We start from the raw sequence: 144,179 nt of genomic DNA on the forward strand, positions 1-144,179 counted from the left end.
AAAGGGTGTTGTTTTCTGAGAATTTCTAGGGAAGTTGAACACCACATTACCAAGAAATTTAAATCAGAAGATACAAAAGCATGAAATAAACCAGGTACACGTACACCTAAGATACCAATGTATGTAACATAATACCAGTATATTTATACAATACAAAATAGCTCGTGTATGATATTTAAACTCCTTTATGCCTTATATCTCTATCTCCACACATACTTAAGAATTGAATGCTTCTTTTTGTAAATTCATTGGGGTGTAAAAGCGTTGACCGAAGTACATTTTGTATGAAGCGCGGAAGCGCTTCATTCTCAAAATGTGCGCACGGTCAACGCTTTTACACCCCTATGAAGTTACAAAAAGAAGCATTCAATACTTATAATTACATTTTTTAGCTATGATCAAGAAAAAACGAATTTTATATTGTTTTTATTTAATTCACCTGTGCACTTTATTGTGGGACCACGTGTTATCATGAATGAAAAGTTTTATTGAGTGATACAATTGCTTACGGAATAACACGTGATGTGCTGTTAGCTAATCAGAATAAAGTATTATAATGAAACATACATCTAATGTAATTATTCGTTAATAAAACAAGCTATGTTAAACATACTACATGTTTTCCAATTTTTATTGAAATAAACAGAACACTTAAGGCTTTTTTGAAAGAAATATATAAGACTATAATTATACACCGACTTTGCGGTATGGCTCGTTCTTAAAGGTCGTACAGTGACCTATAACAGTTGTAAATGTCTGTGTTATTTGGTCTCTTGTGGAGAGTTGTCTAATAAGAAATCAATACACATCTTCTTTTCTTATATTAACATAAATACCGAACTGCAAGGTTATTTCAAAAGGGGGGAGTCTATAAAAATTAACAAAATCAGACGTTAGTATTTCAATTTATCTAGATATAGAAATAACGATTGTTTGAACTTAGCTGTTGACACAGACGTTTCTTGTCAAAACTTGGAGCGATTATTTCGTATGATTTTTAAACAACAATAATAGCTTATGAATAATCTTGTTATGTATTAATAATTAATAAGCGTAATAAATATGTAGAATTAATACCCAAATAACTATTTTGAAAATTAGTATTTACCTTGCTCCCAATTACTTTAACCATTTTTTATGCTGAAACTGTATAGATATTCCGGATAAAACTGAAACGGCAACCAACTCTACATACAAGTAACTATAACAAATATTAAACACGTACTAAATTGATCAGGTATTTTTGTGTAGGTCGGTATCTAGAACAGTACAATTTAAATACTATCGGATACACGTATAAATAGAAATCAGCGGAAATGATTTTGTATTACTCTAACACTTACAGGTAGATTTTTAAATCTAGTATAATAGTATTAAATTTTTAAAAAACCTGTTGTTCAGGACTTACAAACTGCTATATATATGCTGGCGGAAACACTGAATGAATAAGACCAAATAGACCAAATATCATTTATAATTTGTATTCTTATAGAGTGTAAAAAATAATCGATTTAAAAAAAAAAAAAAAAAAAAGGCCCCCAAAACGTGTCATTACACATTTAAGCTCACACATATTGAAAAACATAGAAAACAACCCTTGTAATTCTTTGTACATAGGCTAAAATATGTTGGCACAGAAAAATATTAAAACTATTGCAAGTCATTATGCAACCTTAACTAGTGTAGCAACATCAATCAGCGACGTTGTTAGACTGCATGTGAAACAAAAGCTGATGACAGAAACCTACAATCTACAAGGTACAAGAACAAGCTTTGAGTGAGAATCAACAGACCCTACATGCCAGCTTCACAACGAAGATTCAGAAACGTCAGAGTAATTCCTTACAAATTCTACTCCCCTATCCTCTATGGGCATGTCCTTCATGGTTGAGTTTCAAAACCGTGGCATTCTTAAAATAACAATGTGTTTCAAATGTACTCATCAAAACAATGCTAGTGTACATGCAGTCACAGGCACTCGTCTCTGAATTTTTTTCCCTATATTATACCTTTGTGTGTATATAAAGCCCTAGTGTTTAGAATTGTGGTTGCCACCCCTTTCTAAAACATTTACCCAATAAATCAAAGCGTACATTGATAACGTAACTAGAAACGTCAACTTTTAAAATACTTTTATTTTGTAACCTACTCCTTTTACTGGAGCTGGACCTATATAAGACGGAACTCCTACCAGACACAACAAGATGCCGACCGTACGAGAACTTTATGGCTAGCCAAAGTCGTCCAACACCCCGCTGAAGTACATTTCAGAAAAAAAAACACGTTACTTAATTTTCAGTATAGTGTACTTTTAAGGGGTTGGCGGGGGTTGTGTTTCAAAAGGTTAAAAAATAAACTTAATATATATATTTCATTGTTTTGATTGATTTATCGTGTTGTGATATTTCCATTTCAGTGTTCAGATTCATTCTACGTCAAACGGTATGTTGTGTCTTTGGCCAGGTTGTTTTTAAAGATGTCTAATGTGACACGTCATGCATTATAATCAAACCTTGAAAAGCAGTAATGCGTTTATGACATCGTTCAATATTCTGATGAGAAAAAGAAGTTGGAGTCAAAATTAAAATCTTCGAACTGGTAGATAATTTATCTTTGATGGGATCCGATTTGAAATAACAGCAATTAGTTCACTGCTTAATAATCACTCTCATAGCATGTGCTTTGTTAAGATTGATAATTGCTAACCTTGATCACTTTAAAAACATAAATATTTTAGTTACATATATGACCTGCTATACTAACTCCGTCTAGGTCATACTGAGATTTGATTATTCTAAGAAATGTTCTTCATACCTACATATATTTATAAACCTAAAAATAGGACAATCTTGAAAGACCAAGCTGATGGAACTGTAAAATCAAAACAGGATAGAAATTCTTAACCACACAATCAGTCTGGTTTGGATATATAGATATGAATAATCTCTCTCATTTCAAAGGACAACGTTACCCCTCTCTCCTTTTCAAATGAAGATAAAACAAGATAAAGGTAATGCACTTTAAATAGTAACTTTAATTTGGAATGACCCGTTGTTCATTGCAAGTCTAAGTTCATGTGAGCCTATAGATTTAAATCTAATGTCTGCATATATCTATAATATAATAAGCAAATAAATATTACACGAATATAAAATCAATTTCACTATTTATTTTACAAGTTGGAACGATATCACCAGGTGAGGACGGATCACATGGTATATGTATATGCTATGTACATGTATAAGCCTCTTTTCTGATGGGCACCACCATATTCAGATAACGTGTAGGGGAGGACATTAAGAACACTATTCAATTAGCATGTCTTTCGCCTCTTCTGTGGTGTTGAATTTCTGTCTCATTTACGTATAAAACACTTCGTTGTTTATTATGTAAATCTTCAGTTGATAAATTCTACAAAAGCACTGTCTATTTTATAGGAAATGTACAATGCATATACAATAAGGTCTCAAAAATATTTATAAACTTTCTTCTATTACAAACAGTTGATTGTCATACCTTTGTAGCCTCCAAAATAGAAGACTACTTATTATAAGACGGAAAATTTAAACGCAGGCAATTAATCTCTAAATTTCTGAAGTTACCAGACACTAGAAGTTGAAATGGGAAGATAAAAAGATATAACTTGAAGCCAAGGGTTTAAGTTATATAAATTTTGTAATTGATTTGATGATGAATACCATATTTTTCTAGACTGAAAACTGCACTCAACTTTTGAGCGATCGGTATTAATTTTTTTAAATCGATAATATAAAACCTGGTTAAACAAATTCGCAACCACGTTTCAAAATGATTCGGCTCCATGTCCATATAACTATATATGATCATGTTTTGTTTTATGTTCGTATTTGTAATTCTTGTTAGGTTACCTATTCAATACTGTTAATTTATCGTTGAAATTTGTTTTTATTGGTATTGATATTGATTTTGTTACCAGTAAATCAAATGCAAACTAAATATTATCGTAATATAAATATAAACATTCATGGATCTACAATCTGTCGATACCTGTATCTTGGCATTGCACAATGTCATGTTTTTCTCTGACTGTTTATGACGTCTTTACATTAAATTCATTGGATGTTGGCAGTGTACTGATTGATAATTTAGTCTTTGATGCATGATTTTTGTTACTAGTTATTAATGGCTTTGTACTAGCTGTCAGTAACTGCGAGTACTGTCAGATCAGTAATTAGTGTCTTTTTGTTGTTGGAATATACAGGTACACGGCCACGGCCACTCTGTGTTTTTGTTGTATATATTTCTATTGTATCCATCCGATGAGTTAAGCCTTTTCAACTGCGTTTGATAGCTCGTTCTTATGTTGTACTGTTACACCACTGTCCCAGGTTAGGGCGAGGGCTAGGATCCAATTTACATCTTTGACCCCGACACATTTTGTATGTATGTACCTGTCCCAAGTCAGGAGCCCGCAAGTCAGTGGTTGTTGATGTGTTACATACTAAGTATTTGTTTTTCGTTAATGTTTTGTACATGTATACATTATACCGTTAGTTTTCTCGTTTGAATTGTTTTACATATGTCATTTCAGGGCATTTTATTACTGCTTATGCGGTATGGGATTTGTTATTTCTCATCATTCAAGCTTAAATGTCAGTGAAAACGGGTCTGATGTCTGCCTTGCAAGATATTTATATCACCAGAATATAAATCATACTATAACATATCGTATGTTAACATATATTGCATGTTCGGGGGGAATAATTATAAAATTATGTAAGACTTTAACCATTTATGTAGTGAAAAAAAAAATATATATATTTAATACATTTATTAGTTTTAGACTTACAAAATTTATATCAACATTTTAGAACGAATCGACTCAAGGATTGTCAGTTTTGCTGCATGTAGTGGTTATCTTCGGGAACTCCGGTTCCGTTCATCAATTAAAAGTGACCACCACTATATAGTCAGTAGTGCCTGAATGGGTCGTTACACAAAAAACAAAATAACAAAGGAAGAAATGTTATCTCCAATAAGTTTATGACTTACCTCCCTTTGAATGTTTATGTTCGACGCTTATCTGAATTCCTAAAAGCTTATGCTAAATATTTTTATTCAAATCAGCTAAATTGACAGTGATTGATTTTTTTTGGGGGGGGGGGGGTAAAATTGCTCATACTTGATGGTCTTGATCGATTGTAATGGTACTTGCTGCTCGTTTTTTTCTTTTCAGTTGGAAGATAAAATATAAGCGAAAGACAAAATTTAAGTGCTCCTTTTATTGAGCTCTTTACGAACCACCTGAGTTAACCAAATGACGATTTACACAGGTATTATTATCATTACGTCTTAGAAAAAAGTAAAATAACAATAATGTCTTATTTTAACAATTGTATTTTTTGTGTTTCATATGTCATAGTTTACTGTGAAATTGTTTGTGTATCATATGTCTTATAAAAATAAAAATATGTGGTATGATTGCCAATGCGACAACTCTTAACAAAAGAGAAAATTACACAGAAACTAATAACTATAGTTCATCGTACGGCCTTCATCAAAAAGTAAAACCCATACCTCATAGTCAGCTGCAAAGGGTCCCGAAATGACAAATGTAATTCTACAATTCAAACGAGAAAATTAACGAAACCATTGACTTCCATCTGATTTGAACTGATGGAACATATTAATCACAGCACCATCGTGGCTCACTTTTACCATTACCAGACCCTATGTGAAATTGGCAAGAACTTAGATCAAGAACATATAGACATCATCCTGCTAGATTTCTCCAAAAGTCTGACAATGTGCCCCGCAACAGACTCCTTAAATAATGCACCATAATGGGGTACAAGGACTAACCCTCTAGTAGAGAAAAGACATCCAAAGCAAGAGAACTCAATATGTATTGCTTGAAGGGCATAAATCTGAACCCCTAGACGTCATCTAAGGGGATAGTCATTGGCCACTGTTATTCCTGGCTTACATAAACGACCTGCCACATTCTACAACTTCTGAGGCAAGGTTATTCGAATGAAGATCAAGAACAACAATGATAGTTAGACACTACAAGACGACCCAAACAAATTCAAAGAGGGGGAGGCACGATGGCAGACGAACTTTAATCCTGAAAAGTGCATGGTTATACAGATAACCAACAAAAGAAAACCACTGATTAAGGCCTACCAACTACATGTTCACACCTTAGATGCAGCTGAGCATTAGTAGAACATATATATTAATTAACAGTTACCCGTAAAAATCTCGACCTACTATGGAACCTACCAAACTAACTCAGAAATACAAGAAGAACCAGCTCTGAGGAAAGCAGCTAGCCTAGGTTAGTTTACAGTGAACACCAAGATGTATCCCAAGAAAGTTTCCGCTCTCTAGATATGGATGCACTAAAAACCCCCTCGCAATGGCTCATAAGATACAAAACAGATTAGGACCCAACTAAATGTTACAAACCCATAGATTCGCGGACAAGAGGAGATCACTACATACAGAAGAAGAGTCTTAGTTTACTGTCTTTGATATTGTTTGTGTTTTATATGCGATGTCTTAGTTTACTGTGAATACGTACTTTTTTGGTGTTTCATACGTCTTAGTTTTATATTTTGAAATTGTATTGTTTGTATTCATATATCTTATTCTACTGTGAAATTGTAATTCATATTTTTACCAATACTTCACGGTATTATGTACTAGCAACCATTATGGCGCTTAAGATAAAATATACCAGGAACAAAATCTTACTCACTTCAGTAAGTAAAACAGGACATACATGTACAGGATCTAGTATAACACTTTCTCAATGAAGTACAACAGTTAAATATGAATATGTATGATGTGCCGAATGAAAATGATGATATAAAACATGCGTCCTAAATGAACACTCTCAATTGGAACAGACAAAGCAAAACCCGGAAGTTGGATGCACAAATACCAAGCCACGTCATGATTTATACGACCATAAGGAAACAACAGTATAAAAACAAAAATATAAAATATGTAGATGACACTAATAAACCTGTATATGAAATTAAAGGATCCAGCGTCTTCGATTTTCTTGTTTTTTAAGCACCTCAGTAAAGGAGCTAAGACTTATACGAAAACGGAAATTTTTTACAGTTTAAAGTCAAGCCACCTATTCACCAACTCCAATTTGACAGCTCAACTTATGGATTATTTTTTTTACCAAATGACCTTATTGTTTTTTCCATTCTGACAGAGTGTCTAGATACACATTTTCTCATATGGTCCATGATCTGGAATAGTCCTTGGGAGCCACTATTATCAGTTTCAAGTTGTCAAATTGATATGACCGTTAAATTTTCGAGAAGAGGCATTAAAGCCCGATGTTAGCCCAAGAAAATAAAGCCTTTGAGAACTACATCAAATTTGCACATAATATGTAGATATGCATAAATTCAAGGAATATAAATGATTTACACAGGATTAGTTTTAATCTTAAAGGACTGTTTAAAAAGTTGTGACTGTTTTCAGATAAACATGTGCACGTATTGCCAATAAACTATATTTTAATTGTAATCTGTTTTATGCTTTCTAAATATCTATATGTTTTATGTTATACATAGTAATTGTAGTTTGCAATTTTAGTCACTTTTACAAACGTTTATTCTCATTGTCTCTTTTAAAATTTTGAATTACAGTGCCGGAATGAAGTAAATGATGACCCTTTTGAAGTCGCTGCAATTCCAACTTCATCTAATTCAAATAAATTACTTGTTAATAAATTGTTTGATATATATACAATATACATGTATGTACATTGTCGGAAAATGTAAAATTTATTTGTATGAGCTTTAGAAACAGGACGAAAAGCGAGGCTCTGCCAAGCTTTTTTCCTGTTTGATTGAGTACAAATAAATTTTATATTTTCCGACAATGTACATATATTGTTTTTATCCTGAAATTCACACCCAACCCTCGAGACTTTCGTTGTCAAATGTAAAATTATGGTCTCTAATGTTTCAAAGAAATCTACGGTTTAAACGCGGACCGCGATGAGGACACCCAAAATTAACTGGTTCACAAAAAAAAATCCCCATTACCATGCACGTGCTCAACATGGAAGCAGGCAACAGGAGACGTTATTTGCACATGTTGTACAAATAAAGCAAAACTTTATTTGTATACCTGTTATTTGTACAATAGATGGCTGATTGCAGGATAAAACACACACATAATAAGCACAGGCGCTTGGGTATTTGATACAGTTAATTTTTTTGGATTTTTTTGTTTTGATTAAAATATTCAATTTTCTAAATTTATACTACCGGTACATATCTTTCACTACTGGGCATGTCTTACCTAGTTTCGAGTGATGTTACCAAATCTGAGACAACCCCAATTTTACTATGATCCATACTTTGTGTCGTATTCTAATATTACGTGCTTCTTTCGCTTTATGAATAAACCTTTGCTCTAAATCCAATAATTCTGTTAGCACAAAGTCATGCGTATATTGACTACTGAAGAATAATGAATTTTATCAAATTGGCATGCATTTAATATATAGAGATTAATATATGGCCTTTTCCATATCAGCCTGTGTATCATCCCGAGACGGAGTCGAGGTATTGATATGGGTGGAGGGATGATACCCAGGCTTATATGGAAAAGGCCATGTATTAATCGCTTTATAATATACTTAGACAATAGTTTTATGTAAGGCAAATAAACAAATGCAATAACTAAAACAGTCAAAAACTTTATAAAGGAGTTAAATTATGAATCAAATATACTATAATTGTCCAACAACAGCATCACTACCTCCATATATACATGTACGTATGATAACATTTCTTATAGAGGCATTTTGAAACATTTTTTAAAGATTTGGAAGAGTTTTATGATCATTATTACTCTGACGTCACAATGGAAAGTAAACAACCGATACCGGAAACACCGGAAGTAACTTGCACGAGAGGCACTATTATGGGTTTTGTGCACGAGATGCCCCTGATCAGGGTTATCAGTCCGGGTGGGAAATTATGCCTTGTGTACTTCCGCTCATTACACATGGTCCAAGGACACAGTTATCGTCCTTTGAATATAGTCCCTAGTGTAAACAGTGTATAACTAGTCCCTAGTGTAAACAGTGTATAACTTGCATGTTTTATTTAATACACTTTCCCAATTTATTTCTTGATATTAAATGCATGAAATATTAAGCAGAGGGATGTAATTACAAATGTTAAAAAAAATTGGGTGCTGAATCTTTATGTTAAGTAGTGATTTGGTCCAGTTCAAAAAGGTCAAATTTTATCACGTCTGAAGCTGTCAAACTGAATTGTACACCCCCTTAACACAGAATTGTCAATATTTTGAGTTAGAGCTGGTAGAAGTTTCTATAATTTTGATATTATTTGTCTCACTGGTAGTACACTACACTGTAAAAATCTTTTTAAGAAAGAGCAGGTGCGATTTTTTTAATTTGAATTTATTGTCTAAAAGAAATGCACTACGAAATAACTGTGTTCTCGGGCCACATATGCAAAAGCTATCATATCAATGCTAAGTATATGATAAATTTTATTATCTCAAAACACTTCCAAACTCTTTTAAAATGCTGCACATGTTGTCACTTATTCATTTATTATGACCATAATGTGTTGCATTCCGAAATTGAAATATTTGACCTAGATACGACAACCGTTCATGCTGGCTGTTAAAAAAATCCTACCTCTGAAAAATCACAGTGCCAGCTGTTTGCTACTTTACAAACAAAAAAGGGAGATTCAGGGAAGAGCCTACAAATTGCTTTACCCTTATACTTATCGGACATAGAAATTACCTTAATTGTCCTAATCAGAATAGAAATAATTGATGCCAGCTATACTTTATTGAAGTTTTAACATTGGTAGCCATTATATTCGTGTTATTTCAGCTCTCACTATCGCTCGGGCAAAAATAATCACGAATATAATGCCTACCCATGTTAAAACTACAATAAAGTATATCTTGCATCAAATATTTCTTAAGTAGTTAAGACGGCTCCAATCCTTAATGGAAATCTTCATTAAAAGACACGATTCCAATAAACCTCAATTTGACAGTAAATTTTCTATCTTTTAATCGACATATTTTATAGTACCATTTCCATTTCTGATTATCAAGATTCTTGAAGAAGTATGTTCAGGATAAAGAGATATGAATATTGTTAGGTGGCCTGTAGTTGCTGACTTCTACATTATTTAGTGAGGATTCTCAAAGGTTATAGCACATCATCTTATTTGTATATGACAAGCATCACACGCTGAAATGTCTTGCCTTCTTTACTAACCATTGATATTATGTCCATAGTCCTAAATATTTTAGCTTTACATAAACTTAACTTGATCCAAGAAAGGGAGTACACTCTCTCTATAAAGGAAAACATGTCAGACTCTCTGAAATACCGAACCAAATTTGCGATACATTTTCTCTATTTGCACGTGCTGCTGAAATGTTCCTATATCTATGTGGAACGTAAGCAATGACTTGACCTACATGTATTATGTCCGTTTTACGTAGTGATCATCTTTCAAATTGTTAGCTGTGAATTGCATGATAATGATTAAACCAGATCAGCTATGTCATCTTATTCGATATAATTTAGATTTTCTTGATAACGGTCAACAACTGAAAACTGTGTATTTCAAAACAGACATTAATTCTGATGTTTTTCAAAAACATTTCATATGTCCCTGTTTTCTACAAATGACATATTTTCTTTTTATTTAAACTAAGATTAGATTGTATAAATTTAACTGCAAAAAAATAAGTTTGTACTCGGTCAAAATTCAACAGTAGGAGAGACCGTCGCATAAATTCCACTTTGAATCTATTTACTTAATAAATAGTAAACAATTAAAATTTCATTCATACTATGATATTCGTAATCTAAATTAGAAACGAAATAGAAATTAAAACGTCCGTTTTATGACTAATCTGTGTAAATAGCTTCCGTGGAATGTTGAATATTAAGGCGAAAGGGACACATATGGTATGTTTGGGTATGATATCTAATGGACTTAATATTGATTCCGACATTTACAAATTATCCCGTCCACTATATAAACACTTGACAAGTTGGTAGGAGTAAGGTGACACAAGTAATGTTTCGTATCTATGCCACCCATACTCCCATCACTAAACACTAAATATCACTAAGGCGGTACTACATTAAAAAGAGAACTGATTCAAATGTTGTGAATAGCAACAAAACGACATTAAAAATTCCAAACAACAACAAACGAAAAGTAAAAAAAGATATCAATACCTCCATTTCGGTCTTTTGTCCTTTGTCCTTTGTCCTTTATAATTTAATCAGCAGAAGTATTGAGAAAATGATGCAGGTATATTGAACAGAAACTGTCTCATTCACACAAAATTCGATACAGAAGTACACAAGTTTTACTAGGAACAGCAGTATGAACTTGTTATAGAATTAAAACTATATTTGGACATTCACAAATATTTCTATGTTTTCAACCTCGAGCAATTGTTTAAAAAATGTTCAACGACGATCAAACAATAAGAATAAGGCTAAAAAAAGCATATACCTCTTATAAAACTACATAGTAGAGAACAAATACAAGTACAGATGAAGCAATACTAACAATACCATAACAAAGAATGGTAACACTAACTGAAAGAAATCAAAGCACACAGTCTGCTGGAAGCATGCCGTTTTGCAATCTAATTAAAAACCGATCTCTCATCGCTCCTGTTTCTGATATGTCGCGTGGGAGATCTAACGAAACCGGCTTTGAGGTCACATGTGAGTGAACTAAAAGTTATGAATTTATAAAGATATGCAAATGAGTTGACGACCTATTAATAAGCCAATCAAAAAAGTTTATGAATTATTTTGACTGACGATTTCGTCGTAAATAAAATGAGTTACATCCCTTTGCCTTACGTTAAACTTCCAAGATTGTGGAAGACTCAATTTCATTGGTCGAAAAAGACACACCTAAGAGGTCACTCACATGTGACCTCAAAGCGGGTTTCGTTAGATCTCCCACGCGACATATCAGAAACAGGAGCGATGAGAGATCGGTTTTTAATTAGATTGGCCGTTTTGAACTCTAATTTTTGGCGATTGTACTTCCGGGTGGATTGTAAACTTGTATGTCATATATGACCAACAAAGTACGTTTGCTGCTTTAGCAAATTTCAAGCATTTAATTCTTTTCTCTCAACCAGTTTTTCATAATACAGTTGAGAAGTTAGTAACCACTAATTTTTCAAGACCAATTTCAGTTTCGAGCGTTTGACATTTCCCTATATTTTACACTAAAGGAAAATTGACAGAAAATTCATGTTTTGCTTCTAGTCTTTGACTTAATATTACAAAAGTGCATTCTTTAGAGTGGACGAGAAATTTATAAAAAATTATATAATTTCGTCCTGAAACGTTCTCAAGGATTCATTTCACCAAAACGAAATTGATGTGTCGCTCCCTAATAAAAATAATTTCAAAAACTGATCTTTTTTTGATAAACCGAATGATTGTTAAGAGTATGGTTAGTTCAATGGAGTTTGTGGGAAATAAGAAATGTTACATAGGTTTTTGAGTTGATGACGATATATAAACGAATTTCTCTAATTTTACATGCAGTCAATTTTCTAAATATTAACTAATTCCTATCCCCACTTATAAACGTGTGTTTTCTTACTAATAATGTGATGCTTTAAAGAGATTAAATGTAGGAACAAAGTGTATATAGTACCTTCAGCTTCCCTTAATTTATATTGTATAGTTTCTTGACAAGGATGAGGGACGACATCAAAAGTTCTATACAAGATAAAAAACTTAATTCATATAGTTAAATCACTGACCCCCCCCTATCTCCTCTTAACTCAATTTGGGAAACAATGAGTGACCAATAAGGATATATATAAAATCAATATCAATTAAACTAAACTTGCAGCAATTTTGACCCCCTCCCCCCAAACTATTTGAATTAAGTTTTCTTTTATCCTTCATTGATTTTTTGATGTCGTTGCTAAATGGTCGAAAAGTGTTTTTTTTTTAGATATTCATTTCAAATTATCCGCCATTCAAAAATAAAGACCATCACGATTGTCTCTAATCAAATACTATAAGTAAATACAGTCAAACTATCTTATCTAATATCTTTGATAAAATGGACTTAATATTAATCTCGAAATTTACAATTAATTAAGTCCACTGTATAAACATTTGACAAATTTGTAGGGGTGAATTGACAGAAGTAGGATTTACTTTTGATTCAAGGAATCTTAGTCGCTTTTATTTATCTTGATGGGTATATATTCAAATCAAAGCTATGTAGAACAAAGACTAAGCGAGATTACGTGTAAGGTATTCGACCTATATCAATTCTAAGGATCAGAGTGCCAGTTCAAACCTGTTTTTTTTTAATTTTGTTTAAATATGCCACTACTGCATTTAGTGGATGAAGGTTTACAAACGTTTTCAAAACACATTCCGGTCAACTCGATATGTCGGTTGATTTTTTTCTGCTCACCCTGTCACAGTCAAGATTCTACTTCGTCAAAATTATCTCCCCATTACGCCCGTTCATTTTCACAATCGTAGAAATGGAAGCCATTGCAGGGATGACGCGCTACCAATTTTGCTCTTGGAAACCGATATATTTATCCACATTGCACCATTACGATCCTTATATGTCAGTTGTATTTTAAAATACAAATGTATCAACTAGCTAATGAGCATCAGTTAATGATCTTGTCTGCATTGATTCAACTTAAAACTATTTTCTGATCGGTTGTCAGGTGGAATTTTCGAAAATTCATAAACATTTAAAACAATTCACATTAAATATTTCGTGGAAGGGCAAACTAGCTTTTTTAGTGATTGAAGACTATAAACTCTACTTATCACACACAAAAATTGTAATTTTTCGAAGATATGCATTTTCATCATCCAACTTGAAAGACTCGTCAAGTATTTTCAGTAAAAAAATAGCTTTTCGAACACACCTACTCTGTTTTTGTGATTCATTAGATAGGTATTTCACTTGACCCATATATTTCATCTTTTAGTACTGTTATTTTTTTTATCTAATATAGTCAACCTGTAGCTTTGATATATAAAAATGAAAGAATCTGAAGCGAGACGATGTATGAAATATTCTTGGTTTGTACGATATCAAGACAAAATTTTCAACTCAAACACGCCCTAACATAAAAAGGTGCACTCGATTTTCTCTTTTCGATACTATTGTTACCCATTTTTTGGATTTTTTTCTTGAGTCACATAATGGAAGGGCAGACATGAAAATTACTGAACTAATAAATTAAATTAAAACATTTAATGTTGCAGCCACCAGTTATTACAAGTTTGGCTACCAGTAGTTTAACCACTATATTAGAGGACTTGTCAGCTGAGACCTTACTTCATACTCTTGTCGTCACGGACACGGAGTCTACAACCTGTTTTCCGTCCGTGGTCATTTTTTTTTAAATCGGAGGTTATGCATTTTCTACATCCAACTTGAAAGATACCCATGTCGTCGACTTGATATCTAATTGTTCTGCTAACTATGTACTAGATAACTTGAAAACTTATGCAAATGGTGTTTTTAAAATAAAACACTTCGTAATTGAGAAGAAAATTGTAATTTTTTTTGTTTCTTTTAACTTTTAAAATTTTTGTCACTATAGTAAACATTACAGTACACATTTATCGCCTTCTCTAACAAAGAGCTTCGATTCTTTTGTTCTATTTCAACCGGGTTTCAGACTGGTCAATACAGTGAATTGTTTGTAGACTGTTGTTTCTTCTTTTGGCAATGGCGTGTTCTAGTCATCTTTTTACGACGTACCTTTGATAACTATTTACGCTATCGATTAAAACAAATAACTTTGGTATTTTCTTCTTGTTTTGACAGAGTCCAATTATATACCCTTTTCAAGGGTTCAATAACAAGCTGCTATTTTGGGAAAACAACTCAACTAACATAGCTCAAAAATAATTTCAATGGAGAATAAAAAAATAAAGCCATCATTACACTGTCACTGTTTTTTTTTTGGAAATTACATGTACGAGCAGGTGACATTACAATACAATGCTACAATGCAATTCCAGTTATTTGAATAGTCAACAAATAAAAATGTTTGTAATTGCGACAAAAAATACAAACAATACAGACTATGGTTAAATTACATGTATAAATCTTAAAAAGGTATGAATACAAACTGTTCAAATACAATTAAAACGTAGTTTGGCAAATAATATGTACTGTTTATGACGTAAACAGTACAATTTAACATTCAATTTAAATAAATACATCGAAATTGGGCGTTAACTGCGACTTGAAATTTTGGAAAACATATTTGTTTACTATTGACCTATTATTAGTGGACATATTACAATTTATTCATGGCAGTACTGAAACACTGATTAGTTACTTGTAGTATTTTAACCCAACAGACAGACAGCCAACAACTAACAGTTCCATTCCAGAAGTACAAACAACCCGTCGTGGCAAAAGAGTAAAGCCAGATACATGCATAAGACATGTTTGGAACCAGAAAAACACAGACTGGACATTACTTCATCTCAAAGAATTGTGACCTTAATTTAAGCAAAATTATATAATGTATAAATAAAGACAACAGTAGTTTACTGCTGTTCAAAAGTCGTAATCTATTGAGAGAAAACAAATACGGTTAAACAATGGCCATATTCCTATGTTAAAAATTATAATAAGATTACAAAATGACATGACAGGAATACAGTACAAATAAATGCAAGACTCACAGGACAGAGAAATGCATGTATAAATAATATAATAGTACATTTTAACATGTTGACCACAGAATAACAACGAACACCTAAACTGAATTTACGACAGTACAAATAAAACCCCAGTATAATAGAATTAAGAACCTCATAGTTTGCAATAAAAATGTATCTTCTAAATCCTGCCATTGACAAAGCTAGACCGAACCTTCGGTTATCGATGATCCACCAACAGCAAAGTTAAGACTGATTAGTTCAAACGTATGAGCGTCCGATGGTTTCCGAGGGAATATAACTTGCTCCCAGTTTCTTTGAATGAGGGCTCGACTCCTCCGCTAGAGCTGTTTAATAAGCTTAGCATACATTCCATTGGAAATGTATCGTAACTTCCATTGACTCGTCTTCAATCTATATTTTAAATTGGTAATTTGTTTTCGTCTTGAATATGTCTGAACTATTTGCAGCTGGAAGGTAAGCACAAAAAAATTGAATAATAAAATAATCAGCAAATGAACTAGCAAAATTGATTTTGTACAAATTACACATGTGTTTTTTCTTTTTTATACCATTGAGATTTGACTCTGCAAATGAATCTTAAGTATATGAAATAAGGAGTAGTGGTATGATTGCCAATGAGACAAGGATCCACCAGAGTAGTGGTATGATTGCCAATGAGACAAGTATCCACCAGAGTTGTGGTATGATTGCCAATGAGACAAGTATCCACCAGAGTTGTGGTATGATTGCCAATGAGACAAGTATCCACCAGAGTTGTGGTATGATTGCCAATGAGACAAGTATCCACCAGAGTTGTGGTATGATTGCCAATGAGACAAGTATCCACCAGAGTTGTGGTATGATTGCCAATGAGACAAGTATCCACCAGAGTTGTGGTATGATTGCCAATGAGACAAGTATCCACCAGAGTTATGGTATGATTGCCAATGAGACAAGTATCCACCAGAGTTGTGGTATGATTGCAAATGAGACAAGGATCCACCAGAGTAGTGGTATGATTGCCAATGAGACAAGGATCCACCAGAGTAGTGGTATGATTGCCAATGAGACAAGTATCCACCAGAGTTGTGGTATGATTGCCAATGAGACAAGTATCCACCAGAGTAGTGGTATGATTGCCAATGAGACAAGTATCCACCAGAGTAGTGGTATGATTGCCAATGAGACAACTATCCACCAGAGTTGTGGTATGATTGCCAATGAGACAAGTATCCACCAGAGTTAAAATGAAGTAAATGCAAGCAATCAATAATGATAAAAACCCATTCCGTATATAAATGACCCAAATATGACAAAATGAGGAACAGTTCAAACGAAAAACAAATGGCATAATTTATCACAAATGAATTTACTAAAAGCTAATATGACCGACAGGACAAACACCAACCACCGAACTACAGGTTCCTGTCTTTCCACATGCATATAAAGATGTGGTATGGTTAAATAGTTTGTATGTTTAGCTTTTTTTTCTTCAAATCCCAACACATTTAAAGTTTCCATGACATAAGAAGTATTTATCATTTCTAGTACTATAGTTATTTGCATGTAACTTCAACTTAAAAATTAATACAATTACCAATTTCTTTCTGTTAAAACACACTAAGAAACTTTGTAGTTTTGGAAAGTACTTACTAAGCGTTTAAGTGTAGAAAAAATATTTAAGGCAGATTTATATTATATATATGTTGCCACTCATAAACTGTATATGTGGCTGATATTTCTGACGTTTATTTATTTCTGTGTCTGTTAACGCTATACAACTTGTAAATTGTATATTTATGCATAATATACTAATAAACTGTATTGTTCAAAGTTATAAAGAATTGAACATATAATTTTTCCAACTTCAAAGTTTTAAATACGAACGATATGGTGTACACGAATTGGAAAGCATCCACCCTCAAGACGTTAATAATAAAATGGATTCCATCGGAATTTTCAAATATTTTTATTTTATAATGTCGTTGTTGCATCTCCTATCCTGTATTATCTTTTTCTATCACATACAGACTAATATTGTGTTTTTAGCCTTATCATCATATTTTGTTTAATTTGAATTTGAAATATTACAAAATAGAATAGAAATACATCTACTTTCTAACAAATCAATACAAGCGAATAAACCAGATCACACGAACAGACAGGAACAAGCGAACAAGTCCGAACAACTTCAAGTTTAAATAAAACAATTCAATTGAAAACCATTTGTTTCTGTTATAATACTTCAAGATGTATTTCCTTAGAAAAGAATACAACGTAAACATATATCTGATTATCCATTCCTTCGAACTTACTACCAATGTAAGCCGGCTGAGTAGCTACCAGCTTTCTACTGAGTTACATCACTTTGCAATCTACTTATAAACAGGTTTAAAAATACACTACCCCCAACCCTAGCTTATTTAGAAATATTCCTACTTAATAGATAACAAAATAACCTTTAAATTACAAATGAAAGTAAGCATACCTAACATATTAATCAATGACTTAATAAATATACACGGAATTGCAATGAGATGTTTTCAATTCTCAGCAACGTTTGTCCATTGTTTGTGACAAACTTTGTACAAGGTAAAGCCCTGTTGACGCGAGCCCGAACGTAACTCTGATAAACTTCATAACTCCATCCCTGGGCGTTTTCTACAGGTGAAATAGATACCCTAATCCATATCAAAATTATAAAGTATGAATAATAAGGAGTGGAATAATATTTAATATTTAAAATGTGCCACACATAATAGTTGGAAGCACATTCTTTCAATCATCTGAGTTCAGTAGATTAAGACAGACATGTTTAGGATATTTTCACTCTTCATATTTTTCATACAGGTATGCTATTATAATATAAAACTATATTTATTATTTAATGAATTATATAAAAAAAAGTTAATAAATGAAAAAGTTAAATAATTGATTTTTATTGTAAAAATCATTGATTCTACAGCTCGTTAAATATCTCAGTCCTATGAAATCTTTTCTGTCTCTTTTTTGTTTGCTTTTGAGAAAATACTCATTTTTTCGAATTTCATAATTTTTTTCACTTTTAATTTACAAAACTTTTTTTTCCGTGAGCAAATAAAGTACGAAGGAAATAATGAATGATTGAAAGCTAAAGTGAAAAGAATATTTAGACAAGGGCCCTTTCCGTATTAAGATAAAGTAACGCCAAACTTGACCATTAAAATGGTAAAACTTGCGATAAACAATACCACTAAAGGTGATATTATGGACGATGTATTAAGCCTACAGAAGAATGGAGAGTAGATTTTCATTCATAAAATTTTCAATGTGTTAATAGTTTCACAGATTTCAGATAAATATTCTTTTTGTCTGCCCTTTGATAAGTTAACGGCGTTGACACAGTCACACACATCCAATTGTCTTAGTACATTGTGAAACTCGACTTTTTGAATTATTTTCACTGCTGCACTTGAAATTCTACACACTACTTTACTTGGAGAATTGTACAATGTCTCGTTTTTTTTCTGGAATGTGAAGGTCTACCCTGTTTAACTGAAAAGTCCTCTAGGAATTACAGTCACCGATATTAGAGAGAAAGAAAAAGTAATTTTCTTTTGAAGTAAATTATTTTTTTGTGTTCTTAGTTACAGTGACTTCCAACATTTTTTAAATTGCCATATGAATGCTTTCAAATCAATAGATTATCATGTGATTCATCTATCAGCTATGAATTACTGAAACATATATTTAACTTCGCAGGGAAAATTAATGAAAAGAGGAGAAGGAATAAAATTATCACTACTTTACGAATATTCGCTCTAAAAGCTGTTGGAGATAAGGGTTTATAAATGTCGCATCATACCTTTGAGAGTTATGTTACATTTAAATACATTTTTAATTATTGATGAAAGATCCAAGAAGAGGTGTGGCTATGCAATATTTTTTATTTGACAATAGAACTCAACTGCGACTATGTTTTATGGAACCGAAAAAACTATTCCGTTGTACACGTAGTTTTACATTATTATTGTCATATTTTGTTTTCGTGTCTGTAATCGTATAAATAATATAATATCTTCTTATCTCCCCTTTGCAGTTGACATTAGTCTCACTGGAACAATACTCATTAGGAACTAATTTCAACGATTCTTTTTTATCCTGTAAAAGTAATGCATGTCATAAAAATGGAACATGTATTGGAGACAAATGTTCTTGTCCAAATGGTTACACTGGAGTTCTTTGTCAGAGTGAAATATTAGAATGTCTGACAGAACCTTGTAAACATAATGGAATATGTAATGACCGTATTGGTACTTTCACGTGTACATGTGTAACAGGATACAGTGGAAGACTGTGTGAAATAGATTCTACACAATCTACAACGACTCCAAAACCACGTGACTGTCCGCCATGTTTGAATGGTGCATGTCTGCACGATATTTTTGGCGCCGTTTGTATATGTAATAATGGATACACTGGAAAAGATTGCTCCGTTCCGTTAGTAGATCCAAATGTTGTGAGTTCATGCCCAGAATATTATTATGGCCCTGATTGTCGAAAATTCTGTAAAGAATTTGATGATTGCGCAAATGGACATTATTATTGTGATCCTACAACTGGACATAAAATATGTCGTTCTGGATGGTCAGGCCAGAACTGTACTAACCGTGACATTCCAAACTACCTTGACAAAGAATGTCCTCCAAGTTTGACATGTAAAAATGATGGTCATTGCTTTAACAGTTCTTGTTGTTGTCGAGATGGCTACACAGGTAAATATTGTCAAACTGAACAACTGAAATGCTCAGAAAACCCGTGCCCTCCAGGCTGCACATGTCATCAAATGAACAAAGGTCATCACTGTCACTGTCCAACTACAAAACAACCAGTAACGACAGCATCAGCTACCACACAAGAGTCAACCGTTATATCAACATCTACAACCAAACTTACAACAAAAGTAACAACCACACTAGCTTCAACATCTCAAACCACAACCAAACCTACAACAAAAGTAACAACCACATTAGCGTCAACAGTTCAACAAACAACAAGAAGGAAAACCACCCCTTCTCAATTTTCTACAATTAAGCAAGAAGTAGGATTTTGTTCTGAAACAAAATGTGACAAAAACAATAAGTGCATCAATGCCACTGTACCTGGACTATGTTATTGTTTAATTGATAAAGCATACTTCTGTCCATACGTACTTAAACCAACCTTATCACCTAATTCATTGCCAACTACTTCAATAATTTCAACTTCAAAACAGACACAAACCACTACGAAACCAACCAAATTAACCACTACACCAACGACAAAACTAATAACTTCACCAACACCAACCACTACACCAACAACCACACCAACAACAACACCCACCACAACACCCTCTACCACACCCTCTACCACACCAACCACCACACCAAGAATCACATCCACCACTACACCCACTACCACACCAACTACAACACCAACAACCACACCCACCACCACACCAACAACCAAACCAACTACACTAACAACAACACCAACAACAACACCAACAACCAAACCCACTACACCAACAACAATAACAACCACTAAAAAAACAACCACACCAACTACAACACCAACCACTACATCAACTACCACACCAACTACAACACCAACCACTACATCAACTACCACACCAACTACAACACCAACCACACCAACTACAACACTAACCACTACACCATCAACCACACCAACTACAACACCAACCACTTCAACAACAACCACACCCACAACAACAACTAAACTAACAACAATACAATTAACAACACCAAAGACGATTCCATTAGCAATGTCAACGGTAACACGGGAATATGGATTTTGTATTGAAACTAAATGTGACTCAAATGATCAATGTATTAATGCAACTGGTCCAGGATTGTGCTACTGTGTGTTAGACAAGGCATATTTTTGTCCTTTAAAAACAAAACCAACAACAAAGGCAACTACAACCCCGACTTCCATAGCGACTTCAATATCTACTCAACCTACTACAGAATCAACTACTACACCTACCACGGTGTCAACTACTTCACCTACTACAGAGTCACCTACTTCAACTACTACAGAGTTATCTACTACACCTACTACGGAGTCAACTCCTTCGCCTACTACGAAAACAAATCCTTTATCTACTACAAACTCACCTACTACGGAGTCAACTTTTTCATCCACTATAGAGTGGACACCTTTACCCACTACAGAGACAACATCTTTACCCACTACTGAGTCAACACCTTTACCCACTACTGAGTCAACACCTTTACCCACTACAGAGACAACACCTTTACCCACTACAGAGACAACACCTTTACCCACTACTGAGTCAACACCTTTACCCACTACTAAATCAACACCTTTACCCTCTACTGAGTCAACAACTTTACCAACAACAAGACAAACTACAACACCAACACCAAGACAAACAACAACACCAACAACTTCACCAACTACACCAACCATTAAACCTACCACAGTATCTACAACACCATCAATGAAATCAACAATGCAAACGACTTTAGCAACAACAGAACCAACATCTGCTACACCTAATACAGACTTCACTGTATTTTTGAACGGAACAGTTAAACCAGAGGAAATTCCAATACTACAATCATACTTAAACAAGGCAGGCAATAAATCAGGTAATATATATAAAACATTGATTGTCATTTGACTTTGAACGTTCTTTGAAGTTGTTTTACATTATGTTTTGCCAGTTTAAGACACTGGAATTCCTTTAGAATATTACTTATATAAACTTAAATGGAATCATAACAGTGTAAGTAAGAGGCGCGTTCTACTGAAGATTTTTTTTTTAAAGTTTAAAATGAAAGTTTCTAATTGGTTACTGTAAGGAAACATTATACCCTAGCACGTGGCTCAGTCCTTTTGAAGTAACAATTTATAATTGTAATCAAGAAAAATCAAGAACAATTTAGAATATTCGACTTTAATACTTCTATTTTATTTCATTAAATTGTTTTTGTTTTCTTTGAGTGTATTTAAGTTTTATACAAAAATGCGTGTAGTGTGGATACAAATAAGCATTTATTTTATAATATTATTTTGTATCTTTGAAAAAGGGATGCACGAAAAACTTCAATTTATACATATTTTGCAGTATAATTAACATTTTAGGTTCCTTAAAACCCTCTTACGGATGTTTGCTTGTCCTATTTTGGAATTTTTGTCAGATTTTCGGAATCTCTGGTTTAATCCATTTAAATGCCTTAAAACATTTGCCCATTCACCCCCATTTCTCTTTTTATAAATCTTGTACATGCATAATTATAAGTCATCCGTAAAATTCTTATACAATTTTGATCATTGTTTATTATGGTTAAAGCTATGAAAAGTCAAGAGAAAATATTTTCCCGCCAAAATTTCAATGGCTTAGATCTCGAAAACAAGCACATTGATATATATATATATATGTTATTTGCTCTTTTGGTTCTTTTATTAACCCCCTATCAATATATACTAGTGTAATGAAAAGCTTTTTATTTTGAAACTGAGTAACGAACTGAGTTAATCCCTTAAATGATGACAAAGTGTTATGGGTTTGCTTGTTTTGTAACTTTGTTCCACTCTATCCCAGTTTTAAGTGGTTTACAATAATTATGATTTTTATAGCATAATTTGACTTAATACGTCTGGTGTTTGACACCACTCCCTTATCAACTTGTTTTAATTTACAGCATCTTTTTTCAACTTTCAAATGTTATCTGTTGATAAGACAAAAAAGTTTAACAGATACCACTAAAAAATATTTGACAAAAAAAACCAGACCTCATCAATCTACCAACATCCGAAAAAAATAAGTTAAACCTGATTTCGTGAAAACCTCCTTATTTTACCTATATAGTCAAATGTAACAAGGAAATACAAGATACCACATTTGTAAAGCATGATCAAAATGTGCTAGTTAAAACTGGTAGTTAAATAAGGTAGCAATACTTTTTGTATGAATACTGCCGCTCAAGAGAAGAAAATCTGGTACAAAACTCCTTGTAGGTTCTAAGTGTTCATTTCTATATTTTTCAGGCGATGGAAATTGCTATCCGAACATCACAATAACAAACGTTGAACCAATGATAAACATAAACTTGTAAGTATACATTTTTAGTGGATTTTTTTCATATTAGTTTAATAATAATAAAAGTTGTAATATTCTAAACTTAGATAAAACTTGATATTTGTTTTGGTTAAATCGGTCTGAAGCGTTGATTATGCGAATGGGACACTTTTCTACAACGAATCATGTGTGAATGTGATATTTTCAAACATGTCTCAATATAATTCTAGTAATTTAACTTATTGTAAACACAACAAACATTTTCCTTATTCAAGCAAAATCTCTTTATTGGTAAATATGACTATTTGACGAATACTACTTGCATATTGTAAACACAGTCACATTTGTATTTGCATAAGATGAAACACCAACCACAGAGAATTTGACTAATGACATTTTGTGAAAGCAAAAATAAATTTTACATTAAAACAGACCACAGTCACTATCAAAATAAAAAAAATCGAATTTAATACAGTAAAGCCTACAAATTGTATGTTGTCTCTAAGTAGGAGTTTCGTTGTTATTTTCACATCCCATTACATTATCATATATCATTATGAAATTTATCGATTTTCCACTTTTCTGATAAATATAATTCATGAATTAATTTCAGACAGCAGGCATCAAAAGTACAGTTTCATGCTGATGAGTGTTTCAACGGTACTAACGACAATTTTTTGAAAAACCTAAAGAACGAGTTTAAAAGCAAACCATTACAACAAACTAATGGACCATTAACCCTATCCAGCACATATTCGTTGGTCAGTTTGAATGACGCATTATATGATATAGATCTTATTGGTTATGTCTATCAGGATAATCTACAAAACATTAAAGATAAACTGAAGAAAACATGGAAAACAGCACGTGGAGGTAAGATGATATAATATCATAGTAAACAACTAAACAGCACGTGAATATAAATGACATAGTACCAAAAATACACAAAATCTGCACGTAGAGGTAAACGACATAGTATCATAAAACACACAAAACAGCACGTGAATATAAATGACATAGTATCATAGTAAACAAGAAAACAGCACGTGAATATAAATGACAAACTATCAAAAATACACAAGAAAACAGCACATGCATGAACACGACATAGTTTCAAAGTTCATAATAAAACAGCACGTGGCGGTAAGACAACAGCACGGTATCAAAATACACAATACAATACCAGTGCAGGTAAAACGACATGGTATCAAAGTTCTGAATATTCATAAGATAAAGCTTAATCTCTTTCCATAGTGCATTAACATGGCAAATGTCACCAAGCTTTGCATATTCAAATTAGCTTTTGTCAATTTAACTCATAATGCATACTGATATCGAACCGTCTTGTACTTGTAACTGACATTCTGATCACCGAATGTAAGTTGTTGTAAAACAGCAGCAAACACACATATATTTTCAATAAGCTACATTTTCTGTTTTAACTTTTGTCGTATATTATCACGGTTCAATCTTTTATTGAACTTGTAAGAGATAACCTATATCATGATCTGTTTATATTTGGCAATCAGGGAGTTTAAAAACATGATTTAGTAGGCCAGTTCAGGTGCAAATTCCACTGCAAATTTCAAAACCATGTGAGAGAAAAAAATCGAACATAATAGATTGCATTTTCATAACTCACTTCATTTTGCTTTCTTTATGCTTAATTGCTACGTTTGGTTATTTACAGATATAAAAGATGTAGACATTCTAATTGCTAACTCTTTGCAAATGATTGGCAAATACGGGTATGTATGAAACCATTTCAATGCTAATCCAATATAGTTGATTTTAAAAATTTAAACATTTGATCAAGTTTAAAAATATGCAGCTATAACAAAATCACAATTGTCTAAATATTGTTTCATCTCTGCTTATTATCGAAAAGTTTTACAATTACTGACTTATACTGGTTGTTGAAACAAACTGGTATTGACTGGACTTATCCTTATAATTACTTTGTTATATTCACTAGAACCTGAAAGACATTTCAAACAGTTTCTACACAAAACTTTCCTTTTCAGGACTAGAGTAACAAAGATTCAGTACCTCGCAAGTTCTCGTGGGTCATTGATCACCCCAAAGAGTCACACACCACCATCTACATCTGTCATTAATGACGAGTTCCAGAAATGTTGTGAAAAAGGACAACAACATTTAGCTACAGTGTTCATTCAACCTCTACATCACTACACACAAGGAGTTCGGGTAACAATAGATAAACCCGCGAAAGATATCAAACTGGATGACGTGAAACGACAGCTCAAATCGAATTATATGTCGTCTTTGAAAGGTTTGTACCTTTAATTAACAATTTCAAAATTTTCGATGATAGACCAGTAGCCATTATTTCATGAAAGGAAGAACTAATCTCAGAAACAATAAATCAGAAACGATCACTTAGATAATATATGATGACAATGGATTCTGACATCGTCATGAGATTACATTTCGAGCCAATGGCTTACAGCGTTATGAAAGTTTCATACAGTAAAGAAAAAACTGTCTGTTCACTTTTTTTATAATCAAAGTTCCATAACTCAACAGTATACATTGAACACATATTTATTTTTCAGACAGTAATAGATGTTCTAGTGGCTGTAAGTTAGATATTGAGGTGGCTTCATTAGAAGAAACATTAGACTCTGGGTAAGCAAATAAACAAAAAATAAATTGACAAACATTTCCAAAGAGAAATAGAAAAAAAGGGGCATGAGTCAAATAAATAAATAAATGGACAATTAAAAAAAGAGAATAATGGGAGGCAATATAAAAGAATCATATGTAAAATAGTCTTGATTAAAAGAAAACGAGAATAAAGTTTCACCCACAATCATACGATCTTGGATTGTTCAGTCTTGATAGATTGAGTTCAGATCCAAATATCCAATAGATTAAAATACATTTACTGACTGATTTATTATTTGTTTATCGATAAGGGATATGCATAGCAATGGAAGTTAAAATATCAGTTTATAGTTTTAACGAAACCCATTTTTATATGCATTAAAACCATTTTCAGTTAACACGTTTCTTTTTACAGAAAATCCGACGCCGTTTACTTTCCAATTTTGAATGGAAGTCTTATTAACGACAATGGCCTATCAGGTGTTCACAAAAACATTCAAGCATGTGATTCCAGTTGTGCTTCTAGTAGACGACAATACGTTGATATAGAAGGAAGAATAAAGCTAAGAGATATTGGATCTGTAAGACGGGCTCTCGTTTTAAATAACGGTGCTGCACGACATACAAGAACAGGTGTGTTTCTGCATATAATAGAAATCTAATGAAAATAACTGTTTGAGAAAGTTAATAACGTAGAGAGAGATCAATACTGTTCTTTGTAAGCTTAGGCACATTATAATTTTTTGTGAAAAAGGTTAGCTTCTTAAAGATTATTTAATTATTAGTGCTGAACTAAACCCTTCAAGAATATAATGGCGCTTCTTTCACAAGACAACCTCCATAACATATTGTTTCCTTATTTGTATGTTGTTTTCCTATTCTAACCCGACCGTGCGAGGGCTGTAAAGCTAATCAAGGTCGTTAAACACTTCCATCATCAACCTATTCTGATAATCAATATTTTACTTTTCGTTGTAGTTGCTGATCTAAATATGGTAAAAAACAATTACTTAACATCAAATGGGTAAGTTATACGTCTACGTATAATAACATAGAAGCATTGAAAAATTCTAAGATTTGTATGTGTTCGAGGTGCTTCTCTGGATTTCATTCACCAAAAACGTTCAAAACCAAATTATTAAAAGCCAATTAAGTATATAAGAACCGAGGCATGAGATGAGCTATATGACCACATGAGACCCAAACATATATATGTAATTGTCCTTTGTTACTGCTGAGGTTTCTGAAAATGGAACCCAACAGAGCAATATAAAGTAGCTTCGATTTATTGACACCAAGATTAGTTGTTTGGTTTAAATGTACAGCTGCATCTATCCACTATATTCTCCTTCCCTTTTTGTATTGGAAGAAACAATAGCAATAAAGGTAAACAGGTAAATATGTTTGCCTTATCTGTATAGAAAGTTTTCTATTCTATATCGTATTGTAAAATGCGTCAAGAAAAATTATAACTTTAATATTTGTAAAATTTAAGGTATCCAGTAACGAGAGTATGGTATTCTGAACCATTTAATGACAGCAAACTACAGTGGCCTAATCCAAACTTGGCAGGAAGATTAGATTCAATTATGAAAGAGCTGTCTGCCTCTAATAAAACTATAGTTTTAAATGAAACACAGAAAATATTCGAAATAAATCTTGACGGAGAGGTTCCAGCAGGCCAACTTAATAACGTCAATAATGCTCTAATTTCGGCTTGGAAAAATTTCAATTCAGGTAAGAAATATTCTTCCATAATAGCAGGCGTTTTTGTACATTGCAAGATAAATGATATACTGAAGTACATTATATTTATTTTTGTTTATGATAAACATGATAAATAATTCATACCTATGAATTATAAGCTTCTTTTTTCAATACAAGTAATTGGGAGATAACCGTTTTCGTAACCCTTATTGCGTGCAAATGCGTTTATTGTTTTCGTGTCAATGTAATATTGTCAAGGTTATAATACACATAATTATTTTATTTGCATTATGTTGCCCATTTCTTATCTTTTTGGGGCCAAAAGAAGGGAAACTATCGTTAAACATCAACAATAAATCGTAAAAAAGAGTGTCAAATAAAGGCAACATTACTACACCGGGGTTCAAAAGTCATAAATCGATTGAGAAGAAAACAAACAAATCCGGGTTACAAACCAAAAGTGAGGTAAACACATGAACTATAAGAGGAAAACAAATGAACTAGACCCAAAACAAAACAAAACAAAACGAAAAGACAATTGTCAACCAAAACTAAAAATTAAGCATAAACAATCCTGAACCAAAAGCTTGAAAGAGACCAAACACACAAGAGATGCCAACATAACACAGAAATCTTAATACTAAACAACACAATCAAACCGTGGGTTCTCAGCAGGTACCGTAGGAGGGTGAGCAAATTTTGTTCTACAGTTGAACCTGTCGTGTGACTCTTTGTTAGTGCAAATCCTGCGATTAGTCTCGTTCGAATTTTACTCGGAGTTCATGATTAGTATTTTTATGATTTTAATTTTTTCGTTGATGTTTCAATCCAGTTAAACATGAAAGGATTTGGCTACGTCTAATTATGGTTCGTATGCATTGACACGTATGGGTACGTAATTTCGCATGCATACACTAACATCAACGATAAGTATGAGAATGAAATATTAAATTTTCTATGGTCTTCATAATAATATTTTTTTAACCTTTCGTTCAAGAACGCATCTAGATATTGAATAAATATTTCTACCTCATACAAAATATAAAAAAAAACCTGTGGAAGTCATGTTTGATAAAGAAAAATGTTTTCAATCATTTATATTCATCCAATGAGTTTACTGACATTTGCAAATTAAATTAAATTTTGTAGATCTACAAAGCAGCGATTTAGGATTAACAATTAAATCATGGGACAAGAACTATTTCTCCGAGAAATCTGGGTAAGTAAACAAAACCTTATTTCTATAGATATTAAATTGTCTGAGATAATATAGTATAATTCTCTGTCTTATCAAATGAAATTTAGAAAACATTGTTAAAATATTTCTGCCTTTGAACCTACGATTGTATATTACCAGATTGACAGCTTCTCTCTCTCTATTTTAATATTTATCGTCATTTTAAGCAACCCTTGCATCTTAAAGTCTATAATGTATTTTTCATTCTTTCAGACATAGAGTGACGAAAGTAGAGTATGTTGTTTCCGTTTTGAATGCAGATTCTTCTAACACAGCATTACAGGAACCAAACCAAAATGTTACCAAGCATAACCTTCCAAAGGGAATTTCTACTTGTGGTTGTATCGCTAGAAAACTTCGAGAGATCAGGGTTACAGGACAGATCGACATGATTGATAAAAACAAAATTCAAAATATTTTAAAACTTCTTTGGACGTCCGAAAACACAGGTAATAACATTATTGTAATCAAATTTGTTAGATTACATTTCTTATTAAAATACATTATCCAAAACCATACATGATGTTTTATTAGCGGTACACTATGTCACCTTTAATTATCAATAGCCATGCATTTGGTAAATTTTATTTCAATGCTTTCAAAGGCAGTTGAAGAGCATTGATGGGCGTTGAAATCGAAATACGCAGAGATATATGTAACTTAGGTTATTTAATTTGAAATTACAGATTGCTAAGTGTTACAGGTGAGGATTATTCATGCCAACACTCTATGTTTGCTAAGAGACATCACAAGATACTGGTGTTACTCCGAGAAATAACATTTGCTACCTGTTCTAGTACTATTAACAATGTACTGCTAACATGCGATATATTTGATAAAATGTTCTAAATGTAATTCTGGTTGAACTATCGTTTGTAAAAGCTTGTACCACTTTGAAAATTTATAAAGTAAGTACACTTTCGATCAATTGAATCAATTTTAATGAAAAACGTAATATTAGATAAAATATTCGATATAAACATATATTCCCAACAAAACCTCTAATTTAAATATTGTCATTTCCGTTCTTTAGCAATTGAACGTTTTGTTTTACTGTTTCTAGGTCTTGGGGTCAACATAAACACCAAAGTTATGAATGTCCTTAAAGGATTCCAGACAAATGATGGGTAGGTATTCTGTATTTAAATGTAACAAAAATTTTCAAGATAATATACAGAGAGGAAATCTCAATGGAAACAAATAGCCATACAATGATAAAATTCGAGACTTACAAAACAGCCAAAACCAATAGCAAAAGCTGGTAAAAAATAACTTGCACCACAACGAAAAGTTATTTTATCACGTTTCAAGAAAAACTTTAAGTTTGAGATCCTGCATTTACAGCTTTTTTCGAATGCTCTAAAATGTGTAAAACTATTACAAACGGACAACAGAACAAATAAAGATTCCTCATACATTAATCTAAGATTTTAAGAGACGATAAACTTCCGAAGACATATGGCAGCGAGAGGAATACATCTGATGTTTTGCCTTGAAAGTCCGGCACCAATCCACTATAAAAGGCCAAAATGAAACCAAACGGTTTATTATGAGCATTAGTTGTATGCATATATTTAATAAAATATGTCTTGCTCCTAAAGAAAAGCTTTGTAATTATAAAATTTAAAATGTTTCCCTCATTTAAAATTCATCTTTTTAACACAAATATTTTCCGAACAGAAATGTCACTTATACAGGAAACATTTCTTTTGATATACTGAAATAAAAAAATCAGTTCTTCAAAATATATGAATCTTTTTTATTTTTTTTTAAAAGTAAACCTGCAGCAAAGATCGAGTATTACGTATCACCAACTTTACAAGGAGGAGGATATGTTGATGAAGATGATTTGGATCAACCTTCTTATAAAAACATCAAATTAAAACTACAACAACAAGTACCTGGTTTAAAAGTGGTTGAGACAGCACTTGTCCAAAAACCTTCAGCTAGTGAGGAAAAAGAATCGGTAAGTTTAATTTTCATTTATTTATAAAACTTTCTAACGATACAAAAATATAACAAGGATTTAGTTTATAACACTTTCAAACTGTTCAGTGTGTATCTTAGTTTACCAGCTTACTCCATGTAAATATAAAATCTCCAAGTTGGACATGGACATCGACATTAATTCGTATTCAAGTTAAATATATAAGCAAATTAGTTCTATTGTATATGCAGAAAAAAAATCAATAAAAATCGGTGCAGTGCAAAAATCGGGTGTTCTTTTAAATTCTTTATCTTTTTTTATTTGTGCAATTATTAATTTCCAAGCATGTCTTTTTTTTTGTGCACAAGCACTTAGTCTTGATAATTTATATCGATAAAAATATTAAAAATTTGTAAATCTATAGATTTTAAATACTGATTAAGTGTCGTAAAATGCACAAAAATTCACGGATATTCTGAATGAAATTACTGATTGTAGTTAGCATTGAATGATTCCGGTCATTTGTATTATGCATGAATTCTTAGGACAGAAGTGATGCCCAAAGATCTTGAGGAAATCAGGAATACCTTTGCAATTATCATCAGTACAACCATGACTTAAGTGGAAAGTAAATCCATCATACACTGATAGGTTTTCCACCCTTTTGTTTCTGACAAATGAAACTCCATGTGTATGCGACTTCACAAACTGACATAGATAATTATTTTTAAAGCGATCACTATTTACTCAACTTGCAATCATTATTTCTAAAGACAGAAAATATACACATTCTAAGCAAGTATTCAGTTTGATTGCAATAGCAAACGACGCTGTGCTTTCGAAGCGAAACATCGTTTTGTTTTATCAGTCTTACGTCAAAATGCTTAGGTTTTCACAAATGCGACGAAAAATTAATCTTTAAAAAGGCGTAAAACAACGTAAACAAACGATACAAAGTCCTTTAAATAAAGGCAACAATAGTATACCTCTGTTCGAATCATAAATCAATTTAGAGAAAACAAATCCGGGTTACACACATTTAAACATTGGAGTTTACATGGTGTTTTTGTTAATGACAATTATTATGTTGTAGCATAGTATTACATGTTTTTATTCTTTTTCTCTCCAGAAAACATGGATTTACGTCGTCATTGGTGTGGCTGTTGCACTGCTGTTAATAATCATTTTACTGTCGCTTATTATATTGTACAGGAGATTAAGGTAAACATAGTATGTGACAACCTTGATGTCGACAATGTAGAATTTGACTTTTTTTTTGGGATAAATCAGTTAATACATTTGCTCAACTTGGCACTAGCAGTAAAGCCAATGCCGTGCGGACGTTATACTCGTTGTTGTGAAATAAAAAAATGCCAAACTTTCTGCAAGCTAGATAAATATTTCAGTAGCTCTTCCAGGGATCCGTAAGTGACATTTAACTAGTTAAATATCTTCCTCTATCCAACGTATACACATCTTCCAGAAGCAGTTAAAATGCTTGCCCTTTAGGTAGACCTACTTAACAGTAACCGATATATCTTCAAGTATTAAGATTTATCATTTATTTGATATTGTCCAGAATATATGAAAGTCTTGCCACAACAATGAAAACAAAATTTTAACCAATAATTTATAAACATATACAGATGATCATAAAACAAGATAACATTTGTATAATTATTTCAGGCGTATAGAATCAAGAACACTCAAACAAAGTCCCGGTGAGATGAATGGTTATGACAAAGAACATTTCTCCGAACAACCAGATTTCGATAGCCCTAATTATAGTTTTAGTGAAAACGAAGTGCCTGAAAACGAAAAGAATGGTACATATATGGTAAACTCGTGAACCAATGTAGCTTCAGCATAGTCAATTAAACGTGAAGAGTTATAAATTTAAAATATGTAGATACGTAAATTATAAAAGAAGTATCAGCACATAACGAAATTACCTCCATCTAGAGCATAATCTGGAAAGAAAACAAATAATTGTGTGAAAAATATTGTCATTATGATATGATAAGATTGGGACTTTTATTTGTGATCATTTATGAACATAACAACGAAATATACTCATTATAAATGTACATTGTAAATAATTGTAAATAAGTAGTATATTTTATGTATATAAAAGTTAAAAGGGTCAAAGATGTAGTGTTAAAGGATGAATGAGCCTTATGATATATATCCATATATTTTCATCGACAATTATAATTAATATCATGCGTCGTGTAGTAAAATTTGTGAAGGGTCAGCCATGGCTTTGTAGAATGTATGTATAAAAATTGAACCGGTATTGGTTTATTTTTACTGTTAGACTTCTTCTTGTCTTTCGTATAAAAACTCATCAGAAATACAATGCTTATGATTTGGTACGCTGACCGCCCTTTTCGTCTCACCCGTATCGCTGGACCCAAAACAATATGTATAAACTGAAAATTAATGAAAATTCGATATCAACCTCTAAATCAAACTGAAAAACAGATAATGTTTGATCAGCTCAAACAGGACCATGTAGAAGTGCCTGATATGTATAGAATATCTATACGAAGAAAACCCGATTATCTCTTTATCGTTCTATTACTGGTCGTTTCTTTCTCCCTAAGACAGTTTTACGCTTGACAAAAGCAAGCTTGATAACGTCTCCTCTCGCATTGTGACGTCGCTGATAACTTCTCCTTTCACATTGTGACGTCGCTGATAATACCTGGTCTCGTTTTGAAGTCTTGATACGAGAATTACGGAGCAACAGAGCAGGGTGTTATAGACGGAGGGAAGGACGATAATATCATTTAACGTTTGTTTTTGTTTTCTGACACCTAGATGTTGACTCCTCAACACTTATACTGATTTTTTTATTCGGCGTAGAAATCTTGGTGGATTGTTGTGGTGCTGATAATCTTTTTTCATTGGATGATCAGAAAACGTTTAGGAGGCGTGATTTCGCTTACAATTGATAAACCATTCATTGCTAATAATTGATTAACCATTTAGTAAACCAAAGAAAAAAATGCAAGCAACTTGTCTGATTCCTTCCACGGATTCGGATATACTTTTTGGACATTTTTTATTATAGCTCTTCATCTTTTATATAAGCTTTGGATTTCAAATATTTTGGCCACGAGCATCACTGAAGAGACATGTATTGTCGAAATGCGCATCTGGTGCAAGAAAATTGGTACCGTTAATTTTATTGTATCGAACAATAAGGCTCGCCTATTATACTTTTATTTTGAAAAGAAGCATAAGCTATTGCTTATTTTTTTTTAAACCTAAAATATTTTATTCTAATAATTTTTTTATCAGTTTTGTTTTAGAGAAAAAATCATTAGAATGATCTCGTCAAAGGATTTTTTTTTCATATAATTTTCAATAATAAAGTTTTTCCATTGAAGAAAAGAAAGACCATTTCTTCTAACAACCAATATTAAACAATTTTATTATTAATGTAACGGGTTTATACACAAGACAGAAATTTATCTTATTATTCTATGATTTGAATAAAGTAAGTACTTCAAACGGGAAATAACTGAGATGATTTCGTAGTATATTTATTTATGTTCAGAGAAATAGATTTCAGAGGCCTTTTGTATTTATTTAGTTTTGTTTTGAAAGCATTTTATAAATAGCTACATCATAGAATTGTAATACAACATTCCATTACTCAACATTAATCCTTACAAAACGTGCATTTTTTGTAGCATGCAACAATCACGATATTTCCTCTTTTAATTTAACTTATTTGTTTTTCTAGCACGATATAAACTTTTTTGGCAAAGATAAAAAGCCTGTCAAATTATGTTAATAATAATCATTGTCTGCCTTATTTAAAAGCGAGGCGAAAGATATTAAGTGCATTCACACCAGATAAAAAACAAACTGACAATTTAATGGCAAAAAAAGAGATAAAAAACAAAAGACGGCCTACAATATACAAACGCAGCATAGTAAACAGAAGGCTAAGAAATACGAATCCCACTAAAAAGCAGGGATGATCTCAGATGCTCCGGAGTGGTTAGCAGATATATATCTACATGTGACAACCGTTGTGTTGTTTAGATTAGTACAAACACAGTTGTAAGTCAAAATGTGGGTCACGTTCGGGTAAATGGAGGACAGGATTGTGATTACATCGATTGGAACTTATCTGTCGACATCTGTAAAACAGATGTTTCTTGACTGTTACCAATTCGTGATGGCGTCTGTAAAGATTTACAATTGATTATTTCAACTTCAACACTTGGAACCCTTGGTTAACATCATTGTGAGCAACAATCCTCTAATCATGATAGGAAATATATAAGCCATAAAATAACGTATCAACTGTAAAATATAAACAAAAATAACACCTCATTCCAGCAAAAAAGTGTTTGACTATAGATTTGAAATTAGAAATGTATACAGGGTCTTTTTAACTAAACATTTGTAATGTATTCTTTAGCTTACATCAATCAAAGAATTCACGTTTTATTTTCTAATGCCTGATTTTTCTCTGTAGGATGCAACATTTAGCTTTGTTTATTAGTTTTGAATTATAAAGTTTGTTTAAAACTCATTGCACTGGTCATCAAATGTCAACAAAATAGCAGTTTAATGGATTTTTAATGAAGATATGTGTATTTCAAACATATCATTTCTTCAACATCATTACATGTACCTGATTAAATTAAAATACATAGTTTAGTATTGATGAAGTTAAGCAGCATAGTATTATCAAAGAAATAACATATAAGGGATACGCATCAAAAGTATAACTATCCGACAAATAATTAACAGAAAGGTATGTACTGGCATATGTTTTTTTGGTTGGTTTTGTTTGTATTTAACGCTGGAAAATTGGAATGAAAAAAAAAGACTTAACAACTGCAAAAAAATCATAAAACAAAACCAGGTATATCAAGAAGTTAACAAACGGGTAGTTGTTCTATAAATCTTCATATTACGAGTGATCAAGTGCTGTTGTCAAAATCATCGAGAAGAATTAATCGAACAAAGTGTGATTAATATTGTCGCGGATCAAGGCAAAAGGAGCAGCGTTCGTTTTATATATTACCGTAACCCATGCACTGTAATCGTATTAGGAATACATACCTTCACAATAAGAAGGTTTATATTCCTTTATAATGCGCGTTTTACAGATTGTACACTTTCAATATATGTGGCAAAGTGGGGGAAATCGTAATATCTGATTGCAAAACTCAGTGTTTTAACATGAAATTAAAGGAATGGTCAACATATTTACAAAAAAAAAAAAAAAAAAAAAAAAAAAAAACAAGAAATAACGAAAACTCTGTGTTTGCTAAGTAGTAGTTACAACAAATAGTTTTAAAAAACAGTATTATTCTTGAAGTTCATCTCTACTAATAATAAAAGTCTCGATTCTATGGTGACCAGAACTATCGAATTGCACGAGCACACGTCCCCGGTCAACTTAAAAAACTTCTTTGGACATGGAACATGGAAGCCCATACAGTTACAAAGTTTTTCGGAACCTCGTGTATGTCGTTCTAAGGTTTTTAGAGGCATAAGACTTGAGGAAAACACAACAACACAAACTAATGTGACCCGTAGATTAAGAAGAAACTGTAATACAACAAAACATCAGGATAAAAGTCTTGTTAGTCAGCTAAATTGCTTCCTAGAAGCTTTCTTTATCTCGTATTGGATTTTTAATATAACTTCTGTGAATGTTTCATAGCAATACTATCCGGAATAAACTAACATTTGTTGGAATGAATTAACTTCGTGCATTTGATTTTTAACTTCATCAGGTAACCGGTATCCCATTTCCCAAATAACGTGATCCAAATACGGAATAGAAAAGTCACTGTACGGTCCTGTTCTGTAGAAGAGGCCGTGGATACATTTTCCTATGGTTACGTGCCAAAATGTAGTGTTTTATGAAATCTGCAATAGTCGCACTACTAAAGCTCAAGAAACTGTTCATCTTTTCTCTTTTCCAACAATAATTTTAGAAGAAAGTTTGATAAAAACAAAAACATTAACCATAATACAGTTCAAGTTTTGAAGAAAACAAAAATGATATAGGCTTGAGGATGCTCAAGGTAAGATGTGCCAATTCTACTGCAACACTACATTCATGATCTTCAATTTGGCGTTCATGGTCACTTGCATTTTTCTTGCTTCACTTGTTCTTAGATTTTCAATTTGAGTCAAAGCAGCATGTGCACATTCACAGTTGCCAAAACTGACGAAGCGGTGTCTACTCTTGCTGTCACCCTAGTTTCGCATAATTGTTTCATTGAAAATTAGATGAATATTGTGCCACTTGCAGTAAAGAAATATGACATTTAGAGATACGCTCGGGTGTGCACTGCTGTACACTTGATACATTTCGTCTCATAACCGAGTCCCCGTCTTACCCTTGTCCATGGTGTTAGTTACTGTTTTGTTAATCGCTACTGTCTAGGTTAGCTATATATTCAGCGTCATCTTACACAGCTTCTATAAAACCCAAATTGTCCACTCGCATTTCATAGAAAGCTTTAAAATTTTCTGAAACAATACCTAAAACAAAGCGATAGTTCTGTCACGGAAACAGTAGGTTTCGTTGACTATTAAATAAATAAAATCCTCATACAATAAAAAGGGATAACCAAACTGTTAAGGAGGCTCGAGGGTATAAAAATTTCAGAAAAAAATCAAACATTTGTTTTTCATTACAAATTTTATTTATTTCCTTTTGTAGTTGTTACTTTATCATATGGTACAAAAATCATTCAAAACAATCAATTCGTGTTGGCCCCAGATGACTTTCAAAATGTATACATCATTGAAAAAGTTCCAAATTATCTCCCTTTGGTGGAAAAATGCCATTTTTTGGCTCTAAAATTGAAATATCTTTTTCAACTCATCGGTGACCTGTCTTTTTTAATATAATTTCCATATGAGCTGTACTTAAACTAAATTACTGTAAAATTTTAGAGATTTCTGTAATAAATTTCTTTTTTTTATTTCGATATTACCTTTATTTCTCCTATTACTTCAACAGAAAAAAAAACGCCTTTACAAAAATGTATGCTTCTTTCGAAGGCAGATTGTGAGCGCAAATGAACGGTGACCCCATTTTTTTATTTCATTTTTCTATTAACTATAAGATAAAGTTCATTTATAGAAAAATATAGAGAAATCCTATATAAATGATTTAGACCCGCGAACCCCCTTAATTCAAGAGAAACTGACAACACCATTGCAAAAGAAAAAGAAATCAACGAAAGAAAATTAACAGTCCATAATCGCAACATAGAAAATTATAAACTGAGCAATGCAAACCCGACAAAAACCGGGATTATCTCAGGTGCCCTGGAAAACTATCATTATCTTCTCAATATGTGGCACCGTTGTTCATGTAAAAACAAATTCGGCAGAAAGGCTCATTGTCTCTAACTCATTCGAGCACCTGTCTATTGTTATATAGACCGTACGCTGACCTGTAGATATCATTTGCTTTTTTGTGTCGTAACGTTGCGTTTTAATTTACGTGTGTTCTTCTTTAACTCGTATATCAGAAGATAAAACTTTTCAAGAAGTGGAACCAGTTGCATAATAACAAATATTCATTAGCAAAATGCATATTATGTATTTACTAAATACTTATGTAGTAGTAAAATGTACAATTTAAAGTTTTAGCACTACCCTTATATTATAGAAACATTGCGGTTAATATTTAATAATACAATGTATTAAGTCATTGATGGGTTAATTTTGCTTTAGAGTATTCACAATGCTGTATATTTTCTTGACATGACCAGAAGCAATACAATGGAAAGAGTTAGCTTAGAAGGCGTCACTTGATACCTTTCCATATTGAAAAAATAGAAAAACAAAACAAAAAACTTATACTTGTATTTGAACTTACATTATCCTGATCAAGGCAATGTCATATTTGATTCATGATTTATTAAAAACGTTTTTCTTTTAAGTATAAAATTATCATTGTTTTAAAGATAATGAATCCAAACGACAAGAACAGAGTGAAGCCATATAGTGAAGAACAAGAACCAACATACGACAACTACACAGTTCCAGTGAATATTACAAGTATTAATAGTTGTGGTTCTTGCGATCTAAACACCATGATATGAAACGCGAAAAATAATTGTCCTCTCTAAGGAGGAAAAATAGTAGTGATTCTTGCGATCTAAACACCATGATATTGAGAACGCTCTGAATGGCATATTTTTTACCATTATTGTTATCCATCATACAATTGGTTGTACTTGTGTCAAATGTTTTACTTATTTTAATATATATACAACTGAGGGTTTGGATGGGGTTAAATTATTTAAGAATAATGCCCTTAAAAATGAAGATTAGAGAATAAGGGGCAAAAAATGAAGATTAGAGAAAAAATGGGTTAATTTTTTGAAGATTAGAGAAAAAAGGGGTGAAAATTAAATGTTAATAGCCATAATAATAGACCCCCTCCCATTCACACCCTCACAACTGGTATGACTCCTCTAAATAGGAAACATTTCAAAGAAAATAGTAGACAGAATACAGAGTCTCTATATATTAAAGTAGTTTAATCGTACGGTAGTTTACATGTAGATAAACGCGAAAAATAATTGTCCCCTGTAAGGAGGTATAATAGTAGTGGTTCTTGCGATCCAAACACCATGATATGGAGATTGGCTTATTTTTTTCCATTTTTGTTATTTATCATACGATTCCTCTTTAAAACCGGAAGTCTTATTTATGACTAAAAGTCAGTCCGATGACGGAATCATATCCGGACTCCTTTTTTGTCGTTTTTCTCCCAAAATAACTCAATCTGAATAATCATACGAATGGATGACAAATGCAACTATGCATGTTACCTATAGGACACAGAGGCATGATGATTGATTTATTGTAGAAGGAAGAGAAGCGACACACAAAATGAGGTCTTCTCGTTTAATAGTATAGATATTCTGATTCATTGCATTTTATTTTTCAGTTTAGTCTTCTATATGTCTATGTGCAGTTTAATCAGTCTTTTATATGCTGTATATAAAGTTATTTAATCATAATGAGAAATGTAGACATCTCCCGGATAATTACTATAATGTAATATATATTAAGCAATCGATCATATACCGTTTCAAATAGCTTCTATATTAAAAACCCGTAATACATTCCGGACGGCGATGAACATTAAGATTAAATGTTAAATGTTTTTTCGTTATAATGTTAAGTAAATGTCAAAAGATTAATACTCCTGGCGAATGATAAAAATAATAAAATTACAAGGAAGAAGCGGTTTGATCGAATTATACCTGGTGAACTGAACATGAACTATTTTACCGGGTGAACTTAATTACTTAGAGTAAGGTTAGTCTAAGTAAACCATCAATTAAGTAAATAAAGACTATTCTCAATAGACTGAACATTTTTTTCATATTTATGTTAATGTAAAATAAAAGCGTTTAAGTCAAAAATATGTTGATTGACGACTCGAAATATTGACCTTTAAAAAGCAAGATTTTGAGTTTATAAAGCCTATAACTTTAAATTTTTAAATTGATTGATTAGTGTTTAGTTTGTGCCAATCTTAGCACACATAGACTTTAGAATAGCGGTTTTGTTTTTAAAAGTCTCATTTCAATATCTTCAAATTTAGTGTGTGTAATAGTCCACTACCAAGGCATAATTGTAACTGTTCTTCTTTTATTCTCTTTCTAGTTCTACAGAAGGATGATTTTGCCGAGAAAAGGCACGCTAAAGCTCGATCATACTCTCGAAAGACCATAATCTTTATAATAATTGGTGTCATTACTGGAATTATCACGTATATTCTTGCCTTTTTACTGTACTTCACTATCAGGCAGGACAATATTTGTGAGACCAATACAGTGAGGCCAACAATTACGACTCGAGCGACCTTCTCAACAACCTCAAAGTTGGTTTCTTGATAAGTCGCAACTGAACACGGCAGTGAAAACGTTTATGAAATATTCCGTTTGAAACATGTTATTTTCTTACATAATTCATACCAACTACTATTACCGACAATCTTTTCAACTGTTATAGAAACACTGCAACTGATATCAGAATAACTCAGCTGTTGAGAGTTATTCACGTAAGGGGTTAAAACTGAAATAAAATGTGACACTTTATTTGGAAATTAATATATATTAGTGTAACAAGTATTGAAAATAATGTTGGAGACACGAACAGTTTAATTACTTTTTGTACACTAACTATGCATCTCGTACTTAAAAAAGATATATTGATAATCTTTATCTTTAAAATAAAAGTTGAATGTTTCATTAAAAAGTTCTTTTAATTTATTTACGACTTTTATATGATTGTAAGTATGAATGTACTAGTTAGGTTTAATTCAAAAGAAGCACGTCGGACCCAATTCATAAAGTATTATCTTTAATTTAGCATTTGATCGATACCACTGTTGGTGCACTATGTGTCGCCAATATTATCATCATCTCCGTATTCGGTGATTTGGTACTGACTTTGGTAAATAACATGCTTTTCTAAACCCTTTCCAATGATAAATATAAAGAGTTTCTGAATCTAACATTGATATAGATAGACTAAAAACCTGTAATAATTTAAAACAATTAAAAAATATTAAAAGCTATATTAAACCCCAAATAAACTCATATTACAACAACCTGTTGATGGATAAGATGAAATCTATTGACGATAAAAGTAAATTAAATTTTTATAAAGGACTTGAGCCAAATCTATTGATCAAACCTTACCTCTCTAACCCAAACTTTGAATTTAGAAAATTAATTACAAAACTTAGAATCAGTGACCATTCATTACTAATTGAAAAAGGAAGGCATTTTAAAATTCCTTGCGAAGAGAGACTTTGCAAAAAATGCAAAGTACTAGATGATGAGAAACATTTCTTAATAAATTGTTCTCATAATTCAAATATTAGATTAACATATTTTAATTGCATTAACAGAGAAAGTAATTCATTTGCTAATCTCACTGACAATGACAAAGTTATATATATACTTAACCCATCAACACCAACACAAGTGAATAAACTAGGATCCTTTATAAAAAAAAGTCAATGGAACTGAGGACAGGGAACCCTTTAATATTTACCTGAATTTGTGTATATATATTGAGTTACTTAGTTATTGTCTTTATTTGTTTTTGTTGTTGTTATATGTCACAAACTGTATAGTTTATATGGCAATAAAATTTTGAATTGAATTGAATTGAATTAAAAGTTCCTGATGTGTATTTGATAAAGAGATCGAAACATTGATAATCGTATTAAAACGTAGAAAATAGTATAACTTTATCAATGAATGTGTTTGTAGATAGATGTTTTTGTGTTTTGTTAATTTGTTCCTTTTAAAATTGTTATACGATGATGACTGATGTACCCATATTTTGACTATTATATTTATTGTGTCTGTTTAGTTTACGCAGCAATGTAAATATAACGAAATTTGATGAGACTGTCATCAAAGTGAGAGGGTTAGCGCTATAAAAACAGATTTAATCCACCATTTTCTACATTTGAAAATGCCTGTACCAAGTCAGGAATATGACAGTTCTTGTCCACTCGTTTTTGATGCGTTTTGTTATTTGATTTTGCCATGTGATTATGGACTTTCCGAATTGATTTTCCTCTAAGTTCAGTATTTTTGTGATCTTACTTCATACAAAATCATTTACTAAAATCTATCAAGACTGAATCATTAATAAAGTATATTCGGAAATATTTTGTATTTGAAGCTGCTGACAATCCAGTCAGCAGTATTGTAGTTGTTTGCTGTAAGTACTATAAAAATGAAATAAACAGCTGCGCCATGAGCGCATGATACGCCCGACGTCTTGTGTGGAAGTTTTATGCAATAATAATAAATAGTTTCTGATAAAGTTTTAAGCAATAGCCATTTATTGTTTTTGAGACACGACGGGAAATGTGACCCCCCCCCCCACCCTGTTTTTTTTTATTACAAAAAACTTAATATAGCTAAAATAAAATTTTGAATTAAACCAAAAATTATACAGATCTTTAGATTGATATAACAAAGAAGTATGTACAGTTTCAAGCAATAATCATAAATTGTTTTTGAGATACGGCGTGACATGTAAAATAAAAACATCCCCTTTTTTACAAAATACTCAATAACTCAAAAATAAAATTTTAAGTCATCACCAAAAAGTATACAGATCTTAAGATTGAAATAACAAAAAAAGTGTGTAAAGTTTTAAGCAATAATCATAAATTGTTTTTGAGATATGGCACGACATGTAAAAACCCCCTCCCCCTTTTTTTACAAAATACTCAATAACTCAAAAATGAAATTTTGAAGCATCAACAAAAAGTATACAGATCTTAAGATTAATATAACAAAGAAGTGTATAAAGTTTTAAGCTATAATCATAAATTGTTTTTGAGATACAGCGCGACATGAAAAAAAAAATCCCCCTTTTTTACAAAATACTCAATAACACAAAAATGAAATTTTGAATCATCACCAAAAAGTATACAAATATTAAGATTAATATAACTAAGAAGTGTGTAAAGTTTTAAGCAATAATCAAGAAAAGTTTTTGAGATACGGTGCGACATGTGAAAAAAAACACACCCCTGTTTTAGTTACAAAGTGCCGTAACTCAAAAAGTTTAAATCTTATTTTCACCAAAAAGTATACAGATCATTTGACCATCATAAGAAACAATTCTATTAAGTTTCATGAAATTTGGGTAAGTCGTTCTCAAGTTACGGTGCGACATGTTTACGCCGGACAGACAGACAGACAGACTGACAGACGGACGGACACCGGACATTTGTATACCATAATACGTCCCGTCAAAATGTTGACGGGCGTATAAAAAACTAAAACATTAGATCACAATTTCGAGTACGTTCATACCTAAAGATTTTTCAACTATTTATCAACAATTGAACTAAAAGCTGCTTCTTCACAACACGAGTTTTCTATAGATATTGACTTACTAAAATGAAGAAAATAACCCAGCCTTACAAAGTTCGATGCATATCTTGTAAATTTTCAACTTCGTATGTTTCGGATCTGTTGACTTGTGCTCTTAAATAAAGGCAACAGTAGTATAATGCTGTTCAAAAGTCATAAATTGATTGAGAGAAAACAAATTATGATTACAAACTAAAACTGATGGAAACACACCAACTATAAGAGAAAAACAACAAAACAACAGAACATTGAAATGCAACAAAAAACAAACGACAATGCAACATACATCGAAACGTACTTTGGTACAAGCACATTTTAAGAGAAAATAGTGGGTTAAACCTGGTTTTGTGGCTAGCCAAACCTCCCGCTTTATGGTAATGTCAAATATTGCACTAAAGTGAAAACATTTCATGACTGGGATACAGTACTGTAACATATAAATGCAAAAACCATCAAGACAAAAAAAATAATACATGAGTGAATAATATTATAGTACATTTCGACGAGCATTCATCACAAAATAACAACGAATTACTAAAACCAATTTAGGACAGTACATTTAAAAAAATAGCCTGATAGAATTACGAACTGTGTGTTTCAATGGCACAAAAAAGTAACGTCACATGTAAATTTCCGAAAATTGGATATAAATCAAGATATTAGGTTTCTTATTATGTTATTTGATGTGTGTATTTTATAACAATTTCAAGAATATTGATACAGAATTGTGTTAGTAATTTTGCAACTAACTGCACTATCTAATTATGTCGGCCTTTCTTCCAAATCAAACTGTGTAAAACAAATAAATCCTGTGCACATAGTTGCTTGAAACTAAAATCATACAAATGAACTTAAATTTGTTTAGAACCCGTCGTGAACTATGTTTTGCTAAGCTTATTCTAATAGCGGTATCAACCATTTATGGATAGTGAAACACTTTTTTGCGGTACTGTTTATTGTTCATATTTTTGCCTGTGTTTTGTTGTCTTGATACAGTTATTTTAGATTTCAATTCCCCATCTAAATTATGTATGTTCATTGCTGTACCTTTTGGGGCAAGAGTGGTATTCGCCCATCTGTAAAATAAAAATAAAACTTGATACAAATATTCAACTTTAAAATAGAGAATGGAAATGTTGGATGTGTCAAGGAGACACCACTCCGACGAAGAGCAGAAAAAGTCCACCAATGATACTATCTCGCGCCAGGAGGCATACTTACTCTGGCTCTAAACAAAAATATGTACTAGTTCAGTAAAAATGAACGACATGCTAAACTCCTAAACACATAAAAAAAAAATTAAATTATAAACATACTAACAAAGGCAAACATAGCGTATACTATAGATTTAACGCGATTGACATATAGCGTCTTGTACCTTCATGTTGTGTTGTCATGTGATAAGTTCTTCACTTGACATCTAGCGTCTTGTACCTTCATGTTGTGTTGTCATGTGATAAGGTCTTCACTTGACATCTAGCGTCTTGTACCTTCATATTGTGTTGTCATGTGATAAGGTCTTCACTTGACATCTAGCGTCTTGTACCTTCATGTTGTGTTGTCATGTGATATGGTCTTCACTTGACATCTAGCGTCTTGTACCTTCATGTTGTGTTGTCATGTGATAAGGTCTTCACTTGACATCTAGCGTCTTGTACCTTCATGTTGTGTTGTCATGTGATAAGGTCTTCATTTGACATCTAGCGTCTTGTACCTTCATGTTGTGTTGTCATGTGATAAGGTCTTCACTTGACATCTAGCGTCTTGTACCTTCATGTTGTGTTGTCATGTGATAAGGTCTTCACTTGACATCTAGCGTCTTGTACCTTCATGTTGTGTTGTCATGTGATAAGGTCTTCACGGTGAAGGAGAGCAAAAGAACGGCGATAAATCTTATATCCTTTTTGTCTTAATTTTGTCAAAAGAGTTAATGAAACTTGGTTTATGAACTGTAAATGCACCTACCCTCAATGTAAGTTAGTAAAATGACCAGTTTTACAAGCTGACAAGTGTTTTGAAAGAACCTAACGAGATTATAAAAAATACAGAGTATTTACCATTTATTAAATAGGTAATCATCACTATTATGTGCCGCTTAGATGAAGGATGTTACAAAGTGATTTTTATTTACAAACTTCAATGAACACTATAACTTGTTTCATTTCTATAATTTCTTCTATACGGGTTTTCGTTCAGTAGTTATATTAAACCATATTCTGAGTGTGAAAATAAAATCATCGGAAAAATCGAAACAAGATATCTGGGAAAAGTGAGGTCAATATATAAGCATACAACAAAAGTACGAATGTTGTGTCAAAGGTAGTATTTTTATCTTTTGAGGAGAGGGGAAGAGACCTTCCCATAGTTTAATAAAGACTTGAAGTGTGATGACTTAAGGTGGCACAATGTCACGTCCCTTTTTTCTTTCTCGATTATAACACCATCGAATGTGACTAATCACCGAACTTTGTTGTAACTTTCCATAAGCAACACAGCGGCGCCAATAGTTGACCAAGAACAGTTTCTAATTACTCTATTGAAGCACATAATGGTATGTGCTTTTCTTTCTGTGTAGATTCTTGAAACCTCCTTATTCGATAATGTGTATGTTAATCTTATAGGGCAAGAAAAAAGACATTTGCTTATCTTCTACTAAATGATTACCAGTAATGACTCATCAACAAGGAGGTATTAAAAGAAGAGAAGGAAATACCGACTATTATATTTTCTTTTGGTCGTCTTGCTTTCCGTCTTTCATCAATTTATTCTTTTCCGTTTTGTCGCTTTGTATTTTCTTCGCCTTTTCCCAATCAATATTCAATTACGTTTCAAAAATCCGATATACAAAATACTATTTTCATATTTTTCATATTACCGACTTTTAATCCGAAGTTTACATTTTTTCAACAACATATTTTCGATAATATGAAAATAGTCTATTGGTATAAATATATTTCTAAAGAAACATATCATTTTGAGCTGATGCATTTAGAACTCAACAGACATCGATCATAGTATCATTATCATACTCATACGCCTGTAAATAACTTGAAATCACGAAAATAATAGCTACAAAATAGTATTTTAACATTAAATAATATCGTAAAGTTTATTGACCAGTTTTTTTGAATTTTTACTTCATTAAGGCAAACAAAAAACCCCATGAAGCCTCATTTACTATGATTTTAAACTCCAGCTATATAAATGTGACTTGCATATTATTATTGAAGTTTATTGAAATCGACATGATCTACCTATTAAATACCTAGTTGATGGCAGTTACATATAGAGTAATTGTACCAGTAAAAACAAGCTTTCACAAATAGTCAGTCAAGCGTTTTTTTTCATAAAACACTCAGATAACGTTTAATTTAAACTTATTGACGGCAGATTATAGGTAAAACTGTTCAGATTTTTCTCTGTACCAAGGCCGTAAACTATAATACCATCTGAAAAGTACGATCCAATACATTTCAAAAAGTGAACGCGGATTCTCCGATCAAAGATAGATGATTAGAGAGCTTCACGTGGATTAATCGAACTGCACTAGGTAATAATTACATCAATTCATAATCATGAAAGATAAAGTAGGGGAATGTATGCAGAAGATAGATTGAAGAAAAATTAGAATGGATTTAATATCTGAATTGAACACGGGTCGCCGTCGGAGCATCGTGGATGCTATCGATGACCCAGTCCCAAGACCAGACTCGTCTGCAATGAATAAAGGAGTTCCGAAAGGGTCTAATATCTTCCAGGAAGCTTTAACATTAGCTTATGATGATATGAGAAAGAAAAAGAAACTCGAAAAAAGTAAGAGTGAACAATATGAATCCGACGAGGATTTTAGTGATGAAGAAAGAGATGTTGTGCGAGATATAGACACATTCAGGAAATTTTCTATGGACTATTCTGCCAAACGAAATGCAGGTCATCCAAGGATCTCTCGTGTTGAAGTAAGCCCTCGGAATCGTATATGTTCAGACAGTTCTGTTGGTATGGTTAACAATGATAAAAAGATTTCAAGAAGACATAGTATTGCAACAATACCTTTCCAGGAATCTAAAAATAACAACATAAAATGAGAAACGTTTGGTTCTATCGCAACTTAAGTTTTATTATTAGACGTATTGACTTGGAGATGGATATGTGTGACAATTGTGTCCAATAGGGCCTCTATCTTGTCGGCGATTTTATAATTTTTAAAATTCTATACAGTATTGTTATAAATGTTGTATTTGAATATATTAATATTTACTGGATAGTTCGTCCAAGCAATTTTACCAGACAGTAAGTAAATTAGGACGCGTGATATAAACTTTAAACATTTACTTATTTATACACTTTTATATTTATTGTTTTATATATCCATTAAATGTATAAAGATTGCTTTGGTTTACAATTATTAATAGTCCTTGATCAAAACTAGGTGACCAGCCAGTTATATAGTTATAAATATTGTTAAACTTTGGCTTTTAAGCAACCCATTGGCATTCAAAACCATAGACAAGGAAACCTACTTTTGAGCAGGGACTAGAAAACATGGGTAAAAAAATGGGGTAAAAACAAAACCAGAAGAAAGCGGAGTTGAACTTGAGTACAATGTACATGTACAAAACCTACTCACGGTCATGCAGTATCTTAAGATTTTGTGCAAGCGTTTTAAAGTGTTCGCTTGTGTGAAGAAGGACATATAGTATTGCTCCACCACGTCTGATAAAGAAGTTCAATTAAAACCTTACCCTTTGTTAATCTGCCTGTGTTCCAAACTTTCAAAAGAATGTTTTAAGGATGTAATATAGTAAGCAGTCTATCTAAAATATTTTACTAAAAAAAAATTTTGAAACAAGACACCGAGTTTTCCAAATCGATTAGTTTGTTTACAAGATCCTATACCGAATATTATTTTTGATGTAGTTTTTTAGCTAAGAAAACGCCTAGTTTTATCACATATGAATTACATTAGTGTAGTTCTTTACACTTTGACTTTAGAGATCTTTTTATATTTTTTCTCTTCAGGTAAATAAACTTATTCAAACGATGTTTATACGTGTTTATACTAGGTCTTTGAAATGTGAAATTAAAAGCATTCAGAATAGACATAGTCTAACAAAACACAATAGACTCCTCGCTGTTCGATCATTGACTTCTTCGATGTAAGTACGTACTATGTAAATGCGAAAAAAGTTTGCTAGGTAGTTAATCCGTATAACAATGTTCATTTCAGTAAGTTAATTGAAACGTATTACTGATCAAAAATGTATTTATTGAATAAATTATTAAGATTAATAAAATAATAATTTCCCCTCCAACTCCTCTTTTTATTGTGATATTGTCAAGGTTGACCAATTTATATAATAAAACGAATATTTATTGACTTTAAAATTTCTTACATCAGTAATAAACCGATGCACTAAAGACATTTAAGAGTTTATGAAAAATAATACATAGATAATTATATGCTCACCTATATTTGAATGGGAAATTCAATATAGCATTTACATATATATATTTATACTGTAGTATTAAGCTGCCATTGAATATACAGTTTTCTTTAGTCCTTTTGAATTATTTTCATTCTGTAACTGATGGGTTGAATGACAATTATTTTTATCTTTACAAATATATGTTGACATATTGATGTTGAGCCAGATAATTTTATTGTACGATGCACAATGTCTGCACTTTATTGCATAAAGGTAGCAATTACATGTGTACTCTAATAAACTGTAAATAATTACACAATGTTAAAGCAGCTACTCAGTGAAAACATTTAAAATTCTAACCGTGAAAAAAAAAACAAGACCTCCTGTTTGAAGAATGTAAATGATTAATTTTCCTTTATGAATGAAAATTCAAAGTTCTTTAATAAAGAGTAAAAAAACCCGGAACGTTAAATAACTGTACAACGCGGGAAAAAGTTTAATAAATGAATAATTTGCTATATCTGTAACAGACGATGCAGAAGACCGATTTACTTCACCCTGAATTTTTGACACGGTTTGTATGTTGTGAAATTGAAAGGAGGTTAATTGACTCGGATTTAAAATTCATTACGTAATTTAACATTTACACACCCATTAAAAATTTTTAAACTTCTTTCCGAAATCAGATATTAACATGATGACGTGTGTACAATTTCTCATTATCACGAAGACTATTGTTTTTTTAAAGACGTTGGACATTTACTTTTTATGGCTTCGAGTTTAAAAGAAACCCCATTTTTACCATGTCATTTTTTTTTTCACGAGGTGTAATTTTATAACAGATGAAGTACACTTAAAGTACATTGAGACACCATCAATACTAGTTCGGATCTCTCTTTTTATCTCTCGGAATGTATCATTTTTGAAGTAGGAAACTTGTTGATCGTTCTCTTTTTGTAACATCATTCGGATTTCTTTCATATCTCGTTCAATTATTTTTTTCACATTAACTTCAGCTAAAAGTGATTCCTTGTGGCTAAGAAAAAAGAAAATCTTTTAAAAGTTTTAAACAATCAAGACGTATTATGATTGCAATGAGGTTATCCCAAGGTGATTTCAGAATTTTAAAAACGAACAAAGACCAATATCATAGTATTAAAACAAACGAAAAACTTTAAAACCCACAATTGTTAAAAATTAGAGACAAAACTTAGCTCGTGCTTGAGTTAATAAGATAAAGCAGAACACCGCAAGACTGCATTGTATATGAAAAGAATGGATACGGTGTATTAATTCATTACATACATTCAAACAGACACTTGACAACGCACAAAGCAAGTGTTAGCACTTTTAGCACTTTTCATCATTTGAATTCACATTTACCCCTTCAGCATGAACCAAAACCTCACACTTTTTTGCAAGTTTTTCCGACGAAATTTAGCACATGTTTGAGGTGTACTATTACATATAATTATGTATGTTTAATGTCATACAATGTCTTCATTTTGTGTTGATGAATTAACGGAGATCGTTGAAAGTTTATTATTTTAGGGCACACTATCTTTACAACTTAGTATATTAATATATATCACATACAGTTGTCTATTGTTGATGAGTATAGAGTATATGTTGACCCCTAGTTGTCATTGAATATTTATGTCATCGGGTTGTTGTTTCCTTGAAATATACACCACGTCTCCTTTTATTAATATTTCTAATGGTTTAATTAAGGTCTCTTGGTACTGTTTTCTCCTTACTGCTTTATAGAACCAATATCAATAATCCGACAATATATAATTATTGTTTGTACTTAGACCTTCATTATTATAGCATTACATTATTACAATCAATTTTAATTTCTATAGTGACAGACAAATTTTATTGACTTCAACAAGGTTTTATCGCAAATAACAATATTGCATGATTGAATCACTTTTTTAGTTCATTATGGCCATTAAGAAACAGAACAGGTAACAATTATTATTATAGACGAGCGACTAATAAGACCCATATATATAATAGAAACAATGACATGCATTAAAATCATGCCAGGTAGCAAATCATGTTCATGAAAAGTAAAATTCCATTAAAATTATCAACACTTTAGTAAAATAAAATGAACAATGATACAAATAAGTTCAGACTCCATGTTAAACTTCTGATGAAGATCTGAAAAAGGGGGGGGGGCATCATTTCTGTATTCCATAAATGCCATCATCATATAAGTGTTAACATTAAACAGCAAAAAGTTCAGATAAAAAGACATGATAGTAAGTCTAGTGATTCATATTGTCATACTAAGGCAGTAATAAGGTATCAATGAACCGAGAGACAAATAAACGCAATTAAGATTTCATTACAAATCCATATCTACATAAATTGTAACATTTCCTGAAAGCATTACAAATGGACAATTTCAGATAATGACACTGTTTCTGTTGTATCAAAATTAATTGCTCTTTTTATAGTTGATGTGTTTCTCTCGGATTTTATTTGTAACCCGAACTTGTTTTTTCCAAATCGATTTATGACTTTTGAACACCGGTATACTACTGTTGGCTTTATTTAGATACAGTATTTATTTATTACAAGTATATTTATGTAAATCAGATGCTATCGCTTCCTATCTTCGGGCTGAATGGAGGAAGCAAATATTATTTTGTGTTTACATGCTTTATTAATCATGTAACCTAAAGTTCCAAAATATTTTGTACTGTTACATCACTGTGCTAGTTTAAATGGGCACTAGCTGTCAATTTCATGTTCACCAATTTGACTCAAATTCTCATATTTTATTTATAACAATGTAAAACATTTTTCCAAACTATCAAAAGTATAAAATAAACAATTTACAGGCCATGGTCTCAATAAGATTTAGCTTCGTTTCGTGTGAATTTTAGCAATGACGCCATCTAATTAAATTTCGAGTTGACCTTCTATGACCATATAAGCGATGTAAACATGAACATATATATAAATAGATTAAGCAACTCATGTAGTTGGATTTTTATAGGTCTACTAAATTTTGTATTGAAGATTAAAAATTTATGTTTATCGTCGTTTTTTCCTGAATAAGAATGATGTTTTGTGGATCGAATCAGTCAATCAAATTATTTACCTTTGTTTCACTTTCAACGTTGACATTTTTTTCCTTTAAATAACCATACACGGACAATGCATGGGTTAATCTATCTCTTTTTACGGGGTTAAATTGGAGTTCACATGAATACAGGTTTAATGAGGTCGAGTTATTCACTTGCAAGCGAATAATTCATTATCAATTTTTATTAGCTTAATTTAGGCACTCTGTCCGCTAAAGTAACGTCGTAATTTTATGATCTGCTGTCATACAATATTTAATTTTGTATTGCCACTTGTTATCGCAATTGCAAATAGAATTACTGGGTTGAGTAAGAAATAAATTAGATGCAAAAATAAATGAATATTTAAAGAATTTTTACATGGTATTATATTTATTGATATACAATAAATGAATTTTGCGTCCTGTCAAACAAAACGGTAATTTTTAGACGACGTTACACTTTTCGTATTTTTTATCGGAACAGACTTTATTTTATTAAGCTGGCGCACCATCTATAAACAACGGATATTTATAGCAGAAGACTCATTGTGATGGAAAAGTTTCAGAGATTGTCCTGTCAGATGCTCCGATCGTTCGGTAGGTAAATACATTAGCCCTGTACGTTTATAATGTAAAATTTCATCTTTCTCTCGAAAACGTACGTAAATAAATTGGAGCTTTTCAGAGAATATACTTGAGAACTTCGTTGAAATGATCCCAAAATTTTAGCTTGATCTGGCTTTCTAATGCATAGCGCGAACCAGGCAAACTATAGATGTTGATACTTTTTACGGAATAAGTCGACAATGTTGTGAAATACTTTGTAACGTTTCCTCATTTGACGATTTGTGTAATTCCGTGAAAATGAAAGGCATTTGTGTTGCCCAAAATGTAAACAAACATCGCAAAAAGTATGGCAGCACGGCACCAAAGAAGACGTGTACGTTTGATATTTATTACTTTGGATTGTTAAAAGTAATAAAGAAACATCTACGCCAAATAAAAACAGCATACTCTATGTAATATCTGATTGAAACGGAGACCTGAGTTGTTTGTCAGACTGTCTATTTATATCAAGAGAAACTATAGCCTGTTTCTTTTTTTTTTAACTTTCACTTTACTGTTTTAAACTCGGGGGATGTGTGTTATTTTTACGAGAATCACCAGAGTTGAGGCAATGATTGTTGGAGACACTACAACCTCAGACTACAACACACTGCAGTTAAATATTCCACCTTAATTGTTTTGCTATATAATTCAGATAGAACTACCAACAAAAAATATAAAAAATAAAAAATATTTTGAAGGCATTTCTTTTTGCTTTAAGAAAACAGTCTCATTAGACTCAGATTTAACACAGCTGTATTTGTTTATAAATTCGATTTCATGAAGTGCTCTCCTTTTTGATAATATGAACAAGTATTTGTTTGTCCTTATGATGAATGGCTAAGATTAAAGAATATTTTTTTAAAATCATGTGCACTTTAAATAAAGAGACCACAAAAACAACTCAATTAAAAAATAATGACCAAATAAACAAAGATACTGCTACAGACAAAAAATACTTCATTTAACATTTTAATGTATAATGTTAATTAGACATGAACAGCAATCCAACAAATATATAGCTCTCAGCAAGTGAAAACAATGGCCAAGTTTTAATATGTTATAACAAGTAAATGTGGGCTTTTAGATTTTAAATTTTTTATTACTTATGCTATTACATCTTGAGATAGAATTATTATAATTTGTTTAGATTTAATACCAGCCGCTGTACAAAACGCACAAGAATTAAGAAAATATGATGATGCTATTTGATTTTTCAATTATTTGTAAATAATATATGCTTTATATAAATATTTTTGTCAATACATATATCAAATATTTACTTTATTAAACCTTAAAGTAAGTCCCCAGTGCAAAAAACACAACATTTAAAGGTGTCCAATTTTTCAATTATTCTGTCACATGTGTGATTTATGTCAATGGTTAATTGGTGTTAAACGCCACTTTCAGCATTATGTACTGTTTCATAGTGGTCGGTTTTTATTGGTTGAGTGAGAACATAATGCTTGTAGAGAACCAAGATCCAAGATAGAAAAACTGACAAGCTTAGTCAATTAAGATTGTACAAACTAAAAGGCTAAATGTGTGCTTCGAAATTCACAACCTTTGTGTTGAGAGGATAGTGATAGAGAAGTTCAATGAAAAAGTAACACAACAATGTGGCATAGAAAAACATATAGTCTTTATCTATAGCACAAGTTAAGTAAAAAAATGCTGTTCCCGTTTTCTTACTTTAGTTTGCCTCAAACAAATGTTTTAAAACGAATAGGTACACAATGCTTATTACCACAAAACACAGATCATGTTTAAAATTGGATGGCGTCACTTTACTGTTCATGACTTATGTACCTTTATAAATGAAGCAATTACTTAATCTGTTGGTTTAATTCTCTTCCTCTTGTTTGCTTCGACTAAATGTTATGAAATTTATACACAATGCTTACAATTACAAAAGGGCCTTAATGAAATTAATCCTGCATCTGTATGAGGAAGTTGACTGTTGCGTATTGTTACAGACAGGGTATTAGCGTCCCCATTTTATTAAACCATGTTCATTTACAAGAATAGCCTAGTATAGAATAACCTCCTGTCTGAAATCGCCTTCAATTTATTTTTTCAACTTTGAATTAATTTGAACAATTAACTAAATTAAAGAAAGCGGGGGTGTTATGTTTTCTTTACAAATACAATGTATACTGATCCCCAATTTGAAAAAAAAACTATTCTCAATGCTCAGATTTTTTAATTTTTTTTCCATTTCCATAACAATATAAAGGTAGTGTTATAAAATAAAATAAAAATAATCTGATTAATCGTGTCAAAAAACTAAATAAATTTGTTTGTGCTTTACACATACAATATTTTTGACTAAAAAAAAAACCCGAAGAATTTATATGCCCCACTTACGATAGTAGAGGGGTATTATGTATTCTGGTCTGTTTGTCCGTCTGTCCCGTTTCAGGTTAAAGTTTTTGGTCAAGGTATTTTTTGTTGAAATTGCAGTCCAATCAATTCGAAATATAGTTCACATGTTCCCTATGATATGATCTTTCTAGTTTTAATGCCAAATTAGATGTTTGATCCCAATTTCACGGTCCACTGAACATACATGTAGAAAATGATAGTGTGAGTGAGGCATCAATGTACTATGGACACATTCTTGTTAGATTTATATTGTTTAGTTGCTTCATTACTGATGTATTATATCATTTAACCCATAATTGATTTTTTTTTATATTTTTATATGGTTATTGCCTGTCCTTCTTGTGTCCTGTGAACACACACAATCATGCACATAAAAAAACCTCATATACATTTTTGAAAGTCATTTGATACATATGAATTATTTCAATTGAGTATTTTATTTATTTTTGAATTAGAATGGAGGATTATCTTGACTAGTTGGACTAGGCTCTACTGATATTTTAGATATGCTGATGTCTAACTTAGAGATCTTGATTAGGTTGGAAAATGTATCAGGTAGGTGGTTATTCATAAATATCATGAAACAAATATATTATAGAAAAAAACATTGAAATTAGTCATATAAAAAAACATGATCATATAATCAAAATTAAGAACATTTTGATAGTAATATTGAAATAAATAACTTGAAATGGCCTTAACAAGTAGATGTATTCATGTATGTTGTTGAATTATGCTGAAAGTATTTACTAGTTCATTTGACTGGAAAAAACTGATCAATATTTCAGGTTTTACAAAACAGACTAGACAAATTGCACGATAGCAATTATGGAAGAGTCACAGTTGAAAAAACATAAATCTATAAACACAGATAACAGCTACTCATAACATTTTTTTTTAATCCATTTGATATTTGTTGTCTTGATCTTAAACTACCAGTAAGCTTTAGATATTTAAATATAGAAACAACCGAACAGCACACACTAATTTCAACAATTTTATTTTTTGTATTTTGTGTTTTTTTCAGATGTAGAAGTAGAAGAAACAGCAGTGAAAAAAGAATGAGAGTCATCATTTAAATAAACTTTTAACTTGAAATTGAAATAAATCTAATTTTTCTTTATGTATTTTAAATTTGAGCATTGGGATAAACTTTAATGAGACAACAAGCCAACAGCACAATCCCAAAAGCTATTTGGAGGTCTACTTAAACTTCATGCAAAAATGAAATTTGTGGTTTTTCAATATAGATAAAATTGAAAGTTAACAACTTTTTGATGCTTTGGTGCAACTTGCACGGTTTTGGATTTATAGCTTCAAAACTTGTATATGAATGATTTATTTATTCCACATTTAAGATGGGTATATTAGTATACAAAGAAGGAGATGTGGTATAATTGCCATATGACAACTGATTTTATATGTTTCGAAATATCTTCTTCTCTTGTCTGGTTATGTCTTTCATCCCACTTCATATTGACTTCCCTCTGTGTAATTATATTGGTTTCGATGGTGACTGAGTGATATTACATTATTTAGTCATTTTTCTTTAATTTCTTGTATGTTTTTATTAAATAGTATTCTTTTAAAGAGTCATTGCATTTAAAATGATATGCATTGCTCAGAAGTTTCCTTGGTATGAAATATTGTTATTTTCTAAATTTCAGTTTTTGCTGATATATGACATATATGATGTTGGGCTACTGCCACAACCTTATTCATGCTCTTTTCTGTTCTGAAACAATCTAATAATTATTCAACAGCGATTCATTATATGTATTAGAAATTACTTAGGTATATTAAAAGGGCAATATGCCAATTATTTAGTCTTATTGCCATAGGGCCAAAAAGAGCAGATTCCTCCAGAGAAGAAAATGCGCCAAAGGGGGAGATAATGTCCTTAAAAAAAATCTACCGTACCGATGACAAGAAATAATGTCATTTTTTTACCAGACAATAAGTATGCTTCAAATTGGTGTACACAAACAATCATTTTCTGTTAGATTAGCGAAAGCTGCAGAGTCACTACTTAATTTGACAAAATTGAACCATTTTAACTGCTAAAAGTAAATTATTATTTCACTATTTCATTTTCATTAATGATTGAACAAAAAAAATCATACTTTAGATTTTTTATATATCTCGTAGCTAGTGCCCCTTTAAGGGATGGATTGGCGCCTTCAAAACTTCAACCCCAGGTCACACCAGGTCACATTCTGTATGTGTCTATCCCAACAGAACACAATTGTTTTTATCCTGTGTTAAACTGTTTTTAATCAGGCGCAACTTGCCAGATTCATCATGTTGAAGTGGGACGTATTTTGGAAAAAAAAAAAGAAGTCAGGAGCCCGTAATTCAGTGGTTGTTTTCACAAGACATGTGATCCCACCCTGAAGTAATGAGTGAAATATTTATAATTATACAAGTTTTAATTCTGTTCGTATGTCGTTGTATTAAAACAAAATGGCGAGCATCCTCTTTCCACCGACACTACAATATTTCCTTTAAATAAATCGGTATAAAGAAATACAAGATCCAATTGGCTTTTTATTTGCACCAAGATGATTTTTAATTATTTTGGACAATTAGAAAAATAATTTGGATTTTTTTTTATATTTTTAGCATAGAGACAATTGAACGTATTTTTCAGTTTTGACACTGTAAGGGACCCTATGAAACGAATACAATGGTACACTTTATTACATTTCCTGTTTTTGGAAAGACCAAAAAAAGAAAAAAATGGATTGCTTGTGAAAGTCTACAATTGTTATCATAAAGTCGCCCACATTTCGTATTGGATAAATGAACATGTCTTGTGTAATTGAGGAACTTATTTTCGTAAATATTCCGGTGCATAGCTATTTAAAAAGCTATAAATTAATCGAAATAAGGACTCTATCGTTGTATGAGTTTTCTTCCCTGTCTCAACTTATGAATTATTTTATATGAAAAAATAGTAACCCATGATTGGTGGCCTTCGGCTGTTGTCTGCTCTATGGTCGGGTTGTTGTCGCTTTGACACCTTCCCCATTTCCATTCTCAATTTAATAAGTCAGTATGCTCCTACTCTCGCTGCTGAGAGGTTTTAAGTTTTAAACATTATCTGAACAATACCACAGTTCTCCTAGATTTCAAAAGCGTATTCAAATTAGGACGGCTAAAAACTAAATATAGTTATTCGAGTTTTTGTAGATTCAATTTCAATATTCTAAGGACTCATAAAAATCTTTCTTGGCATGTAAATAAAATAAAAAATATCCTTTAGTCCTTGAATTTTACCGTTTTATACAGAATAGCATCCCTGTGCCTTGTGAGCAATTATAACCACTCTTCTTTTTAGTTATCCTTATAAGGATAATTCTTAATCTAACGCATTAGAAAATTTCAACAAATTGCATCTTTTTACTTTTGTGAACGGGATTATGTCAGTGAAACAAAAACATAAGCAGAAGAAAAACAAGAGGTTAAAACACAGATTCCGGGTTTTTTCTACCAGCAACAAGAGGGTTCATGGATGACTTTACTGTAACAACGTCGTCCCATATTCAAGCAAGACGGATACTGTTAGCACTTGAAGAGATAGTCGCTTGGACTAGGATGAAATTAAAGTCAAGGAAGTCAAGATCAGTGATACTGAAGAAGTGTAAGATAAAAATGAAGTTTCAGCTAAAGATCCAAGGGGATGAAATGACAACAGTCCTATAAAGTAACTTTGAAAATGGTTTGATCATACGCTTAAATACAATATCAATGTGAATACAGTACAAATACAGGTTGCAGAATGGCTTGAGAAGTTAGATAAGAGTTGATTTAGTAGGAAGTTTAAGGTATGGATATACCAACATGGGTTGTTACCAAGACGTGACATATCATGATATGACGTCTTAGAAGATGGCTACAAGTACCACCACCATAAGTCTTTACAGCAGATCATCATAACGCCAGCTTCCTTTAAAATCAACTTTGGAGGAATACAAGGTATCAAAGAGCAGACTCTCAGAAACTCAAAGGATAGCAAGATCAGTAAGGCTGGAATCCAGACACGTACTAGGCGAAAATGCGTGAAAAACGAAAGTGGTCAGTGAGATCTGTAGTAGATCAAACAGGAAGAGTTCTTCATAACACAGACATAGTTGGCAACACCTGTACTAATAGACAAGAATTAGAAATTACACATGTCCAACAGTGGTCAAAGAACAGCATGGTGCAGTCAAATTAAGATTAGTACAATAAAAACAAAGAAGGGCAAAATCAGTAGGTCTTAGCCACTAAGTAACATGGATGAAGTGGAACTTGCAAGAAAGAAAGATAACATGGGCAGAGTTATGGAGGATAAAATCATTTAGAATTTTATGGTCAGATCAGTATACACCCCCTTCCCCTTCAAACTTACACCAGGGGGGGGGACTGATAAAAGAACCAAACTGCAAGTTATGTGGTGAAAGAAGCACTCTGACACATATACTTTCAGCACTAACACTGGGAAAATATGGATGGCGGACAAGGTCCTAAAACATCTGGCAGAGATCCTAATATTGAGAGAAGATAGAACAGACCAACAACAGAGGCAAATCAGATCAGATTCGTCAAACAGGGAGATACTCGTCAGACAACAAAGTCACAATAGCACTTCATCTTGAACAAGGACAGTGAATGGAAAATGAGGTCTGACATTGGCAAGATTTGTCAAAGATGATAGTAACAAAAAAACTGACAGTTCCTTTGGAAGAAAGACATGCAAAGGCATACCAGATGAAGAAGAAAATGTATACAGAGACAGAGCTAATGACAAAATTTTCAGAGAGAGAGTTTGTAAAGCGTGGCTGTTCCAGGTAGAAAAAGGCTGCAGAGGTTTACATTTACAGCCAGCATGGTGAATGCTACATGCAATGGGAATAGACAGAAGGAAGACAACAGTAAGACAGCTAGGAGGATTTAGCAGGACGTTCATCTTGCTTGATATTGCATCGCCGAGATGATCTGAGCTGGAAACTGAGTGCTGATGATTATCTGTTTGGCCAGCTCTACTGACCCGCCAACCAGAGGATGTAATGGTACAGGGTCAAAACATCTGGCGAAGACATCAAACCACCGGCGAAAAGATTCAGTGATTAGGGAAGATGAGCAGTCAAGAGAATATGGTAGCAGAAAAGCAGAATACCAACATCTGAAAGTAATAATATCATTTTATAGATAATAATACGCTAATAGATAAGATACCGCTGCAAACTGCAATGACTTATTTAAGTTCTAATTTTGTGACGCAATATTACAGACGAAGCTCAATAAGTTGAATGAATATATTTTGTTTCTATAACATGTATAAGTTATCACATAAAAAAGAAAATCTACATGACGATAAAAAGAATTTCGCATCTTCGAAAAATTAACAATAAACCAGTATTTTTTTGGAACATACTATCTTTCATGATTGTTTCATGGTTTACTTGTATTTAAAATCAATCAAGTCAGAAACCAAAATCGACAATTAAGTGCAATACTGCTTCTGATCTTCATTGTTTAAGTTTACTTCGAATTAGCAAATACACGAATATTTTCTGTATTGTATCCGTCGAACATCGAACATTTCTTCTGGTTACGTCATTTTCATTCTTGTTTTTCGCTGTTTTTTGTTTGTTCGTTTGTATTTGCTTTAAGAGGTAAAACAACGAGGTTAATTAAAAAAAAAAGAAGTCTATAAAAACTAACAATATCAAACGACACCAACCAACGGAACAAATAAAAAACAACTGTCTCATTCCTGACTTGAAATTATATGAGAATGATCCTTTTCAATGACGGATTTATTTACGTCGACATGTGGACTTATCTGTAAGAACGCAAACAGTGTGCAAACAGGCATTTATATATATAAAAAAAAAACAAATCTTTTATACCTGGATACATTTTTTTTAATAGATATACCGAATTTTATTCACACTATATAACAAAGTTGGTGGAAATTAAGAAATCTAATGTTTGACAATGAAAATGCATCATAAAAAATGTAATCTCATTAATGATTTCGTTTAATTGTAATAAGGTACAATTTCCATAGAATTTTTAAACAAAAGCGGTATGACCTGAACCAATTTGATCTCGGAATCAATACGACCTGGTCGGAGGGTTGACTAGGTATACAGCAAAATAGGGTGTCAGTTTGAATGTGCATGATGTGTGATTAAGTGAGATACGTAACTAAGTAACGTCGGATAGTAAACGTTAGATTAATCCAATGCGTCGTGTACGAATGGTTTCACGTTCCATCTACATGTAAGATTTTTATCAATAACTCAATGTGGGTTCCATTTTTGGTTGGTTTTAAGGCAAAATACATATAACTGGTACAGCAAGTTTCACAATATGTAACATATTTTGGTAATTTGTGCATTAAATGAAATCGCAGATCCCTTGGTTAATTTTTATTTTGATGAAAAAAAAACCCCAAAAATGTGCAGTTGGAAAAGGTGGAAAATTTTGGCTTTTTCTCAGTTCATAATTACCGGTGTTTGTACTTCAGCATTTCGACAAGAAGCTCGTCCTAAAAAATAATCAACGATATGGTGCATTTTTCAGCATATAGTAGGATTACGCATTGTTTAAGCATGAAATAACCTTTTCACTTTATTAAAAATTCCCACAATTAGCTATGGATTATTTAACTTTCAGAATTCAACATAAAGAAGTGGTCATAAGTTCGTTACCCTAGTCCTATACAACGTAATTAACTTGAATACAATGTCCTCTTTGTATATACATTGTACACTAGTATGTCGCGGTCAACAAATTATTTGCGCTGAAAAAAATACGACAAAATAAAAGTTTTAATAAGCAGATATGAATTCATTTTCTGCAATATAAAGTATAATACATTGATAAAGGTGCAAAAAAACTATCAATAAGCGTTCACATTTTGCAACAAAGCTTAAAATAAAATTGATTTGCAGATAATAAAAGTTATAAAGCTTTTGTTTAATAAATCTCTCGCAGAATTCTAAATTCTATTACCTCAGAATCAAAATCAATATTAATGTTACTTCATAGACAAAAACTGACTTGTCATTTATTATTTTATAGAATAAGCATAGTTTGTTTTCGTAATTTAAAAGGTATGGAATTACAAATTACTTTATACAGTATAATAATACACTTCGACATAATTGAATCATATTCATTATAAACAAAATTTTGTATGTAATAGTTCAAAATTTAAAACATGTAATTTTAGGGCGTGTACGTGTCTGCCGTTTTATGAATTGACGATAAGCCATGCGACTGATGATGCGACAATAAAATGATCCACCTATGTTGACCAACATATAAATATTCGGATGTAGATTTTTTCGTATTCATTTCTAGGTACATTTTACTTATTATTTCTCTCAATCTTTCTCTAGTGTCTGTTCCCATCGTAGATAATAATACGTACAGACGCACTGGATGACTGATTGATTATGGTTGTGTCAGAATATTCAGGATCTTAATTATTTTATTGCATTATGTCAAGTGAAATTCCCATCAGAAAAAGAATACATTTGGAGTTGCCCAAAGACATTTAAACTTTTCTTATAAAACCCTGTTGTTTTATCATGTCCAAAAATGTTTTGACAGTTTTAATAGAATCATTTAAGTTCGCTGCTCTCAAAAATTAATGTGTAAAACAATAGACAGAAGATAACAAATGCAAGTGGCCATTTAAAACTTACCAGTCGAGATTAACTAACAAAAGCATTGAAAAAAGGTAAACAAGTTCAAAAACATTACATAGAACAATAAAGACGTAGCAACATGAACTTTACTAACAACTTAATCAGGTACTACGACAGGGTATGCAGATCCTGCTTCACTTGTACCACATGTAACATGGTAGGTACAAAATATGTGATGAGGGGTATATAAGAGGACGAGATTGGTGTTACAACCATTGAAACATATCATTTGTCATCTGAGGAACAGTAATTCCATAATGTAAATTAATAGAACTTCCAAAGAGATGACTTCATTCTTACCACTTGATACTCATGATTTAAACATCTTTATTAGGTAAGCAGTGTTAAATTATGGCTTATACATGTTATACAAAAAGGATGTTCTATATGAATTGACATTTCAAAATATGTTTTTGCTACAACTGGATCGCTAATGGTGAATATCAGGTCATTAGAATCCCAGTTATTCAGACAGCAGTGATATAATGATGGCATGATTCAAAGTGTAAATGTGTCAAAATTTCCTAAAAAAATATGGAATGTTGTAAACTCCCTTAGTCAATGTCGACGTTAAACGACTTTGTTAATTCTTTAAACTTTTAGTTTTTGTTCTCCCAATCGTTATATAAATAAAGGCAACAGTAGTATACCGCTGATCAAAACTCATAAATCCATGAACAAAAAACAAATTCGGGGTAACAAACTAAAACTGAGGGAAACGCATTAAATATAAGAGAACAACGACACAACATTAAAATGTAACACACACAGAAACTGACTAAGCATTATACAAAATCCTATGAGAATAACAAATATAACATCAAAACCAAATACATAAATTTGGGATAGACAAGTACCGTGACACGTCTTATAGTAATGTGAATTCACACTCAAAAATAAGAGAAAACAAACGACACAACGGAAACACAACGTTAAAATGTAACACACATAAACGAACTATAATATAACAATGGCCATATTCCTGACTTGGTACAGGACATTTTTAAAGGAAAAAATGGTGGGTTGAACCTGGTTTTGTGGCATGCCAAACCTTGCACTTTAATGGCAATGTTAAATATAACATTAAAATGACAACATAATATTACAGGACTACAATACAAATAAATAGGAGAACGTATTATGCAAAGAAACACATGAATAATAGATAAAAAAAGGCATCAGGTTTAAAATTCAATACGCCCAAAACGCGCCTTGTCCACACAAGACCCACCAGTGACGCCCAGATATAAAAAATCGAAAGTAAAAAAAAGTACAATGTTGTACAGCACTGAGGATCAAAAGTTGAAAAAGGTTGTGCCAAATACGGCTAGGGTTTTTTTTGCTTGTGATAAGAACATTAAGTTTATTTTGGCTCTGTCATCTGAAATAATTTTCATCATTAACCTTTGAAGCTTATTCCAGAAACCCACATTTTTTCAGACTTATATCATATACTACGCATGTCTATCTTGTGTACAAAATCTTAAGCTTAGTATCTATGAAGACTAGAAAGTATGTTTTTTTCGTATCTGTTTAAAACACGGACTATGCAGAGTACAATTAATGATAATGATAATGATAAAGTATTGTATATATGTTCCAGACCATATGAGTATTTGGACCGTACGCGTACGGTCCGGACCGTATACGTATACTCGTACGGTCCGACCATACGCGTACGGTCGGACCGTATGAGTATACGCGTACGGTCCAGCTGATCATACGTTTTGGGATCATATGGGTTAAATTTAAAGAAACATTTATCAAAATCTTTATTTTTAGTTATACAAATTGTTATTATTACAAAATAGATGGCCGATGATAAAGTGAATAAGCGAACAATTGAACTGAATTTAAATATTTGCTTAATTGTATATCCGTGAATTCTATTTTGTTACTCTGGCCGAAGGTGACACTTGCTTCTAATAAGAACGTCGTATTTTTATTTACATGTTTTGTTAATGCATGTTTCTTTGCGTATGCATTTCTTTTGTAAAGTTCATAAATATTCTAAAACAATTGTCCTCCCACATTATGTTTACTTCCGATAACTTCAATTTCAATGAGCATACTGAGCTGCAATTAACGAATTACCGGCCTGCAACATACAGGAGATTAACAGATTAAATAAGCGTGATCTTTTTAAATAGTTAAAATATTAAGTTTTTATGTCAAATGCTGTTGAACTTTTTATATTAATTGGAGATATAAGTCATGTTGATCTGTTATATACATTTGTATCTAATAAGCTTGACCAACTTCTTATTATCAGTCAGACCGTACGCGTACGGTCCGACCGTACGCGTATTTTGAAAAAGTACGCATACGGTCCAGACCGTACGCGTACGGTCCAAATACTCATACGGTCTTGAACATATACACGGTTACGGTTATATTGAAGATTCAAACAAGAGGCTGTCACAACGACAGCAAACCGGATTCATTAACATTTATTTGTGTCCTGGCTATATCACAAGAACCATTACTGATGAATGGTGAAAGTGAAAATCGGCAATATCAAATTTGACCTCCATTTTGTCATCAGTATCAACATATTAAAATTTGAAAAGCTTAGATTGAATGGTTCATGAGTAAATGCAACAACCTGAATTGAAACGCCATTTTACGATCTTTCAAGAACCATAACTCCTGAACGGTAAAAGTCAAAATCGTCATTATTGAACTTGACCTCTATTTTGTCATCAGTAACAACATATTAAAATTTCAAAAGCTTTGGTTGAATGGTTCATGAGAAAATGCACGGACACGACGGGAAAAACCATTTTTCAATCTTTCAAGAACCATAACTCCTGAACGGTAAAAGTCAAAATCGTCATTATTGAACTTGACCTCCATTTTGTCATCAGTAACAGCATATTAAAATTTCGGAAGCTTTGGTAGAACAGTTCATGCATAAATGCACGGACACGACTGGAAACTCCATTTTTCAATCTTTCAAGAACCATCACTCCTGAACGGTAAAAGTCAAATTCGTCATTATTGAACATGACCTCCATTCTTTCATTAGTAACAACATATTAAAATTTGGGAAGCTTTGGTAGAACAGTTCATGCGTAAATGCACGGACAACTCCATTTTTCAATCTTTCAAGAACCATAACTCCTGAACGGTAAAAGTCAAAATCGCCATTATTGAACTTGACCTTTGTATAGTTGTCAGTAATAACATATTAAAATTTTAAAAGCTTTGGGTGAACGGTTCATGAGTTAATGCACGGACAACATTTGATTGCCGCCCGCCCGCCCGCCCGCCGTACATCCCCAAATCAATAACCGACATTTTTGTCACAAAAATCCGGTTAAAAATGGATTCGAAAACTTGAAAACGCATGGCGGGTGATCGCATCATTGCAGGAGAAGCTTATCCTGTCGACCCACCAAGTCTCGCTGGTTTTTATTGCCATTCCCTCTGTTTTTCGTGTGTTGCCTTATCGTGCTAAATTTTTTTTTATCGATCTACGATTGCGAACTTCGGTAAACTACTGTGGTCTTATTTAAGTAACTTGACGGTATATTGTAAATAATATGTGTGCCAAAGTTTGTAACTATAGCATTTTGAATTTCAAATTTCAAATTTAGTTATTGAATGTCGAGTTAAAAATCTTGAATTATGAATGCAGTATATTATATAAAGCTTCGATTTATTCACTTATTTGTGTTGGTTATCTTTTTTTTTTACACATATAAGAAATTTAGACATTGGATTTCGAATTCGAAATTTTAACCTTAGATATTGAATTTCAAATTTTAATCTCGAATGACCCATTTGGTCCTTCTGTAAATGTAGGTTTAATTCTAAATAATTTAAGCATCATACGAGTATATATCGATAACACTTTTTTTGTTGTTGACATCATTGCATTTGTGTTTGGAATTGATCAGATGACTAAAATTCCAAGGAAATCGTTTCATCGATAATGTGAATAATGATGAATCTCGATTTGGAACACATAAATAATATTTAGGTCATGTGTATAAATAATTTGAATGCACATGTCATACATATTTTGCAGCAACCACACGTTGGTACATGTACCCGACTTAAAGAAGAAAATTCCAATTAAATCTATTGTCTTTTTCTTAAGTGGATATTTATTTTCAATCTCTTTATTATAGATGGTTTACGACTTAATAAATATATTGTAGCCTGATTCAATTAAGATATCCTTTTTTGATGGGTTTTATCTCAATTTATTACTAATTCGTGTTGCATCTCGGAGTTAACACTGGATATTGTGCATAATTAAACCAAGGAAACAGCTGCTCCTGCTAGAATGAAATGAAATTGTTTCCATTTACCTAATTTGCAAATTGGACTTAAAAAAAAACAGAACGCGCAAAAGCAAGTACGCAGATAATGTGGAAGAAAACAACAGTAAAAAAATAATGTTTTGTTATTTCTCGTTATGCTTACTTACTGGGGCATTTTATTCTCTGTTTTTATGTGATATTTTTGCTTAAATATAAGGGTCTTCACGATAGGTGCCTTTATAATATAACGCATGGTGCAAATGCTTATGGATGTACACAACTGCTACTTCACTAACACAAGTCACATTTTACAGGCATATGTATCAGAAAGAAAACAAGTTAAAATACTCTTTACATACAAAAAATGATGGAAAGGAAATAGGTACTCTGTACGGATTAAAAATCGTTATTCGTTACAATTATTTTTCCTTTTTTAATTTTTTAAGAAATATAATTATTAGTGTATCTATCTGATTGATCAAGTGTAGCACAACAAATGTCTTTTGTTAATTTGAAATTAGGTAATGTTATTTTGACAGACACCCAACTTCGCTTTTTTAGCTTATATATTTTTTGTTTTAATAATAAGGCTTTTTACTGAAGATAAATGACACATAAGAAAGTGTTTGCTAGTTTTTCGGAACTCCTTCAAAGATAGAATGGAGCGACGATCCAGAAATGTGTATCGAGTGTTTCAAAATAAGTACATTTTACCTTTAAATGATACCACTCAGTCTGGATCATCACCAGTGTTAGTAGACTCTCGAAAATTTAAATATAGAAGCTTTGTATTCTTTTAAGTTCCTGTAATATTATTCACTTTCAAAATATCCCTTGTATTGAAATTTCACCCATAGTCAAAAGTAAAATAACAAAATTGCCGAACTCAAAACAAAATTCACAACGGAAAGTCCCTTTTCAAATGGAAAACTCAAAAGCTAAAGGATATGAAACGAATTGAAAACAACTGAAAGTTATACATAACAGATAAATGAACTAGCTAAATACGTAGATTATTCTGTGTAAAACAGCAAATAATAATGATATGACTGTCAAACAAATTAGCGAATTAACACATTCCTACACACAGATTAACGGATCTGTTTGGTCAATTAGCGGTCTTCCCTTTAAGGTTTTTTAAATATTTAAAGACATTTATTAAAGTTCACTAAAAATATGATATCAACCTCAAGGATTTGACCGATATTTTTAACTTTTTCTTGCAGCTGCTGACAAAACACATATATAACATATATACAAAATTAACAATATATAACGTTTTAATACCGTTTCTTATGAAATGCATACCTTTGTTTTGTTGGAGCGCTACTGATGAGTACACGGAAAACGCGTCAAGAGTTATACAATTTTAAGCCAGGTATCTCTGCTGAGTTTTGAAAGAAATTATTTTGTTAAGATCCTTTTAGTTTTTATGTGGTCTAAAAATATTAACGTGTACAAAAGAGGCGGAAGATACCAACTGTGACCCTTTAAAACGCGGAGAGTAACTGAAAAAACCGTTGCAAAAAATGAAAGACCATGAAACGCAAACAATTTAACAAAATAATGCATAAACACTTAAGATTAAGCAACACGAACTCCACTGTAAAATTAAGGTGATATCAGGTTCTCCGGAAAGGTATGCAGATCCTGCTTTCAGCGTACCACATGTCATATTGCGAATGGTAAATACAAATTCGGTGACGAGTTTCGTTCGATAAAGTCCTGAGTGGTTATCTGTGGTCAAATCATTTCAATACCCTCCTTCTTATGTTAGCCGTTTGAAATTCCTAAATCGTTGTTCTCGATTATACTTTATTAATGATATGGTAGAAGGAGGTGTTGTATGTACGGAATAGCTATCACTGGGTCGCTATTGGTGATTTCAAAATACTCAGGGTACCAGATATTCAGACGCCAGTGCATCAGTGATGGTTTGATTTAAATTTACATGCTCTGTCCAAATTTGCTCTAAACATTATGGAATGTTGTAAAACTCCCTTCGACAAAATCGACCTTTAACGTTTTGACCATTCTGTCTAAGAATTTGGGTTTTGTTCCTCGAAAACGGTATATATTTCGACCCTACAATCTTTAATGAATTTAACTCGAGTAAATTATCCCATGAAGTATATTCCAGAAATCCGTGTTTTTCGCACCAATATCATATACTATCCCAGGTGTATATTACCGAAGCTGTATTTGACAAATCTTTTCGGATTTTGTGGTTCTCAATGATATGCAACTACGTTCTTTATTTGGCCTTTTTAAAAAAAAAATTTATTCGGGGTTCACGGATGAGTCTTTTGTAGACTAAAAACGTGTCTGTCTGGCGTACAACAAGGATAAGTTTATTTCATGTTATTTGATATTCAAACTATTTTTTTCTAAACTGTTTAACATTATTTTAAAACATGAACCATGCACAGTATAAATAACAAATAACCAACATTTATTCAAGACTTTCATTTTTATAAAAGTAGTAATTTAACCAGATATTCTGCGTGTCGGGTGACCCATCATAAATACATGTAGCAGGTGTCGGTTATTCTGTCTGTCTCTTTTTGAGGTCATGCAATTCAATCTATTTTAATTTGGTGCTTTAATTTGTTTCGTCCTAAACGATCTATGATTTATTAAAAATTAACAAAATATTGCTCCTTATTTTCCATGACGTTGTCAGTTCGTTTATGATTTATGCGTTTGAATGTTCTTCTGGTATATTGACTCTCTTGAGTAATGCATGATGTAAGTGCAGAAGTTTGTAACCTAAATTTAAGATTTCGAATTTTTAATTTCAAATTTAATATTAAATAATGCTTTTAAAATCTCGAAATTAGCCTCGATTTATTCGCTTATTAATTTTGATACATTTATAATTACGAATTTAGATATATTTGTAGGACTCTAAAGTGCGATGGTACTCTAAAGTGCGATGGCCACGCTAAAGTGCGATGGCCACGCTAAAGCGCGATGGTCTACGCTAAAGTACGATGGTGTATCACGCTAAAGTGTGATAATCCGAAGGGTAAGATTCGAAGTATTAAAACATAGAGGTTTAAAAAGTCTTTTTGCAAAAGATATTATGCTAAGATATAACATATGTGATATGCTTCACAATTTACCGGTAGTCGTAAGTAATTGTTACTAAATTAACAAGTCCGACTAAGTAATAATTGCTATAAAGGTTATGTATGTTTTGCTAATATTATACTAAATTATCCCTAATTCGTTCATTATCGGAAAATGCAACATTTATTTGATCTTATTTGCATAAGCTTAAATCTAAATGTGAGAGAAATGCAATGTTCGCCGAACTTTCTCCTTTTCCGTATTTTCCTACAATATACAGTACGAAGTTATGTTTTAGCAGACAATTTATAGTTAACGCATGAAAACATGTATCTCTATTTTACCGACGTTACTTTTCATTAAAATCGACAGCAATTTAACGGGGATCACAAAGTAAACTGCCACATAAACAATATGTATCCGTTCGCTTCAAATAGAAGCAGGATAAGTATGCGTATACTGTTTTGTATTTATATAGTAAAATGGTCGACTGTAGGACAAAAAAATAAACATTGTGATTCACCCGACAAAAAACGGTTAAATTCAATCAATTACTCGTAAGTCATGGACATATGGTGTAAAAATTGTTAATCAAATATTCTTATATATTTTCCGTTATATTCTAATTCGTCACCTCAAACGCATATAAAGTATTTATAAAATAAAAACAAACACTTGTTACATTGGAATAGCTCGCCAGCATGTGCAGCTTACCCTTAAATTTTATTAAAACAACTTATTGAGCCCCGATGTCATGATATCGGCAACACCGCTGCGTAGTACACGACAGCCTACAAAATAGAAAAACAAAATCAGAAATCATGTATACATATAAATCTTAATAATCAAACAAACAATGTCCTACTGATAGTATAAATATCTATCTATCTATGCGTGAAAACATTTCAAATATATACAAGCATCTTAATCCGGGTGGGGGAGGGGAGTCTTTACCTAAACTAAGCTGCCTTACTGAACGGTATACGAGCTTCGAATGACCATATATCTTAAATTACTTAAACAAGACAACTATTGGCGCTTTAAAAATGCCGTGCTATTTACATAACAAATATCATACTCAATATATTTACGCAATGCGACAAATGTTGACCAATCCGAAATATCATATATTTAAAACACAAACCTGTTTATTCAATATAAACACCAATAGATGACCACTATGCGGACACACAATCACGTGTGAGTGTTTACATAATAGAAAACACGTGTATGCTCAACTTTAATAAATACATGTATATTCATTTTTAGTTTGTAAAAACAACTGTTAACGTCATTATCAAACTACGTTTTTACGTCTATATTTTCCCGGACCATCGCACATTAGCGTATGGAACCACGTACTTTAGAGTAGACCATCGCACTTTAGCGTGACCATCGTACTTTAGCGTCCCCATCGCACTTTAGAGTCCTACATATTTAATTTCGAAATTTGAATCTTGATATTATATTTACATTTTGAATCTCGAATGACCCGTATGATATTTCGTAGATTAATGAAACGATGAAATTAATCCATTTAACGATATAAAACAATTCTGTAAATGTAGACTAAATTCTGAATAATTAAATGATCATATGAGAATATATCGATACTGTTATTTGTTTGTTAACATCAACGCATTTTTGTAAGTAATTGACAAGATAAATCAAATTCCAAGGAAATCAATATATGTGTTGCAACAACATTATTGTTTCCTGTTCTTATATGTTTTTTATTTGACATCGTTCACAGTGTTACGTATAGTGGCGAACGTTTCGTGGCTATGTTTACGATAATAAGTAAATTTTGATTGAGTCATGAAATGCAAGTACTTAGAACAAAGTTCGACTACCTCCAGAACTGACGGACATGATAGAATATGTCGGACATTTAAATAAATGGTTTCTTACTGATAAAAAAGTTAGCATTCAACCTATACATTACAACCGGTTTTAATGGGAACTCCCAATGAGGGATATCCCTTAAATAGTGAACTTTCCCCCGGATAAAGGGTCAATTTGCTATTGTAGAAAAAAAACCTTAACTTGACTTTTTTAATTTAAAAGGGGAAAACTTTTCTAAAAGAGTGTTCAACTTATTTTTAATGATAAAGATACAATATTTTTTGACATGTTTTCATTATATAATACCAGATAAATGTACAGGTTTTTTTAGGAAAAGTTTCTTTTTAAAATAGTTTAAATTTGTACCGTTTTGTTCTGAAAAGTGCTTTTTACAATAAAAATGACTACTTGAAAAGTACCCCTCATAAAATACTTGAAAAGTACCCCTCATAAAAGGGAATGTTACAACATTGAGGGGTTACCCACATAAATGTCATGATGAGACTTTTAAATAATTTGTTTGTTTGGCATATTTTTCTTCTTGGCTTGTACCTCACATTTAATTTTTTATACTTAATGGTGTATTCATACATAATTTAAATGCAACTAATACAATAAAGAAAAAATTTGAAAAGAAGTTAACGAATACTTTATTTCTCATAAAACTACAATTACATAGTTATAGAGAACATACATAAATATAACTATAAGGTACAATTTTTACAAGCATGTGTGAACAATACAATGAAATTAACTTGGAGGACTGACTTTCACATTTATAACTTTGATAAATTTACATAGTTTTTCTAATATTACAATATTACATGAATTAAACAGTTGATCAAACTTATAGATATTAGGGTTAGACCAGCAGTATGTAGGTAAAAATTTCTTTCTTTCAAACATAAAAGATCCACAATTCATAATATAATGGTACTCGTCACCAATGTCGTTTGAGTCACAGAGACGGCAGATTCTGTCTTCTCTCGGTAAACCCTGCCACCTTCCAGACTCAAACGGCAAGTGGTGACTACCACATCTATATTTGCATAATGTATAAATGAATTTGTAAGGTAAAACAGAAAAATATTTTTCCAATTGAAAATTATTTTTAAAAATACGATAGCATAAAGTTTTAGGTGATTCTGCAACAAATGCAAAGCATTCTTGTTGAAACTGATCTTTGAGTTTTTGCTCAATACATTTTGACACCCATTTATCAGCAAACTGTGCATTCCATATATTGGACATACCACAATTATCAAAAATATTTTTAATATATGATATCCACTTAGTGTCTGTTCCGTAATCCTTATAATATAAAAATACAAGTTTATATAATAAAGCACAAATTTTACTTTCTTTTCCATTAAGAAGTTTACTCCAGAAATTAATCATTCCCAGTTTTACAGACACAGTAATAGGGTATCTGCCAAGTTCTGCATACACTATGAAATTTGGAGTAGACTGTTTTAAATTTAAAATCATTTTACAAAATTTTAAATGTACACGTTCAAGTATATCTATATTTTCAAAACCCCATATTTCTGATCCATATATCAATATTGGTAAAACCATTTTGTCAAATAAATCAAGTTGACATTCTATTGACAAATTGTTTTGTCTACCTTTTTTTAAAACACTATACATAGCTTTTGTGGCTTGTTCTTTTAAATATTTTTTATTTGATAAAAAGGATCCACTTCTAGAAAATAAAATACCTAAATATTTGTATTCTTTTACAATTTCAATGTCGTTACAATTAACTGTGAACTTGAGATTTGCTGGCATTCTGCCTCAGTGTGTGTAACAAAACATTTCCGAATACCAAATTAAATGTATTCGGGAATGTTAATTGTACAGAATTAGATCACCTGATCAACTGTGACTATCCGATTTACTAATTCCAGATGACAACTGAGGTACGTTTCTTTTGTTTAATTGGTTTTCTGTATCAAAACGCACACAAAATCACATACCCTGATCTTAAATTAGTTTACATGTTTTTTTTTTATCAACTTTCCTTTTTACCTTCTCAATTATTAAAACGTAAACTAAGTCCCACACCTTGTCGAAACTATTTGCCTATATTTTGTCAAAATAACGGAGACCCGTGTCTCGCTTGTGACTTCCGCTATCATTACTGAATTGTAATGTTGACTGCGAAAAAGAAAACAATAATAATTTTGCTTATTATGCAGTCTCTTGATTGTTAAATTTACTGTCTGAGATATGTAAAGCTCCATGAAAATTTAACGAAGCTATTCAAATATAAAATCTTTTGAAAATAGGCTGTACCTTAATAATAAAATCAGAAACCCTAATTAATTTTACTTATTAGTTATCTTTGGAAAATTGGATTAAGTTAAATTTTCCTATAAATGGTATCCCGATGAAGATTCCGTAAAAGTTTCCTGAAATTACATTTTGGTTTGGAAAGGTTACTTATGATTTTAAAATCTTAACCAAAGATTAAATTAAATTCTAAATACGAAAAAGTTTTTGAAAAAAAACTAAATTTTAATGAGGTGCTAAAATATTGGGTGGAAATGGTGACATGAAAATAATTTGTCTCCGAAAGAGTGCCACACCCCAAACTCATGTGGTGTTCGTATGTGGTCTTTTTTAAATGGAATTCTGTAACTGTACTTACCCATTCCATTGACAGACTTAAGTTTGGATATGATGACGTAATAATAATGTAGATACATGTGCAGTTTATATAAATTGCAGGATCATGACCAGTAATGGGAGTCTTTGTGGTGTTTGTTATAATCGTCATATCATCAAACCATCAGAAGTCTGGTGTTCCGAATGTAATAAAGGATTATGTAGAGAGTGTAAGAAAAATCACAGTGTTTCTAAGGATACACAACACCATACTGTAAAATACAAGAAATTGCCAACAGAGGTTCTTCAAATTGCACAGGACTGTAAAATACATAATAAGAGATACGAGCTTTTTTGTAGTAAACACGATTGCCCTTGCTGTAAGATATGTGTTGATCACAACGATTGTGAAAGTTTATTCGACATCAATGAATACACAAAAAACGTCAAAACTTCAGATGCCTTTCATGAAATCGAACAAACCCTACAAGAAGTTGTCAATAATATTAAACGAATTATTGCTAACCGGGAATACAATCTAGAATCACTGAAAAACAAAGAAAATGAAATTAAAGATGAAATCAAACAAATAAAAACCAACATAAATAATCACCTTGATAAGCTTCAAGATCATTTGATACTTAATTTAATAGAGATTGAACAATTGGAGAGCAGTAAAATACAAAAGTTGTTGACCACTCTAAAAAAGCAAGAAGAAGAGATCACAGAATATCAAGAAAACTTTACAGTTATTAAACAACATGCGTCCGAACTTCAAATATTTTTGGCCATGAAGAATTTAGAAAAGGATATTGCAAGCAAGGAGCAATTTATTGAATCGATAACCAAGAGTGACTCAATGAATCATGTAAATATATCATGCCAAGTTAACCAACTGTCTTTACAACAAATCACAGCTAGCGTTCTGAAGTGTGTAGAAATGAAAGTCAGTTCTTATACAAGCGCTTTGTCGATCCAGAAACAGAAAGACAAACAAGCTCAGATAAGTTTAGCTCATGTTACTTACAAAATCGATAGCATGAATCTTACATTACAGAACCATTTCAATACTGGATTGATAAATGTCCGAGGGTGTTCTTTGCTTCCTGATGGTAGAATGGTTTTCTCTTGTTTTACAAAGAACAAATTATCGGTATTCAAATCTGTCGGGCAACTAGATTTCGAAATAAAAAATATTGCTGATACGTTCGATCTAGTATATATTGGAAATGATTGTGTTGCTGTGTCATCTGGGCAGTCATTTCCGATTAATGTAATCAACATAAAGAAAAATAGACGAGAGAAAACAATAAAAGTGAGCACATTTAGTGATGGAGTGAAAGATAATGATGGAGTAGCATACATTGATGGAAATTTGATTTATTGTAGTAGGGAAGAAGGACTACGTATGATTAGTTGTTTTGATGGATCAGTTTCCACTATTGGTTCTAATAACGCACTTTCGTACGCTTCTTACGTTACGACATTCAGAAGCAGATTGTTCTACACAATTCATAGAGATGACAGTGTAACCTGTTGTGATTACCAGGGTAAAATACTGTGGATATTTAGTAATGCGAATGTTTTGAAGACTCCACTTGGTATCTCAGCAGACAACAATGGAAACGTGTTTGTAGCGGGAGCTAATAGCGACAATGTAATTGTTATCTCTGGTGATGGAAAACGCTACAGAGAACTCTTATCACATGAAGATGGACTAATTAAACCGCAGGTTCTTCACTATGATACATCTACAAATAAATTGTTAGTTGTAAATGAAAAAAACGATGCATTCTTGTATGGCGTTAAATAAGAATTTGTGATGCTAACTTTTTCCAGTAGTTACCATTCTTTATAAAACATTGCTTAGATAAACCTTAGCCGCTTTAAGTTTTCGCATTTAGGCCGATTATCCACTAACAGCAAGTAAAGGATAACTGCGTTTCATCTTCAGAGTGGTGGTTAGGATGATAGACTTTGATCCCTTTTACTTGAAACTGTTGTTCAAGAAAATATGTTTGTAAATAAAATTTACCACAATCAATTGCTAATTAACTTAAATACTCTACATAGATATACATGTAGCTAATCTTATGCAAATCTTAAATTGTTTTAATTAATTCAATTATATCTATTTAAAATTTATTAAATTTTGAACTAGAGTATTAAATAAACCAGAGATTAACTATTGCCAATTTGTTACAATGATATTTTGTAACACTGTGATCTGGATTTGTACACTTACCTGATAATTTTGATGATTTGTTCTTTACACACTAAGTGGTTAACGCTTCATGTACTACATTTTTAGCTTGTTTTGTATACTTATCTTGATACTGTTTGATTGCCTTTTACATAAAATGACAAAGGACGCACATCTAATTAAATAATCTAACCTATTCAGCTTGAAAAATAGGAATAAAAGTTTTTTGTTCAAACTGGAGTGTATCTTAAATATAACGAATCATAAACAAGCAATAAGCATTTTCTATCGTCATCTGATTCAGCTATAATTCAGATTTGTCGCACTAAATATGAATGGTGTAACGAACAAATATTCCCGTGTTTATTGATATACAGTAAGTTGTCGTAATACATTGACGAGAATTAAGCCGACTAAGAATTTCAGAAATATTTCACACTGCATAAAATTAGACTTGAAATACATAGGGAAGAAAAGGGAGGAACAAATAAAGAAACAGAATTGAAAAGGCGAAACAAAATGTATAAAGATTTTTAAATGAAGGTAACAGTAGTATATATATACCGCTGTTCATAAGTCATAAATCAATTGAGAGAAAAACAAATCTGGGTTACAAACTAAAACCGAGGGACATACATCAATTTTAAAAGGAAAACAACGAATCTACAACGAATCTACAGCAACACTGAAGTGCAACAAAAAACAAACGACAATGCAACATACATAGAAACGAGGTACTGTTTGAGATTTTCGATTTCAAACATTTATAAAAGCGAAACATAGAAACAATATTAATAGCAGTCAGTTTGGTTCAATTTCGTCAAAAATAAGGTAAACATCGCTGATATACTAGTATTTTGGGCCTGCAAGCCGATAATTCAACTCATTTGAATGAGTATGCATGTAAGTTTTATTCGGACCTTTAATTGCATTGAGAAGGTTGCACGTTTGAATCGCATGTGGTTCGTCTAGTAAAGTAGAAGCCAATGTTGAAATTCAAAATTTAAACAAGAGAGACATCAGGAATAACCATTTTTGGACCGATCGTACCCACAAAAAAATCTTTCTGATAAAACTAAAACGATGGTTAACATGGTTTGTTACTTTATAACTTAAATTCAAAAAGACTTAGAAAAATCGTCATTATAAGAGAATACGTACCTGTCTTTAGAAATAAGATGTAGTATGATTGCTAATGAGACAAGTTACCAAATAACAAGAAACTAATTAATATAGGTCGCAGTATTGCCTACAACAATGAGTAAAACCCATACTGCATAGTCAGCTATTTAAGGCCCCGAAATGACATAATTATCTAAAACAAACCAAACGCTACAGAATCACTGGTTCCTGACTTGGGAAAGGCACATACAGAATGTGGAGCGTTTAAACAGTTCCATGATGTTAGTGGTCGCCAAACCCTTTCCTAACCTAGGAAGGGGTTGTAACAGTACAATATTTAAATAAACTATTAACCTGCGTTGAAAGGGACGTAATTCATCAGATGAATGCATACATGCCTGGTCCACAAAAAACAGGCGTAAAATGCAAATGAGAAGCCTGGTCAATAAATAAACCAGGCGTAATATCCTTACATAATACTACACTTATTTTAGATCATTGTATTACATGTACCCTAGCTGTGTACTTTTGTGTATTTGATACAAACTTCTGTACTGATTGATTTTATTTCTCATTGTTTGACAAAAAGCTTGAAATATTAACCATTGAAGAAGCTAATACATAAATAAATACATTTTAGACAGACACTGGCTCAAATAAGTTTAAGTTCAAATAAGAATTATGACAATTAGTTTTTCTTGAAATAAAAGTAGCGTTTTTTTGGAATATTATTGTCTTTTGAACTAAAATAAGAAAGTAAGTAAGTAAGAGGCTCCCACAGGGTCAAAAACGACCTGCGACCTCTGGGCTTTTTAGAGGCGACTTCCGACCTGAGGGCCTTCTAAAAACGACCTGCGACCTGTAAAAGGAGTAGGTCTGGTAAGGGCCGATTTTGGCCTCAAATTTCAGGTTCATCTAACGAAAGTTTTTGGACACTTTTTAAACACTTAAGTGTCTATTTCAATTGATTCGATTAGTTTATGTGACAGATTTTAACTGATTTAGTCATTAAAAACGCTCTGATTCAAGCTTAAATATGAAAAATCTATCAAATATCCCCAAAAACGTCACTTTTCAGATGGTTTTTGTCAAAAATGAAAGTGGCCGCATCCGTGTTCATCCTCAACCTTTATACATTTATATGTTTTGTATAATCATCAAATACAACTTACATTTCAATATTATGAATGAACACGAATGCGGCTACTTTCATTTTAGACGGAAACCGTCTAAAAATTAACAAAAATGCTAAAATTTTGAAGATTTCAGTAATTTAGCATGACTTAATGATGCTAGAACGCGATATTTGTGCATAGTATTGTCAAAAACAGCTCATATTCATGTAGCAGAAGCATTTTACTTTCCAAAATATAGCTTAAAGATTACATTTTCATAATTTTCTAAAACTGCTATATTTTGGGGCCAAAAAAGGGTCTTACTGAACCTACTCCTTTGGAAAAAAACAACCTCCAATCGACTTCCGTCCTCTGTGTTGGAAAAAAACGACCTGCGACCTGTTCATTTCCCTAAAAAACGACCTCTCGACGAATTTAGAAGCGGCCTTGCGAGCTGAGGGGGGTAACCTGTGTGAGCCTCAAGTAAGTAAGTAAATTTTATTTAGAGTCGGCATATATATACATAATAACAGACAAAACAAAAGCTCTGGTGAGCTCTTTAACCGACTATCACATAAAAAATCATGCAGCATCATGAAAATACTGCCAAATTAAAATGAAAAACATGCAATATAATGAAAGCAAATCTATTTGATTTGTGAGCCTCCAGAGTCAAATTTCATGTGGCAAGCGCCTCTATGTGCATTGAAACGGGGAAATCAGCAAATCACTTGAAGATCATAAAATATAACAGACTTAAAGCATAAAAACATACAAGCACTAGCATTTAATGGCAGATATGTTCAATAAATGCATAAAAAGCAGAGCAAAAGGCCATTAAAAAAAGAAAGAAAGAAAATTCAGCTTTGAGACAGCACTGGATGAAAAACGACATGAACTGCAGTAGCATTTTTGACCCCCACACTAGGAATTTATATAATTCCTAAACTGGTCAAAAGAAGTCATGAGTCTAGCCTAATTAGGAAGTGCGTTCCATACTTGTGCTGACTCAAATCTAAAGGATCTTTTACCATAACTTGAGGTTCTAGGTCTAGGTACCTGCAGTGTTTTTTTATTAATTATTTTAAAGGTCTCCAAGGCAATTGAGTGCATTCTACGAGTTTTTAATGATGGAAGGTATGAAATCTGCAGGAGTGTTTCGTATGAGCTCTGATGGTCTTCATAAATAAATCAAAGCGCTCGTTCTTGTATTTTTTTTCTATTTTTCTGGTATTTTGTTTCCCACAGAAGTGCCAAGTCAAAGGGCAGTAACTAAAGTTAGACATAATGAAAGAGTAATAAATTGTAAGTAACTTAGTTTGTTTAGATGTTTCCCAATTCTTTTCAAAACATTTAATTGCCTTGCAGCCTTTTTACAAATATTTGAAATATGTAAATTGAAGTTTAATTTTAAATCAATCGTAACGCCAAGTTGTTTAACCTCATCCTCACATGATATAGAAATACCATTCATTTTATCATGTGTTTTTTGCCAAGAGAGATAGCTTGAAATTTTTCTGGGTTGGCCTGCATTTTATTGGAAGAAAATAACTGTATTAAATAATTGCTGTCTTCCTCAAGAGCAGAAATTACATCTTGTAAGGAATTTCCAGGAATTTCTAGGAAAATATAAATGATAATACTGCAATTTAACCTAAAGTAAAAGATTTTAATATTATTTATTATCCAAGGATAAACTTTAAGGTTTTGGGATTTCAAAATTTCTGAAGAACATAAAACTTAATAACTTAGTTATACTCACATTTATTATTTATCATGTATACTACTTTCCTTTTATTTCACAATTTTCATTCAATTTGATTCCATAATAATTATATCAATTACAAATTCTTCCAAAAAGCACAAAACAAGCTTATTATCCCTGAATATATAAAGCTGCCATAAGTCCAACTTTTGCAAACTAAAACCAGGAGCCAAATTTTGAAGAAAAAAAATCCCATGAGCCTCTAAACAAAGCATTATGGGTATTATGATTTACGCCATACCAACAGTATTACGCCCGTAAGAAAATTTACGCCTTGCTTATTTCAATTTACAACAGGTTTACCATTTTTTTCTGCGCCCGTTAGGACTACAATTTACGTTTCCTGCTCCCTTACGCCTGGATCTAGACACTTAACTACCACTTACGGCTGGTTTACGCCTTATTTCCAGGCGTCATACGCCTTATAATTTCGTACGGGTATGCTTGGAAGTTATGCAAAAATAAGATTTTAGCAGTCATCTCTATAACATTTTAAGTGAATTTATATCTCAGACTGGTATCTGCATACATACAAATATTGCAAATATGGCTAGCCTTTGTTTGAACACTTCTAGTATATTTATTAGGTAAATTGTGTCAGAAATATGGTTACAGATGATACTGTTGTGACAAGAATTATAAATTGGCCATTCGAGGTAGAAAATGTGAACTTTGAATTAATTGACAAATAGGCATACAGTAAGATATGGACTGGAGACAGAAGCAGGATTGGATATTTTATATAATCTTGAATGTTGTATAAATGATTGACTGCTAAACATTACATTTATAGTATTCTGATATGCTTTCAATATGTTATCAAAACAGTTTTAAACAGGTTCTAGGCATTTTATTACAGAAAATATGCAAATAGGGTAAGCTGGTAATAATTAAAGTCTTATTTTTTAAAATTCTTTTAAAAATTGAAACAGGGGAGGGGTCATGATAAAATGTTCAGTAAAAAAACCTTAGAGTATACACAGTAATTTCTTTCAGGCTATAATTTTGATAAATGAGTATTAATGTGGGAATAACTGATTTTAGAGAGTTTTCTATTTGAATAAATGTTTGTATATGTTGCTCTTTGTGAATACAGCTGTTTCTCAAACCACGCCTCTTTTGGGGAGATTTAGAATGTTCATAGAAAATTAATTTTGTTTACATACTAGTTCCCAGTTATGCTCTCTGTGTTCCATATCATAGAGACATAACTTGGGAATGTTACCAGTAAATATACATGTGCATATTGTTTACATTGAAATCTGTGGTAACCCTACATTCGAGGTAGGGGTAGTTAAGAAAATTAGTGTTAGTTTAAACTCTGAAAAGTTCAGGGCATATAAACGATGAAAGTATGCCGCACAGCCCTATATTTTGACCTTTGAAAAAATTGTGGTGCATATGAACTTTCAATTCTAGGTTAAGATTTTTTTCAAAACTAAGTTGTACAGTTTTAGCCGTAAAAGGAGTTCCTAATTGCATTGTCAATATTTACAGAAATGCAACCTATAGGCTAGGAGAACGACAATCAAAACATTGAAAAGTGACATTGCTACTGTGACAACCTTGAAATAAGTACTAAGTTCTTTAAAATTTACACAGTATATATGAGGGTAGTAATGGGGGTACCTTCATAACGTATAACGGTAAAAATTCTTGCCAAATGACGTTAACGGTAATTTTTAGTGCATGCCGATAAAATATACACTTTCTTTTAGACGATTAACAAATCAGCTGAATATGACGAATCACGCCATTCCCCCCCCCCAAAAAAAAATAACTGTAACGATAATTATTTGAGACATCTGACGAATCACAGTAATTAAAACTTTATCCAATTTGACGTTAACGGTAGCCGAAAATGACCGTTTGACGCCTGACGGTAAATGGCGTTTCCACCCTCATATATGAACACGGATCTACTTCTGTAATGCATCATAAACGCTGATTCATTTCTGGTGTAGTTAGTATGGTGTATTTCTCAGATGATTCAAACACGTCCGTGCTGCCTATTCCGATTCAAAGTGACTAGATATTTGCAGACAATAACTTTCATAAAAGTTCATTTGATCCGATTAAATTAAAGTTACTTCAATATTCAGAGGAAAACTGTTTTGAATATTACTTTGTTCCAATATTATTTGTGTGCCAGCCACTTTACGTGTTTTTAAACGTGAATTTACTTAGGAATACATTGATGGCGTCGTATAATTCTGTAAATTGAGTCAAATTACTACCCACTCTAATCTGGTAATAGTCTTGGGGAACAATTATCGCCCGATTGAATGTTATTGTTTACAAAATAAGCATGCACCTGTTATATTGTTAAATGCCTGGAATGTTCGAATAATGAATTCTTGTGATGTTTTTAGCAAAAATTAAGAATGTACGTCATGTTCTTTTTCAAGAAAATCGAGCGTTCAAATTTCAGATATTTCTTTAGTACTCATCAATTTGCTGAATGTTAAGTATAATAAATTATATCATTTACAATAAAGTGGCATGTAATACTGCAGTATAATGTTAATGATTAAAGTCCTCGTATGAATTCGGTGTTTTCATTCATTAATAATGCTTTAATATAATTTCATTGTTTCGCACAAACGTTAAATTGTGTATTTAGATTTTCAAGCTTGTAGTCTCGCATACCTTATGAAAGAAAAAATAAAGTCGCTATCATTATTATTGAGTGGTTGGTGGTTGCTTAACGTTAAGTGGCAAATATTTCATGCATGTTCAGGATAAGCTATCGTGGAATTGAAGGCTGTTTATTGGCAGATATGTACTAAATAAAAGCAAGTGACATTCATAATTTGTTTGAGTGCGGAAAGCATTTTGTTCATAGAATTACGAAAGTATAGAACAACGCCTTGTGGTCTTCAATGCAGCGAGAAAATCCCAAGCCCGTAGACGTGCTTCAGCTGGCCCCTAAACAAAAATGTATACTAGTTCAGTGATAGTGGACGTCAAACTAATCTCTGAAATATATTAAAGAAACTAAGAAAAAATAATACAAAACTAACAAAGGCCACACACAATAATACTCACAGTGAAATTCGTTTTAAAAGAAGTCCTAGTGCGATGTAAGAATAAGTAACAAAAAAACTAAACAAAATGACAATGATACATAAATGAACAAAGGACTACTGGCAGTTACCAACATGCCAGCTGCAGACCTCAATTAAACTGATTGTAAGATTAGTTCTTCATCAATATGAATATCAAGCACAATCCTTCTAGTTCGGGGTTTAGTATTATACTATCATAAAATATATGAGAAGAACATAATAGCCCGTATCATGCGAACAACTGGGTTTAGAATAAATGTGTTTATTTACGATGCAAAAATCCTACAAGTAAATCAAAATTAAAGCTAAAATATGCAATCTTTAATCACCTGACAACCGTATCGAAGTTATATCCCTTCTTAATAAGTCTGTTTAAATGTTTTGTTAGCTTCTAAGGTGAATGCGGACATTGTTGTGCTTTGTAAAGAATATAACAATAAAAAATGGATATGAAATACCGGAACGTATCAGATGTCTGCATGTTGAAATATATTTACGAATGATGTCCTTTTACCGATGAAAAAATTGGTAAATGTTTTGACTAGTTTGCGATATAGAAAACCCTAGAGTACTAATTTTTCAGTAAAACAAAAATGTATCGCTAAAAAATATAATAGGTTGTTACATACACGATCAAATCGTACAAGTTGAGATAAATAAACACCATAAGATGGTGACAAGGGAACGTCACCATCTAAAAAAGGATAATTAACCATAGGAAATCTCTTTTGTCATAAATTTTGGTATTAAGCTTCCAGTTAATAATATAGATATCAAGATCGGGGAAAAGGCAGCCATTGTTAGTGTTTGCTTTATTAAAAGTTAGTTATCATAAACAGGATAAATTTCTATTTAGCATACATACTGAAGTCGTCATTATCGAGGGCCAACATATAAACATATACATGAAATACATGTACATGTATTACCTAAAGTAATATTGACACCAATTGGTCCGAGACCACCATTGTCGTCCCTTGATTTTCGTTGTTCACAAATATAGTCCCTAGTGTTGACAGTGGGTTACTTGCCATTAATTTTTATACCCCTTCCAAATTTATTTCTCCATGTTTAATGCCTCAAATTGCAAGACGGGGGTGAAATTACACTGTAAAAAAAATTGGGTCCAGAATTTTAAAGGAAAGTAGTGATTTGGTTCAGCTGAAAAAGGTTTAAAATTAGCACTTCGGAAGCTGTCAAAAGATTTCAAGACGCCCAAAACATAAAATTGTCCATATTTTGAGTTAGAGGCGATGAAGTTTTCTATAATTTTGATATAATTTGTCCCAAAAGTAGTACAACACACTGTAAAAGTTTCTTTGAGAAAGCGCAGGTGGGATTTTTTTTATTTTCATTTTTGTTCTAAAAGAAATGCACTACGAAATAATTGTGGTCTCGGACCAATTAACAGCAAATCTAGAATCAAAATCAACAACCAAGATAAAATCAAACTGATCGATAGTAAACACTCAAACAAATTGGCCTCACATAGCCCTTATAATTTAGTCAGAAATATTCCTAACCCAGAATTCGGACAAATTTTAACCAACTAAGCTATGACACTCCATTATAATTAAATATTCAAATCTGAAATTGGAAGGGATTATTGAACTTTGCAATAACAGCTATTCCTTTTTGGCGATGAGAATCACCAAGTATAAATTTTAATAGGGATATCATGGTTTGTTTCTGTTGTATAACATTTGTGATTGCAGGGCCTTTTATAGTTGACTATTTACCATATATGCTGCATGCAGTATGGGTTTACATCATAGTTAAAGTCTGTACTGTGACCTATATGTGTAAACTTCTATGTTATTTGGTCTCTGTGGAGATATGTCTCATTGGCAATCACATCACCTCTTCTTAGTTGTATATTTATGACGTCATATGATATAAGAATCAGGGGATGGTGTATTATTCCAATGAGCGACTATCAACCAATGAAAGTTGAAATGAAGTGGATGTAAGGAAATAAAGGCAACCGTACGACCTTTAACAATGAGGAAAAACCCATACAGTATAGTCGGATATGAAAGGCCCCGAAATAACGGAATAATCTAAATCAAAACAAATTACAGAACCAACGAGAAAACAACTGAACTACAGGCTCCTGCTTTGAACAGACACAAAAAAAGTATTGGCCGCGTTGAACATGGTTGTGAGCACTCAACCCTCCCCTTACGTGGGACAAGGTTTTTGAGCACAGCATAAAAACAAACTATAAAAATTAGTTCTCATTCATCAAAAATAGCTACTAGTATATGCTTTGACTTGCAACTGTATAATTCTTATATCAACATATAGAGTCCTGATGAAAAGTGCAAATACTGAAAATATTGTGGAATGAAATGGAAGTTAAGTGATGACAATAGCTTGCGGATATCGGATGTTCACTGGTGTCAACCATACATTCAATCCGGCATTACTACATGAACCTTAACCATGTTTGCGTAAAAAACCCCACCAAAAAACCCTTTACAAAATGTTAAAATGATATAAGGTGTCAGACCACCAATTAAAAATCCCTATCTGTTCAACCAAATATTGCAATTTTCACAGCTTTCTAAATATTTTACCTTAAGTTTAACTTCATAGAAACCAGTTATATCCTTAATTGTACATGTATCAGCTTTCTACATGCCAATTTTCACCATACCTTTAAAGCCTTCTAACAAAATAACTGACCTTCAAACAGAGGTACTCCCAAAAAATTAAAAAAAAAATGGTTTTCTGGAAATCTAAAATTAGTATACTATGGAGCGCATTAATCCTCAATTTTTAATGCAAACTTATAGACAAGTACATTTTGGCTCAAAATGATCTAGATATATTTGTCTTTCACCAAAAGTTTCATTTCTGCAAATTTGTCGGTTAGTTTATGTAAACAAGGACATCAAAAGCACTATTTTGTGTCAGAGTAGGGCTACTTTTACGTTCTAAATTGGAGGGAGTAATTGGTGGTCTGACACCTATAAGTATAACACCGAAACAAATTTATATGATTTCAATAGATTTATTATGTACAAGTTGTAGATAAATAAATTATGAATAAATAATAAATAGATAAGAATTAATAACAGTAACAAAATCAACAATTTGGCACTATCTTTCTTTTGCGTAATGTTATTCATCACATCACTCTATTTCATAGAAACTAACGTCTGGTCCTCGGGATTCCTTCTGATTACCCATAAAGAATTTGAAAATACTTTTAAGTGGGTTTTTATGTCTTTTCAGGTTTTTGATTTGAATTTTGTTGGACTTCTTTGTTAGAAAATGGATGGCAAGATCACACTTGGATTCTACGTTAAATCTCACAGCTTTCATGTTTGGAGTTGCTGTCTTTTGTGCCTTCTTTTCAATATTGGGAGTTGTTGTCTTTTGTGTCCTCTTTTCAATGTTGGGAGTTCTACTTCCAGATATACATCTTTTGCTTGGTGTGTGTAGATTCGAAGCAACGATCGAATGGCGTTCCACACCGTTCATGGATGCTAGGCTAGCAGACTGAGAACGGCATCTTGTTATTCTACGATCTTCCAGAACATTTTCTGTTTTAATCTTTTTAATATCAGCTTTCTGTTTAACTTCGAGTAGTAAATGCTTATGTAAACATGGTGCGAAGTGGTTTGGGCTCCAATAATTTTCACCGTTGATTCCATTCGTGTTTGTCCAAAATACTGCCAGTTTTCTTTTTGACACCTGCTTCCTCGGAAATATGATCCTGTTGAGTTCTGGGCGTATTGACACTGTGCTTTTTAGTTTAGGGTAAATAGAATAAAGTTTACATCCGACAACTGACGCTAAAGCGTACAAATGCCAGATACCACAATAGTTCCCTCTTTTAGCTGTCTTTATGGCATCAAGTTCATACACTTTTTCAATTGATTCCGGGTCAGAGTTCATTCCCGGTTTGAAATTTGCGCTGTATGTTGTAATTGTGGAACAGTACGGGAAAGTGTCAAAATCGTAAATCTTATGGTTGACGTCGTTGAGATAAAAGTCTTTATTCAGTGCTAATTCACATGCCAAGCGCACTCTCATCTCGACATTATGATGTTGATCTCCAAATACTAGCATGGAAGCACTCCTTGGCAAGCAATTTCCATCCCCAGAAACTTTAATTGGAACTAACTCTGGGAATTCTTGGGATGGGAAAATGTCCATTGATACTTTGTCCAGTTTTATGTCCAATACATCTTGTGATACCTCCAACGGAAATCCCTGAAGTTTATTCTTTATCAGAGTTGCACATTCCTTAAAAGCTTGGAAACCCTTGCTTGATGCCAAAGATAAGTAAATCAAACTGTCGTTGAAGAACTGTAGTCGCTGTAAGTCTTGTCCTGTCCTATAAGTAAAAAAAAAAGGGTTTTAAAATCACATTTAATACTAGAGAGTCTATACATGTACAGCAACTAAATCACAACTATAATAATATTAAAAATTGAAGCATCGACCTGACGGAAAAAATATTTAGTTATTAAAAAAATTGATCATTCAAAAATAATCTTGAAATCCTTTACATGTATATCGACCATTTAGATTAAAAATGTTTTAAGCACCGAACTGCAAACCCATTTTTTAAGTTATTTATTTTTTTTGTTTTTAATATTCCAAAGGTCTTTACAGATAACAAATAATTAAATGAAAATAATAATTATAATAATATTGATATTACAATTTGTAAATTTTTTTATTGTATTTAGTTTGTATATGATTTTTCAATCTTCAATAAAAATAATTATATAAGTTATAAATGGTTGTTAAACTAACCTGTGTTTAGAATCCATCGTTGTTTCTTTCCTCCGTAAGTGTTGAATTAAGTCTTAGCCACTAATGAACTTTAATAATTTCATTTTCAGTTTATATGTATAAAATGAAGCCAATTTTAATGACATAAACACAACTGATTAACCCAAGCGATAATTTATTACACCTTGTTTAATTGTAGTGTAATATTTGACATCTAATTAAATTATTTTAATTGTTTGGTGATTAACTGCCCACTGCCGATTCTATTGTTAACCGGTCAACACATTTTGCTTGCAGTTTTTAACAATTTTCTGTCATAAGTGTCATTAATAAACTACAAGGCATTTTTATTGGTACAGTAAATCATAACATATTATCAAATTTGTTTATCAGCTTTTAATTGTTCTTACATATGTATTTAAGTAAGTACAAATTGATATCTATATTCCCATCAGCTTTTACATGTATCTAATTTAGTTACATTTTAGTTTGCGGCAAAAAAATTAAAACTCATAGTTACACAGTTATATATGATTACATTATTGTGTCTGTTATATCGTAAAGAAACTTAGAAGCAAACTCTTTCTATATTGCAGCTGAATTAATTAAATTTTTAGATCTTTGTTAAGTTTGGATATAATTTAAGGATGATTTTCTTTTCTTTGAAGTATAATTAGTTAATTGTAGTATACATGCAATGGCTTAATAAAATTGAAAACGAACATCTTTCTCCTAAATGTTTTTGCTCAATAAAGATTTAATAAAAGTTAAATGGTTTATGATAATTGTACTGTTACGATTATCATAATTCAATTTTGAATAATATATCATTTAGCTCTTAAATTCTATTTCGTATCACTGCACATTTTATTTTTCGATTTATACACACAATATGTTTTTTCAATGGTAGATAAGAGCCGTACCGAGTAGTTTCGCTGGATTTTTTTTAAATTACCGGGTGACATCTTGAATCGTAAGGATTTGCTGATATACAATTTAATTAAAAGATAATTTTATTTTCTTTGAAGTACAATTAGTAAATTGTTATAAACATATGCATTGGCTTAATAAAATTGAAAAAAAAACCTCACATCTTTCTTTTAAATGTATTTGCTCAATCTTTAATATATAAGAAAAGAAGATGTGGTTTGATTGTAAATGAGACAACTCTCCACAGTCTATATCGCAGAACTGCACTTTTTAAGCTCATTTATGAACTCAAAATTGTGTTTTGTTAATTGTACATTGGTTTCTTTCAGTAATTTAAGTTTACAAAAATACGCTGTTTGTCTGCGAGAGACGATACAAGATTATATTTTGTTAACTTACCCAAAGGCATAAACAGATTGAAAAAAATCTTTGAAAAAAGTAAAATTTGTTTTCTCAAATTGGAATAGATCAGAGACATATATACTTAATATTTTTATGTCTCTAAATAGATGAATAAAGATATGACATATGTATAATATATATGAAATTTCTAAAAAAAAACGTAATTAAAAAAATCAAACCACTTTCCTACATTTAGAATTATTGCTTCCGTTCCCTTTCTGAAACGTTTTCGTCATAGCAATACATATTGCCATACATTAGAAAAACATCGGTATCTCTCATAATTTTCGTAGTTTTAGTAAAGTCTCTTATCTTAAAAATTATTACAACAGCAAAGTATTAGAATAATAAATGACGTTTTTATCATTTATATCATATTATAACCGTTATTTAAAAATTAACATACATGAGCTATCGTAATATAAGGTCGGTTGCGAACCGATACCGGTGATAACACCAAATCGTACATTATAAAAATCGAAAATTTTATTGAAATTCTTTATTATTATTACATTTTTCTTCCGATTGCTTTAAAGCTAATTTTAGGTCCGTTGTGCTCTTATCAAACTTCTTTGGGGTCATTAGTGCTCCTTTGTGCACAAAGGAGATGCTTTGCGTTGTTTTTAGAGACCCTGTATGAATAACTAGAATTGTTAAGATGTTAGGTTTTTCGTTTGAGCCGAGAGATTGTTTCACATTTTTATGCAGAGGCCGATACAACTGACTAATACGGTATACGGCCTACGGTATATGGGTTTTCTCATTGGTGAAGGCCATACGTTGACCTATTATTGATTATATCTGCGTCATTTGAACTCTGGTGCATAGATAGTTGTCATTAGCAAAAATTCCACAATATACTTGTAGATAAAAATTTCAGTATTATATACATGAAAGTTGTTTAGCCAATCTGATTACTTTATAATCTCGACAAGCCTAAAATGCTGAGTTTTGAAATTTAACTGTCTTGAATTTATAAACGAGCCATTGTGGTGGAAACTATATTTTTAGAATTTATGAAAATGCTGTGTACCGTACTCATTTAATAATTCGGAAAATGCTGTTTTCTGTTCATCCTCATACTTTGTATCAATGCTCTGTTTCAAAGAAGCTAACCCAACTTTTCATGTTTTTTTTTACATTTTAAAACATTATTTGCATATAAAGACAGGACAATTTAAGGATTCATATGTTTCAATTCTTCTAGGTTTAATTTAATCCTTAAAAGTTTGTCTGATCTCTGAAATAATAATGTTATTGTTGTTGAGATGCCACTACTCATTTATTTCAGTGCTTGATTTTATCTGGACCATCTGCTTTGTTGGATAGATCTCATTCATAAATCATATTTGAAAAGGCGACATGTTTCTGTTTTTTTGGATAGTTGTTTTTTGCCGCGGTTCCTCCCTGTGTTTTGTTTGTCCATATCTAATATTTAACCATCCGACTTAGAGCATTTAAAAGTTGTTGCTTAAAACCTTAAATACCCCAACGAAGATTACACTTTGTGAAACTAACTTATTAAGACGTCTTGCTTTTTTCTATGGTATTGTCTGTTAGTGCAGCGATGCATGTGTTGTTATTTCATAAAGTATTTTGTAAAATGTATTTTAACAAGGTCTTTATAAAAATAATGATATGTCAACAAACAAGTATTTGATTGATATACATTTAATTTTCCATTGCTAAAATAAAAGAACATGTGTGGTAAATGTCAATGATATAGCAACCCAACTACAAAAGGAACCGAAAGAAATTTAGATGACAATAAAGTGTTGAACAATAGACAGGTGCCTATACATGTACAATAGTGCCAAACTTAATTGTTTCGATTTCATAACAAAAACTGTGAATAAATTTAACGGAAACAATCAAAATATGGAATTAACACATATATTTTCGATATTCGAAATCAGTTACACGCGTTGGTAAAATTCAACAAGAGAAACACGGCGGGTGTCACTAGTGACGAAGAAACTGTTGACCCTTCTGCAGCATTAGATTTCAACTCGAATTTTTCAGTGCAGTTTTTGTTGATCAATCATTGATTTTTTTAGTTTTCTGTGAAATGTTTGATTATTGCTGTTTGTCTTTTTGTCGTACTTTGTTGTTTAAATTTGACAATGGTGTCATATACCTGATTTTTATTTGTTTTTTTTTACTCCGTGATGCCTTTTCTCTCTTTTCTTCAGTTTTCATGACTGTATTACATTTTCTAACCTATACTTTCGTGGGGATCTGTGGTTTATGTCTAGTTGTATCCTTTCATCGATCCTAGAGTGTCTATTTAAAAAAGAATCTCCAATATTCAAGGGTTCGTGTTGCTTATTCTATAGTTTTTTATGTTGTGTCAGGTGTACTATTGTTTGTCTGTTTGTCTTTTTCGTTTTTAGCCATGGCGTTGTCAGTTTATTTTCGATTTATTAGTCTGAATATCCCTCTGGTATCTTTCGTCCCTCTTTTCAAGTTTTATTTTAATTCAAGACCTCATGAACATAGGTTTCTGAGATATATTCAAATTAAATACATTTTAACAATCAACTTGACATGTATAAAAACATGTATACAATAAGGTTGATAATAAGTTGATAAGCATATTATAGTATTTGAATAAGCATATAAAATATGTATGATGAAGGGGAAAAAGAAAGTGAGACAATATGTTAAACATATAATACATGTATAAATGAGTAAAAATATGAGAGACAACATATTATTTTACCACCTATAGCACAATTTTGCAAAACTTTGTGGATGCAAGAGCGATCATCGATGTTGAATAATTATGCTTTAACTTATCTTTATCGGATCTGAATAGATCTATACCAAGAGGTAACACTTTTCCCTCAGAGACATCCAATTCAAGCCCCCCCCCCAAAAAAAAAAAAACAACCAAAAATAGACTCCTTTCAATTGAAAGTGTATGAAACTGACATCATATCAATCTGAACTGAGAAAATGATCTCCAAAGTTCAACTTTTAATAAAGACAAACATTTTGTTATACCATGATAAAAACAAACGGACATGGAATATTCATCATTAACAGAAGTTCATATAAGTAAGATAACTTGGACGGAAATAAAGTATTTGAATTGCATATATTTCGGGTAACATTTGTATGATGTAACACCACCAACTCGGTCCCGGACGGAAAGAACATACGCGGAACTTACATATTTACACCCAAATAGCTCCTATGCATACGTAAGCGTTTTCATTTCAAAATACGTAATTACATATCTATAATAATTGATTACTAGTTCAATGGAAAACTTTTTGGCAAATAGAACTTAAAGTAAAGAAAAAGAAACGTTAAAAAACATCTGTATAATTTGTAGATCTGGTCTCACTCAGCAATTTTGCTTTTTGTAATGTTTCTTTACATGTTAGTTTTTAGGGTACTTTTAGTTCCCACACTCACATAAAGGGTAAACTCGTTATTCCTTTAAGGAGTCTATTGTCAGTTCTGATCCTTGACTTATATGATATTTACGTCAAGAAGTGATAAAAATAACTGTTCAAGCTCTGGTTTGCTCTCTGTTTACACACTTGGCTCATTATAGACATTTTGTTCTCACTACTTCTAATTTAGTTCTTGTCTGCACCATATTGACATCTACTGTAGGTACACGGATTATTTCTATATGGTTTGGTTTAACTTTCTCAGATTCTGATCTCAGACACGGAAAGGTATCCATGACTTCTTTTCTCATTTTCAGATCTCGCCTCAGATAATCAATGGCGTAAAACAACTTCCAATTTTTGTCACTAATGATGGAATTGAAGTCACTAAAGGTGGTAAGGCAGTCGTACTCATTATTGACCAAATCATGGTTATTGCATAGGGCGACCAGCATAACAGGAAAGCAGCTGCAGTATGAAAAAAGTATAAAGTTAGACGAATTATCTTCAAATCATTACACATGGTTAGAGCACCAGACGTGCTTTGTCTATAAAAATCATCTGTTGCGCTCGAATCAAAGAGCAATTATAGTGCGAAGTTGAAGAACATTGAGGACCAAAAAGTTCCGAAAAGTTTCACAAAATAAAAAATGAATTTATGATAACTTCATACTAGTTGTCCTAACTAGATTAAACATGTTAAATACGAAGTGGAATCAAAGAATTATCCTATTATATGGTATAGACAAAACGACAGATGCATTTAATAGGTCTGCTTTTAAGCCTTCCCTATCATGACATTTGAATTTATATGGATTTTTATGGCGACTTACGCATACCTATTATACGAGAAGCTTTGCTTTCTCTATCAAAGCACCAGATATAGCTTTATTATGAGTTCATGCGGTTACCTCCCTGTTTTACATCGGTAAGAAAGGTGTATATAATTTAGTTTTCTTGAGTACATTACTTCATTCCGGTATTCGTCGGAGTGTGTGGTGCTCAGTCTAAAGTCTTGTGAGAAGTGTTTGTGGACATCATTTATCTTTTTTGTTTTTGATAATTATCTAAAAAAAAGTATTAGATACTAGTAAGTAATTCCCATTATAAGCCTACAGCTTTATCAATTTTTTTTATTGCAGTGTTTTTAAAAATGCCCAGAATTGTATTGATTTACTCACAGGGTTGAAATAAGAAAGTTGTTGACATATACGGTTGATTGTTGATTGCATAACGTCCAGTGGCTAATATGTTATGCATGTTCAAGATTTAAACATTTTGAATAATTATACTTCAAAGTATTTTTCAGCAATTTATTTAATATCCATAAAATTGAAAGGCTATTAACGCTACCGTATAATTTGCTCAGAGAGGACCAAGTGGTCCAGTTGGCACCTGAAAAATGATCGATAACTTTGCTGCCAAGACACTCTTTCTTTTTTTTTTTTTATATATCTATCAAAATGTTCAGTTTAGGCTATGATATTTATTTTTTAGTTACATATTTAGAAATACGTCATACTACTATTTATATCTCAAAGTACATGAAAACACACGAAGTTTTGAAATGAGAAATAAAATAAAAGATTGAGAGACTTTTCCTAACAAAAAGGGCTTAGGACCAGGTGTGAAATGAATTTACCAAAACTATTGTCCAACTTATTTTTTTATGATTCGATATGAATCCAAAAATTTTAACATATCCATTCGACTAGTTCAATCATTTCAATATAATATATTTAAAGCGTGATGTCAAAATATGGTACAGAGATAATTTACGTACCCACAATATACACTATCGTTAGAGCTAGTGCTCCTTCCAGGTTCATATTGTTATGTCTCTTCACTGACAGTGCGGATATGCTTATGCTTCTGTAAACTGCGAACAGATGTCTCCTGGTCTCCGCAACCTTCAAAAGAGAACATTTATAAGTTATGTATGCTTATTAATCGATCTTTTTTTTTGACAAAATATATTAAAAGATATAATTTCAGAACAAGAACAATCTGCTTAATGACAATGCCAAGGAAACCTTTCTGCAATTTAAGAGAGAATTTAGGAAGGAAAAATTACAGAATTATATAATACTTTGCCAAAATGTATTTATATCTGCTATTACAAAAAAAAAAAAAGTACTTAATAGTTTCAAACAAAAGGTTTTGCAAAAATGACTCATTTTGTAAGGATTCTACATATTGGAAAACTTTATTATGTGAAAAGAGAAATCAGTTTTGAAATTGAATATAGAATTCTTTCAGAAAAGAAACCAATGGAGTCAACTTTTTTTCTTGCTATATGACATTCTGTACTATACATTTTTAGATTAAGTAGACAAACCTACTGTTTAAAAAAAAAATTTAAACAATATTATCTCACAAAGTCAGATATTTAGTATGCATATTTTTAATAGCGATTTACCTTTGAAAATATTTTCCAGTAACAAAACACCATAACAGAAACCGGAAGAAAAAATGCGACGAACAGCAATGTGACTAAATATGATCGGGACCAAATTTCTACGTTTTCTAGATCCAGAGAACAGGTAGTTCCTAATCCTTCTTGTACATATTTGTTCCATCCAACTAGTGGTCCCACAGCTAGAACCAATGACATAAGTAGACTCCCTGAAATGGCGGTGATGCTGAATGAGTTAATAGATTGTTCATTAAATTTACGGTGCACTACTGAAATATACTGGTCCACGGATATCAATGATAGGATGAACATCGTGCACAAGCCACAACACGTCATTAAGAAGCCATAATAGACACAACCAGTCTCGCCAAACAGCCAGTAGCCTGCAAAACTGGACGAGACCACCATAGGATAACCGAGTGATGCCATTGTAAAGGCTAAAAGGCAGACTACAGCCATATACGAATTTATTCTAGTCAGTACAAATTGTGGCCTGGTAAAGAAAACATACAAGACAGTGCCATTTGTAAATAGGGATATTATTGTAGTTATTAATAGAATACACCCAACAACTAAATTGATCCATGATTCCTGCCGAGATCCTTGTTCAGCTGATGTCACGTTCAGTGTCCCTTCTGATTCGTTATGGGTAGAGTTAATCATAACTGTTGTTGATTTCTTCTTTCCACTACATTATATAGTTTCTTATATTTACTTTATTTAGTAGGTCCTTATGTTAGGAGATCTACAAAAACACATAAAAGTTTACAAAAAAACCGTATATATTTATGTATGGCATTAAACAAGTATCAATAGAGACTTTAAGTTAGAATAAAATTGGGATTGGAATAGGGGAATATGTCAAAGAGACAACAATCCGTCGGTCAAAGAACAGATAACAGCTGAAGGCTACTAATGGGTCTTCAACGCAGCGAGAAAATCCCCAACTGGAGGTGGACCCAACTGGCCCCTAAATAAGTTTGTTTTAAATGAGGATACATGTTCTTCAGTTTAAAGTCGACTCACAAACGATTTATTTAAGCGAGAATGTTGCTATTTCTGGAGTTTGCGTGTTATGTGAGTTTTTTTATTTCGATGTTTGATATCTTTCATTAAGTTCCTATGGTGTGCATGTATAGGAAGATAGATAGATTAAACAAAAAAATGATTTTAATTTGTACTTGTTGCATTTTGTAATGAATATGAAAATTCATAAATAATTGCGCGCATTTTAGACTTAAATGCGATTTTTATCTTTGAGATATTGAGAAAAATCCTGTTCAATTCATATAAAAGTTTTATTTATGATATACGTAAACATTAAAGGTATCTAAAAGAAATACCAGCAGCCGTATCTACCAAGTGCTACACTAAGCATTTTCAGAAGTGTTGACTTTTCCCCTTAAATACATTTAGTTCGGTGGCTTTTCTATAAATACAAGGAGTATCTATAATTTACGGATTTGATAGACTGAAGTCCCTTGTATGTTAAATGACTTAGTCCCACTTTTTTTTCTAATTTCAGGATGGCTACATAAATCACTCTATGATACATTCTTATTTTACATTAGTGAAGTTAAATACTTTTATAAGTAGTTTAAGTATCAAACAAGAACACACCCGCGAAATCGCGGGCATTCAGAGCGTGGTTGAAAGTATGTAAAGTGTTGTAGGAAGATTTAATAACTTGAGAATTTCAGGAATAGGTAGTATATTATGAACATACAATTCAGGGGCCTGTAAATAGTGGTTGTCGTTTGTTTACGTGTAACATATTTGTTTTTCGTTCATATTTTGAACATAAATAAGGCCGTTAGTTTTCTCGTTTGAATTGTTTTACACTGTAATTTCAGGGCCTTTTATAGCTGACTATGCGGTATGGGCTTTGCTCATTGTTGAAGGCCGTACGGTGACCTATAGTTGTTAATTTCTGTGTCATTTTTGTCTCTTGTGGGGAACTGTCTCTTTGGCAATCCTACCACATCTTCTTTTTTTGTAATCAATGAAATTTTGTAAAAGATTTAATGACTGGAGAATTTCAGAAAAGGTATCAAAAGTCAAAGGTACCTTGGAACAGGACAGTTGTTTTCTAGCCCTGCTCATCATTTTTTCCAAAATTCCCCCTTTTTTATTTTCTAATAATTTTAATAACACATTTCAGGGCCTTTTATAGCTGACTATGCGGTATGGGCTTTGCTCATTGTTGAAGGCCGAACGGTGACCTATAGTTGTTAATTTCTGTGTATTTTTTGTCTCTTGTGGAGAACTGTCTCTTTGGCAATCCTACCACATCTTCTTTTTTTGTAATCAATGAAATTTTGTAAAAGATTTAATGACTGGAGAATTTCAGAAAAGGTATCAAAAGTCAAAGGTACCTTGGGACAGGACAGTTGTTTTCTAGCCCGGCTAATCCTTTTCTCCCAAAATTCCCCCTTTTTATTTTCTAATAATTTTAATAACACATTGATAATTTTAGCGCTTAAATGTATATTATGTACAGTCATTTTTATAAATTGCATATTTGATTTTCGTTCATATTTTGTACATATAGATAAGGCCGTTAGTTTTCTCGTTTGAATTGTTTTACATTGTCATTTCGGGGCCTTTTATAGCTGACTATGGGGTATGGGCTTTGCTCATTGTTGAGGGCCGTACGGTGACCTATAGTTGTAAATTTCTGTGTCATTTTTGTCTCTTTTTGAGAGCTGTCTCTTTGGCAAACATACCACATCTTCTTTAATTGAAATCAATAATGTTTTGTAAAAGATTTAATGAATTTTGTAGCCCGGCTCCTCCTTTTTCCATAAAAATTCTCCCTTTGGTTTCTATTAATTTAATAACACATGGATAATTTTAGCGCTTATCTGTGTAGTATGTACATTCATTACTATAAATAAAGTGTATTTGGTTTTTACTTTCAATTCTCACTTTACTAATCGATCCACGGGCAAGCGGTCATTGATATATTATACAGACTCTCTCAATTAATAAACTCTGTGACCGCCATAGATAGTTAACTTGAAAATGATATCAGATAGAAAATACTCTTTATTCGTAGTAAATGTATGTTCAAAGTATAAAGAAAACGGTCCAAAGAAAACGCAAACCGGAAGTCTAATCTGACTTAAAATTTCGCCCAATGTCGGAATAATATCCGGACGCTTTTTTTTCTCGTTTTCCTCCCAAAATATCTCAATCTGAATAATCATATGAATGGATGACAAATGCGACTATGCCATGTACCAAGAGGACATAGAGGCATGACGATTAATTTATTGTGGAAAGAAGAGAAGCGACACCCAAAATGAGGTCTTCTCGTTTAATAGTATAGATTATAAAAAAGATCTTAGAAAGTTTGCGAAGTTATATTTTTATATTTTTTTGTCTTTACTATTATTTATTATTGTTGTTCATTCAATTAGTTAAAATGTTATTTTTTTTACAAGATAAGCATACGCCTGACAGAAGAAAAAAATTACCCTACCTGAAGCCAATTTGGAACTCGTCAACTCTGATGATGCTCTTAATAATATTACTAAGTCATTGTTCATAAATTGAAATACGTGTTTAAACCCGAGGTTCATTTTTCTGATGTTTTTTGTTTGTTTATAGAAAGCATCAATTATTTCATATAGGTAATTAGCATATTAACCGTTTATCACATTATTAACCAAATGTGTGAAATAATCGTTCCTGTGTTTTTCTCTTGTAATCTCTTACAAAGGTCAGAGACATGTTGTTAAATGTATAGTGTTTGCATTAGCATGAACAGAAATCGCGTCATATAGCATGCTTAATTTCAAAGTAAATTTAACTTAAAATTTCTATCCCTATGTAGCATTTGTTCAAAAGGTTTGAAATAAACGTATTTCATCTGAAATGTCCATTGCATACACAATTTTCCATCAAAGTGTATATGAGCGGAAAATAAGTACAACCCCTTTGACGAGGAAAATAGATGAAGCTATGGAACGCTACAGCTGTCCTATGTGGAACTCTGATATTACTTTATGTTGTTTTGTCTTTACTTAATATGGTTTTGACATTACGTAATGATGTTTTAATATAACTCAATATGGAATAGTCATTACTTAATGATATTTCGATATTATCACATATTTGTTACGAATACGTCTGGTTTTGCATATGCAATAACCTCAAAATTGCCCGGGGCAAAAAAGAGCATATTGATATTGTGCCCTGATTCTAAATGACGTGACGTCACTGCGTCCTTAACGACACGTTTGTGATAAAATGTTTAAGATTTTACCTTTTATCTTTCATTAAATTGTTATAATTGACCTTTTTTTCTCTTTTCTGCAGAAATTAAATATGTGATAAAAAGATTATAACATGTCTTTTCCATATTGGCCCTGGTATCATCCCGAGACTCCCATATCGGCCTCCAGATTTTCACAAAAGATAGGTAGGCTTCAATGGGACACTTAACCAACAAGTTCCAACAAGACTCCAAAAGGTAACGTATAATATTTGACTTAAGGTGGTATGAGTGTATTTCGCCATCATGCATTGTAAAAAAAAACCCAGAGAACCCCAAGGTCCAGATTTTCAATCAAGTTAGCAAAATTTGATGTAGGAATGCAGATTACTAAACTAATGTGAATTTTCACTTAAAAGGACAAATTTAGAAGATTATAACTTATCAATATTTATATTCTTAAAAGTGTAGATTATTTTGGGTTGATTTTTAATGTTTTTAAATTGGAATTTTAAGGGGAGGTTACTCTGAAACAGTGCATTTTCTGAAGGAATCTACATTGAATTTTCCTATTTTGTATTTAGCCGAAAAAAACGTACGGCGAACTTATCTTTCTTTTGATATTCTTAAAGCATGGTATAAAAGCTATCTTTTCATATTTTTTTTTACAATTCTATCATTAAGTTTAGCTTCTTATCCCATAATGAAGTTTTTTCCTGTATAATCTATACAAAATGTGTCATTTTGTCACAACCTGTAGCTTGATAAAATGTGCGGTGACCTATCATTTTTATTATATTTTTGAACATTATATCAATATATGTCATATATACTACATTTTGGCAAAGTATGAACAAATTCTATCATTGTTATTTTAGGCTCACATACCACATTAAGAACAAATTTGAAAAAGTTTAACTTGACTTGGTGTATGTTTAATTGCACGATAACATATAAATACTGTACACGTATTTGTCTGTTAACCAAATAAAATCAAAAAAATTTAAATTGTTATAACAATCATGATAAATGATGTAAATATTGAATTTGAAATCATAAAATGTTATTCTAGCACTTAATTTTGTTTTTAGAAAGATGTTAGCTTTACCTTATAAGTGAAGTTCATTTTTGTCACAACTGTAGTTGGTCGGGAATACTTGTAGACTAACTGTTCTCGTTAATTTGGGTTTTATTATGCAATTGTTGTTCTTCTTTTTTTTACATGAAAGAGTTCGCGAACTTATGCATTATCAAATTATTTATGAAAATTGGATATGATATTATATTTGCTACCTATTTCCCAAAATCAATACACTCAACAATATTGTTTTTTTACGCGCAGGTGTTTTGTTAAATGAAAAAATTTACAATATCTACAGAAGCTTTGATTTACCTGCGAAACAGGGGCCGTGTCAATAAAGTATCCTAGGATATGTCCTAAGATAGGTCTTAGGACATTATTTAGGATGGTCTTAGGACATGTCTTAGGATGTAAAACAAAGCTGTCTTAGGACAGTCCTAACTACGATGGTCCTAGGACCATCCTAACACATATATATTTAATTGAAAAAAATATATAGAGATTTCTATGACATAGATTTTATTGTATTTTAATATTTATATATGTAAAGAAAGGGAGGATGTCTTTGACTTTTATATGGAACAATTAACGCAAAATAAAAGTTAAAGATTTAACGTAATACTAAAATACGTTATTTAAAAATATGATGGAAGATATAAATGATTTTAATACGAAAACATTAAAGTAAATAGTCACAAAACTTTGTTAAATGTGATATTCGTGCTGCAATTTTAGTACGTAAACGAGTTTTGTCCTCTCGATTTCATTACATGTATCGAATGAGGATTAGTTAAAAAAGAAGTAATTTTTTCTCTATATTTAAATTTTTATTGCACCGTTCTGATAAGTCGCAAAAATGTTGCTTTACTGATAGTATTTTTTAGGCTTCAAAAAAGGCAGCACGAAATAATTTAATGTAATACAATTAAATCTTTAACAAAAATTGAAAAAAAAAATGTTTTATTAATTTAATTCTTATAACAGTTTGATAGTTTAATATTGTATTAGTATTTTTAGTATTGAGTTTATGCCATATTTGCTGTTTTATTACGTTTTAGGACATTGTAACCTTTAGGATTATCCTAAGACACCTATTTGTATGTCCTAACTTTAGGACCAATTGTAGGACATATCTTATTTTAGGAGACTTTCATTAACCTGACTTAGGACTAAGACGTGTCCTAAGACCATCCTAAGACATGTCCTAGTCCTAGGACAGCTTCGTTGACACGGCCCCTGCTTCATATGAAATAGTTCCTTTTTTGAATGAAAATCTAATATACCAAAGCAAAATCTCGAATAAAAAGTATTATATTGAAATAAATTTTATTGAGACTCAGTCACCGCTTGAACAGCTAAATACACCTGCCCACACCCATATCTAAATTGCGCTAAATTGATGAAAATTACAAAACAATTATCTTAATAATGATAAAGGTAATTTGATAATCGGTGAGAAAGATTGGTTGTCGTCAGTTGCAATCTGTCATATTTATCTGTCATTCATAGTTGTGGTATGAATTTGCACGATTTTTTTTTATAATTGACAGCATTTTGTTATATCGGCTTACTCTTCAGTATAGGTTCCGCTTATTGTTGAACTTCGTACGATGACCAGTAAACGTGCGCATCTTTGTGCCTTGGTACATGTATTTATCTGCCTTGGTACATGTATTTATCTGGAAAATTGTCGAATTGAAAATTGTATCACATCTCCTAATTTTCATATAAAAATCGGTATTAAAGTTGTTTAATTTAGAAATATTGGTAGGTTCTGTGAATATCTTATTGACCTTAGTTAGGTGTGGATTAAAAAGAATGAGAAAATACCAAGGATGCTGTCAAACAGTGGTATACTACTGTTGCCTTTATCTATCAAAATTTTCATTAGTAACTGTTCAATAAAACAGACAACACCATGGCAAGAAATAGACAAGAACAAATTGATTGGGAGTAAGTTTTTCTGGTCTTTTTAAATAATACTAAAAAAACCCGACGTAATTGAAACGGTAGTGGAATTCCAGTTCTCCAAAAAAGTAGACCATTTCTCGCTAACCTCTCCTGATAAGAGAAGTCACTTCCGAATTTCCAAAACCGCAGATTTGAGCCTGTCTAAATATAAGTTCAGAAATATCTCCCTCCGTGAAGAATAACACTTATTTAAATAGTAGAACACTGAAGATGAAGTCTAAGAATATGTCGACGCAGTCGGCGTCCCTCCTTTTGACGGTCAAGGGATTTTCTCATTTTACGCTCACCAGTGGTCAAAATGACTAAGGTAGCTATTTTTATTTTCTGTCGTCTGTCATCCGTCGTGTTAACTGTTACAAACATATTCTCCTTTGAAACAACTTGACAAATTGAAACAAAAGTTCACCATACTCCTCATTAGAGTATTAAGTTTAAATGATGTGTCCGATGATTCTGCCAGTCAACCAGCATAGCAAAAACAATTAGGAGTGAAATACAAGAGTTTTGTCTTTTATCTCGAAAGCGCTTTGATAACTATTTAGACAGTAACATGACAACCGCAAAATGTTCAAAATATGAAGATAATACATGCTACTTATTACATCAAAACTGACAGACGACTTATAATAGGAGTTATCGCCATTGAATGATGAATTTCACCTTGTTTATTTTTGCCTATGATCTTGAAAACTATAATCAGTAAATAGAAAAAAACTAATCACAAAATTGATCAACACGACAAGAATAACAAAAGGTGAGCGATAATCTGTTTAAAGTCAACATATTTTAGAGTTTGGTGGTTAATAGTTAAACAAATTAGTTGGAATTCCAATTGAAACAATTGTACAAATATCAGGGAGAGAGAAAGAACACTGGCTCTTTGTATAAAATGACGCATAATCATGAACACCACGAACAGTTTTGTGACTTTTTTCACTGCGCATAACCTGTGTCCATGCTTTACTTTAATTTTTGAAGCCACAATTCCGTCCGTTTTCTCTTGATTATGACATTACCGAAGGCAACTACTTTTCAGATGTTTTAACTGCTTGAGCAACTAAACGGGTATTAAAATAGAAGCCAGAACAGGTAACGCCTTTGATTCACGATAAATTTAGCGTGGTTAGTGTAGCTCTGTCTCTAGTTTATATAGAATGTTTTTACTTTTATCAAATATTGTTTTTTTTTTTGTAATTTGTTTGCTGTTTTTTGTTTGTTTCCGTTAAACATATGGTTTCCTGCTATGGTTTTGTTAAACATATGGTTTCCTGCTATGGTTTTGTTAAACATATGGTTTCCTGCTATGGTTTTGTTAAACATATGGTTTCCTGCTATGGTTTTGTTAAACATATGGTTTCCTGCTATGGTTTTGTTAAACATATGGTTTCTTGATTTGTATCTTCTCATCTGTTGTTTTTAAGTGTTTATCGCCTGCAATGCTTATTGCATATCTATTCAGTTATTACGTCTATCTCATTATTTCCTATACAAGTTTATTCATTTGATATTGAGAAACGGGAAAACTCCTATATCACAAATATAAAACGTTGAACTTCTTTCAAAACAACACTCCAATCACAAATTTTTGTAAATCAATATATTTTTAAGCGAAATGTGCGTGGCTATCTACATAGAAGGATGTATGATGATAAGAGGCATTATTTGATACCGAGATTGGATAATAGATTGATATTCAATCCTTTAAGATATTGGTAATGTTAGTTTTAAATGAAAAGGTTGATGTAATCTGGACACATGAGCAGAAATTTAATGACATTCCATCCCTAGGGCTTAAATTAAAATATTGTTTGTTTGCAGTTTACCGACCGACCCTTGAAAATCCTCCCGACTGTGAAAATTTTATTGCTTTAAATTTGAAGAAATTTTTTTTAATACTTCTATTGACGCGATCCGGAACTTTGGGTCCTTTCCGGAAATAATTTAAAGTCTGGTTCAATTACGCATTTCAAGTTCGGTTTTTCTTAGCTTCCCGTCAAGCGTTCATGTGACCATTTAATGATAAAGCACATGGAAATTGTTTTTACAGGTATCCATGAAGTCATGGAGGAGTACTTTACGCTGTCGTCTCGTGTCAATTTTAAGACAAATAACAAACAAAAAAGTTTATTAGTAAACTGTTTGTACAGATTCAGGCACATGTAATGATGTGTGATGATATCATTGACGATGATGCAGCGGATATTCATAACTGACACGATAACAATTTCTGTCTCAAACAAATCGGGTACAGAATCTGTGGAGCCTGACTTTATGGAACCAATTTCAGTGGTTAAATAATTCGACAGCAGCTTGAAGTATGGCATATTTTCTACAAATCGTTGTGAAGACGACAAAGATGAAACCACTCCTCCGTGACTTAAATCTTCATGGATATCTGTAAACACGCCTGTACGGAGGAAGAGCTGATTTGAAATGTTAATGGATATAGATCATGCCAAATCAATAAGAAGCAACCCTAACTACACAAAGATGTAGAGAAAATGAATGGTTAGCTTGAAAAATAAATATACTCTCTCTATATTAAATCTATCTTCGATTGCAATGGGTATGCTCCTTTAGGATAAGGGGGCTGCCCCACTCATTGCAATTATTCTCTTTCTTACAATATTAAATATACCCAAAATGTGTGGCCTGTGTGAATTCAATTAAAACATGTCCTTAGGAGCTATGTTGCCAATTTTTTTATGCATTAAAAACATTTCAGTACAGACCATTTCCTTTTAATGGGGTGCTATGGATTTCACCCCAAACTTTAGATTTCTTTGGTTTTCATTAAAGCCTGGCAAAAATATAACCTTATCACATATAATTAAATATTGTTAGAAATATGAAAACAGTCGAATGTCTTAATACTTTTTTTTCAATTGCCTTCTTTTTCACTTGAGGAAGATTCAATGGTTATTTTTTTTTTATTAAAAATACACTCTTTAATACATTGTCTTATAAATCTTTAATATCTACATTTTTCTGATGAAAATACTCTACTCATGAAAACATTCTAGTCAAGAAGCATACATGTCTGAATATATTTCTTTAAAACAGTTCTAGTCATAATGACATTCCTTGTTTATAAGTGTTCCAGTATTTAATAATTATACCATATTTTATGTCATAAATTGGATAATGACACTATGTTAAAGTTTCAGTTTTGGTTAAAAAGTTTTTTATCTGAAAATGCCTTTTCATTCGATGTTGGTTTTCAGCATGTCCAGTGTTTTAAAATGTTTTTTTTTCTTCACAAGAAACTTGGTTTAGTGTAACTGCTTGTTTAAACTGTATTTTGGCTGATAAAATAAAATATTTTTCCTACCTACCGACCCTTCAGTCTGAAGGTACAGTCGGAAAACTGCAAACAAACATATTTTTAAGGTTGGCCTAGTTTTTGGACAAAACAGATACATGTATGTGCCTAACCAAAATTTTCCCCCAACACATTATGATGTCGGTTGACTGTTATGGTACTGTGTCACATATGATTGTGGATATGTCCCAAGAAATAGGGAAAATATACCAAACGGACATTCAAAATCATAATTCGAAAGTAAAGTGTCAATGATACGGCTAAACTAGAGGCTCTCAAGAGCCTGTGTCGCTCACCTTGGTCTATGTGCATATGCAACAATGGACACATAAATTAATGACATAATTGTGTTTTGGTGATGGTGATGTGTTTGTAGATCTTACTTTACTGAACATTCTTGTTGCTACAATTATCTCTATCTATAATGAACTTGGCTCAGTAATTACAGTGGAAAATATTTTCTAACAATTTACAAAAATTTATGAAAAATGTTAAAAATTAACTATAAAGGGCAATAACTCCTTAAGGGGTAAATTGACTATTTTGGTCATAAAACTTATTTTTTGATCTTATTTTGCTGAACGTTATTGCTGTTTACAGTTTATCTCTATCTATAATAATATTCAAGATAATAACAAAAAACGGCAAAATTTCCTTAAAATTACCAATTCAGGGGCAGTAACCTAACAACGGGTTGTCTTATCCATCTGAAAATATCAGGGCAGATAGATCTTGACCTGATAAACAATTTAATCCTGTCAGATTTTCTCTAAATGCTTCGGTTTTTGAGTTATAAGCCAAAAACTGCATTTTATCCCTATGTTCTATTTTTAGCCATGGCGGCCACCTTGGTTTATTGGCAGGGTCACCGGACACATTTTTTTAAACTAAATACCCCAATAATGATTGTGGCCAAGTTTGGTTTAATTTGGCCCAGTCGTTTCAGAGGAGAAGATTTTTGTAAAAGATTACTAAGATTTACGAAAAATGGTTAAAAATTGACTATAAAGGTCAATAACTCCTAAAGGGGTCAACTGACCATGTTGGTCATGTTGACTTATTTGTAATCTTACTTTGCTGAACATTATTGCTGTTTACAGTTTATCTCTATCTATAATAATATTCAAGATAATAACCAAAAACAGCAAAAATTCCCTTAAATTACCAATTCAGGGGCAGCAACCCAACAACGGGTTGTCAGATTCATTTGAAAATTTGAGGGCAGATAGATCTTGACCTGATAAACACTTTAAACCCATGTCAGATTTGCTCTAAATGCTTTGGTTTTTGAGTTATAAGCCAAAAACTGCATTTTACCCCTATGTTCTATTTTTAGCCATGGCGGCCATCTGGGTTCGTTGGCCGGGTCACGCCACACATTTTTAAAACTAGATACCCCAATGATGATTGTGGCCAAGTTTGGTTTAGTTTGGCCCAGTAGTTTCAGAGGAGAAGATTTTTGTAAAAGTTAACGACGACGGACGACGGACGACAAGTGATGGGAAAAGCTCACTTGGCCCTAAAAAGTCTTAATTTCATCTTTTTTTTTTTTTTTTTTTATCTTTTTTATCATTTGTAATTATTTGAGTTGAGATTGTTTGATATTGTTTAAACAAATTCACAACAGATATTTAATTCTAAAAGACATTTAAACACAAAGCTTTCTTTCACTTAATAACTGAAGAAACTAACAATAAACTTATCCCAATGTTGATACTTGTAACACCAGTAAAGATTGTATGATATGTAGTAATATAATGTATATATGATTATACAATGCAGGATATCTATAACAAAAGAATCAAAATACATCTAATTCTAATATGACGTGCTTCTTTCGCTTTGTAATCAACGCCGTGTGAAAATTCTCGATATATCTATACTTAGAGCAGACTCAGAGATATGCATAATAATGGCTGTTACAATATACCTCCCACGTAAATCCACATGTATTTGAACCTATTTGCAAACGCTTTGTCGATTTTATTGTATTAGAAATTGTAATAAAACAAAAGACAAAAGAACTTTATTCTTATTCGGATGCATAATAAAAAGAATTAATATGCTGCAACTAGTTGTGTTTATTTCCTAAATATAGTAACACAGCTATATTTTGTGGATCTTTGTGCAATGTCAATTTCATCATGGTACACTTTCGCCACAATCAGGGGTTCATTAAGGGATGGAAATAAGCTTGATATTTATGTTACGATTTTGTGTCACAAAAATATAAAACTATTTTGTAACCATCGAAGTTCGTATAATATTGTATTTAAATGTAATTCTGAGCTAGGTTTTATTTTATTTTCTATTCTATTGCATTATTTGCATCTTAACTGATTTCAGCGAGTCAACAGGCAACTCCTTCGTTACGAAATGTCAATTTTGGATTTAACAGTTGCTTACGAGAAAACATGTAAATTAAAAATCGCAAATATTGGGTTTGAGAATTAATTAAAACATATTTTTCAAGCGGTTATTAACGAACTAAACAATGCAAGCTAAAGATTTAAGACAATATTTGAGCTTTATCTAACAAGGAGTAAAAAAGAACAGCTACACACACACCGGCATACCCAACCTCACTTCAGTATTTGAATGAACTTATTTGTCCTATTAGAATCGAAATAATTCATGGAAGCCATAGATTTGTTGGAAATTTACACATGGCCTGGGCCGGGATATTCAAATTTTATCCTGAGCGTTAGATTAAAAGTGATATTCGTAAATTTTATCCCTCGCTAACGCTCAGGATAAAATTTGAATATCCCGGCCCAGGCCATGTGTAAATTTCCAACAAATCTATGGCTTCCATGAATTATTTCTTAAATAACAAAGAATTGCTAAGAAAAGAATGTTACTAATAAACACATCCTTTAAATCTATTTAAAAACTTATTAGTGCTATACATCATTCCATACCTGTCTGTAAATGTTGGTGGAAATCCTAACAAAAATCTACTTAAGAGTTAGACTGTTAGACTGTTCAGTTAACCAGAAATGTCACTTCACACTTAACAAATCCATTAGAGATCAATACAGGAAATTAATCTACTATCTCATTCATCTATAAACAGTTGCTGGAGACAATCCTAGGGGTGGTTACGTAATCATTTACTTACTACTATTAGGATCAAATTTATGACCTTGAGATATTATTTGCAAATGATAATTGACAATAAAGACTCATTTAAGATTCAAACCCCTGAAAATATTAAATTCTAAATATAGGAACCCTTTTGTTTGCAGATGACCTTATCATATTCTCAAATTACTGGTTGTGTTTAAATACAAAGAAAATAAAAACACTGATCATTCAGCCAAGAACTTAATGAAAAATAACAACTAGAGGCTCTCAAGAGCCTGTGTCGCTCACCTTGGTTTATGTGCATATTAACAATGGACACAGATAAATTCATGACAAAATGGTGTTTTGGTGATGGTGCTGTTTTTGAAGATCTTTCTTTACTGAACATTCTTGTTGCTACAATTATCTCTATCTATAATGAACTTGGCTCAGTAATTACAGTGGAAAATATTTCCTAAAAATTTACAAAAAGCATAATTTTTTTTAACAATTGACTATAAAGGGCAATAACTCCTTAAGGGGTCAATTGACAATTTTGGTCATTTTGACTTATTTGTAGATCTTATTTTGCTGAACATTATTGCTGTTTACAGTTGATCTCTATCTAAAATAATATTCAAAATAATAACCAAAATCTGCAAAATTCCCTTATAATTACTAATTCGGGGGCAGCAACCAAACAACAGGATGTCCGATTTGTCTGAAAACTTCAGGGCAGATAGATCTTGACCTGATAAACAATTTTACTCCGTCAGATTTGCTCTAAATGCTTTGGTTTCAGAGATATAAGCCAAAATCAACATTACATCTCTATGTTCTATTTTTAGCCATGGCGGCCATCTCGGTTAGTTGGCTGAGTCAAATCACACATTTTTAAAACTAGATACCCCAATAATGATTGTGGCCAAGTTTGGTTAAATTTGGCCCAGTAGTTTCAGAGGAGAAGATTTTTGTAAAAGATTACAAAAATTTACGAAAAATTGGTCAAAATTGACTATAAAGGGCAATAACTCCTTAAGGGTTCAATTGATAATTTTGGTCATGTTGACTTATTTGTAGATCTTACTTTGCTGAACATAATTTCTGTTTACAGTTTATCTCTTTCTATAATAATATTCAAGATAATAAACAAAATCTGCAAAATTTCCTTCAAATTACTTATTTCGGGGCAGCAACCCAACAACTGGTTGTCCGATTCATTTGAGAGTTTCAGGGCAGATAGATTTCCACTTGATGCCAAATTTTACACCTTGTCAGATTTGCTCTAAATGCTTTGGTTTCAGAGATATAAGCAAAAATCTACATTTCACCTCTATGTTCTATTTTTAGCCATGGCGGCCATCTTGGTTGGTTGGCCGGGTCACGTCACACATTTTTTAAACTAGATACACCAAAGATGATTGTGGCCAAGTTTGTATTAATTTAGCCAAGTAGTTTCAGAGGAGAAGATTTTTGTAACAGATTACTAAGATTTACGAAAAATTGTCAAAAATTGACTATAAAGGGCAATAACTCCTAAAAGGGTCAACTGACCATTTCGGTCATTTGACTTATTTGTAAATCTTACTTAGCTGAACATTATTGCTGTTTACAGTTGATCTCTATCTATCATAATATTCAAGAAAATAACAAAAAACAGCAAAATTTTCTTAAAATTACCAATTCAGGGGCAGCAACCCAACAAAGGGTTGTACGATTCATCTGAAAATTTCAGGGCAGATAGATCTTGACCTGATAAACACTCTAATTCCTGTCAGATTTGCTCTGATTGCTTTGGTTTTTGAGTTATAAGCCAAAAACTGCATTTTACCCCTATGTTCTATTTTTAGCCATGGCGGCCATATTGGTTGGTTGGCGGGGTCACGCCACACATTTTTAAAACTAGATACCCCAATGATGATTGTGGCCAAGTTTGGTTTAATTTGGCCCAGTAGTTTCAGAAGAGAAGATTTTTGTAAAAGTTAACGAAGACGGACGACGTCGGACGACGGACGACGACGACGACGACGATGGACGCCGGACGCCAAGTGATGAGAAAAGCTCACTTGGCCCTTTGGGCCAGGTGAGCTAAAAAGAGAAAATACCAAAAGACAACAGTATACAAACACAAAACACAAAACTAAAAGCTGAGCAGCACAACCCCACCAAAAACTAGAGGTGATCTACCGTAACCGCAACCCGATCGGAAAAGACTTTTGCATATTTAAGCAAATATAATATGCTTAAACTAATTAAAACTGCTATCCCATCTTCTTCCTCGATTGTGCCATCGCTAAATGAATCTTGTTACTGGATTTGTACATGGATGAGCCTAAACTAAGAAGAAAATGCGCACCTTTCCAGAGCAACTGAGTACACCACTTGTTATGTTTGGGTTCGGGTTGCTCAATCTTTATTTTCAATGTAGTGTTTTATGCGAGTTTATTCGGATTTTTGTCCTTTTTTTTGAATTTTTTACATTGCGTTTTCAGTTTTTTCGACTTACTGAAGTTTTCAATGTTTCTTTGATATCTCTGCCTTTTGTTCAAAACTAGTTATAGAAATACAACTTGTTGCTAAAATTAATTAGTGATTTTATGCGTTACATGTTTACATTATGTCTCATGAACAACTGAATGATTTTATATGGTAGATTTATTAAATATTCAATTTTTTACTTTCAGGTGACTTAAATTTGTCCGGTCTATATTCTAAAAGAGAGGCAAAATACCAAAGGTACATTCAAACTAAAAAGTCGAAAATATACTGACAACACCATTGTTAAAAAAGAAAAAGACCAAAATACAAATAATAGCACACAAAACATTGAATTCTAAAAACTAAACATCACGAACCCAAAGCGTTCCTGGATTGTTTCAACACATTGTTGGCCTTCCCTTTCGGAACGAACTGTGCGTCGTTCTTGTCGACCTGTTCTTATTTTCATATGAGTCGGAATTCATTCAGACACGCGTCAAAAACAAGAGGACCAAAGAAGCCCGGGAACTTTAATTTCATATTCAGATATATTGATGATGCTCTTTCCATTAAGAATCCAAACTTTTCTGATTGGGTTCGATTACTATATCTATCAGAACTAGAAATTAAAGAAACAACACTGTCTAAGCAGTACGTTGATGAACCATGATTTTGTCAAAGAACTTATTCCTTTTTTCTAAAAATGAAGTCCATCATGAAGATACCAAAACCTTGTTGATATATATCCGTATTAACTTCACAAATGATACTTGATGGTCTTGAAGTACAGATTTTAGGTACTGACGTTGTTTAACATCTTAATCAGGTGTTATAACTTTTTTTTATTTGTCTTCAGTCGTAAATATTACTAGTAACCTTTACTGTTTTAGTCCATTTTCCGTAATATCCTTTTGACTTGGCTCGTTTCTTACGCATCAGCCAATGTGTAGTTGCGCTGTGCTAATTTTATATATTTTTGTCCTTCATTTGTGGTTAAGTACTTTGTTGACACTGTCATGGCACAACATGGAGTTGGTTTATTTGTTTGTTTTGTAATAATGATTAAGATTATAACACGAAGTTGACGGCTGTACACTTACTTTTGACATTTTCACCTATTATGTCTGTTTGTTTTGTTCTACCATTGCTGTCAATATTACGGAACTCTATGCGACTTTCATACACGTGAGAGGATAAACTAGCTATTAAAGAAGGTTTAGTCTATCACTTTAAGAAAATGCCTGTACAAGTCAGGAATACCCGTATTACAGTTGTTTTCCATTCATTTGATGTGTTTGAGATTTTGGTTTTGCCATTTGATTAAGGACACTCCGATTTGAATTTTACTTGGAGTTCTGTTTTTTGTTATTTTACTCTTCGCTGCATAAAAAAAGAATGTTCAAAATTTGAAAATTGACATCATCTATTTTGTTCCAACCGACGTATATTATCAATTTCTGGAAGTAAGTCAAGATATGAGAAAGACTTAGTTGTATCTGTTGTATCCTTTTATTTCAAGTTTGATTGGAAAGATGAGTTGAACATAGTCACAAAAAATTGAATTATTTAATGAGAGAACATCATCTACTAGTATATAGCGAAAATTAAAGTGGAAGGATACTGCTAACTTATTTTCTTTCTTCCTAAGAATACTAGTTCATAAATAGTTATCAAAGGTATCAGGCTTATAATTTAATACGCCAGACGCGTGTTTCGTCTATATATGACTCATCAGTGACGCGCAGATCAAAATATTTGGAAAGCCAAACAAATACAATGTCGAAGAGCATTGATGACCCAAGTCAGCCTCATTAGAATTAAGGAACATGTCGACAAGAAGAAGGACACAGATGTTTACTGTCATTTGATCATTCATTGTCCGTTTTGTGTCATGACATTATCAGTTTCCGTCTAATGGGTCCGAATATTCCTTTAATATATTTCGCCTCTCTTATACAACTATGTAATAATTGAAGAAAAGATGATGGGATTGGGAGATAACGACAATATCATACCACAATCGTGATGACGTCCGTAAAAGTTTTGAAGGGATGATTTCAACTTAACCTCTTGATACTCCTTTTTTAATAGCTTTCATGTATAATGTTATAATCTTCTATAAAGACATATGACACAAAATGCAAGCTCTGGTTTATTGTATAAAGTATGTACTCATTGGTTACAATGCTGGCGTTGTCTGGAGACCCCTTCTATCATTGTAGCGCCCAAACAGTAATAATGCGGAAAAGGGAATACCGGTAACTATATTTTAGACTTTTTTCTTTTTTACCGGTGACATAGCAATTTCGGATAGTCATTCTTTTTCAGCACTTGGCTTAATACGATCTTTGAGAATATAATATATATAGTAGTAACCAGGATTTTTGTTAAATGTCAAAAAGTCATGTTTAAAGCCCACGATAATGTATTAAAACATATCACCGAGCTCTTTCAATTTGCCATGTATTTATAATGCAAGACAATGAAAAAAATATCTGAAATCTGTTTACACACACAGTAACTTGCTTACTAGTTGCGGAACCGTAGCTCTTAGGTCCTTATGTTATTTTTTTACTATTTGCAGACGATAGAGCTACGGATTTTTCCTATTTCAAAACGTTCGGAATTGCTATTGATTTTGACGACGTCACGACGAGATTCAATACGGCCGAACAAAATAGGCAAAGAATGTTTACAAATGGAAATAATTAGATAATAGTGTTCAGGAAATGAATATTCAAACATAAATAGGTACGTCATATCCTAGAAAAATATCTAACGAAACGAACTATATATATTGACAAGCTTTGCGTGTATTATAAACAATAATTTTTTGGGAAATAAGTGTGACCTGAACCTGTGTCGCAATTCCGAACGTTTCGAAATAGGAAAAAACCGTAGCTCTATGGTCCACAAATAGTCAAAAAATAACATAAGGACCTAAGAGCTATGGTTCTGCAGCTACTTGCTTACATGTTGCTTGAACATTTCGTATCTCATTTGAAGGGATAATCAAATAAGAAGACCATAGAACATTTTTGTTTTTCCTAATCAACAGCGTGACATAGACCTGCTGCAACGACAGGTTAATTGCTACTTATCGTTTTTGTGTTTCAAAATAAATTCTATAAAAACAATTCATGCAATTCGTGCATATTTTTTGTTGTTCTCAATGAAAAATGTCAATTCATCCTGCCCACACATTACATAAACATTTTATTCTTGGGTCAAATGATACAGAATTACAAAATTACGAAACACTTTCCGAGAATGTTTTGTTACTTACAAACTTTTTAACGAAGATTTACTTGCAAGGCACTGTCCATAATTTATTAGCTTCTAGCTTCTGAACTCATTGGCTGGCATTTTTTAATACTTTGATAACATACAAAATCACTTAATAGATTTAGAAAAGTTTCATAATAAATTTATGAAACAATTAGCAATATTTGAAATCGTAATAAAGTAGGATTTCGCGTATTTAAGGATAAGACGACATCTTGTTAACTATCGACATGATCTCCAAAGACTGCCGATGGTAAGGTAAACGGATAAAACCATATTTACTCATATTTTTAATTAGAGATACCAAAAAGTAAAATAACAAATAACCGAACGCCGAGATATTCTCAATTTAATATACACAAGAAAAGACTTTTATTAATGTTTTAGTGTTTGTGACCCCCTAAAAAAAACATGCAATAATTTTTTTTTGGAAAATCGTAGCTAATAATAATAATAAAAAAAAACATAACAACACTCCATCATTCAACTGATCTTCTTTTTATAAATAAGTTGAATCCGAAGCAGCTTTTTGCATTTGAACAACTATTGGATTGCTTCAGTAATAAAATATACTGTAATAAATATATCGATTTTAAATCGATGACAATAACAAGAAACAACATTTCATAAAAATATAATGTATTAGAGAAAGTTAAACGTTTTAATATTATAATGGTGCTTGGTGTTTACGAATGGGGTTTTCTAAACAACTGTTTCATTTAAGGTTTGTCCTAGGCCTGTCTTTGCAGACGACTTACTCCTTTTAGACGTTTTTTCCGGGTTACAGCTACTTTTTGTTTTTGTATGTGTATGTGCTTTTGTAGATAATGTAATAACATTACTAGCATTACTAGCAGCTGGACGAAATATTTCTTTTTGATTGGGTATAATGTTCTCTGTTTCTGACCTCAGACACTCAAAGTTTTCCTTTACTACTCTCCGCATTTTCCGATCTCTTCCCATGTAAACCAATGGCGTGAAGCAACTGCCAAGTTTTGTCACTAATGATGGAATTGAAATAAGTAAAGGTGTTAAGGATTTTGCATCCACTATTGCCCAAATCATGGTAACTGAATAGGGCGCCCAGCAAAGCAGGAAGGCAACTACATAATCAAAAAATAAAATATAACTTGAAACGAATCAATTCTTGGATTAAAACACATAATAAAAAATGATAATATTTCGAGATATTTACTGAATACTAAGCAAATATTCTTGAATATTACAAGTAATACACAAATTATATCAAAGAATCATTAAGGAATCTTGCATATAGGTATCAATTAAGACGGATGCCATTATTTGAGAAGTAATTGTGTATCTTTTCGAAACACTATTTTTGTTTTTCATAATATGCTATTTGTGTTACTTTGACCGGTGCATTTGTTTTTTATTGTCCCTCATATTGGTATCTTCCTATGTATTTTTATACAAGCGCTTTCGCGTGATCAATTAAAATGGATGAACTTCATCTTTGAAAATTATTCTTTAATTTTCCGAAACATAAATCAAAATTATCCAATTCAGATTAGAGTATAGACAATATATCACCCCCAGTTTTTGGTTGGGTTCGTGTTGCTTAGTCTTTAGTTTTCTATGTTGTGTCTTCTGTACTATTATTTGTCTGTTTGTCCTTTTAGTTTTAGCCATGGCGTTGTCAGTTTATTTTCAATCTATGAGTTTGACTGTCCCTCTTGTATTTTTCGTCCCTATTTTATAAATAATATGAGTTATGTCAATTTTTGGTCGCATTCACGCATGTAAAAATTATAGAGTTGTTGAAACACTCATATTTGAATTTAAAGTAATAAAAACAATTATAATCCAAAGATAAATGCTACAATAAGTTATGTTTCATTTCATACAATTTAAAAGTAATTCAGCTCTACAGATTGCTGTTAACGACAATTTCGAAACAGTATAAAAAATAGCGCTTTACTTTGTTTAATCTTTTACCCCGAGATAAATCTTGATGTAAAGTGATTCAACAATACAATTATTGAAATCCTATAACAAATATTTAATTTTGTTAATTCTTGATTGTCATTATTTTATTTAAATAGTTTTGTGAAAAAGAAAGTTCAAGAGAATCAAGCCTCACCTTTTTTTCTCTCTATAGGTAATACATGTTATTTACGCATACACTAACTTTTTTTTACCCTTATACATATTTTTGTAAATTTCGCAGCATTATGTGAATATTTATGGTTGATTGTTAGTTTTAAACTTACCCACAATATAAACTAAAGTCAGAGCTAGTTTTACTTCCAGGTTGATATTCTTTTTCCTGTTCATTGACATTGGTGTATCTGTGTGTTTGTTACCCGGAAATAGATTTTTCCTAGTCTCCATCACCTTACAAAGTACGTACAAAATTCATGTTTAATTGCTTATTATATTTCATAGAAAGAGTGTAACACATATAAATGTGTAGCAGTTTAAATCTTCTAAACAGCAATGCATATTAGAACTTTTATGGCCGTACACCAACAAATTTCTGAATCAGTTTTCATTAAGAGCATTTTACTTGAATGTTTGGTAAATCCAACAAGAAACAATATCAATGTTTTTTGTTTATTTTGAAAGTGCAAATACTAGTCGGTCAGTCAAAAAGTTGTTTTTATTAAGTTGTTTTTAATGTTGTAATATAGTTATTAGAACTTAAGCAATCATGTTATTTTAAGCTAGAAATTATCATGTTCAACAGAAATGGCTATATGCATGATGGACTAATATGATTCCTTCTTCCGATCGTCTAATTAATGACTTTCACAAATAATGCTAATTTGAACGGATTTTTTTAGACTTCATGAAGATTGTACGGAATGTTGAGTCTGATTTTTTTTTGTTTCTGTATGCGGCTGTATTCAACGAACAGCTGTGGTTATATAAAACAGCGTCATGCAGTAAACGGAACTTTTTATTAGGGATGACTTCAGATTCTCCAAAAGGGTAGCATATCTTGATCCACTAGTGACAGACACTCCGTCGTATTGATCATTGAAGGGACAGATTCGGTGATGTCACAATCAAAAGAAAGAAAACAAAATGACTGTAACTACAGGTTGTACTTTGTAAATACAACTGTTCTCAAACCACGCCTCTTTTGGGGAGATCTTGAATATGCATAGAAAATAAATTTTGTTTACATACTGGTTCCCAGTTATGGTCTCTGTGTTCCATCTCACAGAGACATAACTTGGGAATGTTACCAGTAAAACAATATGTGTATATTGTTTATATTGAAAACTGTAGTAACCCTTCGTTCGAGGTAGGGGTTGTTACGAACATTAGTGTTAGTTTAAACTCTGAGATGTTCAGGGCATATAAACGTTGAAAATATGCCGCACAGCCCTATATTTTGACCTTTGAAAAAAATTGTAGTGCATATGAACTTTCAATTCTAGGATAATATTTTTTTTCAAAACTTCATAGTAAAAGTGGTACAGTTTTAGCCGTAAAAGGAGTTCCTATGGGAAATTGCATTGTCAATATTTACAGAAATGCAACCTATATTAGGTGAAAAAAGAGAACATTCAGAATTTAACCAAATTTGCTTTGTCTCACAGATTTTATAGAAGTTAACTCAAATATGAAGTTTTATAAATATTTCATGAAGATTGATAGAATCCTGTGCCTTAAATATGATGACTCAGCATAAATTCACAGTTTACAGTATGCATAGTTTACTTAAAGTCCTGAATAAAAAAATAATTCATAACATTTGCATATTTGTAAGTTAAATTGTTAAGAAGTGCTTATATTTTCTCTTCGCAGTCATTGAAACTCATAGATCCTGCCTGAATATTATTTATGGGGTGTTTGTGTCCTGTCAATAACCCAAAAGTTAGCCGTAACACCTAAATCTGCATTTTTGTCACCACGGCATAAAAAAATACAAGCTAGAAATACAAAAATATCTCAACAAAACTTACAATAGTATGTTCTATCCTGAATATGTACTAAATATTCCAAATTGCTAGAAACAGCAGGATAATTTTGGAAATTTGAGACCACAGGGGCAAAAAACATAGAAAATTGCCTACCCCCTGGGTCATAAAACAAATAATTTAACTTGTAAATGCTATGATTTTATGATTTTAAAGTTCTTGATATAGAAAACAATAATTATGCTTGGAAGTTATGCAACAATCAGATGTAAGCAGTCATCTCTTTAACATTTGAAGTGAATTTATATCTCAGACTGGTATCTTCATACATACAACTATTGCAAATATGGCTTTTTTTTAACACTTCAAGTATATATATTAGCTAAATTGTGTCAGATATATGGTTATAGATGAATTGTTGTGACAAGAATTCTGAATTGACCATTTGAGGCAGAAAATGTTAACTTTAATTGACAAATAGGCATACAGTAAGATGTGGACTGGAGACATAGGCAGGATTGGATACTTTATATAATCTTGAATGTTGTAATGATTGACTGCTAAACATTACATTTATAGTATTCTGATATGCTTTCAATATGTTATTAAAACAGTTTTAAACAGGTTCTAGGCATTTTATATCAGAAAATATGCAAAAAGGGTAAGCTGGCAATAATTAAAGTCTTGTTTTCAAATTGTTTAAAAAATTGAAACAGGGGAGGGTGTATAAAATGTACAGTTAAGAAAAACTTAAAGTATACACAGGGATTTATTTAAGGCTATAATTCTGATAAATGAGTATTAATGTGAGAAAACCTGATTTCAGAGAGTTTTCTATTTAAATAAATGTTTGTATAGGTTGCACTTTGTAAATACAACTGTTCTCAAACCACGCCTCTTTTGGGGAGATCTTAAATATGCATAGAAAAATAATTTTGTTTACATACTGGTTCCCAGTTATGGTCTCTGTGTTCCATCTCACAGAGACATAACTTGGGAATGTTACCAGTAAATAAACATGTGCATGTTGTTTATATTGAAAACTGTGGTAACCCTTCGTTCGAGGTAGGGGTTGTTAAGAAAATAAGTGTTAGTTTAAACTCTGAGATGTTCAGGGCATATAAACGTTGAAAATATGCCGCACAGCCCTATATTTTGACCTTTGAAAAAAATTGTAGTGCATATGCACTTTCAATTCTAGGATAATATTTTTTTCAAAACTTCATAGTAAAAGTGGTACAGTTTTAGACGAAAAAGGAGTTCCTATGGGTAATTGCATTGTCAATATTTACAGAAATGCAACCTACATTTGGAACATATCCGTCGTCATCTGTGACATATATATTTGATTAATATGTTTAACTGTAAACCTTTCGAAAGGATGGGTTCATCTTTACCACATGGATATTGTGGTTCAATAGCTTTTCTTAATAAGAAATGCAAGTTCTAGAATACCTTATCAACTTAGAAAATTGAACACCGTATGTAGGCGCTGCTCCAAAGTTGCTACACTCAAATTGTATACCCGAGTAAACTTAAAGATGGCTAATATGCAGATGTATTTATGGATTTTGCAGGAGTTGTTTCTGTTATTTGTATATCTTTTTGTAAAGTAACACCAAGAACACACAGGTGGCATTCATCTGCTGTCATTATTTATAATCGACCTACCTACAATTTTGACTTAATAAATTAAACTTGCGCTAATTTACCCAGAATATTAAATACTCAATAATTCAATATGAAACGAGAATTTACCTTCGAAAATATTTTCCAGTAACAAAATGCCATAACTGCAAGTGGTAGAATAAATGCGACAATCATCAATACCGTTAAATATGATCGGGATGAAGCATCTGTCAATTCTAGATCCGGAGAACAAGTGGTTCCTAATCCTTCTCGTACATATTTGTTCCATCCAAATAGTGGACCCATAGCCAGAATTACTGATAAAAGTATGCTTCCTGATATGGCGGAAATGCTAAATGAATTTATGGATAGTCCATTAAATCTACAAAGCACTACCATAAGATACCGGTCCACAGATATCAAAGATAAAGTAAACATTGTGCACAAACCAAAGGTCGTCATTAAAAATCCATAATACATACAACCAGCGTCACCAAAGAGCCAGTATCCTGCAAAACTAGATGAGATAACCATGGGATATCCAATAATTGCCTTTGTAAAAGCCAGTATACAAACGACAGCTATGTACGAGTTTATCCTGGTCAACATGGATCGCTTTTTGATGAAGAAAACATACAAGCAAGTGCCATTTGTAAATATTGATAAGGTAGTAGTCATTAATAATATGCATCCAACAACTAGATTGATCCATGATTGTCCGAAGTCTTGGTCTTCAAATGCTAAATTCCATCTGCTAACTGATTCGTTGTGGGTACTGTTTATCATGGTATACGATGATGCATTGTGGGTAATGTTTATCGTTGTTGACGTTAATTCATAGTTGGTAATGTTTATGGTGGTTGACGTTAATTCATAGTTGGTAAGGTTTATGGTGGTTGACGTTGATTCGTTGTGGGTAGTTTTTATCATGATTGACGTTGAGTTCCTGCTAGCTGCCTTAACAAAATAAGCCTAATTACTTTTAAGAAGGTCCATTGTTAAGAAATCTGCAAAAAGACATCAATGTTATATCATTTAAAAATAACATTTTGAAAAGTAATAATAAAGAGTTTTAATAAAATATTTTGTTTCGATGTGTTTTATTTTCGACTTCATATGAGGAACAGATCTTCTCTAGTCTGAAATCGGAAGGCTAGCGGGACATACTTAGAAGAGATAGGAAGTGTTTCACATATTTATAGTGTGTTTTGATTACTTTTGGTTTAAAAAAAATCCATGACTTGAAATATCTTTTTGAATACACAAACTACATGTACCTCTTTGGAATACACAGAAGAGAAAATAAAACGGACCAAAAAAATAATTCTAGCACTGTTTACGGAAAAGTACTTTTTCTGCAATTTCATCGATTTTTTTCATCTTTAATACAAAGACAATTTATTTGGATACACATTTGTTATCAATTCACACTTCTGAATATGTAAATTTTGTCCTTGGTTATCTGAATTTAGAACAGTATTTTTTATTCCTTGTTAAGTGTATTTATATCTTAATTGTAGTAATCTTGACTGTGTTGTTTACCCATTCGCCACCAATACCTTATATATACATCCAAATTGCGTCATATCTAATATTTAAGTTAACTGTATATACGTATGGAACGAATAATGGACTTTTAATGAGCGATAGAAAATGTTTCACATTTGAGTTATCTCCCATTTAGGAATGTTGGTCCTCAATGCTCTTCAACTTCGTACTCTATTTGGACTTTTTAACTTTTTTGGATTCGAGCGTCACTAATGAGTCTTTTGTAGACGAAACGCGCGTCTGGCGTATATATAAAATTTAGTTCAAGTATCTATGATGAGTTTATTTACCAAGATAATTGCATAAAATGAATGCAAATAGAACAGATATAAACAGGTTAGAAGCAAATATAAATAGATTGTTTTGCTTTTTTACTTTGTGTATGTTTCACGGAATATGTTTTCCTATGGTTTTGTTTTTGAAATATTTTTGTGTATGTTTGCATTCATATAACTTGTCACAAGCTTATATATGTTTTAAGTTTATATGACAGTAAATATTTGAATTGAATTGTTATTCTCAGTAGGTTTTGTTTTTGTGATTTTTAGAGAAAACAACAGTTTCATTGTCATTAGTTTAATGATCCAAATACGACGTAACTGTAAAAAGGCTCCGATCTGAGGACCCCCTCCCCCCAAAATAAAATAAAATAAATAAATATAAATATCAATGAATATTTTGGATAACAGATATCCTATTAATATTTTCTTTTTTTCTATATTCAGAATATTGGGTTTTAATAGCAGATATGTAATTGTTTCTGTCAAATTTATTTAATAACTATAGACTAGCCAGCTGAAGGACGCCTCCGGGTGCGGGAATTTCTCGCTACATTGAAGACCTGTTGGGGACCTTCTGCTGTTGTTTTTTTTCTATGGTCGGGTTGTTGTCTCTTTGGCACATTCCCAATTTCCATTCTCAATTTTATTTTATAACATAACAGTAAAATAACGAGAATACCGAACTCCAAGGAAAATTCAAATCGAAAGTCCATTATCAAATGTTAAAATCATAAAATCAAACACATCAAACGTATGGAAAACAACTGTCATATTCCTGACTTGGTACAGTCATTTCATTATGTAGAAAATGGTCTAGAAGTAGCTAAACCTCTTAGTTGTATGACAGTTGCATTAAACTTTATTATTTCACAATAATGTGTGAACAAAGCAAACTTACATAACAGGTAAAAGTATAAAAAAAAAGAATTGGGGTACAGCAGTCAGCATTGTGTTATAAAAATAAACAGATATGTCATCAAAGAAAAACATAATCGCATGTAAATAAAGGACGTTAGAAAAAACGAAAGACAAGAATACAAAATATTACCACTGCTCAACAACACATAGGCGGGATGCATAAGTGCCGAGACACGCCAATAGGATATTACCAAAAGTTGACTTATCAGTAAATGTTAATAATTTTCAAAGACAAATAAAAGATCGTGATTACTCGTTATTGAGATGATTAACAAGGTCGGTACCCAGAATCTATATATTAAGACCTGCTTGTATTATTTGTGAAGTTGGTACGAAGTATTTATCAACAAACGGAATATTAATAAACAAGGTCTTGGTATCTTCCAATGAACTTTTGTTTTTTATTAAAAGGACTAGACGTACTAATACGACGGGTTCATCAACTTTTTGCACATAAATTGGCGACGTTTGATAACGTCTGGGTAGCAGCTTCAAGTATGCAAGAAATAATTTCAGATAGTTTATAAAATTATTTTTTTGAAACCGAAATAACTTTATTCATTAAAATCTTGATTATTCTTATTTTATAAACAATGATTTCATAACATCATGATATATAGAAAAGAATAATCAATGATAGTTTTATTATCATTGATCGTTCACCAATTGAGGCACGTGTATAATCATGTTCATCACATTTTGTCATTTATTTTTCCAAAAATATACTACACGGTGGGTATGGTTGTCCTGCGAGAGAACGTACTGTGCTGGTGATTTGGTCCTGACGGGTGCTGGTGATCAATGAAAAAATGTAAACAAAGACGAAAATAATGATTTTTGACGTTTTCACTCATAAAAAATGGAAGAAAACGGTTGAGATTTTTCAATTTTGTTTCTTATGGGTTCATATGTAAACCATTAAAAAGTTGACCCTCTAAACTTTTTCAGTAAGCGTAACACAGAAATGCTCATTTTCAGAAAATCTCGAACTGAAAAAATAAAACAAAAATGCTCATAGAGTCCGCTTTCTATACCGCAATCCACGCGACAAAACTATTTTGTGAAAAAACATTGCAATTTATTAACATTTAGCATTTTCTCAATTTATTCATGTCCTGATACTGTGCTGGTGGGTCCTGTCATTGTGCTGGTGGGTCCTGATACGGTGCTGGTGATTTTGGATAAGAAGTTGGTCATATTTGAAACAAATGTTACAAAATCAATAAAATTGGGCAGATAATTGTTGTCAATAGGATCTATGACTCCTATTTTAGCTCTTGTGCATCCATTTGGCTGTTTAATATGTGTTTTGAAATGATCGTAACTTGTATTAAATAATTACATAAAAGGGCAACATCTTTCGTCCAATATCAGATAACAATATATAGTATCTAAAATAAGAATAGTTGTATTAAGATATTTTAAATGCCCCTTACATTGATGCTTCAACAATGATCAAAGCCAATGCCGCATAGACATGTTTGTTAGCGCTCCGCATACCCCTCCCCACTTCCACCCAACCAACCCTCCTCATTTCCTCCTTCATTGTTACAGTGGTGTACCAACACAACAATTTATTACATAAAATAATAACACAAAGACACACATGATTGAATAACGAATGCTTGCAGGTACTGAAAGCTAGTTCAAAGCCGCATTTTCAACTAATAGATAAACCATGTTCTCATATACAAAAATCCCAATCGTGTAGATTAAAAAAGTCTCAAAACTTAAGTTCACATTTTAATGTTTGATGAAGCAGAACTTTAAAAGTGTGCAGTGAATCTTGTTCTCACAACAGTTATTGTCATAATTATGTTTACATAAGACTCATAAAGGAATTAAGAAGGTACCAAGCAATATTTTACAGTTCAATTTAATGATCATGAATGGAAGGAAATGGTACGTAAGTTTACATAGGACAAAAAGAAATTGATAGTATTTTTTGGCGAAAGACTTAAACGCTTCCTTGCATTATATAGTACAGCTCTTCTATAAAAGCATGCAAAAAAAAACTTTGATTGACTTGCTTGCTATGTTTGCTTGGATGTTTTCAAACAATAGGTAGGCGGAGTTTCAATACATACTGGGATTTGATTGGACAAATACAAACTGGCAGGAATTGAAGTTAATGTTTATTTTCCAAATAAAATTGTAGTATATAGTAAACAGACTACTTACCTGTCGTTTACAAACATCCAAACAATCATAGCAAGCAATTTAATCAATGGTTTGCTTTGCATATATTTATAGAAGAGCTGTAAATTCTAAAACAAAAAAGAAATTTTGTTGTCGTAGATGGTTAAATCCTCAACAAAATCACAATATCTTTGTTGGAACGAATAAAGGTTTTAAATCAAATTTTCGTGGACTTTTTAGCTTCCACCCTGACGAGACATGTTAGCTGTTCGTATGCTGTTGCACCTGACGCACGGAAACTTTCACATTTCCATCTTCTTTTCTGAAATATTTTACCCAGCTCATACTTGACAGGACTGTTATCCTAGTAAAAGGTGTAACCAATGAATTGAACACAAGTTAAAAATTCCATAATACTATATTATTCATTTTATGTGTCAATTTGTTCGAAAAAAGTCGAAAAGAAGAGAGTTTTTTTAATGCCATGATTATCTGCCGCTTTCTAGATCTATGCTTAGCATTTATTTCAGATGACATGGACTCCTCACCCTGGTGACCCTGCTGCCTTTCATAACTTTATCCGTATACATATATTAATAGATAAACAAAAGGCTGCAACTGGTATTTGATTCGTTGTAACGAGAATATTTGTGGTGAATGGAAACTGTGAAGGTCAAAAGGTTCTTAAATTGCTTATAAATGTTGCTGGACCCAGTTTCGTTATCTGATCTGAATTTTCTGAAATGTGCAAGGTGATAGACATTTCGATTTTTTTTACTCGGTAAGTTTTGCCCTAATTGCTTGAACATTTGCAATATTAAAGCCGATTTCAATGAGTGTGTAGACAAAGGGAATATCTTTGGTTATCTTGCTTGCTGAACAGAAAAGTCATTGTTAGGTTATGTAAACTACCCTACTTTAAGAGTAGACTAGTCCGACAAATGACACATCTTTCTGTCTGTAGGACCAGGCTAATTCGAAAGGAGGGTATAGACCTTACCTAACAATGACTTCACGGTTTAGCTAACAAGCAAGCTAACCAAAGATATAACATTTGCCTACATACTCAATGGAATCGGCTGTAACTAAAAACTCGAATACATTTTAACAGACAGTGGTCTGGTTTGTTGATGAATATTATTTTTCCTAGATTCACTCTTGAAAAAATCATTTGGTAACATTTGGTCATTGTAATGCGGACGCCAAGACAATAAATGAACCTCACACGATCCCTCGACACAGTAGAGCTTATATATGATCTTATAGCGATTCGGGTTGAAAATCAGTTGAAATTAAGCCAGTTATTTGTGTGTGTAGATTTGTATTGTTTTAAACTGTTATGACTTTTTAAAGTTAAATCTAAGTGTTTAATCTAAGAATTTCTTTTTTAAACTTATTTACTTGTTTTATACTCAATTGGTAGTATGAAGTTACGAGATATTTTAATTTTTGAAATTGAAGGCACAAACGTTAGTTTCAAATACTTTTAAATAGATGTTTAAGGATAATGTACCCTTGTGTTGATCCCATGCTAAACATAACAAAAATTTCTGTACAAAGGTCTGTGAATTTTCTACAAAAATAGTGATTTTATTTTCACCAAATTCTCTTTTTCTACTAAATACAATAATGAACTATAAATAATAATGCTTTGCAAGAAGTTTCCCCTTGATACATGTATATGTACAAAATTATATCTCTATTATTCATTGTCTGTGCTGTTTTGATACTATTGCAGTTTGCACATTTTCGTAATTGACAGGCCACAGGAGGGGGTGATAAATCATACACGAAAATATAAAATATTGATCTAAGTACTTAATTTGCATCTCTAAACCCCCACCCCGGCTTGTTTTTTAGGAGGGTGTCTAAAAATGGTCGATTACAGACAGCCGAGTACGCATTTTACTTTCCAGGCGTGTTTACGTTGATTGTTAAAGTCCTGAAAACGGATAGATAGAAACAAAAATGTTTGATTTATCTGGCTTTAGATTCAGTTTTTTTAAATATAAATTAAGTCTACATTTTAATATAATAATACTAAGAATTCACAATATAAAAAAATGCAGAAAAAAAATGGAGATGTGAAATATCTTAATAAGGAGTCATTACTACAGAGATGGTGTGTTTGACACACAAAACTTAAAAGCTTAGTGATATTACCAATATTAAAATAAAAATGTATTTTAGTTTGGTAGTTTTTCCATTTACTCATTTTCAATCATAATTAAGGCACATTTGATTTTTTATTCATAAAAATATTTAAATATAGAAAAGTAGGACACATTGTTCACTTCCTCCCCTGTAATTCTTTATCAAAAATATTTATTTATTTTGGAATTTTGAAATGAAAAAGCTAAGAAATCTTAGTTTTGTTAATGTTCTCTAGGTTATCTCGTCTTCATTCTCTGACATATTCTCTGACATATTCTAGTCTGCCCTTTCATAAAATAGTGATTTTTTTTAGTGTTCTATCGAACTTTCGAAAAAAATACCTGATAACCGTTCAGACAAAAAAAATATGTTGAAAAAATCTTACAGATACAGCAAGTGATTCTTAATAGCTGTAAGATACATTTTTCTTTTAAAATACAACTTTTAAATCTTACGGGAAACTATTCCAAGCTTAACACTTTCACTGTAACCTCGCTCTAACTTATCCCCCATCCCCCCCCAAAAAAAACCAAACAAACAAACCCGCAATACTATTGTCATTCTTATAGTCAGCACTCAATTTTTCACAAACAAATGTGTTTTAAGCTGCTAAAGACATATGATTCAAACGCTCAGAAAGTCCTTTCTTCTATATTTTTGCTCTCCATTTTTATACAAAACCTTTTACATTTTTATTTTATGGGTTATTGTTGAAGGTCGTACAATGACGTATGGTTGTTAACACATACTTTCTTTGGTTTCTTATGGAAATTTGTCCATTGACAACAAACATACAACATCATCTACTTTATATAAGTATTGTATAAATTACAACGTATTTTGGCGATCTTGCAAAATGATCGTAATCCCGAAAATCGTAAACATATTTTCTTATCTTAAAAGGGGGCAAGAAGGGTTCCATTAACAGGCCAATAAATAAAATCACAGTTAATTATAAAAAGAATAAAAAATAGGTTTTTTTTTTCTCTCATAATAACAGTAAACAGATTCATAACAATGTCAATTTCAAGAAAGCAGACAGCAGTTAATTACTAGTAGTCAATAACAGTACAGCATCAATGATCTTGACTGAATATTTGCCACTTTTAACTAAAATATAAAGGCACAGAACCAGGACATAGGAGCACAGAACCAGGACCGTTTTTCTTATCACCAGCACATCGTCAGGACAATTCCGTTTAACGAACTTGCACGACTTTTGCAATTTTATATTGTTGTAATATACTTTGCATGGTACTTATGACGCATCAGAGAAAAATTAAGCAACAAAACAGTCGTTTTAATGCCGTTCTGATACAATGTAAACAAACCCACCAGCACAGAATCAGGACCCACCAGCACCCGTCAGGACCAAATCACCAGCACAGTACGTTCTCTCGCAGGACAACCATACCCACCGTGTACTAGAGAATTAGCTATAGCATAAAGAATTATCTACGTTAACATTTAACTCATACTTTTAATTAATCTAAATCAGATAATATTGCCTATGTTTTACCGTTTTTTAAATCTCTTATAATGGTATCGGATATGATCGTTAATTTAATTTTAACTAAATTTTCACTTACGTTCTTTAAGCATTGATCATTTGTCAATTTAACAACAGCCCAAACAAATTGGGAAGGAGGCTGTTGAAATATCTTAGGAGTCAGAGAAATTTGAAATTTTCAAAAAATTTACTTATTTAATCGCACTTTATGGCCTTTTATAATATTTACTATATTCTTCAGTATAAATTGAAAGACTATTGTTGTTTGCGTAAGAGCCAGCAAAACATTTCTTTCACATTCGAGACAAAAAGAAAATTAAAAAAAGAATTATATTTTGCAGAAAGAGCCGATCTGGATGAAGAGTGGGTATTGAACAGCAACATCGAAGAGGATCTGTTTGATTGGACTTGTTTTTTTTTAGTTTTTTTTAACTTTCAACAGGCCACCTAATGATACTGAGATAGTTTTAAACTAGTAAAGATTTAAACTTAAATCGGAAAGTATCGGCTTCGGATTTAGTGGTCTCATTCCATAAAACATAAAAAGCATCAGCATAAAAGATTTATTTAAAGTCGGTTATACATATTTCAATACAACATAAGCTCTGTAGAGCTTTTATCCGACGTCCGATCGGCGATTACATTTCCGCACTGCCAAACATCAATCCTCTCGTTGATCTCAATGACAGACTAGAGAAGTGCCAGCCTAATGGCATATGAATAAAGCACGTTAGCAATGTAGGGTAGGGTTCTCGTCATTGTGACCGTATACAAAGTTCTCAAACACCTCAATAAGTGATCGTACATATTGGTGTTAACGATAAACATCTGTCCATATCGTATCTTTACAATAAAAAATATCAAACTTCAAATGACCCATCTGCAACTATATCATAACGCATCATCATTACACCCCGTACAAAACAAAAAAAAACAACTGATGTATTTAGTGTGATAAAATGAACCTGAACAGAAAGATTATTATTTTTGTGATTACTTATCAATAAGTTAAAATTAAGATGTTTACTTTACCTTATAAACGAAGAGTTGCAAACTATCTTATCTTGTTACATAAAATTTGATATGTGATATTATTTTATTTTGTTAACAGTGCAAACGCATATAAGTAAATACTCAGAAATTTCCCAATTATCAGCTTATTAATGGAAGGTAGGTATTTTACAAATGTTCATGTCAGTAAATATTTCCCCGATTTGACCACAATCAATAACATTTATAGTTGTATTTTGTGATTAGCACCTGTTCTATTCATAATTCACTACAGCTGTATATTCTAACGTTGTTGTAATCACAAAACTGCTCCGCCAATGTCTATAAACAAAAAAGGAGGAACAACGTCAGTTTATTTAATATGCTACAAGACCAGGTGACCTTATGTAGAAAGTATGCAGTCTGTATTTCACCTGTATAAGATCATAGACCAAAGTAAGGTACAAAAATGTATAAAGCTAGAAAATTGCATCCATTTCTCTTAGTTGCAAGTACAGAAAGAGACTGCTCGAACTTCTCTTAAACTGATTTTTACTGCATGTTATTGCGTATTGATGTGCGTTTTTTATAGTCCAGTTTGGCTAGATTTATAGAGGAGGCTTGAGATACTAGTATCACAGAACATGTTTAACTCGACGAATTTTTTCAGGAACCTCTGGCTTTTGATAGTCTTGTATGTTTCTTTTTTTTTTGGCTCATTTATATGTTTCGGAGTTTAGGGTGGCGAGGATTCACAACATCGTGCACATGTTTCCCCAAACTATTTAACAAAATGACAGGAATGGTACGAACATTTCCAATGTGTTTATAATGTCTTGGCAGACATGTACACCTTACAATTATTCATTTGTCTTTGAAGATTATTTCTGTACTCTACTGTTGGTAATATCCATTTATCGTGGCTTGGTACTTATGCATCCCATCATTGTGTTATTGTGCTATAGTAAATTTTTGTATTCTTAAAATTGAGAAAGGAAATGGGGAATGTGTCAACCCGACCATAGAGCAGACAACAGCCGAAGGCAACCAATGGGTCTTCAATGTAGCGAGAAACTCCCGCACCCGTAGGTGTCCTTCAGCTGTCCCCTTAAAAAATATGTATACTAGTACAGTTGTCTTTTATTTTTTGCTAATTCGCTTTGTCTATATGCCTTTTTGTTTTCCTTTCTTGACATATTTGTTAGTGTTTATAGTGATGAAGATTATTACACAATGTTGTACCCATATATTTTATGTGGTTCAGGTTTTTTGTAATGTTTCGTTTTTATATAAATTATGGCGTTGGTTTTCCTGTTCGAATGTTTTACACTAGCGATTTTTTTCCATTATAGCTTCCTGTTCGGTGTGAACCAAAGCTCCGTGTTGAAGACCTTACTTTGAAATATATAATGGTTTACTGTTACAAATTGAGACTTGAATAGAAAACTGTCTCATTATTACTCACACCACATCTTCCTATATCTAGAAACGAGATACACTATTCATTTCCTGCATGAAATGATACTACTACCACCCAATTAGCTGTAAAATTACATCTTTTTGTTTGGTGCATCAAGGACTTACAGGTTAATAGTCTTACTATATAAATAAAATACTTGGTTGCAAGAACAAAAGAGGCTGATAAAAATAACAATCATATTTTAAAACAGATATATATTTTTCGTTCATTTTTTGTACATAAATTAGGCCGTTAGTTTTCTCGTTTGAATTGTTTTACATTTGTCATTTCGGGGAATTTTTATAGCTGGCTATGCGGTATGTTAAGGCCGTACGGCGAACTATAGTTGATAATATCTGTGTTATTTCGTCTCTTGTGGAGGGTTGTCTCATTGGCAATTATACCACATTTTTTTTTTTTTTTTTTTTTACATAAGACACAGAAGTTCCGGATTGTATGATTTCAACATAATCAGATATACAACAAATACGTGCACACATGTTTTTGATATATGTGCATCGATACTTACGGAGCAACAGATGTTGGTGAGTATCTATTACATGAATTCAGAAATGAATTATAATTCAAATTTGTATTATAGAAAAAAAAAGAAAAAAGAAAAAATCAAGTCAATTTAGTCTAAGAATTATAATTAACTCACAACACCATAAACAGAAGAAGTAGTGATGCAACTGTACAACCTGAGGTGCTATTGAAATCGAAACATGTAGCTTAAAAAAAAATGTGATAACATATAATATAGATAAAATGAAAACTTTGTTAAAATGATTATATATAATAGGATGATGAATAAGTATACAGATATAACATGATTATCTATAATCATTATATGAGCTTTTTTTCTTATTAGCAATTTCCCAGACATTTGGTACTCTGTAATAAGAAAGTGGGACCATTAGACAACTCGGGGTTTATGTTACAAGACTTAGTGGTTGTTCATAAAGAAAAATCACAAATGCTTAAAAAATGAATATTCCACTTATTACAACACTTACAAAATATATTATGATTGAATAATATGCCAGCTTTAGCTGGCACTTATGGTAGAAGCATCGTTTTGGAATAAAGAACGATCGATAACTCTCTCTACACGACCCATCTGAAAAGTTTCGTCACTCTCGTTAAATCTCGTACGATGATTTTTTTTAATGGCGGACGAATTTAACGTTTCAACGCGAACTTGAAAAAACGGGACAGATCGGAATATTTCAATGTTAAATACGACATGAATTTTTATTTGTTTACAAAAACAAGAATTCAGATATTTTCGCAACTTGTGTAGTTAATTTAAATTTTATTGTACCACCATGACCACGGAAATTACCGAAGTTAGGACAACAAAATTTGACGCCATGTTTCGTCTGCTTTGACTTTCCATAATATGAGTGAGGTCAAAACAAATTACCTAAATAATCACTGGTACTTCATTTAAAAGTCTCAGAATCATATTTTGATAACATATTTAGGGTAAAAGTTCCGTCCAGCCATGGGAACACAGAAAAAACCTCCGCAAGCAATACATTTCGATTTTTTTGCCATGCGGCATGCGGGGTTAACTCCGGTACACTGGTTGACCATGACTATACTTGTGTTCATCTGCCGCATAATTCCCCACATCAAGGAAGAACAGTGATAATGACGTTGGTTATACTGTTGAATGTGATCACGGTTATTCATGTTGCCAGTGGCGAATACAGAACTTGTCAAGGGGCCCCGCTGACTCACTGACTGACCTGAAAAGAAAAGGGTGGGGGTGGGGCTCCAGTCATGCCTATATAATTAAGTTTTTTCCCATGAAAGGGCCCCCCTCACATGGGGGCTGGGGGGGGGGGTGCTCCAGTCATGCCCTATATAATGAAGTTTTTTCCCATGAAAGCCCCCCCCCTGGATCCGCCTATGGTAGCTCACAGCCTAAGGCCATAGTTGTTTTTTTATTTGTTTTGCGTCCGCGTGCGGGTAGGTTTTCGGCCAATTTGTGTCAAAAACAAACACAAACTTTTTTTTGTTCGTCAGTAGAAAATCCGTATTTTCCGGGTTTTTCCAGCCGTGTTTTTGTGTATTATTATACTCAAATCTATTTTGCGCTTTAAATAACAAGTACGCTCCTTATTTAAAGCGTTTAAGCGATCTTGACTTCGATACATGTGACAGCAGAAATGGCCAGTATAAATGTGCCGGCGAGCGAGATCGTTTGTGTTTCACTTTTCAAAGATAAAAGGATCGTTCTGGCTCCATATGCCTTTCCGCTCGCCGGCACAGAAACTTTTTCTCAGATCCTAGAGAGCCTTTACGTAGCCAGCATAAGAGACACGTTAAATACAAGATTCAATGAACCTATCACCATAGGGGATAAAACTCTGATAAAATGTTATGTTTCATCTAGCTCTAACGGGGAAAAAATTGATATGAATACATCTCTCAAGGCTATAGATGCTGTTAAAATGTTTGGTGCATATGTAAGCTTTGAGCTGACTGACAAATTTTGTGAAAAAACTATATAAATATTCAGCCAATACTTTAATTCTCCTGTTAAGTTTATACTTTAGTTCTCATGTTAAGTTTTGATTTATTTGTTTTAAATTTTGTTTTAAGAATTGTTTTCAATTAATAAAACATTTGAATGTATCAGAGCTTTTATTTAATATTAAGATTCACTAAATTTGATATTGAAAAGATCAACCAATTTCACTGTAATGGTTCTTCCTTGGTACAGGTCTTACAGTAGGCGTTCCTTACTTGCTTGAAGCAAGAGTTACCTCCCATTTGCACAGTTATCTTATTTTATAATTGAAATAAATTTTTATACTTTTTTAAATGAAAAATAGTAGTTTTTGCAAATATTTCTAATAAATTTCTTTAAATGATATCTACTGTCTGATAAGATAGGATAAATTAGTATGTACATTTTTAATTCCACAAGATATTAAGATATAAAACATAATTTCATTAGTTTATTTTCTGAAAAAAAAGTATGCAGAACAAAATATTAATATATTGCCAAAAAGTTTACATAAAGTATTCCAATTATAGGAAGATAACTCTGCAAATGGGAGATAATTCATGCTTAAAGCATTATTGATTTGATACAGGGAATTATTGATTATACATAGGTTTTAATACAACATGACACATCTCAGATCAAAACATGTCTCTTCTCAAAGGCTTCAGTATAAATGGGAAATGTTTGAAATACCAAGGCCATTTCTCAGAATATAGTCATTACAAGTTTGTACATTGCTAAATTTCCTGTTTGTCATGTTTGCTCTTTCACTTAGATATGACAGTATTGATCTAAAGTCACTGTTAATCAGTCCAGAACTTAAGCAGACTCTTGTGTTATTTTCTTTGTGTGTGTTTTTTTTCCTTGCTGTCTGGTAGGTTTTCTCAGAATCAGTTGACGCAAAACAAAGAAAAAAACAGACACGGCCTAAGAATTGTAACACTTTATAGTGACTGAACAGGTTAAACAAATACTTCTCAAGAAGCAGAAAAAGAAGACAACTTGGAACAGCACCAGCCTTGCCAGTATATGTATGAATAAAAACTCAGATCAGAATAGCATGGACAATATGTTAGAATATATGTCCTTGTGAATAGTAAGGAAAGTTATCAATAATTCTGCAGATAGTGCAATTTTTATATCAAGTGTTTTGTACATTTTCTGTTAAAATTATCACGCAATCAGTGAACCATTCAAAAAGGCTTAAAACTAAATTTTGATTACCATGATTACTGAAAGTTTCAAACAATGACAACTTCAAGTGTTTTATTTACCAAATAACTCATGTGTTTCTGTGAGAGAGAAAAATCAAGTGCAATTTTTGGAAAAAATCCTTTTGACACGCACTGGCGCATGTCAATTGTGAATATACTTACCAAATACATTTTCTTGATCATTATACTGACGTCAACATTATCAAGGAGTACACATTGTAGGAAAAATGCACAAATTACTGATAAATTAATTAAAACACATTATTTTGTTTGCATCTCCTACCAAAACTTTTTATTTTATTTTAGACAAAAACTATATGTTAATGTAGCCTAGGACATTCGCCCTGAACATGCATGAAATATTTGCCACTGGACATTAAGCAACCAACAACCAATCAATATATATAGGACATTGTCTTGGTATAAAGCTGGCATTTAAGGTAGCGCCTTCCTCATATTACGAACCGAAGTAAAATATCTAGGATCCCGGAGATTTAGGAGTTCAGTCTGGATTCACTAATATGGGTTCGGGCATATATTGGTGATTATTCAATCCTGGTAAAATTTAAGTAGGTTATTTCGTCTGATATAGATTTTGAATAAAACATATACTAGTATTTACATTGTATCTGTAAAAATGTTGTTATAGTTGCAATCAGCTATTTTACTATGCAGATAAAGCTATACGTATAAACGTTAATATTTTTCACCGCGCTAAACGTGCTTTTAAAACATGTGGTTATGGTAAAAATTTTGATGTACCTGAAACCAAAAAATATCAACACGCGAGAATATGGAAAGCTATTTCACACGATATCACATAAAAAAATTGTGTTGGAAAAGTCCATACTATGTATCAATAATTTCATAATTAGAATGAAATTCAAAACAGTGTGGCTGTGGCTGTTGATTGACGCATTAAATGCATCCATTGACTAGGACAATTTAGTTGAACGTTTGTATGTAACGACCACTGCTCACTATGTACTTTTAAACGACACTTAAACTATGGGGTCACCAAAGGTTCTCAACACCTAAATAAAGTAATTCGAAAAATTAATCAGAAATAACACAATGTTTTGATTTATATCAATTATATAAATCAAAACATAAAGGTTATTCCTGATTATTTTTTTCGAATTATTTTATGATTAAAGGCGTTAAGAAACCTTTGGTGACCCCACAGTTTAAATGTCTATCGTAGGTACGTCGTGAACAGTGGTCGTTACAGACAAACGTTCACCTAAATTGTCCCAGTCAATGGATGAGTTTAATCTGTCAATCAACAGCCACAGCCACACTGTTTTGAATTTCATTCTATTTATGATTCAACATACATTCAAAAGTGTTGACTGTAAAAAAATTAAAGCATGCAGCACGCTGTTTGGTATATTAAAAACCTTGTAGCGGCATTAGCGGGTCTTTTCCGAAATCTACAAGGGTGTCTTTTAATTGCAAGAGATATGTCTCTCTCTAAACATAGGTCAGCCATTTATCATCCCCTTTTCGACGGACTATCATCTTTTTCAAGACCATACTCGCAAATGGTGTCAAAGTAGAGCCGCAAATTCAGTCCCGAAGGAAATTTTCTCCCCGGATCAGGAATTGAGTCAGGAACCGTGGTGTTAGAAGTCCGATGCACTAACTACAGCATCACGGCTCCCTAAACAATTCTTTCCAACAACACAGGCTCAGTTGTTACTACAATTTCTGTAATACGAATGACATCATTTTGATATTGTATAGCAAATTAAAACATAGTGTCAATTTGAATTTCCGTATTATTCAAATCTGTGCTTTATATTATTTTTCTTCATTCTAGTAGTTCGATTTTAACAAATAATTTTGATGACTTTCGTTTCAGGAACCAATATCTGATTTCTGAAACGGAAACAAATATATGAAAATGTAAATCACAAATAAAAACACTCATTGATAGGCGTATGTTATTAAAATCATTTGTGGATAATGAGGATCATATTTTTAGTGTCGAAAATTCGTGTTTTGAGTGCCTTTTCTGATTTCGTCTGCCAGGAAGTCTTTGGAAGTAGATCCCATCCACCAACCCCAACTCCCTTTATAGATCTTTAGAAAGTAATGAATCCGACACTGAATTATGTAATGCAATGGGGTCTCTTTGCAATAACCGACAACAAAGCAAACAACACAACATAGTTACATGTGAATAAAGAAAGTACCATTTGTTGAATTGCAAAAGAGTTTTTCGGAATACGGCATGATGATACATCTGTCCAAGAAATGATATTTGTTATACTTATTAAGACAAAGCAAAACATGAAGGAGACACTCTGTAGTCAGGTACTGCAGTACATTTAATTTTGAATTATCTCTCTTTGCTTTTAATCAGTTAGCAGTATTCTACAGATCTGGAAATACAACATAATTAAAAGAAGTAAGTTGTTCATTCATTTAAGCAAATAATGTAAATGTTTTTTTTTTTTATTTGTATCCTTATATTGGTTTAAATACATGTATTTCTATTTGAGTCGTTCTAAATATTTCTCCGACTAGCGGTTTAAGCAGTTGTTCTAGAAAGATATGATAATTTTGCACTGTAGAACACACTTTTGTATTCCTCTATTGTTACAAGTATGTGGACTTAAGGATGTTCGCTACTCTGTTTAAAAATAACAAGCTTTTTAAAAGACTGTTATAAATTGATAGTATATAAGTAAACAAACTAAAAAAGTAGAAAAATATGAAGGGTCCGTGAGCTTGTTTTCAAGATATGAACCATTGGAAATTATGCGGGAAATAATTCTCTCTAGATTTTTCTTTCACCTAATATTGGCAACTTTTTTGTTAACAAAAAAACTATGAAAAAATAACAAGGATTTCATAAGATTTGGAAATATGGCTTTTTAAACAATATGTAATAAAAATATGAAAAGAAAAGTACGGGTTAGTGGGCAAATTTCTTTAATGTTAATACATAGATAAAACCAGAGGATTCCGTAAATCTGACAAAAATTCAAAAAATAGCGGAGCAAACATCCTTAATTTTCAGAATTTTACCATTTGAGCGGGAGTCAGTCAACGGGAGGGTTGGCAGGTACGTTTACTGTGCAATAGTCAACCAATTTAGAATCATGATAATTTATTGTGACCATAAAACTTTATCAGTGGTTTTTTATATATCAGTGGTGATATATAAAAAAGATAAAAATATTTTGTGATAGATTGGTGCTCATGACAACAATTTTGGTACAGGCCATGATAGAGTTCAACTTGATATACTCGACGGAAGAAGTGGAAGAACATCTCAGTAAGACCCACAGTGATGAGAGACGAGGAGAAGACCTGGACGAATGTGAGAAATTGTTAACACCAGATGAACCAAAAGAACAGTTTGATGAGTCAGACCTGAAGTTCCAAGAAGTGCAGGACGTAGTGAGAAAGGCAAGAGCAGGGTCAGCACCAGGACCAAATGGTATTTCATATAGGGTATATAAGAACTGTCCCAGACTGATCAGAAGGTTGTGGAAGCTATTAAAAGTAATTTGGAGAAGGAGAAAGATGACAGAGTAATGGTACAAGGCAGAAGGATGTTTTATACCAAAAGAAGAGAACTCCAGGAAAGTTGAACAGTTTAGAACCATCTCCCTATTGAACATTGAGGGGAAGATATTCCTGGCAGTTTTAGCAAGGAGAACGACGAGGTACCTGCTTGGCAACGAATATATAGACATCGCAGTGCCAGTCCAGAAAGGAGGCATGCCTGAAGTATCTGGTTGCATCGAACACACCAGCGTTATTACACAGATTTTAAGAGAAGCAAAGGAGAAGAAAAGTGACTTAGCAGTGTTTTGGCTAGATCTGGCTAATGCTTATGGGTCCATACCTCACAAACCAGTAGACCTGACATTGGAGAGGTATCATGTTCCACCAACTATCAGAACTATGCTGCGAGAGTATTTTGACAAGATTGAAATTAGGTTCACAGCTGGAGGCTTCACCACAGCTTGGCAGAGACTTGAAGTTGGAATACTAACGGGGTGTACAGTATCAGTAGTCTTGTTTGCAGCAGCAATGAACTTAATTGTAAAATCAGTAGAAAAAACAAGAAGAGGACCATTATTGTCATCAGGGGTCAGGCAACCACCAGTAAGAGCTTTTATGGATGATATGACAGTGACATCAAAAACAGTCATAGAGGGAAAATGGACTTTAGAGGTATTGGAAAGGATGATTAAGTGGGCCAGAATGAAGTTCAAACCAAGTAAATCTAGAAGTTTGATAGTGAGGAAAGGCAAAGTGCAAGATGAGACATTTGAGTTAGCAGGTGAAAAGATACCAACAGTTGGAGAGAAACCAGTGAAATGCCTAGGTAAAATGTTTGATGCAACACTAGCAGATATGGTAAACATGGGTGAAGTTCAAGTGCAATTGGTAGAATGGCTGACGAAGATAGACAAAAGTGGGTTCCCAGGAAGATATAAGGCCTGGATATATCAACATGGGGTCTTACCAAGAATATTGTGGCCATTACTAGTTTACGAGTTCCCATTGTCCAAAGTGGAGGCCTTAGAGAGAAAGATCAGTGCATGCCTTAGAAGATGGTTGGGTGTGCCAAGAAGTTTCAGCAGCATTGGATTGTACAGCACAGGAACAAAGCTACAATTACCAATGAAGGCATTGACAGAAGAGTATAAAGTTACAAAGACAAGACAGGTTATGACGTTGAGAGACAGCAAAGATGCTAAAGTGAGAGGAGCCAAAGTAAAGATCAGGACAGGAAGAAAATGGAAAGCAGAGGAAGCAGTTAATGAAGCTGAGACCAGACTAAAGCACAGTGTCATCGTTGGTGTAACAGCAGTTGGTAGACAGGGATTTGGTATGACAACAAAAACAAGGTGGGATACAGCAAATGAGAAGGGACGGAGGGAACTGGTGCAACAGGAAATACGACAGTTGGAAGAAGAGATTAGGAATGTTAAGGCAGTAGGAATGAAACAGCAGGGTAGTTGGTTGAATTGGCAAGGAGCTAGAAGCAGGGCTTTGACCTGGAGCGAGATTTGGAGTATGGAGGGATACAGATTGAGTTTTCTCTTAAGATCAGTGTATGATGTTTTACCAAGCCCATCAAACCTCTATACCTGAAGGGGTTGATAGAAGACCCAACATGCACCTTATGCAAAGACAAACCAGCATCTCTACAGCATGTGTTGTCAGCATGTCCAGTCGCACTGAAAGATGGAAGATATACATGGAGGCATGACAGTGTATTGAAAAAAATAGCAGCAAAGTTGGATACCACCAGGAGAAAGAAGAGAAAGATGCAGAAAAACATCACATTTGTAAATTTTGTGAGTGCTGGAGAAAAGAAAGACAACCAGGCAGAAGGTTTAGGGATACTTGGAACAGCATCAGACTGGCAGATGACAGCAGACATACATCAACGCATGAGTTTCCCAGCAGAAATAGCAGCAACATCGCTAAGACCAGATATAGTCATTTGGTCACAGGGAACTAAGCAGGCGGTCTTGCTGGAACTAACAGTCCCATGGGAATACAGAATAGAGGAAGCTTATGAAAGAAAGATGGCAAAATACCAGCAGCTAGTAGAGGATTGCAAACAGCGGGGATGGAGGACGTGGTGTATGGCAATAGAAGTCGGATGCAGGGGCTTTGCAGGACAGTCAATGTGGCGGGCACTTAGGACCTTGGGAGTGGTAGGAGCAGAGAGGAAGAAACTGATTACAGAAGTGTGTAGAGAAGCAGAAGTGGCATCACAGTGGATTTTGAGGAAAAGAGACGAAGTGTGGAAAAGTGCAAAGTGATAGAACAATGAACAGTTATTGTGTAAATAATGGACAGATATAGATATACAGAACAGCATTCAGTTACAGAAGAACAGCAATGACATCAGCTGAGACATCGGAGCCGTGTAGGCCATCCAGTTCCAGGTTCAGAGTGATCACATGAGCCGGCGTACCTCTGGAGGTTGTTGTGGAATAGCGCCGAAACAGCCAAGGAAGGAGGACTCCACCTGATGATGTAATTGGATCAGCATTCCTTTGATGTTTACAAGGTACTCTTAAAAAATGTAAACACCGTGCAAATAAGATATTGAAATTGAGGTATGTTAATATGTGCAGCTCACTTTTAGAAATCTTAAATCATCAAGCTTCCTAAATAGACTTTAGCATTCTACCACTGAAGGATTAGATTTAGTCCTGAAACAATACCATAACTTTGCAATGTACATGTACCTTGAGTTTCTTTTTATGTAAATACCTAACCAAAAAAGAATGGTTTCAAAAGGAATAGTAATATCAAATGTACATGTATGTTGAAAGCTTATTTCACTACATTTTACAAAAACATAAATAAGAATATGTAGATGTGCTTTTCTTGTTCCTTAAAGTCAAACATACTAGTACACCTTCTTTCATTATCTTTTTGAAGAATAATTACGTAGTAAACATTTATACCTACTTTTGTGTTACTAGAGCTAAATAGAAGGAATGGAACTGTGTTGATATAGAACACGATGTTGACGTTATTGGTGAGAACTTAGTAAAGCCCCAGTCCCACTAGAACACGATCGCACTCGCTCACGCCGATTTAAAATGAATTTAGATCGTGGTGAGGTCGCGGTATGAGCGGCGTGAAAATGTAAATATTCGTTGCTTTCACGATGCTACTACGTCCTCATTACGCTTCAACAACGATCCCGCCACGATTATACCACGTTCTCACCGCACTTATTCTGCGACCTCACTACGATTATCATGATCTTTCTACGCTCATCACGTTCTCACTACGACCATACTACGAGTTATCCGATTGCAACACGATCTTACTGCGATGAAAGTACGTTCTTACAACGATTATACTACGTTCATACTTCGATCTAATACTGCAATCCCACTAGGCCACGATAGCCACTTTTGACGATCGTAGTGCGATCGTGTAGATCGCAGTAAGGTCGTAATACAGTCGTGGTGAGGTCTTCAAGATCGTGATGAGCGTGGCCAACTTTGAACATGTTCAAAACAATCGTGGTGGGGTCGTGGCGAAATCAGGTCGTAGTAGAAGCGTAGTGAGAGCGCACTAAAGTCGTGGTAAGATCGCATAGGTCGCAGTACCATCGTAGCGAGATCGTAGCGAATGCGTGATTATATTCGGAGAGACTGTGCTACGATCTCACAGCGACGTTACTACGACCTAAATACGACCATCACGTTCTCACTGCGACATATCTACGCTTCCACTACGACTAAACCACGCTGTTCAAGACCATAGTGCGATTCTAGCAAGCCCATGCCGTCCGCATCACGCTCTTCTTACGACCCGACTACGTTCATAATACGACCATCATGCTCATTGTCAATTTCACATGAAATATATATAAAAGCTCTCCATATTTTGTTTGTCTGAATGTAATTAGGACCTCTTGTCCTTTTTCTCCAACGGCTAAACCATGCTTGACACACCTGTGTCATCCCTGCTACCGTTCTCTTAAAGTTAAACATCGTCATTTTAGCTTGATAGACCAGCAATAGGTTGTGATCAAGGTTGGATTGTTCGGGCCGACATCTCTGCTAGATCAGGATTCGTTACTATCCTATCAGAGCTCACGATGCCTCTATAACTTCTCCGACCACCACGCCCATGTGTTCTTGTAGATTTTGGTGGCATGACTGTGTTGTTTCCGAAAAATCTACGTATAAATCAGAAATATAAGGAAAGGAACAGTATTTATATGGAACACGATTTTGACGTTATTGATGAAAACGTATATAGTAAGATCGCGGTATGAACGTAGTAAAATCGTTGTAAGAACGTGCTATAATCGCAGTGAGGCGTGGTTAGATCGTGTTGGAATCGAATAACTCGTGTTATCGGACCACAGATGAATTATCACGTTGTGATTGGTTAAATGCCGTCACGTGGTGACCCCCTATGAGACCGTATGGGGTTAGTAAGTTTCATATGGGGTTCATGACGCGTTAATGGCGACGTCATCTATTAATGTTGTTGTGTTTCATTGTTTATTTTTCAACAAAACGCCGCAGAAAAAGTCCAG

The 144,179-nt window shown here is 32.4% G+C and overlaps 4 protein-coding genes and 3 long non-coding RNA genes across 7 annotated transcripts in view; 3 read left to right on the forward strand and 4 right to left on the reverse strand.

Annotated features, from left to right (window-relative positions):
• Positions 1-1,283, reverse strand: part of LOC143083440 (uncharacterized) — an 8,241-nt gene extending 6,958 nt beyond the window's left edge. Inside the window, exon 1 of the mRNA XM_076259702.1 lies at positions 1,109-1,283. Coding sequence (XP_076115817.1) covers positions 1,109-1,132 — 24 coding nt within the window. The 5' untranslated portion in view covers positions 1,133-1,283. The remainder of the gene's footprint in view (positions 1-1,108) is intronic.
• A 17,171-nt stretch (positions 1,284-18,454) lies between these two features.
• Positions 18,455-33,630, forward strand: LOC143083491 (uncharacterized). Its single transcript, XM_076259753.1, has 16 exons — positions 18,455-18,592; positions 19,821-22,404; positions 23,807-23,870; positions 24,451-24,710; positions 25,528-25,585; positions 25,862-26,130; positions 26,414-26,486; positions 26,881-27,098; positions 27,444-27,489; positions 27,961-28,202; positions 29,322-29,391; positions 29,623-29,858; positions 30,473-30,536; positions 31,186-31,375; positions 32,466-32,557; positions 33,023-33,630. The coding sequence occupies exons 1-16, from the start codon at positions 18,554-18,556 to the stop codon at positions 33,183-33,185; spliced, it is 4,668 nt and encodes a 1,555-aa protein (XP_076115868.1). The 5' UTR covers positions 18,455-18,553; the 3' UTR covers positions 33,186-33,630.
• Positions 33,631-53,014: 19,384 nt separating this feature from the next.
• On the forward strand, positions 53,015-56,890 carry LOC143083520 (uncharacterized). Its single transcript, XR_012980762.1, has 3 exons — positions 53,015-53,373; positions 56,223-56,322; positions 56,795-56,890. It is a non-coding gene; the product is annotated as an uncharacterized LOC143083520 (long non-coding RNA).
• A 30,649-nt stretch (positions 56,891-87,539) lies between these two features.
• On the reverse strand, positions 87,540-89,699 carry LOC143044470 (uncharacterized). Its single transcript, XR_012968690.1, has 2 exons — positions 89,321-89,699; positions 87,540-88,895 (listed from the first exon to the last, which is right to left on the reverse strand). It is a non-coding gene; the product is annotated as an uncharacterized LOC143044470 (long non-coding RNA).
• Positions 89,700-116,350: 26,651 nt separating this feature from the next.
• On the reverse strand, positions 116,351-131,042 carry LOC143044523 (visual pigment-like receptor peropsin). Its single transcript, XM_076216617.1, has 4 exons — positions 130,975-131,042; positions 121,522-122,399; positions 118,105-118,228; positions 116,351-116,976 (listed from the first exon to the last, which is right to left on the reverse strand). Exons 2-4 carry the CDS (start codon positions 122,320-122,322, stop codon positions 116,576-116,578), a joined length of 1,326 nt encoding a protein of 441 aa, XP_076072732.1. The 5' UTR covers positions 122,323-122,399; positions 130,975-131,042; the 3' UTR covers positions 116,351-116,575.
• Positions 131,043-134,628: 3,586 nt separating this feature from the next.
• Positions 134,629-135,838, reverse strand: LOC143083449 (uncharacterized). The gene is made up of 2 exons (XR_012980713.1): positions 135,093-135,838; positions 134,629-134,873 (listed from the first exon to the last, which is right to left on the reverse strand). It is a non-coding gene; the product is annotated as an uncharacterized LOC143083449 (long non-coding RNA).
• Positions 135,839-139,336: 3,498 nt separating this feature from the next.
• Positions 139,337-141,927, forward strand: LOC143081178 (uncharacterized). Its single transcript, XM_076257429.1, has 3 exons — positions 139,337-139,577; positions 140,151-141,107; positions 141,320-141,927. The coding sequence occupies exons 1-3, from the start codon at positions 139,337-139,339 to the stop codon at positions 141,925-141,927; spliced, it is 1,806 nt and encodes a 601-aa protein (XP_076113544.1).
• The last annotated feature ends 2,252 nt before the right edge of the window (positions 141,928-144,179 follow it).

Source organism: Mytilus galloprovincialis, chromosome 1 (genome assembly GCF_965363235.1).
Source record: "Mytilus galloprovincialis chromosome 1, xbMytGall1.hap1.1, whole genome shotgun sequence".
Lineage (NCBI taxonomy): Eukaryota > Metazoa > Mollusca > Bivalvia > Mytilida > Mytilidae > Mytilus > Mytilus galloprovincialis.

What these genes read in the sequence shown, in the direction of transcription:
- LOC143081178 (XM_076257429.1), top strand. Translation starts at nt 139,337, where the DNA reads ATGACAACAATTTTGGTACAGGCCATGATAGAGTTCAACTTGATATAC. An exon ending in GTCAGCACCAGGACCAAATG is followed by an intron (nt 139,578 to 140,150) that starts GTATTTCATATA and finishes CGGGGTGTACAG; the next exon opens with TATCAGTAGTCTTGTTTGCA. An exon ending in AGTAGGAATGAAACAGCAGG is followed by an intron (nt 141,108 to 141,319) that starts GTAGTTGGTTGA and finishes ATGTGTTGTCAG; the next exon opens with CATGTCCAGTCGCACTGAAA.
- LOC143044523 (XM_076216617.1), bottom strand. Translation starts at nt 122,322, where the DNA reads ATGATAAAAACTACCCACAACGAATCAACGTCAACCACCATAAACCTT. An exon ending in ACTGGAAAATATTTTCGAAG is followed by an intron (nt 118,229 to 121,521) that starts GTAAATTCTCGT and finishes GTACTTTGTAAG; the next exon opens with GTGATGGAGACTAGGAAAAA. An exon ending in GACTTTAGTTTATATTGTGG is followed by an intron (nt 116,977 to 118,104) that starts GTAAGTTTAAAA and finishes TTGATTATGTAG; the next exon opens with TTGCCTTCCTGCTTTGCTGG.
- LOC143083491 (XM_076259753.1), top strand. Translation starts at nt 18,554, where the DNA reads ATGTTTAGGATATTTTCACTCTTCATATTTTTCATACAG. An exon ending in AATTACTTAACATCAAATGG is followed by an intron (nt 27,490 to 27,960) that starts GTAAGTTATACG and finishes GTAAAATTTAAG; the next exon opens with GTATCCAGTAACGAGAGTAT. An exon ending in TTGGAAAAATTTCAATTCAG is followed by an intron (nt 28,203 to 29,321) that starts GTAAGAAATATT and finishes TAAATTTTGTAG; the next exon opens with ATCTACAAAGCAGCGATTTA.